Source organism: Porites lutea, chromosome 6 (assembly GCF_958299795.1).
Source record: "Porites lutea chromosome 6, jaPorLute2.1, whole genome shotgun sequence".
NCBI classification, from domain to species: Eukaryota; Metazoa; Cnidaria; class Anthozoa; order Scleractinia; family Poritidae; genus Porites; species Porites lutea.
In genome coordinates this window covers 27312719-27434951 of record NC_133206.1, presented here as the reverse complement: position 1 = coordinate 27434951, position 122233 = coordinate 27312719, and the positions used below count along the sequence as shown (strand labels likewise).

The 122233-nt window shown below is 39.1% G+C and overlaps 8 protein-coding genes across 9 annotated transcripts; 5 read left to right on the top strand and 3 right to left on the bottom strand.

The window, feature by feature from the left end:
- Nucleotides 1–1142: 1142 nt before the first annotated feature.
- LOC140941471 (uncharacterized) lies at nucleotides 1143–6764 on the top strand. Its single transcript, XM_073390466.1, has 3 exons — nucleotides 1143–2291; nucleotides 5002–5521; nucleotides 6337–6764. The coding sequence occupies exons 1-3, from the start codon at nucleotides 1255–1257 to the stop codon at nucleotides 6637–6639; spliced, it is 1860 nt and encodes a 619-aa protein (XP_073246567.1). The 5' UTR covers nucleotides 1143–1254; the 3' UTR covers nucleotides 6640–6764.
- A 5476-nt stretch (nucleotides 6765–12240) lies between these two features.
- Nucleotides 12241–39218, top strand: LOC140942274 (mediator of RNA polymerase II transcription subunit 25-like). Its single transcript, XM_073391233.1, has 23 exons — nucleotides 12241–12469; nucleotides 14512–14563; nucleotides 15579–15703; nucleotides 17851–17914; nucleotides 18376–18416; nucleotides 19646–19778; nucleotides 20460–20525; nucleotides 21150–21240; nucleotides 21706–21840; nucleotides 23579–23724; nucleotides 24290–24431; nucleotides 26102–26319; nucleotides 26668–26747; nucleotides 27794–27851; nucleotides 28082–28198; nucleotides 28949–29056; nucleotides 29727–29750; nucleotides 31118–31156; nucleotides 31753–31950; nucleotides 32925–33155; nucleotides 35160–35339; nucleotides 36404–36682; nucleotides 37836–39218. The coding sequence occupies exons 1-23, from the start codon at nucleotides 12351–12353 to the stop codon at nucleotides 37992–37994; spliced, it is 2805 nt and encodes a 934-aa protein (XP_073247334.1). The 5' UTR covers nucleotides 12241–12350; the 3' UTR covers nucleotides 37995–39218.
- Nucleotides 39219–39267: 49 nt separating this feature from the next.
- Nucleotides 39268–51129, bottom strand: LOC140942276 (protein fuzzy homolog). The gene is made up of 16 exons (XM_073391236.1): nucleotides 51060–51129; nucleotides 50380–50508; nucleotides 49547–49668; nucleotides 49118–49202; nucleotides 47106–47174; nucleotides 46580–46684; nucleotides 46234–46322; nucleotides 45719–45827; nucleotides 45017–45043; nucleotides 44403–44471; nucleotides 43675–43781; nucleotides 42756–42847; nucleotides 41999–42103; nucleotides 41050–41200; nucleotides 40237–40338; nucleotides 39268–39925 (listed from the first exon to the last, which is right to left on the bottom strand). The coding sequence occupies exons 1-15, from the start codon at nucleotides 51108–51110 to the stop codon at nucleotides 40287–40289; spliced, it is 1362 nt and encodes a 453-aa protein (XP_073247337.1). The 5' UTR covers nucleotides 51111–51129; the 3' UTR covers nucleotides 39268–39925; nucleotides 40237–40286.
- Nucleotides 50475–57734, top strand: LOC140942277 (uncharacterized). Of its 2 annotated transcripts, none has more exons than XM_073391238.1 (6): nucleotides 50475–50673; nucleotides 52547–52649; nucleotides 53031–53100; nucleotides 55340–55381; nucleotides 56184–56294; nucleotides 57290–57734. In XM_073391238.1, the coding sequence occupies exons 2-6, from the start codon at nucleotides 52567–52569 to the stop codon at nucleotides 57341–57343; spliced, it is 360 nt and encodes a 119-aa protein (XP_073247339.1). In that variant the 5' UTR covers nucleotides 50475–50673; nucleotides 52547–52566; the 3' UTR covers nucleotides 57344–57734. The 2 variants fall into 2 exon arrangements, with proteins under 2 accessions (XP_073247339.1, XP_073247338.1); XM_073391237.1 differs by having other exon boundaries at nucleotides 52552–52649; nucleotides 57290–57722.
- Nucleotides 57735–59463: 1729 nt separating this feature from the next.
- Nucleotides 59464–88757, bottom strand: LOC140942275 (probable cysteine desulfurase). The gene is made up of 20 exons (XM_073391235.1): nucleotides 88662–88757; nucleotides 83667–83798; nucleotides 81761–81791; nucleotides 80897–81013; nucleotides 80087–80216; nucleotides 79620–79685; nucleotides 79035–79100; nucleotides 78179–78360; nucleotides 77677–77735; nucleotides 77522–77595; nucleotides 76618–76728; nucleotides 76264–76310; nucleotides 75284–75488; nucleotides 75065–75129; nucleotides 74562–74606; nucleotides 73947–74058; nucleotides 73265–73417; nucleotides 72757–72810; nucleotides 72181–72415; nucleotides 59464–60533 (listed from the first exon to the last, which is right to left on the bottom strand). Exons 2-20 carry the CDS (start codon nucleotides 83746–83748, stop codon nucleotides 60388–60390), a joined length of 1980 nt encoding a protein of 659 aa, XP_073247336.1. The 5' UTR covers nucleotides 83749–83798; nucleotides 88662–88757; the 3' UTR covers nucleotides 59464–60387.
- Nucleotides 88758–92911: 4154 nt separating this feature from the next.
- Nucleotides 92912–93853, top strand: LOC140942101 (beta-2 adrenergic receptor-like). The gene has a single exon (XM_073391080.1). The coding sequence runs from the start codon at nucleotides 92912–92914 to the stop codon at nucleotides 93851–93853; it is 942 nt and encodes a 313-aa protein (XP_073247181.1).
- A 3459-nt stretch (nucleotides 93854–97312) lies between these two features.
- LOC140942100 (beta-2 adrenergic receptor-like) lies at nucleotides 97313–98254 on the top strand. The gene has a single exon (XM_073391079.1). The coding sequence runs from the start codon at nucleotides 97313–97315 to the stop codon at nucleotides 98252–98254; it is 942 nt and encodes a 313-aa protein (XP_073247180.1).
- A 7430-nt stretch (nucleotides 98255–105684) lies between these two features.
- On the bottom strand, nucleotides 105685–119598 carry LOC140942099 (hexosaminidase D-like). The gene is made up of 16 exons (XM_073391077.1): nucleotides 119499–119598; nucleotides 115981–116122; nucleotides 114612–114681; nucleotides 113957–114066; nucleotides 113258–113345; nucleotides 112947–113025; nucleotides 112322–112407; nucleotides 111267–111432; nucleotides 110490–110558; nucleotides 109981–110040; nucleotides 109647–109779; nucleotides 109230–109312; nucleotides 108284–108371; nucleotides 107800–107898; nucleotides 106916–107002; nucleotides 105685–105926 (listed from the first exon to the last, which is right to left on the bottom strand). Exons 1-16 carry the CDS (start codon nucleotides 119596–119598, stop codon nucleotides 105746–105748), a joined length of 1641 nt encoding a protein of 546 aa, XP_073247178.1. The 3' UTR covers nucleotides 105685–105745.
- Between the last annotated feature and the right edge of the window lie 2635 nt (nucleotides 119599–122233).

The window sequence follows — 122233 nt, the reverse complement described above, 5'->3', positions numbered from 1 at the left end:
CTCGAACTCCGCATGCGAGAGCCATAACAAGCTGCTCCTCTACCTTTTAAATAATAAGGGTCTCTCTTACCTTATATCGGCGAACACAGTTTCTGTCCTTCGGACATAATGCGAAATAACATCCAGAACTCTTCACGTTGAACTTTTGAAACCATTTCGGCGACAATATGTAACTTACCAGGTAACGTACCGAATAATTATTACTTTGGAGGGTTCGAATTCGACCTTCATAAAGCGCTAGATTTTGCCCTTCGCTTAAGAAATGAAAAAAATATTTCTTTTTTTTCCAAGACTTGCACCAAGACCCTTTTTTAACACCAACCATGAATTCAAGTATTTTCATTAAGTGATTTTGACGAGAACCATAGCTGAGTTAAAATACCTCGCTCCGATGGTATAAATTCGGCGCGCAGAAGACAAGCTCTGATATTTGACCAAATTTGTGTCCTGTCCTAAAATGAGTTTATTGACAGATGAACTGACAGAAAGCGATTAATGTGCACACCTGAGGTGCGCAAGGAAATGTGTCAAGACTAACGCCTTGTAGTTACTTGAGTCCAGTTTGTGGGTATCTCCATGGAAATTAAGGATCCCTGGTGCGTGCACGAAAATCGACCTTGCGGCTCGTAATATCTTAAAGCAAATTCCGTAGCCTTTGTTTTCACTTGTCACACACTGAGAGGCCATGAGGTTTGTTGCCGCCTGTTTATAGCAGGTAGATAGTGCTATGGAAATGTTATTTCTGCCGCTTGCCGAAAAAAAAGTGGTCTGCTTCACGCAATTGATTTCTTTGGAATTTGTCTCTGACCGGATTTGACCTCTGATGCAGTTTAGCATGACATCTACAAGTACAACTTCCTGTCAGTTTGTTTGCATTTGCTTTGTTCCAATTGGATAGTATCTTGACACTTTGAAAGGGGGGTAATTTTACTCTACAATCAATAGCACGCGTACAGCCTTACTTTTCCTCGCTGGATGGCGGCTCGGCCGCCAAAATAATTTTCCCCGAGTTCGCGCAAGTGCAGTGAGGCTGCTCGCAGGCTACTCTACCACGTGTATTGATGGGTTTTATAGTAGCCTGTGCCTCCCCTCAGAAAAAAATCGCTATCGCAGCCCGTTCAATTCGCCTTTCGGTGAGTCTAGTTTTCACAGCTTAATCATTAGAAACTACAATTTTTCACTTATTTTATCAAAACGGAAGAAAAATTACATGAGCCCTCACACCATTCCGCTGTCTGTCGGAAATTTCTCGCCATGAAGAGATTACTTGTGGTAGCTGCTGGTGTCGTCTCTCTGTATATTGTATTGGCTGTTTATTCTATTTCTGGTCGAGGGCGATCATCGATCCAGCCTACTGAGGTGGCCCTTATACAGACAGAAGAAGTTCATATGGAAAACGAACCAACAACAAAGGCGAAGGTTGTTCACTTCCTCAAAGGTTTGAATCAACATGTATGGACAAAGAATTGTCAGAAAAGTCTCGAACAACTTTGCAATTTCCCAGTTTTTCCGAATGCACCAGATTCGCGAAGCATCGTAAAAAACGTCAACATCACTTCATCTGTAAAAGATGTTGATGGCATTCGATTACTGGGATTTCTTCGGCCGAATGTGACTGGTGAATACCTTTTCACCGTTACGTCAAATGGAGTTGTCGAGGTTTGGCTGAGTAAAAGCATTAATTGGAAAGAGGGAGCGAAAGTCGCTCATTATCCAACAAAACCTCAAGAATCTTCTAAGCTCGGTGTGAAGTTGGCCGCCCATTCTACATATTACATAGACATATTATACGCAAGTGGCTCAGAGAATAACGACGGTGTTCAAATTCAGCTTTCATGGAAGAGACCGGATAAAAATGCCTTTGAAGTTATCGATGGGCAGTATTTGGCTCCCTACAATAATGACAGTGATAAAGCTCAAATGAAAGTTTACGACGACGATTTGCCGGACGTTCTTGCTTGTGCACCACTACGCCTTAAATATGCTAATAAACATATGAAGTCAGAGACAACCAGCTACTTAGAAAGCGCAGCAGTAAGCAAGGCGTTAGACTTTTGTGAATATAAACCCAGTTATCTTCTTGATCCAGCAAACTTAGTTGGCTTTGGACAGTACCATGGAGTTTATAGACACGCTCACAAAACCTACAGCTTTCCGTATTCAAATGTCGATGGAATAGCTAGGAATCCAGCGCCAGGACCCGCATTTATGGCTGAAAATCCTTTAGGAGGACGAGAAGCACGGTCAGTAGTTGCCAAATACGTTGCTTCACTCGAGACAAGTTACGCAGGGTAAGTCGTTTGCTTCATAGGGAGTGTGTATATAGTCAATATAACGAGACGATTTTGCATGTAAGATACTCATAGGTAGTACCTTGGAACTAGATCCACCTTATGACATACAGCTCTATACTGCACTCAAAGCACATCAGCTGCGCTGTATGCCACAGAATTATCCGGCGCTGTGGCTATGTGCCCTGCAGCCGGGAGGGGTCTTAAAAAACTAAATGCCCGGCAATCAGAAAATTTTCTAGTATTTCTGCAAAATATTTTTACATAATCGTTTGAAAACATCCTATCTTCATTAAGAATAACCAAGCGATCAGGAAAACAAAACTGGCTTCGCAGCTGAGCTGTTATGGTTTCTTGAGCATAGGGTAGGGTTGATGCAGTTTCGACGGCTGTATTCACCGGCAGAGATACATGTACATATCATTGAAATAGCAATGGGTGACACAAGTAATACATGTTTACAGTCATGACTGCACGAAATCTTATTTTAATTCGTGTCCAATGACCAAAGGTCGTTGATATGCAATACTACGAAACAGCTTTAATTACCACTTCTAAGAGTTTAGGGACGGGCCATTAGAAAAGTTATGGGGGGGGGGGGAGGGGGGAAGGTGTGGAATGTTTGAGCCGCAGGAATTTCTTTTCGTTATCAAATACACGGAATGCAAATATGGCTGACCTCTCGGCCGGCCCGGGTCTAGGTGCGCGAAAGTGAAGCTAGTGAGGCCTCAAGAGTTTTGTTCTGACTGCGCGTCTTAGCGATTGAGTCGATCGATATGGTTTGCTTCGAGTTGTTGAGTGCCTGAGCACCACCAAAAAGGAGATTTTACTCTAGCTGGAACTACCTTAACTTTCCCGAGATCTTTTCACAAAGAATGTAATGGATTCAAGCGATTTGGCGCGGCGATGGGAAGCACTCTACAGCGAAAACGCAAGTGTAGTCGCTTTACTTGCTTTAGAAGAGAGGACTCAAGAAAGTATTTGAATGAAAGAATTTTCGTAAGAGATGTTACTGTTCTATGATGTTTGCATTGTCTGTTATTAATCAAACAAAAGGTAAACATTCTAGAGAACGGGAGCATCCACTTTCGACTTTAAGATCTGTTAGATTTCACGCTGGAAACAGCTGCATTGAAATATAACATTAGTGACGAGTGTGAATGAAACACAACAATAGCAATTGCCTGTTAACCCTGGAAGCGTGGCCCGTGAAAGCATGTAAGAACCAGAAGAAAGCGACATGTTTGAAGAACAGTTCTTTTATCAAAGTGCACTGAAAAAACTAAGGAATTGTCGCGAACTAAGAAGGTAAGAAGAAGGAAAAAAGTTCTGGCAGGGAAAGAGCGTGCAAGGTCGTGCAAGTATTCGAGCATTGTATTTGCCCTTGCGTGTGATCTATTTTAGCAACTTGTCGAAAGGTTTCGAGATAAACTAATAGCGTTTTTCAAAAGATTGCTTCTTTTATGGCACTGCTTAATCTACCTCAATTTTACCGGCCAAGGGCAAACTTGTTTCGAAACAAGTGACGAAAAGCTACGGAAAAAGGGCAAGAAAAATGAGCAACTTGTTTTGCAACATTACTCAAGTGCAGAACGAGTTGAAAAGCGATGTTGTACGTTTAACGTCCCACAAATTAAACACAAATCAGGTTGCTGCAAGCTGCAGAGACTAAAAGGAATAGTTCTATTTTTCGCAACAACCTTTAGCAACGTGCAAAAACTTAATTTGTTTCAAGAAAGGTTTATGTTAATTCGTGAATAGGTAAAACGTGCAACGTCCCCTTCAATTCGTCTTTCAGTGATGTTGCAAAGTAAGTCTGAGTTGCACGTTTTTGTTCCCCGTTTTACCGTAACTTCAGCAAAGAAAAAGCCATGTTGCTCGTTTTACCAGACCCACGTTCATGCCCTTCTTGCAACAAATCAGGTTGTTCCAAGTTGCGTGGATACTGTCATCTAATTGGATAAATTGAACTCGGGAAGTCACGTCAGGCACGGTTTTTAATACGGTTGCTACAAAAGAAGTTTGTCTTGGACTGGTAAAACGCGCAACATGCATATCGGATTTTTATTTTTAGGTAATGTTCTTTTGTGAATATATATGTATCTTTTTGTGCCAACACTGCGTATCAAAATTCTATCATGACCTGCAAACTGTACTCTCTCGTCAGCTTCCCTACAAGCTCGCAAAACTAATTTGTTCCTCGACCGAAAGTTCTTGTATGCCAAATAAAATTCAGAGAAACCGTTGGAGCAGTGGTCCGAGCCTAGAAGTAACTAGAAAGTCCTTAAAAATTCATCAGCTGTGAAATTGTTTTGGAATTTCGACAACGACTTGTTGAGAGTTTGAGCGAGCCTTCAATTCGAATTTTCGGGAAATAGGGTATAAACGTGAAGTTAAACCTCGCTCAACTTTTAAGTTTATGCGTGGCCTTTAACACACGAACCTCTGATTTACGCACGTGAAAATTGCGCGACAGTAACCTTTAGCTAATAAGCGAGCACAGGAGCCCACACTTATGGGCTCCTGGCCCGCGTTTTCTGTGCCCATTCCCAGGATACCTTGCGCGCGTTAATGGAATCTTATTCTCCAGTCTGTTTCGTTTTAAAACAAACTGGACTGATTTTGTGATCCTGTCTAAATCTTGACCAGATTGATAGGTTTCTGATCGGACGATATTGATCAGGACTAAAATGCTTCTTTTAAACTGCAGGAAATACAAATTCAGATCCATTAAGCACGTTGAAATGAAAGCTGACCCTCAGAAAGGGAAGAGATATCTCCTTGAACTTGTTGTTCAGGACCTCACTGATGGAAAAATCTATTTTTTGGCGGAATATGTATTTCTACCGAATGGAAAAGACGCTTCTTTATGTTACCCAAGTGGTCTGCAGTGGGACAAGAAAGCGGATGTCTTCTTAATACTTACAGCAAAGAACCTGGGTCGATGGGTTCATCATTTTATAAAGAACGTTGAAAAGATCGTGCAAGAAACAAAAGATGACCATTTACACGTGGTTATTTATGACTTTGGAAGCCCTGATATTGACATTGAACAGGCTTTCCAAAGAAGCACTTTAAAGAATTACCATTTTATCATAAAGCCTGGACGCTATTCGCGCACAACCTCTTTCAGTGAAGCTATAAAATCTATTAATAATTCGGACGCTATTGTTGTTACCATCGATCTTCATCTTGATATTGGAAGTCAGACCATAAATGACATACGTAAGGTAAGCTCTCTGTCAATAGGGAGGTTAAGCAACGACGTTTTTGAGCGACGCGCGTCAACGGGAAGTGGAATTTTTGCAATTTTGGGCCGTGATTTCGAACAAATTTTCTAGCAGATTGTCTGTATCAGAGTAAAGACATTTAGCAATACAAATTTGGTAGCATCAAGGCATATTTAAAGGGTAATGACTCACTTCCGGTTGACGTTCGTCGCCCAAAAACGTCGTTGCTTAAAACTCCCTTGCCTACGGCCCCGTACAGCGTTTTCCCAGTCCCTATTGGTCAAATCGTTTCGGTGACGTATCCGAGGCGAACGGGCAGGAAACGCCTAACATTTTCGCACGGAACAATGAGGCCTAGGGACGGACTAGGCAAAAAACTCCCTATTATTGGGCCCCGTGCGCACCTATGCTGTGTAATTTGGAAACGAAATTTCCGAATAGAATACAATAGAAAATGAATGGAAGTCAGACCAATGAATTCAATAGAGAATGCGCAATTTGCTTTGGTTTCTCTAAATGATCTTGTGGCCTAATGACGTCAACTGAGTGGGTCAATAAACGAAATTGAAAAAACAACAGAGACATCTTCTCCCTCCTGCAATCTCGACCCCAGAGCTTTTCTGTGCATAAGCGCTGCCGAGTCAGAAACGTAAGCACGAGGATCGAGAATACCCGTTCCTGTTGTTCTCAAAAGCCTCGTTTTCATTAAAGACCAAAAACGCCTTTAGAAATTCGAAATCTGGAAACATTTGATATTCCCCCACTACCCATTGTTGTTCGCTTTCGCACATTAATTGACTTCTATTTCATTTCAGCACTGTTCCAAAGGAAAGACAGTTTACGCTCCTCAAATCGTCTTCTTGCATTGTGGTGGCAGTAGCAATATGCCCAGAGGAGTCTGGTATCACTATAGTTATGGCACGATAGCAATGTACAAACGGGACTGGGAAACCTTCGGAGGATTTTCACAAGGTTTCTTTTACAAAGTCACGTGGGGCGGGGAGGACTGGGATATAATTGACGGCGCAGTTAAGGGTGGACTGGAAATAGAACGCAAGCGGGCGCCATGGATTTATCATTACCATCACACGAAAGATGGAATGTGGCAAAAACGTTAGATGGCCTCTTTTTGTATTTGTTTTGGCTGTTTTTGTTGATTTTGTACTAAGAGTACCAAAAAGATTTTTCAGATTATTAGCCATGCCGATTTATGGCTAATGCAGCTTTGCAAATATATCGACTCTCTGATTTAAATAAGTCGTGTAACGAAACTGTACCTGTTATTAGGGAGCTTAAGTAATCGCGACGACACTTCTCGTAAAAAGTATAGTGTCACAGTCCCCTATCTTTCCGTAAGATCGTCAAGATCGAGCTCTTCGCGCTACGCCAGGGTGGCCATCTTGGATGAGTATCAAATCTTTCTAGGGGGAGGGGGCGGGGGGCTCTCTCCTCCGCAGAGGCCTCTTTGTGTTGTGAGGAGGCTGGGGAGAAAGAAAAAGAGAGCGCGCGGGGCACGATGGGAAGGGGAAAGAGAGAAGAGAGGCTCCCGCCTTTTCCCTCTTCCCATCTTCCCCTGCGCGCTTTCTAATTTTTCCGATTATTGCTATTTTTATAAGGATACCCAGCGGGAACCTCTGCGGAGGAGAGGGTGGGGGGGGGGGGGGGGGGTGGTCTGCACCGCTATAAACCCCGACGCCGTCCCCTCGGTACATATGTAACTAAGATGGCCGCCTGTACAGGTAAACACTCGATCTTCAGGCTACTTACAAAGTGAATTCACGCTTTTCAAAATTTATCACTTTTATTCCATGTGCTTTGATTTGACAAAAGTTGGTGAATTTTCTGGAATTAAATTCTGCAAAGAACTGTATCGAAGTTTAAAACTGAATAAGAAAATCGTCGTCTTGTCGTCAAGTCCTCAATAAAACGTGAAATTAGTCAGTTTCCGCACGTCGTGGTGGTGCAGTGAAGTTAAAGAAATATACAACAAAGCGTGAGTTGTTGAGTTGTTCTTTTGCCAATCTAAACCTATTATTGCTTTTGCGCTGTTTGCGTTGTCGTAGCGCGTCGTCTTCGTTGCTTAAGCTCCTAATCATGTGACGAGGTAAAACTCACTCTGGCGGCGCCTTTCAGTTCCATTTTCTTACAAAATGCAATTCAATACGTGCCGTATAAGTGGGTAGAATGAAGACAGATGATACTTTTCGGCAATTTAAAGAACTATATGTAAGTTGCAGTTATTGCGTGGCTTCATTCGGGCAAAATATGTTGAGGAAGGAAGCTATGGAACCTCGATACAACGAAGGAATAAAATTAACACAATTCAAATACTTAGGCACTTCATTATCGGGGTTCCCCTGTAAAACTATTGTTTTTGTTCTTTCAAAATTGAGTTTTTTGAATCTTATTAACATAATTGTATTTTCATATGGTGGGCTACTTTACTGATAAAGAAACATATTTAGGCGCGTGCTGATAGAACAGAACATAAAGTTACCCAGGTCTTTTTATAAGAACTCCTTTGTGTCTGTAAGTAATATTTTGGTAATGAATTAAATTCATTTGATATTTTATATTACAATCTTTGAAAGCTCGACGATCTTGCGAATCATTCGCTTTTTGTAGCACGTGAAAAATACAGTACATTGAAATAAAATACAGTTTATTAGTTTCATCCACATGGGTTTTTCAAAACTAATAAACAATACAAGTGTAGATAGAAAGCTAATAGACCTTGTCACAGTTTTCGACGCCATCTTGACGAGTAGACAAACGCGTGAGAAATTACAGTGTTTGTATGAGAATCCAATGTCGAATAATTTCCGTAAAACGGCTGTTCTGGAAAAAATATGAACTGTAAACTAAAGCTACACAGTAAAGGATTTTACCAACAAATTTTGGGGGCTGTTACTGTGCTTAAATTTCTCCAGAAGCTTGCTTTAGATTTTCCATATATTTGTCTGCAATTTTTCCCAGGAAATTTTTACGGACAAATGTATAGAAAATATTAAAAAAAAGGTTCTAGGTCTTCTGGAGCATGTAACGCCCTCAAATTTTTTCAGTAGAATCCTTAAGAGTGAAGCTTTAGTTTACAGTCCATATATTTTTTAAAACAGCCGTTTTACGGAAATTATTCGACATTAGATTCTCATACAAACACGATACACTGTAATTCTGTCACGGGTTTGCCTACTCGTCAAGATGGCGTCGAAAACCGTGACAAGGTCTATTTACGAGTTACATGTAGAACGAAAGTAAAAAAAGGTGATGTACATGTTTCTATATATCTATATAAAATGATTGAAAATCACTGAAAATGGAGTTTTTCAGGTTTTTTCACGGACTTTTTGAATAGACTTAATGAGGAAGAGGTTTTTTATCTGGTCGTCCAACTCGTTCCAACGCTTTGCGGCTCCATAGAATTACTGGGAACGTTGGGCTGAGGAAGTTCGAAACCTGCTCAAATCAATGTCATTAGACTGCCTAGTAGAAATCTTATGAACGTCAGATCGTTTAATAAATAATTTTACTAGAAAGATTCTCGTGGACTTGGCTATGAAGACATTTATACATCATGATGAGGTCACGATGTATAAGGAGATCTTTGACAGGTAACCAGCCAAGATCGTTTAGGACTAGCGACATCAAACTTCCTTAAACCAGTGAGAATACGGGCGGCAAAGTTCTGAACTTGCTGAAGCTTTTGCATGTCAACGGTTCTGTTTAGTGGTGCCAAACCATGCTGTCGAACAATAAAAAAGTTTACTAAACCAAGTGAATTTAGAAAAATTAAAAGTATGGATTTATCAAAGAGATGCGGTACTCTGTTAATTTTACACAAAGAAGAAAGAAGCGAGGACACTTAAAGGGGCTGTGTCACGGCAGTCCAGTTTATTTTGGTCAATTTTGCCAATTACTGGCCCTCAATCGCTATGAAACTTAAAGTATGCAAAGAAATTACATGTAAGTAACAAAATCAGAGATCCGAGACAAACAAATATGTCTCCTGAGCATTGTCTTTGAAGTTGCAAGCAGCAGGGACCAACTTAGCAAAACTGTTAGGCTAAACAGTTTTCAAAAACCCTAATTTCAATCCGTTTCAATCTTCTTCTTCTTCTTCTTCTTCATATTTTTACATAATCGTTTGAAAACATCCTATCTTCATTAAGAATAACCAAGCGATCAGAAAAACAAAACTGGTTCTTCTTTTTAGGAGCCCCCTCCTTGGTAGTCGAAAAAATTTCAGAGCCCCCCCCCTCCTCCTTCAATTCCTTTGCTCCCCTGAAAAAAGATCGCTAGACTGTATTAAATATATTTACCGTTATTGTCTTCAATGGTTTATACTATGACAAACTTGAGATACAGTTGTGATACAATTTTCTACAGCATTTTTGGGATGAACAAGAGTGTAATAATTACTGAGACTACATTTGTTATATCTGTAAACCACGTGATATAGCTGAGTTGCACAGGTCATTAAATTGTTGAGTTGAAAACCATCCGATCTGTATGATGATGTCATGTGTTAGTTTTGAAGTATACAAATTTTCGGAGCCCCCCCTCCTACCGCAACAATTTTTTCAGAGCCCCCCCTTAGGGTGTCTAAAAATTTTCGGAGCCCCCCCTCAATATCTTCATCCCCCCTTCTTGTCATATTAAATGAACTTTCCCTTATTTTTATGTTTCTCTTAATGTAACGGGCATTTTGTAATTTCCTTATTTGGCTGAATTTCGTGACACAGCTCCTTTAAGTGTCATTTGAAAAAGTGAGTATCGAAAGTCAAACCGTAATCACGGATGCCCAAATCCTTACAGATCTTGTCAGGAGTCAAGGTCCGTTGGATTAAGAAGTTGTCCAAGCTGCTGCTTTGTACCGAAAAGAATAAATTTTGTTTTGTCCGGATTAATTATTAACTGATGTTCACAAAGCCATTCTACAACCCGATGGAGATCTTGAGAGGCACTTGCCAATTCCAGGTCGGTATCAAAAGATTTAAAGGAAAGAAACAGCTTAGTATCGTCCATGTAAGATTCAATTTCACAATTTGAGACGATATTCGGCAATTCATTGATGTAAGGTGTGAACAATAAGGGGCCGAGAATCGATCCTTGGGGAACTCCATAACAGACAGGTAATGGCGAAGACAGCGTGCAGCCTATACGGGCTGTCTGATATCTTTCGGTCAAGTAACTCTCAACCCACTTGTATTATAGTAGAAGACTCAGAAGTATCAAACGCCTTAATCAAATTGATTAAGATCATGGCTGTAATCTTTTTCTCACCTACTGCCTTGAAAAGATGACCAGTGACGTGCAGACTTCATGTCTCTGTCGAGTGGAAAGGTCTATTACCACTCTGATGACGAGTAAGTTTTTGTTTCTTAATAAGATAAGCCGTAAACCGGATGGTGCAGCGCAATACGTTTGATGCCCACCCCAGTCTTTACCCCCGGCATGCCTGCAAAGTTGACTCAAGTTCAACTTCGCAGGCATGCCGGCGGCGCATGTTCTCATTCGTCCGAGAAGTGTCTCAGGCAGTACCGGCGGCTACGTCATCACGAACATCCGGATGGGCACCAACATCGCGGATGGAAATCAACAGAAACATCTGTTACCGAGTTTTTCTACAAAAGCGTGAATTTATTCTTCGAGGAACTCATAAATATTAGAGTAATACTTTTTCTAACATATGAAATGTTTAGATAGCAAAATTCCCTGAAAAAGTCCTTTTTTAATAACCTACATGGCAGCTCTCTTGGCCGTTAACATGTAATTGCCGCGTCACGCAAAAACTTAGAAATTCAAGCGTAATCTATCACAAAACCAAGAACCCTTTTGAAGCGAAAATTTGCATGATAATTAGTTTTCAGCTACTCTAATACATCGTGAAACTAAAATCTCGGGAGGATCGATAGTTTTGTAGTTTGAATTTTAGTGACCACAAATGAAAATCAACAATTAATACGTGATGAACACTATCAACGATGGCGTACTCGACCGGAAGGTCCACATCTGTCACTAGTTTTTGCAATAGACCTTTTTACCGATACGGCGGGCATATTGAATTAATTCGATTTAAGGAGTAGTATAGGATGCCCAGGGGGCATGAGCACATTTCGTTTGTATTTTCGAGCGCTTTTCGGGACATGTTTCTTTAAGTTTTCTTAGAATAAGATTATAATGGGAAAAAAGACCCTTGTGCCGTGTTTGGATGTAATAATGATCGCCTTTTTCTAGTTCAGAATGAGAAATATGGTCTTTCACCGTATATTTCTCGGGAAAAAGGCGATCATTATTACATCCAAACACGGCACAAGGATCTTTTTTCCCATTACAATCTTATTCTAAGAAAACCTAAAGAAAAAATGTTTCGAAAAGCGCTCGAAAATACAAACGAAATGTGCTCATGCCCCCTGGGCATCCTATACTACTCCTTAAATCGAATTAATTCAATATGGCCGCCGTATCGCTAAAAAAGGTCTATTTCATCACCCCACTTGTTTAGGGAAAAAAAGTTAAAGAAGAAAATAAATAAAGTTTGATTGCTGGATCGGGAAGAGCTTGTACCCAGGGCGAGAGGGGCTGGGACAAAGAAATCTCTCGCGCCAATCTCCAGTTGAATTCATGCATTTTTCACCGAGTGGATCTGGTACCAATGGAAGCTTCATCAGCGTCCGCCAGATTCTTTCTCCGGTTTCTGGATATTTCCGTCAAAAACTAAAATTATAACGTGAAATCACCTTCCGGTATTCCCCTTAACAATATTATGGAGTATATAGACGAAGGCTGATCGACTTCCTGTTCATTTTCGCCGAGGAACTCGTTGATAATGGTTGTTGCTGGTGGTGGTGAGATCGAAAATGATGTTGTCTTCGTCGTCGAAGGCACTGCAAATTTGCTTCTCGACTTTGAAGACCTCAAGAAAGCCTATATCGAACCTGCAATACAGTAAGTATAACGCTAGAGAGTGCACAATAGTTTTTTTAAGATTCGCTTTGTATCGTCGCTAGATTTTGTCTTAGAAGGAGAAAAGGATCGAAATGTAAGCGAGGCGATTTTGTCAAGCTCATCAGCTGAGCTCATTTACGCTTAAATCAAATATACTGTGTGTACAGTGTACGTCGCTTTTAAAAGGGGGACGTGTTCACGTCCATGCCAGACTCATATTTTTCATTATTTCATGCTTTAGGATGTTTAGGTGTTTGATTTCGAGAAATATTTGTATTCATATTGAAGCGGAAATATCTCTTTCGTGGTTGCGCTCGCTTTTAAAATAAACAGAATTATTCTTTAAATTTTATCCAGCCACATGCATCCAATTCGTACTCTCATCGACAAGCTTTGTAAGACTCAGTTTTTTGTTTTATAAAGCTAAATTAATTTTCCTTTCCAAAACAGCAACGATCATCATTTCAATGAAATATTTTCTCCGAACTAACAGGTAGTATAAAATTTTGTGGCACTTTCAGCCAAGGGGGGTGCAACGTATCTCAAGTGCAAGGGATGATCGAATTGGGACAAAAATCAAAATCCAAAAAAATCGCTAGGGCTTCAAACAAAACCCCAAAAAATCCCTGGACCAAAATTGAACTCCGAAAAAAACCCATGCCGAATTTCCGAGCCATAAAAGTTTCCAGAAAGCACTAAATGATATAACACGAAAAATAGAAACATTAGTAATGGAGTGTTTGTGTTTTGTTATTCATCACACCACCTAGAGTAAGAACCTTTTTCGCATCTGGTGATCATTGTAACAACACTCGAGACACACAAGAGCATATTCTGTTACAACAATAACATTATGCAGAATGACAACTCTACACGTAAACAAGACTACCCTGAGCGAGAACATTATGAACAACCCTACAAAGTTATTCACAGATTCCCGTTATTAGATAATATGGGGGAACTACCACGAACCTTCAGATTGTTTTGAATACCCCAAAAAATCCCTACTTAAATCAAGCTACTCCAAAAAATTCTTGCCAAAATCTTCCTACCCCAAAAAATCCTGAAATCAAAAATTTCAAACCCCCAAAAGTCCTTCAATCATCCCTGTCACTTGAAATCCGGAAAACCCCCACCCCCCTGGGACTTTCAGCTCATCCTAAAGCTTTTAAGGTACATGTATCACAAAGAAGACCTAAAGTGTCACTTTATATGATCTAAGCTTAAAGATAGTTTTATGTCAAACATAAACTCATTTGGTGTAAATTAGCAAGCATTGCATGACTACTAGTTTTCTTTTTGTCTGATGGTTTATGATTGAATCTTTGTGTTACTGATATTAAAAAAAAAAGAATCTTCTGCACTGAAACACAACAAAATCCAAAGAATGAAAAAAAGATTGTTAAAAATAAAAGAAATTAAACAATCAAAATGTAGATCTTTTTTTTCTACATGTACCTTTGATTGTTATCAAGGAAGTAAAATTTTGTTTCTATTACATCCTGTTATGCTAATAGTCATAAAGAAAACCTTGTGATGTTCACGCCAACCAAACATGATTAGTTAAACCAGGTTTGATCGAATCAGAATCTCTTGCAAAATGCTTGCCAAATGTGGAAAGATTTTGCTTGTGATTGAAATACATGTATGGATGTAGACTCTAAACCTGCCTTTTATTTTTGGGTAAATTTGAAAAAGGAAAACATTACTAAGTGACATGACCTCTATGAGCACAATTTTAAACTTTGTTGAACTAAACGGATGAAAATATGTTTCAGAGTTGTTGTGAATAATGAATGAAATATTAAGTTATTATTCACTTTATTCTGTGTCAATAAATGCAGTGGTTACCCCCTAAGTAAGAACACCTATTTACATGAACGGGCTGTAGAGGAGTGGATTCACTGGTAAAATTACTCAACAGGAAGTTTGACATCATTAAGCATTCCTTCATATTTAGCAACATACAAAATTTACAAATTATAGTCATAGAGGAGAAATTCCCCTGTTGACAATTTGTATTATCTTGTGTTATATCTTAGCTATTTTAATGGAGGAATCCCAATGGACACAGAGTACAGTTTTGGAGATGAGGTACATACTTTTTGCTTGAAATTAACACATGGCATTTCATTTCAATTTTGAATGGCTTTATCTGTAATTCATCACTGCGCTTTTGTCAAAAACACGGGAACTCTGAAGTTCAAGAGCCGCCGTAACAATTATTGTTGTGTTTTTGTTTGCCGTCAATCATTATTACAATCACAAGCAATGCACCTTAAAACACGGAAACACCAAAAAATGGATGGATATCCACCCTGCAGTCACAAATCACAAACCATGACCATTTGAACCCATTGAAGTAAACTTCTGTTTCCTAAGAGGTCTGCTAAGGTGATTGACGGCAGTGAAAAATGCAAATGTCAGTTGGCTTTTGAATCTCAGTATTAGTGTGTTGTTGAAAAGTGCAGTAATCAAGGTAGTAATTATTGATATTTTATAGATGGCCACCTCGCTTAGCCAAACATATATATTTTAGTTTAGGTTCATCTCCGGCCTGCATCAGAATAAGGTCCCCTTACCCCCCCCCCCCTTAAAATAGTAAACAAATCACAGTTAAGCCCCATTTTCTCAAGGCCTCACCATAACTTTTTTAATTTGACTGCATTCACAGGGGTTTCAGCAGATAACTTAAACTGTAATTTAATTTCACAGCACAACTTTAGTGTTACAGAAAGAAGTGTACATAACTGCACCCAGCGATAACTCCATTCCCTAGAAGTATCAAAAGATTTATAAAAGTGCTATTTTATTCCAAAAGTGGATTAATTTGTAAGTTTTCTGCTGTTGCATAACTCAACATGTTTAGAATATTTTACTTTTTCAAGCCTCGAGATTTCAAAATCTGTAGGGGAGAATGCTAATGAGGAAAACATTATTAACAAATATTTGCCAGTAACTTTGAAGTTAAAGGCTAATACAGTGGAGCCTTGATATAACGAATCTCCAGTAAAATATGGGGAAATACCTTGTTATGATGAAGCCTTTGTTATATTGAGGTACCACAATAGATTTATAACCCACCTTGATTCTGATATCTTCTTTTCAGTATGGTCCAAACCAATATGGCTTGGTAGTCTATGGAACAGTAAGTCACACTCCTGATCCAGCAGTGCAATGTGTAAGAGAAACGAGAGATGCAAAGCAGATGCTGGAGTTTCTGCAGGAAGTTAGGTAAGTATGCTGGGGGCCGGGGGCTGCGGGCAGGGGATTTCCCCTAGTTACTGTGAGCATAGTTATTAAAGTGGAATGGTTATGAAACCCGTTAAGTTGAAATCCATTAGGTAATTGAGTAAGTTTAATTTTCAGTGGACAAAAACCTTGTACCAGAATAACTAGCATATTGCATTCTTTTTCACACTTTTCAAGGGCTGTAAATGTTATAAGTTGTATAAAATAACTCCAAAAAAAGGTTTTTATTGGAGCCAGAGAAAACAAACTTTAAGTAATGGTCCGTGTAAAAGGTAGGCAGGTGAACGGCAAAAGTGATTAAAAGGTGCTAACTTTTAATCATTAATTTCAATTAAATCAAGCGTTCTGATTGGCCGAAATCCAAAAATCGCCAAAAAAACAGTCAGAAACGTGACAAAAACACCTTTTTTTAGCTTTATTTTCCCCATTCCCCTGTCTTATACCTCACGGCCAAGTTTCAACATTGTTCTATGCGCCAATCAAAAGTTAGAGCGGAAAACGTGCAACACACGCGCGACCTTGTTGTGACCCCATCTTAGTGTGACACTTGAGATGTTAGGAAATTTGTCTTTTACCCGAAGAAATCTCGTCAATTTCTTCGTGAAAAATCTGCATTTTTTCTTTATTGAATATTTATCTCAAATTTACTGTATTTTATCATCGGAGTGATCGTCAAAATGCTCTTAAACATGGTTTGCTGCCGTCCTCGACATGCCGAGTCGCCATGTGGGAATTTGGGCCCGGCGTAGTTGTTTTCGTTGTCAGGCCGGATCAGGAGGAGATCAGAATAATTGTGGCCCTAGAAATTGGAGTACAGCTGGGCATAAAAGGAGAAAGCGAAAGATTTGTTGTTTTTACAAGGATGAATTTATTTCTCGAAAAGATGTAGAACACTTGAGCTTGAGGTAAGCTGAATTCAATAGATTTTCGCACCTTTGCGCGCATTATGTGTTATTCATGTGTTTGCCCCTTTCGAAACTTCGATATTCCGTGTATCTTTACCCATCTTTCATTCGATTTTTTTTCTCTCTAGACTGCTTCATCAAGCGAAATGGAAGTTCGCCGTGGACCTTAAGTTAAAATGAGCGAATTGAAATTTATGACACGTTTGCATTTTGTACCTTTGAGTTCTGAGACGGCGAATACCGAGACGGAAGCCGCTTAGGTATCATAAATAGCTGTCACTGGTGTTTGAGTTTCTCTTGGTACGGAAGATCTAGCGAGCACGACTGTAGCTTGCCTTTATTTTTTCCAAGGACGAGAGAGATTGTAAGAAGGATTTTTATAGAGTAATATCAAAACCTTGAAAACAGATAAACTGTAGGAGAGCTTTTTCTGAAACCCGATTATCCAAACATGCAGGAATTTTTTCTATCTGGGCAACCTCCCTTTTTTTTCCCAAAAGCAGAACATTTAGATAACATTTGGATTTGATTTTGTGTACTTGTTGTTGTTCTGTATGGTGGCCGAATATGAACGCGCGACATTGGCGCGTTCAGCAGATTCGCCACGTGAGAGTGAATTGCTGCTGTTTACGATCATGGTTTTGACATTTCTTTTGTGAGAGCCGACGTAAATGTTGTTCCCAACGTCGCTGATTGATGTAACACTGTGCTCATCTTCGTGTAATTTCATATCAGTTTAACTTCCTCGGGTTTGGCGCATAGAAATCTTTTAAATTTTAGATATGTTATATTTTTCAACATAACAAAGCAATAGACGAAATAAAAATTAGTTGTTCGAATGAGTCTTAAGCTATCTTAATTCAACTTTAAAATTCAAATTTCGCGCTTTTAGCTGTATTGACCAATCAGAGCATTCAGATTTAATTTGATTAGAGAAATTAGCGCCTGAAAAATAACTGACGCTATTGCCGCGGGCTATTGTTTTTCTGCCTGCTTCTTAGCTGGACCATTACTTAAAAACCTCAAATTACAGAAATTGAAATCTTATGTGTGACGATTTTACCTTTGTTGTTTTCTCAATTCACAGTTTGACATTAAATTATAGAGTTTGGTTGTTACACATTTATTACAGTAGTCTTTTTGGCACAATCAGAGCCTGTCACTAATAACTGAGTCCTCACCTACTATATGCATGACTCTCAGACTGCATTGATTAACTTTCAGATTTGAGGGTGGTGGCTGTGAGGAATGCAGCTTATTAGCTGAAGCACTAAGTGTAGCTCTTCAGGTTAGTGAACATAAAAAATATGACTCCTTTACCTTTATAATAACACCTGAACAGAAATTTCATATTTCCAAGCAGCCATGCAATGTTCTATTTGTTCTAACACCAATGAAATTACTATTGAAATATTTTTTTGCAGCAAAAAATTAATGTGATTATGTTATGTAGACAGCAATGGCAAATAGCAACAGTGATCTTTTCATGTTTGAGATAACATTTTTTCCCACGGATGAAGATACATCAAAATCAGGCTAGACATATTTATTTTGCTTCAGTTGGTAAATAGCACGACAGCATTCAAGGTGAAATGAAAATAGATTTTCCCATTACCATGTATTAGCCGTGGAGAATGTATGAGAGCTGCTATTGGGCCTCAGATTTCAGGTTACTGTACCTTTAAATAGTGTAAATGGATTTGTGTTTTGAGTTACTTCAAACAATAAACCAAATATTTTTGTGAACAGATATTTGATGAAAGAACTCTTCTGAGGGGTCAAACCTCTAAGTAAGTGGCATTACTTCATCATCAATCATCATCATCATTATCGTAATGTAGTTAACCTATTTACTATAGATTCCAAACGTGAATTACCGGTAAATTGTAATATGCATGTTAAATAGATTATTGGGTTTGTAGGGGATTTTTAACCCTTTGCCTACCAAGGACATATATATACGCAGGGGTTTCAACAAAAATTGAAGTTGCCAGCAGGTTTGAAAAAAGTAACCGACTGTATCAAAAAGAGGCTTTTAATTTACTCCCCTTCTTCTAGATGGGTCTGGGGGTCTGCACTTCTTGAAAATTTCGAAATGTCAATGCCCTGAAATGCAGTTTCCAGCATTCTGGGCACTAAATTGAGTACAAAAGATAATGTATTTTCAATCAATTTGGTTAGGTAACGCACAGTAAGTCCAAAACTTTTCTGAAATATTTTAAATCTGAAGCAAAAAGTCTGTCTAGGTCCAGCAAATTGAATTTTATTGTAAGTTTTGACAGAATCTTTCTTTAATGTAACACTCTATTTCTAGCTTCCAATTTAGGGGAAAAAAGTAGCTGACTTCTCTGAGCAAAGAAGCCGACATGTTTTGTCGGTCTTCAGTGCTTATTGAAACGCCTGTATACATCCTGTGTGAGGTTGCTCAGCGATGCCTGGAGGACATACATGTTACACCAAAAGGTCAAAATTAAATTCAGGTTGAATTTTTTTAACCTAGGTTGATTCTCAATTTCCTTTGTCTCTTAGCCCTAATTCGTGAATAATTAGGGCTAGGAGACAAAGGAAATTGAGAATCAACCTAGGTTAAAAAATTTTAACCTGTATTAAATTTTGACCTGCGGCATATATATACATTCTCACACAAATGAAATCACCTACAGTAAAGTCCAGTCATTCGAGTCGCCTTAAAATTAATTATGAATTCTGGTTGTTGAGAAATGACCTCCAGTTGCTGGGTGTATTTAGCTCTGGTAGGCAAAATAAAACCTTTGGTTTTCAAACCAGGTGATTTTCTAGTGCTGTAGCCTTAAATAGCTACTTAGGGGAAATACTGCATTTATAATATGATCTATGTGAAAATAGTGAGTAGCATTATTTTCTTTCAATTTTTCTCTTGAACAACCCTGCACCTCAAGTAAGCACTTTTTGTTCATGCGCCAAAGATGATTGCTCAAGGGAGAGTTGGATATTAGCTACCTGAGGAATAATATTGTGTTTGGTTTGTTGATATTTGTAGAGGAATTGTCCGTAAAAGCTGCATAGTGGTTTGTAACTCTCCTCCGTTTACTTTGCCAAGTCGTGAGTGTGGCTATGCTGATGATTATTTTGACAAGACTGTGGAGCAACTGGCTGAGGAAATGGGAAAAAAGGTGATGAAGAAAATGCTGATCATAAGTTACACTGACAATAATTTTACTCCTTTTGTAGATCATATACTGAGCCTGAATGTTCAGATAAAAAAAAAGACCATGTAAGTGGTAGCCTCCCCGCAGACGTCCTTTGGGGTTCATTTGTCACACATACAAACGAACCCCAAAGGATGTCTGTGGGGAGGCTATGTAAGTGGAGGCAGCATGGCCGAGTTAGAGAGCGCTGGACTTGTAATCCGGAGGCCCTAACTTCAAGTCCTGCCCTGACGGCTAGCTGGATTTGTTCTTGGTAGTCAAGAGTGCAAATCCTCATCCATGCTTCTAAAATGGCCAACTGGTTTGCCTCCTTCCAGTTGGGATGTCTTGTCCATGTTATGTTTCATTTAAGTTATTTGTTTCATTGTCTCTGTAAAGCCCCACAAGTGGAGAGGATAATCAAAGTATTATAATTACAATAATAATAATAATAATAATAATAATAATAATAATAATAATAATAATAATAATGATAATAATGATAATAGTAATAATAATAAATTAATAGTTCACAGTCCGCGTTTTACGCTGACCAGTTTGTATTCACTGGGAATTTTTACTCTGAACAGAGATTGATTTTGGGATTGTATTGCTTTATTGTCCAAAAAAAGTTTAGTTTCAAATGGGTCTCTTTTTATCTTTCAGAAAGGAATAAATCTCTCCATCATTGCACCAAGGAAAATACCTGCACTTCAGAGAGTCTTTGAAAGGGTCAGTTTTTGCTGCGCCAACCTGCGTTTCACGCTCAGCCTTTGTTAGTCTGTCAAATTGATATGTAGCACTGTATACTAATCGTGAAGTCAAAGCTCTCAGAGTTGACCCCTTTAGATAACCTATCTTGTGGTTTTCTCGTTGGAGGTTACCGAACAAGACTTAGTGCAGTAGTCCGTAACAAGGAGTTTAATGCGGCGTGTGATATGCGTGTGATCGGCGTTTTAGATCCGCAGGCGTATGACACACGCGCGCATAATGCATGTGAGTCGGCAGGTATCGTATTTTATTCGATTAAGCGCCTACCCTCAAATTGGCACCCACCTCGAATAAGCGCCCATCCTGTTGGGAGGAAAATTTAACAAGCGCCCACCACGTTTGTGGTTAACCTTAGAGAAGAAAACCTGGCAAATTGGTCGGTCGTTTTTCCTTATATAACCTATAAGCCAGAAACAGAACCATTTTGTTTTCCTTTGGGCAACCAGGCTGTTAACTTTGCTTGAAAACTGTGCCCGGTAAACTTTTTGGTTTTCTCAGACAACCAAACGCCCGCGAATCTCAACTTTGAAGCTTACTTTCTTTTATTAATGTTAGTCTGGTATTTATTTTCAATGTCACTTGCAGTCTCTTACAGTTGAAGGTACCGCTGTTTTGTCCAAAGATTATTCAAAGGATCCTAACCACCTGGTGTGTATTCAGGGCCTAGATTTACCAGGTGAGCGCTGTCTGAATCTCATACTTGAATAGACCTTATTCACGATACCGGCGTTTTTCCACGTGCTCTGATGGGATAAAAGCAATGTCACTTGGTATTTCAGGGGGCAAACAAGTGATAAAATTTGCCAATACGAGAAATCGCGGTCGATTTTGTTTTTTTTCCTCTAAAAAAGGAGACGACGATTTTAGTTATGCAAAATGTACTGTAACTTGGGTTTCGACAAGATTTATGTCGTTATTGCTTGCTGCGAGGACATCTGCGGTCGCTACTGTATACAAAAAAGTGACAATGACCACTTTGACCCATAATTTGCCATTATTTTTTCTTCTTGAAGATTCTAAGTATTGTAGCTACTCTGCTACATGTATCTATGCATGCATTGTGAATTCCGTGCTAGAGCCCTTTCACTTTTACTCATGCTTGTTGTTAATGTCAGTCTGATCGGTGATTGTTGCATTCTAGTGACATCAGTAAACCAGAAATCAGATGTGAAAAATGCACAAAGTATAACAGATTTGCCAAAAACTATCTCACAGATGGCTGATCCCACTAACATGAAGTCTGTTCCATCAGCTGGCAGTCCGCTGACAAGTAATGGTGCGTTTTTTTCTTAAGGTGCGGTAAAACGGGCAACAAAAGCGTGCAACTAGTTTTGCGACCACGGTTGCAAAACGAGTTGAAGAGTGATGTTGCGCGTTTTACTACCCACGAATCAAACTGTCTTGCAACAAATCAGGTTGCTGCAGGTTGCGAAAAGTTGTTGCAGATGGCAGAAAGTAGTTCTACTTTTTTTCACAAAATCTGAAAATGTTGCACGTTTTATCGACCCAAGGCAATCTTGTCTTGCAGCAAGTGACTTAACACCCGTATATGGCGTGACTCCCGCGTAATTTTATCCATTTAGATGTTCGTATTCACACAACTTGCAAGGCAGGTTTGAGCGCGGATGATAAAACGCGCAACGTAGCTTTTCAACTCGTTTTGCAGCGTAATTGCTAAACAAGTTGCAGTTGCATGGTATTGTTGCTCGTTTTATCGTAGCTTTACAAGGGCCTGTTCACTAAAAACAGATTTGAAGGGTGAGGCGGGCGGATGGTCCTGATCCCGCATTTCCGCTCTTTCTGTCATCGCCACCTCGCTGTCCCTTGCCCAAATTTTGGCGAATCCTGCTTCCCGTGTAGCAGTCAAATCCTGCATCCCGTCAACGTTTTCCCGAATCCTTCACTGTATTTTTTCAATCCCGGAATCCGGATTCTGAGAATACCCTTCCATACCCTGTAAAAGTAGTGGACGTGATAAATCACTTCTTATTGGATGAGAAAATCCTTTGCATTATCAAGCGAAGAGAGATTTACCTATGGAGGATAGAGACTTATCTAGACTTAACCACAAGACGACCTTTTCTGATCTGCGAACGCGGCGAGGCGCGAGCGAGGCGTCTTCTCCCCTGACCAATTAACCAGCCAAAACGAACTTTTAGAAAATCGTCGTTTAGTCTTGGGCCTGCTCAGTTGTAGTCGATCACAAATGACATAAAAAAATATACTACTGCCTCTTATCGCTCGATCGTGGAAAGGTTTCCGTTTATTAAGACCCAGATCATTTTGTGGGACAAAAGAAAAATACGAGTTGCCGTTAGGATTTGGGTAGGCATTAGTGGTATCCATTCTGTTCTGTGTCTGCCACCTATCGAGATCCGGTCGAACGTCGATTCGCCCGATGTGTATTTGATTTTTGCCGGCATAGCATTAACCCTTTCACTGCCAAATTTAGCCAAAAGCAAATTTCGACCAAATTTCGAAATTTCATTTGTTGCATTTCGAAAAACAAATATCACCATGTGTAAGTACAGGCAGAGAATTTCATTTGAATGGTCAAATTATAGGAGTTGGTTCGCAGACTCAAAGTTAGAGTCACCTTACAAAACTCCATTAAGCACTCTTGCAATGAAAGGGTTAAAACTTTTTCAAGTTTCAATTTATGTCCATCCTTGCCATCCGTTGCAACAGACGACAGGAAACATTTTCAGTGCGCCAAACATAGTCTACATACTTTACGGACTCAAATTTTAGAACCACCTTATGAAATTCTGTCATTCACGCTGGAGATAAATGGGTTCAGTAATAATAATAATGATGGTGTTAATGATAAAAAATAATGATGATACAAATGATAATAATAACAACAGTGATAATCACAATAACAGTTGATATTGATAATGATGGTGATGGTGGTAATGATGATGACGATGATGATGATGATCACTATTATTATTTTTCAGTTTTATCAGTATTTTTAAAGTTGCTTTTTTCTCTGTTTCTTTTTTAATTTAAAGTCAAAGAGAGTCCAGAGAAAGCACTAAAGAAGCCGAACAGTGTTGGAGTCACAAGTATTCGTCCGCAAATTGCTGAAACCAAACCACAACAAACCGCATCCAAATTTTTTGGAGTTACACCATCACCTAACGTGTCGATAACTCCGGTATGAAATGATATTAACTAGAAAATCAAACTTACGTTGAAAACTAAGGAAAGCAAACATATGAACAAGTCGTAGAAGTTTAGAGTATCGATACCAGAAAGAGCAACGGGGGCTTCGGCAACACTAAGAAAAGTGTCGTCTCTTGAAAACCGTGAACGTTTGTCGGAATTACTTTGGTCTTCACCTTGGCAGTTATTGTAACCACCCTTTTCTTTATGAAACACCAGCTTTAGATCAGCCACCGGCATAATACCACCCATTTTAGTTTACATGAAGTAAGACGTATTTTCACTCTTGAAAGGAAATGAATAAAAAGCTCGATTCATTAGCTTTGTTAGACCCATCAGTGTGGATATCTCTGTCCAAAGGCAAGCGCTTTATGAGCTCTGTTATACTGTAGATGGAAGCAGTATTTTAAGTGGTATTTCCTTGGGGTTTAAGAATAAACCGGTCCGCTAAAAGTCCATGACGTAGCTGTAGTATGGGAGTTACTCGCTTCGGGTTTTGGGGCTCCTGTTTTACGAATTAATTGTTAATTTAGTATTTTTGACTGATTTTCTTGTAGGACGGTACCGTGATATCTGGCGTGATGAAGGTCAACCCTCCTAAACAAACGCTTCCCTCAGGGCAGGGCAGTAATTTAATGGCTGCCAAGCACCACGCTCAGCAGATTCAGAAAATTGCATCAATACAGCCTCTCAGTCAGTGTGGGTATTTTTAAATGGCTGCTCGTTTTTCATACCACATTTTTGATGTGCCTTAATTCAGCGGAAGCCAGCCATACGACCCCTGTTAGTGTAGCCTCCCACGCAGACGTTCGTAGGGCTTCGTCACGCGTTTCTGCCCCACTAGTGGGACAGGAACGCGTGAAGAACCCCTAACCCCCCGTTCGCATGGGAGGCTACCATTAGTGCGAACACCTCTTTATTGGCCTTTTTCCCACTAGACACGGATTATTCGTCCGAGACGAGTTATCCGTTGGATAATTCGGTTAGTCAGTTAATACGTCTTAATCATGGAACTGTTTTTTTTACGAATAATCCGCCTGACTTAATCCATCTGTTTATTCGTCAATTTTGTTGGATATTGAGGATATTTATCCGTCTCTAGTATGAAAACAACCATTTTGAACACCCCAATATTACGACTCGGCACCCCGTTACCGACCACCCTCTTATTTCGACCACTCTATTATGATCCTCTATTATTACGACCACCACCATGTCATTCTAACCCCCCCCCAACCCCCAGTATTATAACGTCCCCGATTTTAAGTCCACCGCCAACGTTATGACCACCGCGTTCACTTCTATCTCACTTATTTTAAGACCTCCTGCGCTGATCAACGCTCCACCAACTGACGCTCGCCTGCCGAAAAGAAAAGAAATGGAAAACCTCCTTTCATTAACGTTTTGCTTCTGACACAATGCCAAATCTATAAAAGAAAATACAGTTGAACCTCTCTAATACGGACACCGAAGGGACAGAGCGAAGTGTCAGCATTAGAAAGGTGTCCGTATAAAAGAGGTCACTATGATGACGTCACTTTAATGACTCCACTTACAGTTTTAAGTGTCCAGTAGCTAACACCAGGCTCACACTCGTCTTTAAACTGCATTTAAATTTATTAATTCACTGTAAAAAGACACTGTCTTTCAGTAGCATAAAACATTGCACATAGCAGCTACAAAGTAAGAACAGTCGTAGACAAGTCACTGTTAAAAAGAAAAAAATGAGCTACAGCGCAATGCTGAGTGTAAAAAGTCGTAACGTAAAGCACAATTCTGAAAGCGTCTTTCACTATTTTGCAAGTGTAGTAAACAGTAACTAGAGTACAAAATGTAATAGAAAAGATCTTTATGCTATATGTAGTTATTCAAGCCTTAAAAAAGTCGGTTATGTTCCTCTGTACACCTTTCGTAAATCGTTGTTTGATATACAGCGACTGGGCTTTTGAAATCTCCTTGCATAGCTCTTCAGCCAGACGGGATTCACCCTGTGCAGATTCACCTGATCGGTATTCGGGATTCACCTGATCACTGTAGTGTCCGTAATAAAGAGGTTAAGTTTATATGAATTTACTCTCTTGGGCCGAGATTTATTGTCCGTTGTCCGTGTGAGAGAGAATCCGTATTATAGAGGTTATTTTTAAAGAAAATTTATGAGAATTTTGTTGGGACATTGGCAACTGTCCGTAATAGAGAGGTGTCCGTAATAGAGAGGTGTCCGTATTAGGGAGGTGTTCGTAGCGCGAGGTTCGACTGACCCTGTAGAAGGAAAAAAAAATGAATTCATTTTCAAAAAACAACAAAAAAACAAAAACAAATGCCTGTTAGTGTGGACTTGGTATTAATCTGTTTTTCCGCATTCTGTACAGTTCAAACCCAGACGCAAAGCAGCGGAGCAGCGGCACCTAACGCGGGGCAAGAGGCTGTGCTTAACACTCAAGCACAAAATTGGCCACAGGTACACAACCAACCACAGCAAAGGCCAGTTCCCCCACCTGGTGGTCAGCCTGTGACGCAAGATATGAACCCGACTCAAGGATCACAGAGAGCTTTGGCTTGGACAGGACACTTGGAGTGGCAGGATACTGTAAGTTGGTTCATCGTGGATGATTATATGTTTCTGGGAAACTGCCCACCTGCCCCTCCCCTAAGCCAATATTAACACTTACTTCTGACTTAGGTCAAAACGTTCTTCTGGGGGCGTTATTGTTTGCTTGTATTGTCTCTTTTTGTTGTACGTAATCTGTGCCTCGGTACAAACAGAAGGAACCATTTGGACACGTTCCCCTCTCCTCAGTGCCAACCATATTTCCATTCTTTCAAGGAACTGGGCGACTCAGAAAAATCGCGAGAAGGTTAAAAGGTGCAAAAATACCCAGGATTGAGCTGCGAAGCTCCTTAATGCATTTACCTTAATTTTTGTATTATTTAACAGGTGCGTGATCCGAACGGCCCACAGCAGAGAATAACTCGTTCCCTGGCCTGCCACGTGTCTGTTGTGCCTGGAGACTCGCTGTAAGTACTATTATTAGAGATCTTTACATTCTAAGGCGAGTACGACTACGAGTACGAGATTTTCTCAATACTAAGTAGTGTACACGGGTGAGCCAGCGTCATTTTGGCGGGAAAACGTGGTAGCCGCCGTCATTCTACTACGAGTTTTCGCGCGAATGTCGTGGTGTCGAAAACAAGATATCAAATGTTAGAAGTTTTATCATTTTGCGATCGGGAGAGCGCGTAACCTCCTTCACTAAAGATAACAATGCTATAAACTGAAAAGTGAAGCTTTCTGGAAGTTTATCTTTAGAGAAGACATGAAAAAACTTCAAGTCTTCAAATCCCTTACTCGTAGTCGTCCTCACATTGGAATGCCCCACACTCACTTGTCTCTGGTTAGAATGCCATAAACTATTTCCCTGCCTCCGCGAGTCCTTGTTTCAATTTCAGGCAAAAGCGGGGTGCTTATTGTATTCAGGGAATTTGGGACAGTTTTTTGATTTGCTTCTTTCGGCCAAAGCGTGGCCAAATAGGTAACTATTGGTTTGTACAGAAATATTGTGCATAGTTGGTAAAGAAAATGATACAACAATAACATACGAAAGAAAAGTGCTATTAGCAGCTCGCCACAAGTATTCGTCAATTCTTGACTTGCAACTACGTGACAAGGCGGCCATGTTGGTGGTGTGTTGGTGGTCAATGCAATAGAACTTTTTCTCGAAGAATTTACACGAAAATTGAGTTTAGTTCCCAGAGGAGAGAAATGCTTTGTTCTTGACCACCAGCATGGCCGCCGTGACGTCACGTGGAAACCAGCAATACGTTATTTCTGTCGTGTTCGCCAAGTGAAACGGCCATTAAAGTGAAGAACTGCTCTTAAGGAGGTACTTTATAGTTTAGTCATATTGATTTAATTAGTGGGGTGTTTATTTATGGTGAAAGCGTCATTAAGGCTTCTTGAAAATCTAAATGTAGACGGATGAATGGAACACCACCTTCCTTCTACCACCTTCCTTCTATTGCGTTACTTATTTTTTTATCATTTTTTATATTTTGCCTTACAGCAAAGCAAGTAACTGGCCTCCAAAGCTTATCATGCAGCTCATTCCACAAAATCTATTGGTAAGTTGACAAGTTTGTACTTTGGGTAAGGTTCAGTGAGCTGCCGTCCCCTCTCCCTTGCATCCACCTTCCCCTCCCCCCATGGTGCCCTCTCTTGATCAGAGAAGCCCGCTACCTCCCGCAGGGGCGAGACTTGGCCCTACAACATCCCGTCCTTGTTGTTATGTTGGTAAACCAATAGAAGCTTCATTCTGTGGTTTTTATAGACCAATTTTTCTGTTTTCTCCTAGTCCACACTCGGACCTCTACTACAAAACTCCAGAACAGTGGCATTCCATTTTGCTGCTGATGATCCCACGTCTTTGAGAGCTCTGTACAGAGTCATGGCGTCCAGTGGAGTTAAATTTGTAAGTACAGGGGACTTCTCTAAATATATCTGTCACAGGACTGAGGATTTTTTGCAGTTTGTAGGTGATAGTCTGCAATATTCCATAACGAGGATTTCCGTTTGGCTGGTGTCTCATGTAAACCAACTTTTGTAATTGACCACTGCAGAGAATATCACAAAATACCATAATATGCTTTGTTGGTGACTCAAAAATTTTGCATAAGCATAATTGTCTTCAGTTTCTCCTAGGGCCTGTTTACATGAAGGTGGGGGGCCGCAGGTAGGTGTGGTAACATGTGGCTGGTTATCTCACCTAACATGTAAACGTGATCCCATCAAAATGAGAGATTATATGGACAGGCGGGTTACGCCACCTAAGCGGGTTACCTCACCTTCTTGAGGTCCCCCACCTCCGTGTAAACACGCCCTTAGAAGTTAAAATGGCCCCAAGAGTAACTGAAAACAATACTTTTGCAAAATTGTGGAGTGACCAACAAAGCGTATTATGGTATCTTGTGGTATTTTTTGTAGTGGTCAATATCTTTTGTTCTCTGCACGATTTGCACGTGTAATGCATCAGCTCCTCGTAAATTTGCGTACACTGCACGTGCAGTTCGTGCAAGAAATAAAATAAAATGAAATAAATAAATAAAACACTTCAAAATTAAGGTTTAGATGAAGCACCACCCAAGCGGCAGTTTAAAGAATATTATGGTATTTACCGCTCTGGCCAATACTATGCTTTACATTAGCATGGCCTTTTTTTCAGGCTGGGTGCGTACATTTCCCGCCAGTTCCTCAGTGTGACGTCAAAGTCCTACTTTTAATATTCAGCCCCAAGAAGCGAGCATTTGTTGGATTAATTCCTAATGAACAGGTTAGTAGGGTTCAACGAAGTATTAAAACTTAATACTTTTTTGAGATGTATTGAGCAGAGTGCTTTTTACTGCAACCGCTATTTCTATTATACTGCATCAAAACCAAAAAATAACTTTTTTCAGTCACTCGACCTTTTGTTAGCACAGGATTATCTAAAAAAAAAAGAAAAAAAAAACTTTCTATAGCAGTTGAAGCAAGCCTTACAGTAGCGGACGTTTCGATAATCTCTTGGTCGTTGTTGTTTTCTTTTTCCTTTTTTAACGTTCAACCTATTTGATATTGAAGATTAACCTCAATGTCATTATCTTGACATTGGGATTAATTCTGAAAGGTTGCAGTCTAAAACCAACGCTGGGTGCCTTGTTGATTTCTTTTCTTTTTAGAAAAACTTTGTACTCTCAAATTGCGCTTGAATGACAAAACAATACAGTGAAACCTCTATTTAGCGGACACCCTGTATTAAGCGGAAGAATATTTCAGTTTTTTTTCCAAACGTTTCTTGCCATATTTTCTGAAAAACAATTTAGTGGACACTTTTATTCAGCGAACACCAGCAAAGATCCCGCAGGTATCCTCTTACGTAGTTTTAGTTTATGAGACAGCTGTGTAAAATGAACCACATTAGACAAATTAAACCAAAGTATTTATGTTCCCTTTTACTTCTTTAGGGAAACTTTGTTGAAGGAATCAGGGTGAGTTATGTTTCTTCGGTATTTGTTTTTTCTACTTTTCTGGGCCAGAGTGGTTTCAGTTGTCTCGCGGTTTCAGCAAAATGCAAAATCGTCAGACATTTGTAGGAAAAAAAATACTGAAATAACCACGTATTAAGGCCTGTTTACATGAAGGTGGGGAACCCCAGGTAGGTGAGGTAACATGTGGCGGGTTACCCCACCTAACATTTAACCGTGATCACATTTAAATGAGAGACTATATGGACAGGCGGGTTACCCCACCTAAGCGGGTTACCTCGGCTACCTGGGGTCCCCCACCTCCTTGTAAACAGGCCCTTAGAAATATCGAATAGCCAAGCCTGGGCGTGGATTAGCAACATTGGATAAGATTTAAGCGAATTGCAATGGCGTGAACTTTAAACATCAACACGGCTTTGTCATCTTGATCTGAAGGGGCTGTTTGACGGCTGTCTAGTTCATTTTGCTTATGATAATAATGATGTTAAATAACAATGATAATGCAATTTTGCATCCTTATTCGCCGTGAAACTTGCGAAATTACTGAATACTCGCATTCAAATTTGCCGCTTTGCTGACCGGATGATGAATAATTAACAATTATTCCTCGAGCCCGAATGGGCTCTGAGTATCGGCCTCATGGGCTATTGACTCAGACGCCGTGAGGGCGAGAGGAATAATTGTTTTAGTGAAGTCCAACTAGTTGGTCAGAAATATCGAGACAAAACAACTTTACATAGCAAATCGCGATTTAGCCGCCATTGTTTTGGTTTTCAAAGCCGGCACTTTTCGTCACTAGTGGGCTATAACATACCGTAAAATTCCGAAAATAAGCCCCTCCACGTATAAGCCCCCCAAACCGGTAACGTAAAAAACCCTCCGTTAAATCGCCCCTCCAAATGTAAGCCCCCCCCCCCCCCCCCAGGGGCTGGCGATTGGAAAATTGCCCTCAAATACAAAGTAAAACAAAGCAAAAAGGGTAAATTTACTTCCATCTATAAGGCTAGCCCAATCGATTTTAAGACGCAAATTTCTCTCTGTAGATAAGCCCCTCCGAATATAAGCCCCTCCAAAAATAAGCCCCTTAAAAAGGGCCTTTGAAAAATATAAGCCCCTGGGCTTATTTTCGGTATTTTACGGTATAGCCTAGTAGTAGCTCAACCAACCAGAACGCAACATTGATAATAGACCACTGGTTGGATTTTACTAATTAATGATGTCCACGGTTTCTGCGCGATGATAATTTGAGAAAAGGTGTAATCAACATGTCACGAGCGCAGGACAAAGAAAAATCTGAGTCCCCATCAGGAATTGAACCTGTGACCTTCCGCACACCAATTTGTGTGTCTGTTTGTTTTTTGCTCTTTCAGACTGTAGTCCAACGGCACAAACTTGAGCAGGTTGCAAAGGTACTTATGTTGGTGTAATTCGTGTGAAATGTGATAGTTAATGACAAGAGTGCCTATAGACCTCTTTCATAATGGAGACCTTTTAATATATTCTTTTATGTGTGATAATTTGCTAACGAGGTTAGAAGGGCTAACTATCATGCAGATAAAAGAATACATTAATAGGCCGGTCGCCATTATGAAAGAGGTCCATTTTTGTGCTGCTGAACTAGCTTGTGTACAGCAGCCCCCTCGAACTAAGTTAAGAGAAATTTTAAACAAAATTTTGTCGTCCAGTTGCTTTTAAAACATTAGTGGCTTTTTTCACAGAAACCCAGTTATGTCAACCAAAATGACTGTCCATAGTTGATAAAAAGGTAACTGATAACTAACCCTTATCTGACCTGGGTGTGAAACCAAGATGACTGCCTTCTGATGGACTCCATAAATATGCGGCACTGTTAACGGTTTAAGGCAATCATATGGAGTTTAAGCAACGACGTTTTTGAGCGAAGCACGTCAACCGGAAGTAGACTTTTTGACTCACTTCCGGTTGACTCAAAAACGTCGCTGCCGAATCTCCCTATGACGGTAACGTAACATTTTATTTGCCTCAGTTTCAACAAATTCAAAGACAGCGGATATTGCATCAAGCCGCTCTCCAACAACAGCAGCAGCAGCAACAACAACAGCAACAACAACAACAACAACAACAACAACAGCTTCGGCAACAGCAACAGCAGCAAACACAGCAACAAACTCAACAGCAACCACGGCCTAAGGGCTTCGCAGGGCCTGGCATGACTCCAGCGCAGGTTTTTTAAACTAAAAGTTCTCCTTACTTGATTCCAGGTTTCTTTTAGTTCTTGTTGGGGGAAGAGGCATAAGAATCCCAAGTTTTCTTTGTAGAGATCCGCTTCTCCTTCGAAGTCCAAAATCACGCAAAATAATTTTGTATTATAAAACGAGTTAGAAGTTATAAATATACGAAAATCATACGTGAGAACTGCGGAGTGAAGAGTAATATGAAAGAAGATCATCGCAGTTATAGACGCAACTTCTGCAGTTTCGAAAAGAAAGCCTCAAAAAAGACTCAGGCTTGTACGAGTTAGGTAATGAATTTTTCGCACCAAGTCTAATTTCTTAGGCCCAGTTCAAACGTCAATCTTTTCATGTACCGAACCTAATCCCTTGAATTTAGTACATGAAGAGATCGACGTTTGGATCAGTTAAGTTCGACTGACATCTCTAAATTGAGTGGAACCCATGTATTAAGATCGAGTGGCCCACTTCGTTTCAAACGTCGAATTTCTCATGTGCCGAACCTAGTGTATAAATTACTAAAAAATACTTTCACTTGTAAGCATTTTAGACCATTGAACATTGTAGTAAAGAATTGAGTCTGACAAATTAAGTTCGTCATCTGAACCAACCGAACGTGTATCATTTGGGTCGACCTAAATAGGTATTTAGTTCGGTACATGAAAAGATCGACGTTTGCACTGGGCCTTAGAGATCTTAGACTTGACACACTTGCCAAATTCCTGGTTAATCTAGTTTTCTTAAGTTCCGTCTTTTTACAATCCACGTGTTGAAAATATGTGATTCTCACCCAAGGTGAGACGGGACAGATTCACGAACCCCTCCTAAAAACCATAAAATTACTTTGAACTGTCGAATTTAAGAGGGCCAGAGCCGAGTATCCTCTAAAACTAAGGTATATTATGGATCGTAGCATTTCAAGATCCTGAGAATATATGAGTTACCGTCATTTTGTTGCTATTTTTAGTTTCAGCAGCAAAATGCCGCTTTGCAGCAGGTACAAGTTTCCCAGCAGTCTTTGCTAAATGCTGCTGCGACTACAATGATGTCCACGGCAACGCAGGGACTAGGACAGACCCAAGAGGTAATGGTGACTAGTGCTCAGAGCACTGTGGCCTCTAGTTTGGGCTTGACATTCAGTGGAGTAAACACTGGGAACCACAATATGCTTTCTATGGACCAACAAGACAACGCTGCCGTAAGTAAAAGAGATGGCATTGCCGGCTCAAATAAATTTCATTTCCCAAGATTAATTTGTTTGGGGCAGGCTAGAATCTCACTATACCGGCGAAAAGCTTTACGGTATGGTATGGACAGCAACCACACAGAACAGTCGTTCACCCAATTCGAACATCGTGCCGGAGCGGTTGGCAGAAAAGGTTTGGTGAACTAAATCCCAGTCTTCACTCGTGAATATTTACTTTCGTGTCAGTGGGTACCAGTCTTCTTTCCTACTTACAGTCGACTCCCGATAACTCGAACCCTCGCTAACTCGAACCTCGCGTTAACTCGAACCAAAATCGATTTCCCCTGGATTTTTTCATACATTTACTGTAGTTTTACCCTCGGTAAGTCGATCCCTCAATAACTCGAACCTCCCGCTAACTCGAAGTAATTTTTGTTTCCCCTCAGATCATTTCCATATACATTTACCCTCAATAACTCGAACCATCTTTTGGACGCTTAAAAAGTCGGGAAAAAAAAACAACAAACAAACAAAAAAAAACAGTGTACTGTCTGGCAAAACATAATTTTGAATTTCCCTTTGATCTGTTGTAGGCATATAGTTTACTAGTGAAGGTTGATGTTGTTTGTCACAAAGATAACATGAGACAGCTTTGCTACTCAAAACAGTAAAACGCATGCTCTATTTAGGCTATGGTGTGTACGCTACGTTCTGATTTATAATCTAGAAGTAAATTTCAATTTTCGCTTAACATTTCTACGACTAAATGTGATTAAAATGTTCACTGTTCAGTGGAAAAACTGGTTTTTCCCTTACTTTCGGGTATTTACTTCGAGCTCCGGATAACTCGAACGCCCAAAAACTGGACCCTTGAAGGTTCGAGTTATCGGAAGTCGACACTGTATTCCGTCGGAATAGCTGTTCACACTGCACCAAAGTGTGGCACACAACGTAGTATCCGATATGTGACGCTTCACTTTCCAGATCGGCGTAGCGCAGCTTCGATCCGTTACAGAAATGGCGCCGAAATCACCGTTCATGGTGTAAACAGGAGCCCTACCCAATATGATTTCCGTGCCGGCGCAAAGGCTATCTGGTATAGTGTGATCATAACCTAAGACTGCTTCTTATGATCCCCTGAAAGACAGAGAGGATTTTTCAGCCGATGAGAATAGCTCGTTCAGGGGCGGATCTAGGGGGAGGGTGCAGGGGGTGCGCACCGCCCCCCTCCACCCCGAAATGACCTGTGGTTTTCTAATACAACTAGTATTCTGCCAAAAAAAACAACAACAACAACAACAACAACAACAACCAAAAAAAACTATGTGGTTTATTGGTGTGGAAGTAGAGCAAGAGACGAGTGCACCCCCTCCTAAAAAAAAATCCTGGATCCGCCCCTGTCGTTACTCTCTGAGGTTGTAAAGGTGAAATCAATCCCAAATGTCATTTTCGTCTACAATGGGTTGTATGTAACTAGGAGTTCTAAGTTTTAAAGTTCACTTAGGCATTTACGTTTTACAGCGTCTGAAGATAATTATTGAATAATACTATTCTCCAATGAATTTATAGGTTTATACACCTGGTTTATGCATAACTAAAATAGGCGAGTAGAAGCAGCTTTGAGTTGGTTTTAGTCGTGTTCAAAGTCTTTTTCTTCAAGTTTAATACAAGAAGAGCTTATAAAAGCATAATAAATAGACTTTTTACCGTGTCATGATGACAAACAGCACAGTTTTCCCAGAAGATACTTGTAAAAAGTCTTAAGAACATTATTTGAAAGATCATGTAATACGCTTTTGGATTTAACTCGGTCCCAGGCCTTGTGTAAAGGAAATTCAGATCACTTTATGTTTCTGGGAAACTGCCCAGCTACCCCTCCCCTAAGCCATCATTTTGCCCAAAGTGAGAAGTAAGTGCTAATGTAGCTTTGGGGGGGGGGGGGGGGGGGGGCGTTTCCCAGAAACTTAAATTAATTCGGAAAGAGCACTTAATGAGAATTCTTATTTTCATCGGCAGTCTTTCCAAGCGTTCCAGCAGGAGCTACAACTAAAGCAGCAGCAGCAGCAGCAACAGAAACTACAACAACTTCAACAACAACAACAACAACAACAACAACTTCAACAACAACAGCATCAACCACAGCTAACACCGCAACAACAACAACAGTTATTAGCTCGAAGACAACAACTTCAGCAGGTAGTTAGTAGTTAGCTTTCAGGCTTTATTCTAGAACGCGGCCTTGAGGGATTTCCGGATTTGGAAAAAAAAAATGCCGCGTCAAATGGGGCGCAAAAAAAAGGCCCAAAGATAAGTACTATTTTTTTGAAATAACCTATTCTAAAACATCACTGACAACAACACTGATTTGACGGCCGCTCTATAAACTTACTTTGAACTTTTATAGCCTCTTACTGTCTCAATTGCCTTTCTGTTCTTCGTTTGAGTCATTACTTCACCAGGCAAACATCCGGGATTCTGCAGTAATTCGAGCCAAGGCTTTTTCAGTTGCCCAGAATGTTGCAAAATGGCGGCAAAGTTTCGATAAACGTTCGTTTTCTCGTGGAACAGTCTGTACCAATAAGTTCTAATACCTTTTGGGGGACCCCCTTTCTTGAAAAAGGGCCCGCTAAATTACCGAAGGAGGCCTATTGGATCCTCATTGGCCAATTTCTAGAAAAAACCCCCGCTTTGTTATTTTGGAAGACGTACCCTTTTTCCTAGAAATGAATCAGTCCCCGCTTTACCCAGCGCCTGTTTCAAATGTCAGACAAAATAGGGGAGGGGGAGGGGTGGGGTGAAGGGGAGAGGGGTGCGTGATCGAGGGGTGGAAAATTAACGAACGGAAATTTTGTTTTGGCAACTGTTGGACATAAATCATTTACGCACGTGCGTGGTCGTAGTCTTCTTATTATACAACGTAAGGGATATCAAATAAATTAATCTATAAATCGATGTCGCAGTACCTCCTAAAATTCAGTTCCCTCTTGGATAAGTGTTTTTCATTTGTGGGCACTTACCTCGTGTAGCGGACACAGATGACGTAAAACAAAAGAAGAAAAACTATGAAACAATAACAAGCAGATTTTTCTTTGAACAGAAAACAAAGAAGTCTTTTGTTTTACGTCATCTGTGTCCAGTGTTTTGACCCATTTGTGTTATGTGGTAACAAGGGTGAAATGTTTTAATGTGACAACAGCCTATGATAAAATAACATTCAGGTATCGTACGACTGTACAACAATTTGAATTCGTCTGTTACAGCTTCAACAAGCACAGCAACAACAGCAACAACAACAGCAACAGACACAGCAACAAGTCTTTCCACTACAGGATTCCCAGGTTCAACAGATGGATACAAGCCAGGCTGGAATCTCGTCCCAACTCCGTCACCTTCTACAGGCTAACCAGGCTTCAGCTCAGCAGCAGGGATTAGCTGCAGCTGCGCAGCAGCAAGGGATGACACCAGCACAGTGGCAACTTCTGCAACTCCAGCAGCAACAACAGAGATCCCAAGCAGCTGTTCAGATGCCTCTCGGCCAGGTAAGCTGGTGGTTTGGATTGATTTTTCATTGATGGACACGTGTGGAAATAGACCCTATTGACGATGCCCTCCATCTTTGCGCGCGCTTAAGGACTGATGGGACAAAAGCGAATTTCGGGTGGTTTCTCAACGAGGGGGGGGGGGGGGGGGGGGGAGGGGGGAGTGCAAACAAGTGAAAAAATCTGCCAATACAAAAAATCGTGGTCGTCTTAAAGACAATAATGGCAAATTATGGCCGGAAGAGATCATTGTTACTTCTCAGATGCAATAGCGACCGTAGATGTCTTCTCAGTAAGTAATAATGACGTGAAACTTGTCGATACTCGAACTGTACGTTTTGCATGACCTTTAGTTCGTCCTCTCGTTTTGAGAGAATAATCAAACTTGATTGCGATTACTTGTATTGAGACATTTTATCACTTGTTTGTCCCCTAAAATACCACGTGACATTGGTTTGATCCCGTCAATCCTGAAGCGCGTGCAAAGATGGCGGGTATTGTGAGACAGTCTTTTTTTACTCAGTGTAAATCTATGAATGAGCTCTTTGAGGAAAATGTGATGTTTCCGACAGGATTCGTACCTTCTAGGCTTGTTTGGGCGTCTGTGGCAAATGTGCTATGGAGAGACTCAGGAGAATTTGGCCATTTGCTAGGTTTTATATAACGTGCGCGTGTTCCACGTACTGCTAGGATTAGCAAAGTGGGAGCATACTATAGTGATGAGAAAAAGTTAAAGAAAGACAGCAAATTATGAGGTCGGTAGTGAAAAAATCTTGACAGGTTTTGAACTTTCGATCTGTCAAACACTGGGTGGTCATTACACCCTTGTTTGCTTTGGATTCATCGCTCTTTCTTTATAAAAACTGTCAGGTTTGTGCCCAAACAATAGAGCGATTCAGAATTATGTTTACGGCAAATGACAAACGTCAATTTCTACCATGTGATCAAGTATTCTCTTTACTTGTAGTTTTATGCTCATTATATCTATGCAAAAATTAGTAGTTTCATGCCAGTTTCATCCATAACAATTGTCTGGTACAGTTTTCATCTGCTCCTTTTCCTGTTTTGAGAAAAGTCAACTTGAATCTTTCGTTTGCCGTTTCCGCAAACGCGATTCTAAATCTCTATAATGGCGCGTCTTTTTATGTCACAGGTTCAGATGACACAAGCTCAAATGGGTCAGCCCCAGGTCCCCATGACCCAAGGGCAAGTATCGCAGGCTCAAATGCAGGTTCAGCAGCAGCAGTTATCGCAGTCTCAAACCAGTTTTCTACCTGAGAATATGAGCTTACTGGATATCCTACCTCAGTGAAGTGAAATTTAATACCTTATGTAGTAAAACCTCTTTCACTCCGATAGTGAGACCTTCAGTCTTGTCATGCGGCTCTGTGAACTGTATAGTCTACTCTCTCTTACCGGACACATCAGTGAAGGGGACACCAAATTGATACCTGCCATTTTTTATAACTCTTTAAGACAGAAATCTCTCTTAGATGGACACCTATAACCTGTAAGACAGACACCTCTGATGGACACCCAGTGCCTGTCCAGATAGAAAGACAACTGACTTTTATTCCACAATAATTTAAAGTGCTGAGCCATGAAGTTAGAAGGCGGTTTTTAGTAAGAGAAGCTGTAGTCTTACATGTAATACCCAGACAAACATTACATGCGTTGCATTGTGTATCCACAGTTGTTCAAAAGGTAGATAGCTCTATTGACCGGATAAATGTCTATCCAGGGGATAATTTAACTGGTTTCCCAAACACTTATCTACTGGATAGTGGTTTATCCGGTGTACAGCGCCATCTATCGTTTGAACAACCGAGGCCAGAACTGGATTCTGCACAATGCTGCAGCAGTACAGTCTCAGTTCTGCAATACTTCTGCGGCATTGCGCACAATAAATTTTATCACGTGTCTACCGCGTGCAATGGGTAGTAGCCATTATCCGTGATATGTTCGTAAATTAATTTGTAAAGATTTGTATATTTCGTGCTGAAAGGTTTATAAGAGTACATTTAGGCAATAGTCTTGAAAAGAATAATATTTAAAAGGTAGTTGTGCCGCAGTGCCAGACCTTAGAACAATCCTTCGTGAGCTGGTAGTATTGCTAACAAGCAATAAAAGATCATGAGGCCTCCAGCAACCTCGTCCCCAGGGCCTTCTCGGTTCGCAAAATGGCGTCATATTGGAAAACGTGAAAGCCCTGGCGACGAGGTTGAGCTTCCAGTGCACAAAGGCGTGCCTCGCGTGTGTCGAAAATCGTGATCCCAGAGTAGTAAGAAATACCAGATCATATTCCTGTGCTTTTGCGTAACAATTTTTCCCTTGTTTTTTAACCAGAGTACGCTTGTACTTTGTCTCCCTTTGATGGACTCTAAACAAGCTTCGTCCCTTAAAAAGAATATTGAACGCGTCCAAAAAGAAAGTTCTTTGATTAAACTAACATTTCGTCTAGTTAGGGTGAATAACGTATTTATATGTACCGTCTTAATGTAAAACTTGCAAAGCAGAATAAACTTATCTATCATTACGTAGTATCCGTTTATTGATGAACCTATGTCCATAATAGAATCTGCTGTACCAAGCGCACTGTTATTAGGCCTGGGGTTGAAACTGTATCCTGGCAACATGCTGCGCATGCTCAACAAAGATCTTACTCGATTCATGCCGAGTCTTTCTCGAGTAATCAAGTAAGCGAAAGAAAGACTCTGCTTTAAGGGTGGCAGACTTTTCTTTCCGGTTTCGGTGTCTCCGTGCAAACGGAAAAACGTCTGAGCTCCTTCCTAACCAGTCAACGGGTGGGATGGGGTTTCTTGTGTATTTCTTGGTGTTGCGGAAACCATTGTTGGTTCAGTTTTGTTTTGTTTTGTGGGTATTGTTGAGTTCAGTGTTTTTTCAATCTTTTGTATTACGTCATCTGGTGATTGCAGCCATCTGCAAAGCCAAGAAACTTACGTCTTCTGTAAAACTTTTAACCTTTAATTAATGTATCATTTTCCTTTTCTTTTTTTTAGCAAACAAACTTCAAACATTTACACCGATGATAAATTATTCTCCAATAGTTTACAATCGATTAATCGGCGTCTTATGTACCAGATTTGTATGTTACAAAGTTTACACACTACTTTTCAAACAGGTTTACTGTTCAACTTTCGGGAAGTTTTTCTCCTCTTTTTGGTAATCCACGGTTATCTGTCATCTTTGTTCACTCTAACGCAAAGCCAGATGTGACATTTCCTGCAAAGAAAATACATTTAGTTAAATCTGCGAGGAGTCATGTTAAGTGGTTTGAAACTTTACGCTTTTGTATTAGTTCTGTCATGAAGCGAGGTGAGAATACATGTGCTAAAAGAAAACGAAAGGAATGTACCGCCCAATAGACTTTCTCAAAGCCAATCTCCAGTTTCTGCCATTTAGGTGGTCAGGAAACCGAACAAGTCGACTCGCAACTTACATCGCGAGCGCCATCACGCATTAACATGAAATAAAGACGCGTAGAAAAACACCACAAAAACTAGTTGCAAGTGATCTGACTCATTAAACCTTACTTTGCGTTCTTGATAATGCGGACAGGATGTGGGCAGGTTGTGTCGCTGGGTCATACCAGCTTGCCTTTTGTCAGAATGGTTAGCGTGCTGTTGGCCAAAGACCTACAACGTAAGGCGAAAAATTAGCCATTCACCGTTACTTTTTGGATGGTTTGACCCATTTCTTTAAAAGGGTGCAAGGGCTTGAAATTAACAGTGCTATAGGAACAAATTGTTACTAAATCGTTCCTTTTTATGAAATGTTCAAAACACCAACAGCAGAGTTTCAGCGGAGACCCATAGCTTCGAAAATTTAGTTATCTATCCATCGCAGAAATTTTGGTAGTGACGCGATCGTACGGGTGCCCGTCTGTCCGCACCACAGGAAAACCGAGGTAAAATATCACACTTTCTAGGAAATGTGGGAGCCCGCAACGTGATTGCACATGCATGCTGTGGTCAATTGACAGCTAACACAATAGGGTTTTTGCTGGCCAGGATCACATGACCATATCACGGGCTCGTGTCGACCGATCGAGGTGACGTGTTTTTTATGTTCTCCGCTGACAAGTTACTAGTTTTCAACTGATCGCAGGCTCAACTATCAGTGGATATCTTTGAATTGGTTACAAACTTATTGTTTGAAGTAACAAATTATAAATATATTAACGGGGGCGTCATCTTTAGCCTTGGCTAAGTCTATGTATTATCATTGGTTAAAAATTTCCATCGCTCTTTCCAAACAAAGGGAGGGGGAGACAAAAAACTGTGTGGCTGCCATGGAGACTAGGGAACCCGTGCCCGACGAACAAGGTACAGAAACAAAAATCTTACCCAAGAGCATAATTAGGGACATCACGAGAAAAGAGTAAGTACAGCTCATGAGTTGAGTTTCGAATCGCGTAACACTTGTGATCACTGCTACACATGTATGTTTCCATGGCTTGATGAGAAAGACTGCTGTGTAAGTCGCATGACGGCTCATCTGTAGGAATAAAATTTATCAGTTGGATATTCAACAGTCCTTTAATTCTGAGATAAGTGGACATACCTTAGGTTTAATGAGCAAAACAACAACTCTGTTCGTGCAACACAGTTTTTGCAAATTTCATGTCACTGAACAACTTAGCCTGTGCCATGGACAGTCTAAATCCATGATTTGGGTCAATTACATCGAGTTCTCCATCTGGGTTCTCGAGTGACACGTCCGGCTGCAACGGAGGTTATGTACGACTATACGACGTGCAATTTTTTAAAATTCGTCTGCATTTGAAAAATTCATCGAGTTGCAACGAAGTGCAAATTCACTTTTTAAGGGACGATTCGTATTGCTGACGTCAACTTCGTGGTTTGTAGAGCTCTCTGACTTGCAAACGCCAAACAAAGCACCAATCTTAAAGCACGATGCATGCTATTGCCTAATTTCAAACCGAGGGGGTTTGGGACGAGTCCGCCTATTATGGGATGAGCAACTCGACATCCACATCAGCGGAAAGAGGAAACCGTGATTTCGGACACTTCCAAAATTTGTGGTTATCGGGCCTTTATTAAACGAAAGACAAACATCTAAAAACTCAAAAAGTTACTTACAGAAAAATTTAGACGTACGGAGTAGTCCGGCAAACCATACATCTCTCTTATATAGAGACGATTAACACCCGAACATTTTGCAAGGCACGGTGTTCTCTTTCTGATTATGTTGGTCTCGCGTTGTTTACATCATGATAGACGGACTCGTACTCAACCCCGCTTGGGTTTGAAATAGGACAATGTGCCGACTTACCTTGCACCGAAGTGGCTGTCGTTTGTGGTGGGAATAATGTTCCAACCACTGACTTGTAAAAGGATACTAAAATTGACTTTCTTTTGGCTGTGGAGACCCCGCCTCCTGTTTATAAACAAAAGAATCTTGCCTCACAAACTAACTAGTTTCACACCCAATGTCTTAACTCAGTTCCAAGAAATAAAATGAGGGAAGTATGTGGGGAATAACAGATTTCAAAAAGACTCTTAAATTTCACTTTCATACTCAAAAGTTAGAACCACTTTGAACAGCGTTTAAAAAAACATCAGTATCACAGAAACGTACTGCTCAGTGGCTTTCATTTGAATAGCCACACTTCACTCTCTGAAAGACGGGAATAATCTAGACAAACACATTAGAAATGCACCTGACATTGTGAATTTTAAGAGTAGCATTTTTAGCAGCTTTTTTATTTAATGCTTTCTGTATTTCAGTTGTAGCTTTTTATAAAGTTTTAATTAAGTTTATGTATATATTTTTATTTCTAGGTATTTTTCATTTTACTTTATAGTGTAATTTAGTACTTTTAAGCTAAGTTAGGACCTTTCTGAAAACCACAGTGATGTGATGAAAGTTTCTAATGAAAGATTATTATTTAATTAGGATTTCATCTACAGAGGTAAAAGTTAGTCTTCATGCAATTGACCAAGGAGGCTAAAGGTTTTAGCAACTTTTCATGGAGGGTGCTTTTGTACGTAAGAAGAACTTCAATTTTATAGCAAGAACAGAGTGTTACCGGGTGAGCTGCTTTGATCGACACCAGTCATCACTCCAGATGGATGTACACTTGACAGGCACTTTCGTTCATCTGTATTTACCAACAAAAACCTACAAGAAAACCATCAAAACTGACTGATGAATCAAAGGGCCAAAACCACGAGCAGTCAACTCCTTCATCTTCCATTGAAACACGACAGAAAAATCCACCAACTACTGCAAGCAATGCAACAGATTCTAGAAATCGGGCAGATTTTAGACCGTTTCTTTCAGTACTCAATCAAACTCTATGAATTAAGAGCAAAAGATCGGATCGATTAATTTATAGCTTATTTGACTTTCAAAAGGTTAGGGTTTGGGCAGCTCTCGTGGTTGGAGGATAAACCCTGTAAGCCCTATCACTTATATATATGCTACGGTATAGCTGTTGGGCCGACGGATCACGCCCGCAACAAATCAGTTAGTGTAAGTTACCATGTCTGCTTCGAAGAAAAAATTGACTTTAACAAACTCCTGAAATAATAGTAAAAAAAATGTAAATTTTACCACTATTAAGCGGCCATCAAGACGAGAGCTTTTCCAATTCAGTTTCCAATTGTTGTCACTGTTATTGAGCCTCCATCAACTGCTTGATACAATTAATTTGGGTTTCTTTTGAACCGTTGATGAAGGAAAATACAGTTTGAAAGAAAAGGTGAAGACTGACTGTGGACCAGTAATGCCGCTCCAGTCGCGTATTTGTTTCAAAATAAAGTGATGTTTCGATTATGCTAAATTATGACGACCAACCACCATTAAGCGTTCACTTGCCCGTAACTTGAGGGGTGGGGGGGGGGGGGGGGGCAGGGGTGGTGCTTAATGGAGGTTCAGTTAGTATCAATTGTACATGTATTAGCTCACACGCACACTGTTAAATTTTCATAAGATTCGCTACCTACCCTAATATTCCGCTGTCAAGTACCATGTCACCAGGAAGGTTCCTTGGATGCGATCTTCGGCTTGATTTCAATGTTTCCGTTGATAGTCTCCAGTACGGTTCCAAAAACTACAAAAAAATATCCCAAAATGCAGACAAAAGGAAATTTTCATCAGAAGGTATTGTGTGAGTTTGGTTTATCGTTATCATTGTCTTCACAACTATTTTAAAATGCAAAGAAGATCATCGTGTTGTGAAAAAATTCAGGCTTTCCGGCAAGCCTAAATTTAAATTTCTTCAGCCCTTCTTTTCGAAACTGCATAAGTTGCGTCTTTAACTGCAATAATCTTCTTTTCATTATTTATTTTTTCATTATATGTGGTACCAATATACGAAATCCATATATTCATCGTTTCGTTATTGATATTGTTACTACATACATGTATTAGCGTTATGACCAATTTCTATAGGCTGTTTTAGCTCCAGATTCTCCTATCCCTGCCAGTACTTTTGATGATGAACTTAGCCTGATTCGAGTACTTCACAGCAAGTTGGAATGTGAAATTATCTTCAAAGAGTGAAAAACGAAGTGACGATATCAAAATCTGTACCCGCGACTTCCACCCCGGCAACCCGCGACAAGTAACCAAACTCTGTCTGGAATCTATTCCATAATTCTGCGGTCATTTGGCTTTCACGTGTTTGTTTAGAGTTTGGAATTTAATGAACTATAAAGATTCATGTATGTACCTTGGTCTCGGTGTCTTGAAGTGATGGTTTGGGGCCACATATCACACACACTTCCACACCTTCAATGAGCTGTGGAAATGCAGTTTATAATATTATTATTACTATATTATTTGATATATTGTACATTAGGGGAGCAAGGGTAGCGCAGTGGTGAGAGCACTCGCCTCCCACCAATGTAGCCCGGGTTCAAATCCCCACGTTGACGCCATATGTCAGGGTTGAGTTTGTTGCTGGTTCTCCGTATCCTGCGACAGGTTTTTCTCTAGATTCTCCAGTTTTACGCTCTCCTCAAAAACCAACATTTCCAAACTCCAATTCGACCAGGAATAAGGTAGACGAAGAACCACTAAGTGCATATGCTACAATAGGTACTAAATGATTATTTATCTATTTTTATTTATTTTACTAGCAAATTAATATTACAATAGAATAGAACAGTTGATACTAAAAACTTACACAAGGATAACATTTACTTAACCACCAGATATTTAATACAAATGTTGGCGCAGCATCAACCCTTTAAAAATATTAACCATTATCATAGTATATCTGGATATTTACAGTACATGCATGTAAAATCAGTTTTAAGCGATACAAAAACAGTTCTAACTCACTTGAAATGTAAGAAGCCTATGAGGAACCTGAAAAAGGATTGAAAACATTGATGAATCATGCTGGCTCAAACAAAGAAAAACAGCTGATACTCACTTGCGATACACATAACTTTCTTTACTTTTGGGTTTTTGTTGGTGTGGCGGGAACCATAGGCTCGATTACCAACCTCTGTTCGGAAAAATGAACCCGCATGGTGGTAATTGAGCGAGTACAGAAACCATTGTTGGTTGAATCGCTTTTGTGTTATGGTGTGGATATCATTCAGCGTCTTTTGTATTACATGTAAATGTACATCATTTTGTGATTGTACCCGCCCGCAATGCCAAGAAACTACAACCTTGCTTTTTTTATATTAACCTGTCAATGTTAAACTGCATTAAGGTCAAGGTTTTTAATAAAAAGCATGTACGGACTCTTGTAGACAAAGAATTTAAAAGAACTGTATTTATTCCAGGATTCTCAGGCTCGATTACCAAGTTTACAAAACTCCAAATAGGTCAACTCCTCAAAAAAAAATTTTGCACAAAATTCCATAGTTTCACTAGAATCACAGATCATCAAGATGACTACAGGAATGCAACATGTTTACTCACACTTCTCTACAGCACTTGCAAACTGCTAAGCCTTACGTCATCGTGTAAAAATTACAGAAAGTCACAAATGTACAGAAAGTAGCTAAACAGTGTAAAATAGATGAATACCTTTGGACTGCCATAAGGAAGATAAATAGGGATGTCCCGAGAGCAACATGGTGGTAATGAACGAACAAGGAAAGATAACAAAACTGTTTCCATGCCAGTTAACTCCCACCTAAAAGAGATCAACAAATCTATCACAAACATTACATAAACTTACAGATAAATTAAGGCTGGGTTACATAAAAAAATCTATGTAATGAAAAACTCATGTACCAGTTAGAGGGCATTTAAAGAAGTTTGATTCTGATAAAAGCAGAATTTGGTAAATTACAGTAAGTAGTACGTTGCACTGATATATTACATATATACATTTTGCATCTACTATGCACTACTCTATGATTATTACTTAAACAGTCAATGATAAGACAATACTGTCCCAACAGATTCTACTGACAACAGCCACCCCCCTAAAGCATGCCTGTCATTTTCTTTGACTGATGTCTGTAACACTGACACCTCTCTGAAACTGAGCCACTTAGGGTAGGTAAGTGCCTTTCTTTACCCAGCATGTGACTCACCAGCGCTCTGTTGCTACTGCCACTTTTCCCATCACAAGCAAACACCCAAATTCACTGTTAACAGCTGTAGCAAAGGCGTCTAGGAACTCCTGAAAATGCAGTGCATGGTTAGTGATTAAAATACCACCCTTCATGGCAATACTTAATCATGACTCGGAGTCTCAAAAATATCCTGCAAGGTTATATATGCTACATGTAAGGTCACACAACGGCCCAAAGCAGTGATGCCATCTCAAATGGCTGCTACATGTATCTTGGATCGGTACTGCAATAATAATTATTGTGACCTCTGACAACAAGAGCTGATTGTGGGTAAAAACTGGAACAAAAAATTTAAATTTTGTACCTGCAAAAATGACACATCGGGACAAAGAATGACATCAACAGCTTGAGTTATGTTCCCTGTTAAGTCGGTGCCTTCCAAAAGGATGTCAATCAAACTATAACAGCACTAAAAATAGATGCAGAAAGACAAGGAATTTATTACAGTTTCTATGCCCATCTCTCTAATGTTTGTTTCTCTTCAGTGGTTTTATTACATGTACCAACATACTAATATATTTATTTTTGGTGAGTACAACTGGTTTCAAATGCCATAAAAAGTGTGATGGAACCCATAATATTTATCAACAAATGAACCTCTGCCTTCAGCTGTGCTCTGAATGTTTTCTGGGCAAATTAAAAAAAAATAGTGAATAAGTTTAATCCATTTATAGTTTTAATGAGCCACAGACTTTCTGCTGTACAGATCAAAGAGTTTGGTACTCAGTTCATGACAGGTAATACATATAGTAATAGGAACTGGCGATGTACAGCTGTACATGTAACAGAATAATTAGCGGAAAATAATTCAACAATCAAGAATAACTTACTCGTAGCTCTCTTTTAAGGTGTTCTACATTTCTGATTGATGTCAGCTCATTTATACCTAATAACAATACCTGAAAAATTGCAATTCAAAAATCAATTAAGCATTAACTGTTGAACCATAAAATGCTTTATAAATTTTAATCTTGAATTTGTTTCTCTGACTAAACAACACAAATGTATGGAATGCATAAAGGTGCAGTTTGAGTCATAATGGGTATGACAGGTTTATTTACACCTTTATGTGACAAGCAGATCTATAACTTAGAGTTGGTTCCCTGCACAGGACATCCACACCCTGAATATAACTAGTTATAGTTGTCACTAAATCTGCCCCCGACCTTTTAAAACTCGAATGAAGACTCCTTGTGGTTGTCCATGTATTTACCATGAACCTTTGAAATGCGGTTTTCTTATTAGAGTTTCTGAGTGTAATTCTTTTGTTCTCTTTTGTGTTTTCTCAATTATTACACTTTGTTTCCTGGGTTAATGAAAATCCTCATACATGACATGCCTAGGATGGACAATTGTTTTTTATACATCTCATAATGAGTTCAACCAACACTGCAAATCTAATAGAACGCGTGTTAAACAGCAAAACCATCTTTAATTATCTATTTGTAACTAAATTTCCTATAACTAATGTGTCGAACGGATGCTTTGGCTTCGAGTGTGACATTCTTGAAGGCAAAGTCGAACGCAACTGATATAAATGATTTCGCAATAAACTAACCCTACAAAAACATGGACCACTGTTTCAAGTTTCTCACCTTTGAGATATTTCCCAGTTCATTTTTTCTGGCATGTCCTTGTATCAAATAAAATAATCGGGATTTCGCAATAAACTAACCCTAAAAACACATGGATCACTGTTTATTAAACCCTGAATACCTTAATGTAGAACAAAACCCGGTTATTTCACGTTAGCACCTTTCTTGTCTTTGACTGGGTTTTGAGAAATTTCAGCTATTCCTGATGTGGTTTGAATCGAGTTTGTCAATCCACGTTGACAAAACCAGTTCAAAGTTCTGTCGATCCACGTTGCTGATTTGTGTCTGACAAATCAAGTTCTTTAATACCAAACAATTGCAGTACTGCTGAATAACTTTTTAACTCTATAGAAATATGTATCTCGCAATAACCTTCGCGAAACTCGGTTTGGTAACGGCACTCAAGTTAAGCCTGGTCGGTCGGGGTTACGAACTGGACGGGTGACCAACCGCGAATATCGTGTTAAAGGTCCATACGTTGTTCTTTCTTTTCTTCTTCTTCTTTTTTGCGTATTATGTAGTGTTATTGTTAACAGTGTATTGAAAAGCAGATTTAGCATTATTTTGCCGCCCGCATTTAGAAAAAGACAAAAACAAAGAACAAATATGGCCCGGTGCAGTTCGCCTGAAAATTATTATTATTCGGGCCGTAATACGGAGCTGAAACTTTGTGACTTTGATCCATATATCTGCGGGGAAACCGGCAAACTAAGAAATCTGGGTTTTCGACAGTGTAAAACGATCATAATTCCTTTGATTCCAATCTCCTGTTCCTCTGTCTGTTGTTGTTGGCGTTGCCTTTGCCTCTGGGCCGGAACCCTGCGGGGGCAATAATCTCCTAGAGCAAAGCTTTGCTGATAATAATCTAAAAAGGTTTTTCCTCACCCGACAGTTTCACAAGCAACAACAAAGAAACCAGCACTTTGCATCATAAACACTGAGTAGTACCATGAACAATAATCAAATTATAGACTGCAGCATATACGTACATATAGTCGGACCTCCTTACAGGTATATGTGATATGGAATCACCAAAATACGAGACATGAATGTCCAATTAAAATTTTTCATACTAAATAGGTGTTGGTTTTATAGAAGTAGGGAGCGCACATAGTCTGTGCACGTAATTATGTACATGTATACGTGAACTTTCACACTGATATAGAACTGTCTATAGTAGGAGTGACTGCTGTTATGAATGTGTCCAGGAGAAATTTGACTTTAATTTAAAATTTCTTGCAACCTACCATGGAATTAAAGACAAACTCTAGCAGTCGATTAAGATGTGTATCACTTGCACTGTCATCAGATGTTACTATTATTAAGGTTATCCTGATAACAGAAACAAAAGATTAAAATTAACACTTTGAATCTGGCGGTCCAAGTTTTGGCCTTGCCATTGTATTACTTTCTTTTACGAGAAACTCTGCTCCATCATGATTCTCTTCATCCAGGTGTGTAAATCAATGAGTACTGGTAACATTCTACTGGGGATAACTCTCTGATAGACTGGCAACCCATCTAGGAGGATCAGGGAGTAGAAATAATGATATTACTACTCACTTTAATTAAGCTATGGAAACTGGTATAAGCTCCAGCCTGATGGGCTATTTGGCATGAATACAGACTTCTTGTCAACCTAAGTAGCATTCCAAATAATGGTAATAAATCCTCACTTTTCATTAAACACCTTCCAGACAACTTTAGCATCATCTGTCACTGTATTGAGCAGAGAGACATCTTGATTACTGGCAAACATGCAGACGCCATTGAGTGATCCAATCACAGGAAACGGTAGCTAAGTATTTAATGGCAGCCATCAGTATAACATGCTACATAAATGTTTTAATATTCATTTGATTCATTCTGTTATTACTAAGAATTTGATGCTGCGAATACAGTAAACACCTGCTAATTAATAAGAACCTACTTTTTCGAAGTCTGGCAAAATAGGTTCTTGTATTTTGGGGCACTTACAGCTCTATTGGGAATTTAGGCTACGTTGGTTCTTATTTAATTAGTATAGGTTCTTAATTTTTATGAAGGAGATAATAGATTGTTGATTACCAGAAAAATAAATAAACTTTTAATTTATTCAAAATTGTATTATTACAATCCTAATAAAATTGATTACCGCATATACATGTATATATACCGTTAAGTACAGTATGTTCATATTAAAACTCAAAGTTACACTCCTTACGGAGTCCTTTGTTTAAATTGTTCATCATAATAAAACTGTAACCCTGTCCCACATATAAGAACCTGCTTGATCTTGCTTGGCTAAACAGGCTCTTGTATTTTTGGGTATTAAAGTGACAAATTTCTGCCAGGAGGTTCTTAATCCACAGGTGTTTACTGTATGGAAGACGACGATCGATAGCCCTTCCATGACCTGCAAGTCCATGTAGAGTAGCTTATGTTTAGGTTACCGTATGAGTTTGCTGACATCGCTAGACTCATTTTTGCGATTTTACAGACCAAAATTATGGTGGAAACTAGCAATTACCTGAGGAAGATTCCCTTTTGTGCGCGTAAACAACGGAATTCCACCTTCAGTTGTCAAACAGACCAAATATGCCGCCATGTTGAATTCCCTCCATGCGCATGCGTCAAGGCTTCTGAAGAAAGATGTCAACTGAAGCAAAGATGGCGGATAGTTTTGATGAAATGCAAGTTGAGGTTAGTTAAGCATGAAATGGCTGCGAGACTGGCGTGCAAGCTGTTGTACGGAGGAATAGTAACTGTTAGCTGCTGCTGTTATATCAACTGCGTTTTGGAACATGTGGTTGAAGGCACTGTGGTACGTAAATGTAATTTTCCTAGGCGCAGTATCGTTTCCTGTCAGCAACTTCTTATTAAAGATATACAAACGTCTTCTATTATGCTAACTATACCAGCTGTATTATTTTAAGCCATTTGCTTTCGTTCAGCTGTAAAATTGACGCACTATGTTCTCTTTGAACTCTCTGGTTTATTGCTTTTTACGGAAGGTCTTGATATACATGTAAATCAGTCTCAGCTTTACGTTCATAGAGATCGAGTTTATTCGCGTGATTCTTTGCAAGTGCATGAATTCCTTCCGCATTAATTATGATGTGTCGTTTCTATTTTGTGTGAACAAAGAAGCCTTATTTTTAAATTTGATGAATCTTCAAAAACATACTTACATGTTAAAAAAATACTTACTGTGTCCATATTGAAGCTCTTACAGATGTTGTACTGAGAATTTAACCTCATCTATTCATTAAGAAATCTGTTTCTGTAATAGCCACTCAAATTGCAAATACCTTTCTTATCTCAGATTTCATCACCTTTTATGAAAGAACAGGGAAAATATTAGTGTCTGCTCTCTGACCCTCTTATTTTAATTCATTATTTGTTTAATGTAATCAGTAATGACAGGTCAAGCATTGAGGGTCAATAAACAGAATAATTATTATCCAACATCAATATTTTGTTTTTCCCTCACTTAGTGGAACTGAAATTCAAATACTGAAAATAATTGCCCTGGGGCCATAATGAGACAATTCTTGTATTGTCTGGCAAAAATTCAAAACATACGGTGAACTGCTGCTTGTATGTATGCCCCCAGCTTATACATCTTACAGTCATAAGGGGTTTTAGGAGAGCTTAAAAACAGAGGGGTCTATATCCAAGGGATTTAAGACTGGAATGTTAAAAGCCCTTTGAAACAAGCTGTAGCATTGCTGATCAAGTACATTTTGCATTTGGTTGTTAAAACCAAGCAACATGTTGAAGCTACTGTAATTATTAAGCTTCAAAACCACATGAAGTAATAATCATTTCAATACAAGCTACAATGTATAGGGGGGCTTATATCTGAAAGGGGGGTGGGAGCTTATAATTTATTGGATGTATTTTTTGTTTACAAGCAAAATAATGGTTCCCCCAGAGTATAACTGGTCGGAGGGGGGTGGGGGGGGGGAGGGCTTTTAAATGGAAGGTTCATTGAACAGCTTACAAGAAGCAGTTTACAACTTATGAAAATCCCATAAAATGTAAAATGTGGAGTGGTTTTTGGTGGTTGAGAATTTATGTTTATTTAGAGCTGATATTTTTACTCTGTATGTGACAAGACAGTGAGTCAGGATTTGTTATTTTCATCTAAGAGGTTTTAAATAGCTGGACAACCAGGATTGAGGAAGTTAACTTACTATTAATTATTTGATAGCAATGTACATGTAACTGGCAGTTCCACGTACTGTGCACTACAAAATCTTGTAGGGTTTAGTAAGTTGTCAAATACATGTACATGTAAGCCAAGTAACTGTCAAAAAATAAATATGTACATGACTATTGTACAAGGTAATCAAAGAGCTAGTTTATTGATTCCTCCTTGTCTTTAGTAGCTCTTTCATTTTTGTTATTGTGTGTGTGTGGGGGGGGGGGGTCATACATGTGTTATATGTTTTTGTTCAGAGCCATTATGCAAAAATCTGAACATGCAAATATAATAATTGTTAACAGTACTTTACAGTTGTCTGCAGCTTTACAACTTTAGAAGGCTTATAAAAAGGTCAATTTCCTAAACAAAATAAATAAACACATGAAATGCCATGAATTATTTTCAACATTTAAAGAGAAAAAATATTAATTTTTTACCTCTGTGTGGCCATATCCTCTATTTATTTTCTTCTTTTAATTTGTCCCAGTGCAGCTGTTTGGGCCATCTATGATTCCTACTTTCAATGTGAAAAATGATGGAGACCTCATAATCACCGAGCATTTAAGTGCACAATTCAGGACAATAAAAAAGTATGTATCATGTACTTAACCACTTGATCCCTGTTAGCAGATTCTCCTTTTCATAATACTGTTTAATTAAACTGCCATCCATGGTGATGGAAGAAGCTAACCAGTTTACGTGTTATACAACCAGCTTTATTCGACACGTTTATCTGTTCCAATTGCAACTGTAAATGCTCCTGATTTTTTACTGAGTCTTTAATCACATCAAGCATGATTGTTACATCCTTTGTTTGGTGTGACTTAAAAAAAGAACTCAAATCTTTAAAGACAAGTACAACACTGTAAAAAGCTTTATTCCAGACATACCTTGACGTTTATTGTACAGTGAAGTTTCACTGCTTATGAAGTTTTCAGCTTACTGACAATAATTTTTTGCTTGGTCCCCAGGGGTGATGTTGTCATAGTGCGTTCTCCTGAAGACCCAAAATGCCTTTTGTGCAAACGAGTGGCTGCAATGGTGGGTGGACTATTAATCTGAACTTATATAGTACAAGAGAAGTGCCTGTGTGTTTAACGTACATGTAGTCAAAATAAATAAATAAATAAATAAGTTCTTTATTAATTTCAAAAACAAATGTTCTATATTACAATTGACAATTATTTAAAATTGAAAAGACACCTTTTGATTAAACAGGGTTTAAAATGCTCAATCCTAATTTGAGGAAGTAGTGATACGTATGTCCTTGGTTCCTCAGCCCTAGTATAGCACCCCTGAGGTACAACCCTGTTTATACAGTGTAGGCAAAAAAGGGGTCATGTTACCATCAGCTTAAATTACTCGTTGTTGCGTATTAAATAAGAAATTAATAACCCAATTCTCCTCCAGTAAGTACTCCATACAGTTTTGAAATTCCACCATGGTAAAGACCGTTAAGACAAAGACCTTGAAAATGCCATATTGATATGATAAAATACACCTAATGAGCTAATCTCAGTGAGTCAAACTGTACACATATAATGTTCTTAAATGAATATACATATTTTTGTACAGTAAATACTGTAAAAGTAATGAACGAATATATGCCCTCTTCCAAATAAATGCCTCTTTTCTAATAAATGCCCCCTCTACACAGTTAAAATTTTCTTAGACACCCCTGTCTAATAAATGCCCTCTGTATCGTAGGGCCTATGATACAAAAAATACTAGGAATTAGCGAAAAGGAGAAAAATCATTCAAATCATTCAGTTCCTTGCCTTATTAACAAAGCTTTGTGTTTGTCATCTTGTTCAATGTCAAGTTTAAAGTAAGGATAGCCTAACGATGGCAATGCAATAACCCTGAGCGAGGATTCTTACATTGATGTTGAGATTTGAAAGAGTGATATTGGATCTTTAGAGGGTCTAGATGTATTGATGGACCGCATATTGTGCTATCTTTTAACTCTCTTGATGTTTTGGCCGAAAGCATAATTATTATTAGTTTTGTTGAGCTTGTTACAGTTATGAGAATAAAATAATGCCTCTCTCTTTTAAACGCCTCCTATCTATTAAACGCCCCCGCTTGGTCCCCTAAAATTAAATAGATTTCCCAGGTGTTTATTAGTATGGTATACATTTTTACATACACCACACAACTACAACTTACACTACACACATTACATCTCATATTTGAGAAAAAAGAAAGATTAGGAAGAAGACAATTAAGGCAAAAGAACAATAATGTAACTAGAGGAAAAACTACATTTGAACTTAATTTAATTTTCTGCTTTATTGATAAGTGTATCTACTTCAACTTAGGAGTTTTCATTTTCTAAAATTTCAGTTAGTTTTTGTAAATATATTATAATTATTCAGGGTTTGCAAATTTCATTGATGAGTGGAGTCAGTTTGACTTCTGCTTCACAAATTTGGGAGTCATTTTGGAATATTTGGTGTCAAGTATCAGACTTTCCAGCACGTGGTCCTGGCATGTATACACTATCGTGAGGGATACACGAGGTAGCTGTGCGGTCCGCTGACCTGGAAAAGTCAAATCCACGATGGCGGTCATCGAGTAAACTTTGATCGTAATTTACCCTCTTCCTGTTTTGTCGTGCAGTATAATTCTTTAATTTCGATGACTTAATTAAGGTTTACAACGTTTACAATTAATGTAAATTGTATTTGTTGCGAAAAAGGTAAGGACAAAACTGTGTTACCAAAAATTTCTGGAGTCAAAGTGGCTCCCTGTTTGTTAGTGAAAATTTTTGGAGTCGAAGTGATTCCCTCCGTAACTTCAGTGGAGTCATCTGAACAATTTTGGCGTAAAATACGCCAAATTTGGCGTATTTGCGAACCCTGATTATTAATACATTTGTTAAAAGAGTTTTTGAGTGAGCTAAAGGTTTGCCGTAATCACCCATTCCATATGCTACATGTAACCTAATTAATTTTGAACAGTGGATGAAGTAATTATTTTTGGAAGTTCTAGGGTCAAACCTCTTTAATTTTTGATGTGCAGGCTGTAGTACAATATTATCATTGAACCTGTAAGTTGGTAGTGCCAACTTTCATGTCACCCCAAACTATAGGCCTGCCTTTGCACAGTTGACAACTCATAAGAGTTGTAATTCCTTTGAGCTTGTGTAATACCCTATTTTCACTGTCATGAAGCGATGAAGTGATTATTTTGTTCTGTACAATGTTTCATTTTTAACTACTGTATTCCCACACACAAAGCTCCTTAACCAATATTCAATGTGTTTATTTTTTGTCAGAGTGGGGAAAGAATTAGGGCTAGCCCAGATGATGATCTAAAGGTATGTCTAGCAGTAATGAATCTTACATGTACATTTTAAGCTGTTGTGTCTGTAGACACATTCACATTCACATTCACATTCAGGGTAAATTCTTTTAACCTAGGTTGATTCTCAATTTCCTTTATCTCGTAGCCCTAATTCATGATATTAGAGTTAGGAGATAGAAGAAATTAACAGAGAATCAACCTAGGTTAAAACACAATTTACCTGAATTTATTTTTGAGTGGACAATTGTTGTTGGTGCATATATATACACTTAGCAAATATCCACCAGATAAAGAAATCACTATCCAGACGCTAATGCAATTGGTTTTCTTTACACTTATCTACTGGATAATGATTAATTATTTTGTTTAGAGGATAGTACTATTCAGTTCTTGGATAATCAGCGTGTGCTGCCTGCTTGCTATAGAACTGTAAAGCACTAGTGTAGTTCCATAAATTGACTATTTGAAAATCTACAAGGTTTGTCTAGAGACGGATCTTGACCAGGGATGACTGGTTAGATGTACAAACTGTACTTTAACACTTTTAGATCAACAACAGCAAAAAAAAAAACACATAGCACGTATTTCACTTTAGGTTCATACATGTACATGTAAAAACATTGCAAGATGAATGTTTTGAAACCTCATCAAAGAGAGTTACATGTCCATTTCAAACCAAAAAATGGCTCACAGATTGACCTTATGTTCATCATGTTTATTTGGGGAAAAAAGGTGGACTCAAACTGCTCCATAGAGTACTAGTGATGTTAAATTACCATTACATGGAGTTAAGAAAGTCATAATTTTTTTTAAAGATTCCCAAAGGTCATGTTTGGCTTCTTGGTGATAATCCAGATTGTTCAAAAGATTCCAGACATTTTGGACCGGTTCCTTATGGACTCATTCGGGGACGAGCTTGTTTGAAGGTCAGATACATGTAGCATTATTTAAATTTATTTATCTTTGTTATTTCTCTTAACACTTTGCAAAATATGAAAGCCCACTGGAAGTTTTTTTGTCAGCAGACGGTTGACAAGAGACATGCATGTAATTTTAAAAAAGGGCTGGATATTCTGGATAACTTATGGTATAACAACTGCTTAAAATGCCAGCCATTGTCTATAAGGACATGCAATTCTTTTCAAAGCCGTCCGGTCCATCTGCATTTTGATAGATCAAAGATCACTAATCAGGTGACAAACAACAATCTGCGAGGGATGGGGGTGCACAATAATTTATTGACAAAAAATCAAGGAATTTCTTGGATGTTCTTTCCCATTCTCTGAGGTCAATTTCCATGTTGTAGTGGATATGGAACAAAGTGAGTCCTTTCAATCTGTAGAATGATTTTAACTGGGAAAGATTTTTTTATAATTTTATCAAAAATCATTTATTATGAAGAATTTGACCGATTTCTGTAAAACGATGGAAACCGGTGTGGATCTGTGTCTTTCTCTTGTGCCATCTACATTGTACAAATTTACATCCCTATCTCTAAGGCGCTTTAAAAGGTAACCATGTTTACATATACATGACCTCTATCTCTAAGACGCTGCAGAAAGGCAACCATCTTTACAGGTACATGTAAGTAGGCTCACAGCCTTGTACCATTTTCCCTTGAGTCTGCTGTAAATGTGTGGGTTTTCTTAAGGACAGGCTTTACCCACAAGATAATCAACCACCTCATTTTAGTTAATGCCTGCATGCCAGGGAATTGTAACGCTTCTTAAGGCAATGGGATTTTATCAGTTTAACCAGAGGAAACGTTTCTTTATTTCCTGTAATCAGGAGACCAAGCTGAGCGAATAAGAAAGACTCTGTACCTCCTGTTACTGATTTTCAATGCAAACCATTATTAAAATACCCATAGACCTCCCACACAGCTCTAAGTGAACAGGCCTTTGCATTTGATTGTTTTCAGGTGTGGCCTCTTTCTGAATTTGGGAAAATTGAAAATCCATACAACATAAGGTGACGGTTTGCCAATTGACAAGTGTAACTACGGTTGCTCAAAAAGGACAACAAACTGGCTAGTGGCAGACGCGCTAAATGACGTTCATCTGTGGTCTGTCCTTTTAGGCAGCATGGTGGTAAATCATCTCAAAATTTGTAGACTCAAGTTCAGCATTATTAACATCAAACCTGGAACTACATTTACGTCTGTTGTTCTAGCAGATAATTCCACTTCTCGTATTAAACCCACGGCATAGTTTTCCTCACACCAATCGATCGTGGGAGTTTTGAATTAAAAGCTCTCTCGATGGAGCAGTACTTAGAATGGTTGTTTTTTAATTTCATGCATTTTGAAGATGTATTCGGTGATTTGGGTGCGGCAGAGAACGGTACAAAGGTCTTTCAGCAATCATCTGTATGGTATTGGTGTAATAACGTACTGTAAACGTGACTGATCCACAAATGGATAAAAAAAGACGATTGGGAAAGAGAGAGTAATATGAAGGAATGTCCCCTTCGCAAACCTCTGGGACTATTTTACACATTATCACTTGATAGGTGGAAAGCCATTTTTTGGGAACGAAGACAGTTTTGGCAGGCCAAGTAAAAAATATGCGCTGCAAAACCTCATTAGGTATAAACCAACCTTTGTGGAAAAATTTTTGATGTTTTTCTTATTTCATCCACATTTAATGGAACTAAAATGTTCATGGTTCCTTTTTTCTCTTCACGAGAATGTAAGTGGCAAAACATTCATGGCCTCTTTTATAGATCGGAGGTCGATCGATAAAAATAAGTATCCTTCAACAAAAAAACATAATAAAAGAAATAGAACTTTCTTTAATATAAAATGATCGAAGTAATATATTGGAATTTCATGAAATTGTAAATTTGTAATCGAATTTGTAGAGGTAATGTAGCTTTCATTCTCAAGGTAAAATAATAAAGGTAGCGTAATGAAAAGTTGTGTGTTGAAAGTAACAGCCATGACACCAGTTCGTTTTCCTCCCTTTCATCTGGTTTGGTCAGCACTGTGGCCAAGTATCTACTCCTTTAAACACTAGCATGCACGTGTATTAACAAGTGCTATTCAACTTCCATTTTAACGTTCTCATTATTTAAAATACGATAAAAGTAAAAAAAATTTGCCAAATATATACATAATTTAATTTTGAGAAATCGTCTTCTGTTTACCACTACGTTTTCGCCGCCATGTTTGTTTTTCTAATAGGCTGATTTAGCAACAAAACGGGAACGACGGGAAAGCGCGCGACGCGACTTTCTGAGCTCAATTTGCTGCTCTGCCGTAGGTCAAGCCAGCAGTTTGATTTTCGCGCGCCGTCGTCAACTGACGTTCCCCTGGTGTTGCTGAATCAGCCTAATTTAAAACACGAGCCGTCACGCGAGTTACCGCTCACCGCACGCAAAATTGTGTTCAGCCACCTTAAGGTAAACGTGCCTGCATTATGGTTCTAATTTATACTCAAACCGTTAGTTACGGGTATATTTTACTCAGAAAAGAATTCTTATTGTGTGTTCCCTTGTTTCGCTTTGGTGAAGGCCGCGCGCTCGAAACCTTGGCGTTTGGATCTTTACAGTTGTAATTTGACTCCATTAATTCAGGCAGTCGATGAAACCTTTTTTTTCACTCCATCACCACACCACCACTGCACGACTTTTTCCTTTGAAACTTGCCATTCATTTAATGTCGATGTATGTTTACTTGAGGCATGAAATGCTGGATTGCTTGGTATTCCCGGCGACATTTGTAAACCCATTGAAACCATACAACGAACATGACGTAAATCGGCTACTGCGTATTTACAGAATTCCTCGCCGAATGTTGTCAAGTCCCTATTAAGGTTTGTCCCAGGTCTCCTCGGTCAATGCGTTTGGGAGACAAACTCGCGCGAACCACTTGACCCAAAACGCATAAGATTTTCGGAATAATGAGGAGTCGGTACATGTCTATGTTTTGGTTTGCCATTGCGTTTGCAAAACAAGGCGGATACAGTAAAATTGAGGGTTCTTGACGGAAAGTGTTGAAGACCTGGTGGTTAATGCGTTTTTTCTCCATCACAAACATCTTCGATATCATCACCTTGGGTTACAAGTACAACGGCGTCGCAAATCCAGATCCGCACGTGGCTGTGAGACTCGTCTTTTGTCACCGAAATAACGCGTGGAAGATACTACGTCGGGTTTCGACGCGAGAGACCACACTTTCGTACTAGTAGCTGAATTATTTCGATATTCTTGTCGATTGGATCATCGACCCTGCACGCGTGACTCCAGACGATCGATAAAGCAGCAATACACACAGAAAAAGATACAGATATAAAATAACCCTCTTTTATTTTCCAAACATGTTGGACAATACATCCGTCTTTGTTGGTGTAAGATGTAAAAACCCGCGTTGAAATTTTATCACTCACAAGTTCACTGAGTTCGTATATATTGTGATTATTTCATTTAGTATAGCGTTATCATGCGATGGAAATGTCTATGTACACAAAATAAGTGTTTTGCTGCTTTAGAGTGGGTGGTTTCGTCCACTTTACGATGTAAATGTATTGTTCAAGTCGACTTGATAGTCGCATAGTCGCAATTAGTGCGCGTACAATCTGGATCTAATTTTAAAGATCGTTAGTGATCGTATTGAGGGTTTTTAATGGCGTGCAAACAGTTGACCTTATTAAACATCTGAGGCATTTTTCGTTCCATTTCGTGGGATTTCATCTATCATGAAGTGGAAAGTGAGCAATGTTGTTCTCGAGGTTTTCCAAATCAGTAGCCAAGCAAACTTTAACACCTCCTTTCGAAATTCGCTTTTTTCTTTCTCTAAAAACAATCGGCCGAAAACGTATGTTGTAAATGGAAAGGTCATAAAAGTTGTTTTTTTACATATACTTTTCGTTATGTGCAAAAGCAAAACGGTCCGTAGTTTTTGTTCTTGGGCTTTTGACTCATAAACAAGGTCTTCATCTATGGATTCACAGTGATGTGCCTTAATGATTTGCGTGGCATCCTGCCTTACTTAGTTCTTGCATTTCAGATGTAAAGATTCTACTGAATAATGCATTTTGGTTTTCGTTTCTTGCCCATTCTATCGACCCCAACAGGTAAGGATTTCCTTTGTAACTTTGGTGTCCATGCTTCTCGTGGTTTTCGCGGAAACTCGTTATCGTTCAGGTCAGTTATCTTATTATTGCCTGCGAAAGAAAAAAAAATGGCTGAATAAACATAATAAGTTGAATATATGTTTGCCGTAGGCACGATGGACACGGTTGTCGTATTTAACCACAAACGTGTTGCCTTCAATTGAGCACTACTTTGAGAAAAGATAACATCATCTGTACAGTTGGCGGTTTTTTTGGAGGTCAATGAATGAAAATCTCCCTGCTTAGCACTCTAAGTAACGATTCCCACACCAACCCACTCTGTAAAGTTGATTTATCAGAAGTAACATTTGGCGAAAGAATAATTTACTGTTTTTGTTGTTGTTTGTTTGTTTGTTTGTCTTTTCTTAAGGCTTGAAGAAAGCAGTCATATGTTAATAACGATTTTTGTATATTATGATTATGATTATGATTATTATTGTTATTATTATTATAATTATTATTGGGCTTGGTTTAAACAAACATTAAAAATAAAACGCAATAGAGAAAGAGCATAGACAATTAAGAACGCGACTGAAGGGGAAGAGGGCTGTTATAAGGTGTCGGAACTTTATTCCAAACAACATGTCTTCCTTCTCCCTTTCCCATCGTGCACTACGTCGAGATACCACAGGGATACTACCCTCTAACACTTTCTTCCCCAATAAAATGTCTATTTGACGTTCAGTTATAACTATATCTCTGCAGTGTTTTATCTATATGTAAGCGTCCTGAACGTGTTCGTTTTACATTAATCAGTTCTATATTGGTGCATTCAGTTTCCAAGTCTTTGCGGTCTATTTTGTGGCTTCACGTGCATGCTCCGGTGGGTAGGAGGTGCTGACTTGGTCCTAGGGCTTCTGTTCTTCAGACTTCAGGGATGGTTCCGTTATTTTGACCTGCTTGTCTGGCTTTCGGTGTACAAGGTTTCTCCTGGTACTTTTCCTCCTACGTTTACGTCGTATGATCTGTATCCATGACTCTGTGTTACAGTCACTTTCTTCCACTCTTGTCGTTTGACTAAAGTCTCTGGCTTTACTCGAACAGTGTCACCAGGCTTTAGCTCATTCAGATCTCTGACAGATTTGTTATAATAAACTTGAGGTTTCTTGGTTTCCCAGGTTTTCTCTTCTAACACTTTCTCTGCAATTTCCGGTGTAAGTAAAGTTCCTCTGATGGGTATTTCCGGTCTTGTTCAGAGGTTTAGGAATCTTTGTGCCAGAGATGTTGTCATATCAATGGTGGGTGTGTTATGCCGGTCAAGCAACACTTCATACGGATTTAATGCAGTTTTCTCTGTCTTCTTCAACGATGTCTTTACAATCTTCACAGCAGATTCAAATTTCCCATTGCTCTGGTGGTGATGAGGTGAATATTTGGTCTGTTCGATGTTGTTTTGTTTACAGAGCTGTGAGAATTCAACGGAGTCGTAATTCGTTCCACTGTTTTTGCATCAAATTGATGATCTCAACAGCACTTTGGTTTCTCATCAGGTCAAATTCAATTCAGTTACTGTAATAGTCAACCAATACTAGATAGTGTACTCTCCGCCACTCGAAATTATCAGAACCGACTTTGGACCACGGTCTGTTAGGAATTTCATGACTATCAGAGTTTTTTTGGTCTAGAAAGCGTTGCAGACTTCACATGTGGCAAGAAACTTCTTTAGTTGGTTGTTCATGCTTGGCCACCATAAGGATGTTCTGGCGCGTCTAAGGGTTGATTCTGTACACATATGCTGCGCTTGATGTAGTTTCACGAGTGTCTTCCTCAGGGCCACCGGAACTACGATGCGATCGTTCTTGTAAACAATTCTACCACTGACCGACAGTTCGTCCTTGATGCTCCAGTAGGATAGAATTGCAACAGGTACGTTTCTTTTGTTGTTTGTCCAGCCTTTAGAGATGTGGTGAACTACTGACTGTAATTCGGTGTCATCGGCTGTTGCTTCTGCAATTTCAGCGCTTTGATCTTCATGGACCACTCGAGTTGTTTCAATCCCATGTTCAAACGTGCTTCGGTTCTGGCTTGTTGTTTGGGATCTGCTAAGTGCGTCAGCAATAAGATCTTTGCCTTTCACAAACTTAAATTAGAAGTTCATGATTCTGCAGAGCATTCGTTGGAGTCTCACAGAACTATCTGCAATAGGTTTCTTCAATACAGCAGCCAGCGGTTTGTGGTCATTGTAAATTGTCACTTTTCGACCATAAGTGTAGGTGTGGAATCTAGTGAGACCATAAACATTACTAAGCATCTCTTTCTCAACTCGACTATAGCGTTTTCAGTTTCAGTTAATGCTCTCGAAGCATACTGTATATGCTGATTACCTTGCATGAGGCATGGTCCTAATCCACTTGGTGATGCGTCAACTTGTATTTCTACTGTCTCGACTGGTGGACAAAAGACATTTCGAGTCTCGCGTCACGCAATCGCACGCGTGAGTTTTTAGTGATCAGATTTCATTTTTTTGATTGACAGTTACTCTGATTTTGTAATTCACACGCGGTCGGGTTTTTGTTGTTGTCATGAGTTGTTATCAGAACATGTAAGTTTTAGGAGCCGTAAAATTAAAACCGTGAGTTTATTTAACCGACGAGATATCGTTTGTTGTCTTCGCAACATTTTTTGGCGACCACGACGGGAGAAACCGAGAGACCGTTTTGAAGAGTTACCGGGAGATTCATTCACCGTACGCAAGCACTGTGGTAAGCTTGAATTTTTGATTTGTGATTTCGCCGCTCAAGATGAATGCCGATGCAGAAGAAACTGGCGGTGAAAATGGTCCGGGAACCGAACAGACCGAAAACAAGGACGATGAAGAGAAACTGGAAAGAGAGAAAGTGTTATTGGATCTGAAAAAACAAAAGAGACTACGAAAAACCGAGATGACAAAAATTCGCCATCACATGGAGAAGCTTTGCATCACGCCGAAGGATTCGCCGAAGGACGTAGGCGCTATTGAGAAAGATATTGAGCAACTTTGGTCGCTTCTGGAAAGCACACTGGAAATACTGGATGAACTGTGTGTTGTTTATTTGAAAAATGGAGAGGAAGCAAATAAACAGGCGTCTATGGAAGAAGGAAAAACGCTGGAATCGGAAATTCAAGCCGCAATTGAAAAGGCACACGAGGCCGTGAAATCACACGCTCAAATTTCTGTCGCGACTGCTTCGCACAGTGAATTTGTCGCTCATTCAAGTCCGCCGATCGTTTTGCAGGGTTCGCTCAACCCAGTTTTGCCTCCAACGCCTTCCCAAAATTCGCACAGCAGTCAAGGAGAAATAAACGTTCCTGAAAGCCCGCAAATCAGTCATTCCGCGAATCATCGCCTGAAGCCATTGAAAGTACCGACGTATGGTGGAGACAAGACGAAATTTGAGGAGTTTTGGGGCTTGTTTGAAAGTCTGGTGGACCAGTCCAAAGAATCAGTCAACCTAAAAATGGCGAGATTGAGGCAGAGCTTGTCCGGCAGCGCGCTGGAAGCGATTCGAGGGCTTGGGGTGTCAGAACCAGAATATGAAGAGGCAAAGGAAATCTTGATAGCCAAGTTCGGCGGTCAGCGGCGGCAACTGCAGGCCTACATGGACCAGCTGGAAAAAATGCCCAAAATGGGAAACAACGACATTCAAGGATTTGAAAAGTTTGCAGATTTAATACGTATTACTGTGGTTAAGCTTAGGGCCGAGGGGCGCGATGGAGAGCTTGGAGAAGGAACACTTCATAGCCTGTTAGTGAAAAAGCTCGCGGAAGTTCAAGTACAAGGGTACAGCCGTTGGCTACAGAAACAGAGCCGGGAGCGATCTGTTGTAAGTTTGAGGGATTGGCTTAAGGAAGAAGTACACATCCGCGTTGAAGCTAAGGAGATGGCGCATGGCTTATCGGTTACAGAGAAATCTGATGGATGGCAACATTCAAATCGAAATCCAAACAATCGAAACAGGCCCAGAAATTTTCACGTCAGATCAGATTTCGCCAGGAGACCACCAGGCTCAGGCCAGCCTACCCGAAAACCGCCGTGTCCGTGCTGTGGTTCCCCGAATCATGGAGTATGGGCCTGCTTGGTTTTCCAACAGAAAAGTTACGATGACAAATGGACACTGGCTAAAGAAAAACGATTGTGTTTCCGGTGTTTAGGTGATGATCACCAGGGAAAGTTCTGTACGAAGTCACAAACCTGCCAAATCAACGGTTGCCGGGGAAATCACCACCGTCTCTTGCATGAGAATCCGCCTGCCACGAACCCACCCATGGGGACTGCTCAACCAATGATCAGCTCTAACAGCTACCCGTCATTTACTCCATGGGAGGGGGCAGTCGGCCCCGTTTTATCACCCGAGGGTGAGGACAGTCGTGCCTCGCGAGCGATGACTACTCACAACCCGAGAAGCCCAAAAGAAGCCTACTCACTGCGTACCGTTCCCGTGTGGGTGAAGGCACAAGGAAAAAAGCTTAAAGTGAATGCAATCCTAGATGATGCCTCAAACGAGACATTCTTGAACGAAGAAGTGGCCGGAGCCCTTGGACTAAAGGAGTCTTATCAAACCGTGAAAGTTCATGTATTGAACAATTCTGTAGAGACGTTTCAGACTATGCCGTTAAAAGTAGAGATCGAAAGTGTTAATGGTCAGTTTACAAAGGAAATTGAAGTTAAGACCTGTCCCCGCAATGTCACTGGAAATTACCAAGTGGAGAATTGGAATGCGAATAAAGGCAAGTGGCCTCACCTTGCACAGTGCGACTTCGCGTCACCAGCAAAAGACGGCTTGGTAGATTTGTTGATCGGTGTTGATAATGCTGACTTGCATTACTCGTTTGCTGATGTACGTGGAAAGGTGGGTGAACCGGTGGCGCGCTTGGGTCCGCTTGGGTGGACTTGTATCGGACCTCCAGATGGTAGAGCGGAGACTGGAACAAGAACGCATACAATTCGAACACTGTTTACAAGGGATGTAGGGCCGGTTAGTGTAGCAGGTGGTTGTTGTGATTTAGATGGAACGCTTAGGAGGTTTTGGGAGATCGAGAGTTATGGAACTGAGCTAAATGACCGAGTCGTGTGTACTGCAGAAGAGAGATTGGCCTTAGAAAGGGTTAGCAGCTCAGTCTGCTACAACGGTGAGAGATACAGTGTTGCTGTGCCGTGGAAAGGACAGAGGCCTCAACTTCCCGATAATCGTCAGATGGCAGAATCCCGTCTTCTCAGCACAGAGAAAAACCTAAAAAAGAGAGAATTTGTTGAGAGAGAGTATAAGAAGACCATCGAGACTTATGTGGAGAAGGGGTACCTGCGTAAAGTCCCAGAAAATGAAGCACCGCCCCCTGAAGTTTGGTACCTACCACACTTTCCGATTGTTAGGATGAGCAAGTCTACAACCAAAGTAAGGATAGTCTTTGACTGTTCCGCCAAATACAAAGGAATCGCTCTTAATGATGTCATTCATGCTGGGCCGAAACTTCAGAGAGAACTCTTTGATGTTCTGATCCGCTTCCGCCGTAACCCGGTTGCCCTTGTCTGTGACATTCAAGAGATGTACCTCCAAATAGAAATTGAGTCTGAAGACCGACCGTTGTTTCGAATCCTGTGGCGAGACGGAGAAACAGGCCGCAACCCAGATGTGTATGAATTCTCTAGAGTTGTTTTCGGGAAGAACTCAGCTCCCTTCGAAGCCCAATTCATCGCCCAGGAGAATGCCAGGCGGCACCAAACCGAGTTCCCATTAGCTGCAGAAACTGTCCTTCAGTCCACCTACATGGATGATTCGTTAGACAGTGTTGAGGAGGACGAGAAAGGAGTCGACCTGTATCACCAGCTTAATGCATTGTGGGCAAAAGCAGGCATGCACGCCCGAAAATGGGTGTCGAATTCAGCAACGGTGATGGCAGCCATACCCGAGGAGGACCGAGCCACAGAAGTGGACATAAAAGACAGTAAGGATACAGTAACGACAACGCTTGGCTTACAGTGGAACAGCACCGATGATTTATTGGCCGTGCCTGCAACACCCGTGACCGAGGGCTACCCAATTACTAAGAGGAGTGTTTTGAAGAAAATTGCAACTGTTTTTGACCCGCTTGGCCTGATAAGCCCTTTCGTCGTACAAGCGAAGATTATGCTCCAAGAACTGTGGAATCGTGGCTATGACTGGGATGAGGAGGTTCAGGACGAAGTGGCTAATCGTCTTCAGGTCTGGTTCTCACAGCTGTCATGCCTAGAAAAGGTCAAGATTCCACGGTGTCTGCAAAACCAGCAACCAGTCAAGTCGAAGGAGGTGGTGACCTTTGTTGATGCCTCAACACAGGCCTATGGAGCTGCCACCTACTTACGCTGCGAGTATGAAGATGGTACCGTGTCCGCACAGCTGATAGCTTCTAAGAGTAAGGTTGCCCCGCTTACCCCCATGACCGTGCCAAGGCTGGAATTAATGGGAGCCATAGTGGGTTTAAGGTTAACCCAGTCCGTGTCCAGAGTCCTGGAACTACCCGTGAAAGCAGCGTCGTTATTTTCCGACAGTACAGACGTGCTATGGTGGATTCGTGGAAGAGGCCGAGACTTTCGACCCTTTGTGGCAAACCGTATTGGGGAGATACAGATTAGTACTGAACCGGTACAGTGGCAACATGTCTCCACCGACAAAAATCCTGCAGACCTGTGTTCCCGAGGAACGAGCCCAGCTGAGCTTGCTAAATCCGAACTATGGTGGAATGGCCCGGAATGGCTGATGAAGGAGAAAAGTGAGTGGCCTAAGATGGAGTTAGCCGAAAGCCCGAAAGTGATGCCCGAAATGAAGTCGACAACAAAACAGCAACAGGGTTCTACCACCCTCGTGACAGTGCAAGAAAACCAAGCTCAGAGGGACAAGCCAAGTCAGGGTGGCAGTGTTCCAGTCTGGAGATTGAACCCGAAACGCTTCTCAAGTTGGAGCCGACTGGTGAACCTACATGCTAGAGTAAGGAGGGCGCTCCACAACATGTCGAAGAGGGGTCCGCGACAGACCAGCAAAGCATTGTCACCGTGTGAAATAAGAGAAGCTGAGGCAGAGGTGGTGCAATCCTGTCAGCGCGAAGCATTCCCTGACGAATACAAAGCTCTAGTGACCGGGAGACCAATACTGACCAAGAGCCGACTAATGAAGTTGAATCCTGTGTTAGATGAAGAAGGCTGTATCCGTTCAAATGGAAGACTCCAGTTCGCAGAGTACCTGCCTTACGATGTGCGATTTCCAATGATACTGCCTCGAGGACATTGTGTCACGAAGCTCATTGTCAAGCATTATCATGAACAGGCTAACCATACAGCAGGAACCAACTTTGTCTTGTCCCAAATCAACCAGAAGTTTTGGATCATTGCAGCCCGGGAAGAGATCCGAGAGTGGGAGCGAGAGTGCAACATGTGCAAACGAATGCAGAGCAAGACCGCTACACAGATCATGGCACCGATTCCAGGGATCCGTCTTCGCTTTACCTTCCGTCCCTTTGACCAAACAGCCGTTGACTATGCTGGCCCCTTTACAACCGTACAAGGACGAGGTGTGTGCCGACAGAAGAGGTGGCTGTGTTTGTTTACTTGTCTGTCAACCCGTGCGGTCCATTTGGAGGTGGCTTTTGGTTTGGACACCGACAGTTTTCTGAATGCCTTTACACGCTTTACAAGCAGACGGGGAGCGCCAAAGGAAATGATAAGCGACTGTGGGACCAATTTTGTTGGAGCCGTCAACGAACTAAAAGAACTGATCAGTAAGCTGGACCAGGACAAGATTCAGCAAAGCACAGCCAATCGAGGTGTAACATGGAGATTCAACCCCCCCGGGGCACCACACTTTGGTGGCATTCACGAGGCCATGATAAAGTCGGCCAAGAAAGCTATTTACGGAGTAATCGGAACGAGTGACGTAACTGATGAAGAGTTAATTACCGCAGTGACTGGAGTGGAAGGACTGCTCAATGCACGACCGCTCACCTACCAGTCAGCCAACCCCCAGGACATTGTACCGCTGACTCCAAACCACTTCTTACACGGACAGTTGGGCGGTCAATTCGCACCTGAAACCGTTGATACCACCGAGTTCAGTCCACGAAAACGTTGGCGAAAGGTCCAGGAGATAATTTCCCAAGTCTGGAGGAGGTGGCTACAAGAGTACCTTCCTTTGTTAAGCAGAAGGCCAAAGTGGACCGAAGTGGTCAAGGATCTGAAGGTGGATGATGTTGTTCTCGTCCTGGATTCTAAACTGCCAAGAGGACGATGGCCTCTAGGACGCATCCTCGAAACTTATACAGGAAGGGATGGCCACATCAGAGTCGCTAAGATCCAATGTGGCGCAAGCACCATCGTTAGACCAATTCATAAACTGGTGCCCTTGCACGAAAGTTAGAACACTGAACATTTCTCGTTGTTATAGTTTTCTGTTTCAATCTTTTATCGAACAATCACACTGATCCTTACCTCCCAGTGTGGGGAGGGGGAAATGGACAAAAGACATTTCGAGTCTCGCGTCACGCAATCGCACGCGTGAGTTTTTAGTGATCAGATTTCATTTTTTTGATTGACAGTTACTCTGATTTTGTAATTCACACGCGGTCGGGTTTTTGTTGTTGTCATGAGTTGTTATCAGAACATGTAAGTTTTAGGAGCCGTAAAATTAAAACCGTGAGTTTATTTAACCGACGAGATATCGTTTGTTGTCTTCGCAACAACTGGGTTGAAGCACTTCAATAATGGTGCGTTTGAGATGAGGGTCTTTATTTCTTCAAAAGCTTTCTGTTCATTTGCTTCCCAGATAAACGCAGTTTCTTTTTTGAGCAATGTTCGTAGCGGTTCTGACTTGGTTGACAAGTCCTCAGAAAATCGTGAGAGGTAAGTTTCTACACCAAGTAATCGTCTTACTTCATCTTTGTTTGTTGTGGCAGGCTTTGATTGAATACAATCTTGTTTCTTCTTAACAGCTTTGTCTGTCAGAACCACACCCATGAAGAACAATTCAGTCTTCCGCAGGTGGAACTTCTCTTTGCGAAGTTTAATATTCTTATGTTTGCATCGTTCTAGCAAAGTTAACGGGCGTTCTTCATGATTGGCTGTCGCCTCTTCAATGGTTTCACCATCATCCCAGATCAGGCTAGGATGTCATCAGCGATTGCTTTAACACCGTCATCTTCTAAGTTCTCGTCGATTCTTCTTTGAAATTCTTCAGGAGCTACACTAATGCCGAAAGGCATTCTGTTCCATTTAGTCCTTCCAAGAGGGGTATTAAACGTCGTCAACAGGGAGCTTTCTTTATCTAATGGGATGTGCCAAAAGGCAGACTTGATATCAGCTAAGGAAAATACTTTAGCATCGCTAATTTCTGTGTGCAGATGATCAACAGTTGGAACTGGGTACTCACAGCGCTTGAGTGCTGTGTTCAGTGGTCTGCTATCTATGCATAGCCTTATTCCATTCTTAGCGGACGGCTTGTTTACAATTGCAGGAGCACTCACCCATTCATTGGGCTCAGTCACTTTCTCCAGTATATCTTTTGTTGGAGGTCTTGCACTTCCGCAATGAGGTTGTTCTTAACATACAGAGGGATTTCTCCTTAACCTTTTTTGTGTGGTGTAACATCATCCTTTGTGTAAAGATGCAATGTGCTCTCAACCTTCCCCACACTGTCATCAAATATCTTAGGGTAGTTAGTCAAAATGGTTTCTATCGATAGTTGTTTTCGACCCCTCAGTGGCTGTTGGAGGGACACTTGGCTTAGCTGGTCCTACAACGGCAATGTTTCTCCCGTAAAAGTTCAACGAGTTTTAAAATTTCTGAATCTTGAAGACCATTGGGGGATGTCACGGCTCTGTCAACAATTCTTAACTGGATAATCACTTCTTCCTCGGTAGCGGGATTAAATACAAAGACTTTTCTGGTTCCCAGTGTCTGTATTTTTGTTTCTTCATCATACAGAAACAGAACAGGCTTGAATTCAGTGTTGAGATCCTTTAAATCATTATCTCCACTTATATCCTTGTATACATTCACGGGGAGAATACTACATGTAGAACCAGAGTCTATCTGAAACTTCACACGAATTCCTTTCTTTGAAAGGAACAGGTTTGCACTGGCTTTTTTTCTGGTCACCGATCTGATTGAGTACATATATTTTGTCCAGAACTTCATAGTAGTGTTCGCCATCTTCTTCTTCTACTACTTTCATGACAAACGGTTTTTTCGACGATTTCGAATGTTTTGGATCTGACCGTTTTCCTTGTCTCTCTCTTTCTAACCGCTTACACTCCTTTGAATCTTGGTAGTGATTTTTGATCTTGCAATTTCTGCATACTGCTCCCCAGACAGGACAGAGTTTTTTGTCTGAGAAGCTATGAGCTCCTTTCTTGTTGACACAGTAATTACACATGAGAACTTTCCTTAGTTTATCTTTAGACACGGCGTTAACACTCTCCTTTGCAGGTTGTTTTGCACTACATTCCTGAACTTCAAGTTTAGTGCTTTCATAGGCTTTGCCAATCGCAGTAGCTTCAACTCGTGTGAGAGTACTTCCTTTTTCTAGTAATCTTTTCTTTAATTCTTCATCAGATACTGCATAAACAAATTGATCTCTCACTTGTCTAACTTCGTCTGCATAATTACACTCTTTCACTAACAGCATCAAATCTGTGATAAAAACAGTGATTCTCTCTCCAGGTTTTTGCATTCGTTCCTTGAATTTCTTAGAGACAAGGATCTCGTTACATTCCGGACTTACCGCTCTCTCCATTTTAGTCCATATCAGATCATAGTCGTTTATATCCTCACCTTCGAACCAATCTTAACTATCGTAAATCTTTTGCCTTCAGGTCCGAGCCAGTCTTGTACCAGTATGCATTTCCTTTCGTTTGAGATGTTAACAAGGCTTCCTTTGAAGATGTAACCACTTTTTTTCTCAAAGGCTCTTATTGCAACCAGGCGATTCTCTAGGCGACGGTTGAACTTCGGTCTTTCAAAGTTCATTATGTTTCCAGTAAAAAATCCAGTGTTTTGAGCTGGGGCAGCCTCGGCACCTTCGTCCGACATGTTTTTCCACAAAAGCAGCAGACAAATTATCAGATTTTCTCGTCTAGAGAGTCCCGAAAACACAAAGAAAATTCTGAGAATCAAACAGATTTTACCACGATCCATTCGATTGTAGTTTTGGCGCGGAGATGTCCAATCAGTATTTTCGGATCAGATTTCCCCAATTTCTCCACGTTAAGACTCCAAACACGTCCCACAGCAGTCCTAGGGACTTGAAGCAACAGTTTCGTGGCTCTTTACGCTCCTGGTGCCATGTTATAAGATGTCGGATCAAAGACAAAACAGCAGATGTTCACCAACACAACTTTATTCCGAACAACATGTCTTGGTTCTCCCTTTCATGCACTATGTCGAGATACCACAGAGCTACCACGCTCTAACAAGGGAATTGAGTCACAACTTTCCTTAAGTGTGTGAATGGGTTGTGTGACGGTAACTCTTGCTTCACGTCCGAAACTCATAATCAAAGATATGATTCAACGTTAATGTGAGGCACTGACATTAATTACTTGGCCTTTAAAGAAACCTTCTTTGTGTAAAAAGTTTGCAAAGTAAATGACGCAAGATACCTATACAGGCAAAAGGAGGCAAAGGGTGCAGTACAAGGGAACCAATGCCCCTGGGCCCATCTCCTGCCTCTGGTTTTTACTACCCTAAATAACGTACCCCCAGTTTTGTATCCTTGAATTTCTTGAAGATCTGTCCATCTTCGCTGTAAATGACTCTTTCTGCTTGACGGCGGCCTGAATGGAAGTTTGGTCCTGGTTAAGGGAGCGCTGGGTTTGTGTCTCAAGCTTTCAGCGGCTAGGTAGAACTGTGCTTCTTGGGGCTGTAAAAACCAGATCAACTGGTTTTTGTCGTCTGAAAATTCAACTTTCATGTCGTCAAGGGTGTTGATTTCCTGAAGATGAATGAACATAAGGATCGACCCAAAGTACTTCAGTGGTACCTAAGATGACTATCTAATGTGCCTTACTTACTCTCCTCATTAGCTGATACGGGGATCAAAGTAACGTACCCCATTATGAAGTCTAGAGGTCCACTTTAGGGACACAATGTAGTTCTTGATTGCGTGGTCGAAATTCTAAGGTCTAACCAGTCTAATCAAGTAAACCCTCTACGACAAAACACCTATATGCGCACAATTCATGCTTTCCTGATTGACGCGCAAGTTACAGAATACAAAGTATTATTTCTTATATGCTTATTTATATTTCATTTTATCCTCTCACACTGTATTACCTTATTTAATTCAAAAGCCTCTTCTAGGGTTTTGCTTGCGGACTGAGCTATTTCCTGAATGGGGAAATAAGTGTAAAGCTACATCACTTTGTTATTAATGACGTTACCCGTCTCACTACAAAGACAAAATAGGTAGGATTAAGGGAATCCAGTTCTGACTGTCCACGCCACAAAGGAATCGTGTGAATAAATTTCTTTCATTTTAGTTGCTCGAATTAACTCGCTAGCTGCGAAAACCGAATTCAGAGCACCAAAAGAATACCGAACCAGGAGTGACATCCGAGTGGAAAGAAAGAGGAATATGTGCGAAGTACACGCTTCCATTATTTGTTTTCTTGGTTGTTTTTTCTTCAAATTTTGACATTAACCAGTAAGCGAAAATTCATCAGCACCGCTAGAAAGAGTACCTAGGAATGAGTGCTGCTACCAGGTTTGAGATCGATAACTTTCGAAGGTATGGCTCTGCTAAGTCTCGAAATTTTACAGACATACTGTAAAAAAAACATACCTCAAGTTTGATGTTATAATCACGAGGTGCGGAGGTTTTCACCTTCCCGCCAACTTCGTCATACATGACGTCATTAAGGCTGAAGATTTTCTCCCGCTTTTTGTTGTTCAAATATCGGTTTTTCCAGGCTCCAGTGTGTGGATCAAATTGGTACTACAGTACAAAATAATGGATAGGCTAGTAAGAAAAACTATATTTGGAAATCTAGGCACAATAACATCTACAATGACTTAAGTCTCATTTTTCTTAATATCCTAGTTACATAAATATGCGTACTTTCACTTGTATGTGATAGAGGCTTTGAACCAAAAGTATATCAGGTCTAACGCAAACCTCTCTGAAGCCCCGTGCAAACGGACGGCAACATTGTTGGGAGTTGTAGCGTCCGTTTGCAGGTAGCTAAAAGTTTTGACCAGTTTCAAACTTTGTGCAACAACATGTAACAGGGTGTGCAAACGCACGCAACATGTAACATCCAACAATGTTGGGAGTTAATGTTGGCCAATAATGTGGCGTTCTTTTGCGGCGCTTGAGGAAAAGATCTTATGGTCGTCCCACATTGAACGGAAGGGCAAAGGTCTTTTAATAGAACTTGAGACTGAATGTACTGCTCGTGATTAATATCTATTTTAAAAGTTAATTAAATAATCAAATTGCTAGTTGTATATCATGTTTTTCTGACCTGCGGTAGCAATTTCCAGCCATGTGTGGCAACCATGTCGGCTGCTTCTAACACAAAGTGCGCTGTGTCGTCATCCATAAAGTAAGGCAAGTTTATTCGAGCAAATCCTGGCCTGAAAATAAAAAAAACGCGTTATTTACTTCCGGGAAAACTTGATGAGAAGTATTTTTATGTTTGCAATAGGCCCTTTGGGGTCCTTTGGAGTTTTCAGTCACATGACCTGCTTACTTCAAAAAGATATGTTAAATTAACAACTGAGCTGAACAAAACCAGAGATGCTAAAAGCATGAGAAAATTAGCAAGAGAGCCAATTTTGAGGTGACTGGTAAAAAAAGACTAAGAATTATGAGACGTCTGCAAAATTGTAAGGGTTCGTATTTGGTTTGTATTGCTAGATCGCGAGGCGCGCAATCCAGCGACTTTTTCAATTACTACTTGAACTATTTTCGCCGTTATTCTTACGGGTAGGAGTTTAAAACATGAAAGGTGGCAGACCCATTTTATTTTATGCTCTTTCAATCTTCGGTATTTTTAGGGTTGTATCCCATAATTTTGGCAAGAGACAGGTTAAGGTGTCCCTAAGCTGCAAAGGGACTATCTTCCAGTATCTCTTACTTCATTATTTCCAATGGTTCTTTGCATGATACTTCTACATCCTCCCTACAAAGTAAACATCGCAATTTAAAAACCTGAGGAACATGTTAGAGAAATATATGTGAAGTCAGCTTTATAATTTCATCGATCGTAGCGTCATAGCCATCTTGGAGAGTTGGATTTAGGTGATTTGATTGATGATCTAATCTGGACAAAATACCAAGAGTATCGTCGTTGACACATAAGCTTTGGTGTTAAGAAGTGGGTGACTTGCTAGGCAAATGTCTTTATTTGCTGTTTACAGGGTTTGTACAAAGACTATATTTTCTATAGAAACTAGCTGCTTACTTTCACTCACTTAAAGAATGTGTCAATATCTAAAGGATGACTACTCGTGAACGGTTTTTTATTCCGGAACGGGGTCAATGTAGTCAGTGCATGGGAGGTCATTGTACCTTCAATAGGAGAGGCAGGGTACACTTCAAAATGTTTCTCTGTATGAACAACAAAATGATTTAACTTACTCCTCGTGAGATTCAAGAAACCAAGCGAACTTTCTCGCAGTGATCTCGTCTATTCCTAGGAGGTCCTGACAAATAACATTGAACATGGTCATTCTTACTATTTTTTGTTACTCTTAACAATTCAAGTTCCAAAGCTGTGATAATTTCACTAAGTATGCATGTTATGAGTGAAATGTACTGCGAGTTACTTCGCTATGTTCCTCCATTTGTTTGACTAACCTGTGCGTAAGGTCCAGCGCATGCACAACCACCTCGCGCTTGGATACCATAGAGATCATTTAGTAGCACGGAAACAAAGTTATGATGTAGGAACTTCCCGCTGTCTTCGTGACGAATTAACATTGAGAATATTGGCAGACGGCGAGCTTCCTTGTTCCCCAGAATTTTAATGTTTGAATTCTTTTGCAAAACGGCTAGGGCTTTCCTTCGAACAAACAAATAAACAAAGTAATGAAATCATTAATCGCACGTCCCTAAGGTAACTAAGTCGCATACTTCGTATTTCTACAAACAAAGAAGAGTGGTATCTCTATTTCTTTCACGTTTGATTCCAGTTTTCTTCGCCTTGACTTAAATGAATCTTAAAGGGCGAAAAAGAGAACAATAATCTGCTCTACAAAATCAGTTGTGGTAGTATATATTAGTGGTTAACACATCGGACTTGAGATCTGTAGGTCGGGCAGTACGTCTTGCTATATCGTTGTGTCTTTGTCCACTTTGTTATTCGTCACTCAGGTGCATGAGTGTGCACCGGTGATATATTACTGGGGTGGCCTAGTAACCCATCTTGGGTGGGTTTGGGGGGAGGGGGGATACTCCTAGATGCTTCTTGCTACATAAACAAGGATAATTTCCGCCGCAATAGCCCTGCAAGGTCTGAAGAACCTCTTTACCTCTTTACCTTTGTACGCTTCAAAATTTGACTTTGAAGTTTGTGTCAACCTCACGTTAATTACGCGAGCCCTATTATCGCTTGTGTCATTAATATGTTGTGTTATAAATTCACTCTCAATATTTGCTTTTAAAAGTAATTTGTTCAAGAGTAAACTTACTTATAAATGTTTTAAACAGACGGTTGGCATTTAATAAATAAATGGATAGATGAGTTTACGTGACCGCGTGGCCCCACTAAGCCAAGCAAATTCATTGTTTTCCTACAAAACTTCCGTGAACAAGGAGTGCTAGTTGTTCTTACAAACCTGCAAAGCTCTTCTTCCCTGTCTTCAATAACATTTGTTCCAACAGCCTGAAAGCATGAGATATAAGAAGAGAACATATGGAACTAATGATTTTTTTTTAAATTCATTAACAGTTCTTGAACAATATATACCAAAGAAATTAACATATAATCGAAACCCTAAAAGTTGATAAAACAGGTCGAGTTTAAGCTGCAACTTCCTCGAGGAAAAAATGGACAAACCCATCGATTTCTAGAAGATTGAAAAGATATGGAGGAATGATTTACTTACATATTGTTTGCTTCACCCTCTCCTGGTTTAGTTTAAAGTCCATACTAGCCCGTATTGACTATATTAGATTTGCTTCACCCTCACCTGCTTCAGCTGGAAGACCATACCAGCCCGTATTGACTCCACTATGGCCGGTGTTCCGCCTTCTTCCCTTTCTTCGATGTCTTTCAAGTACAAATGCGTGTCACGTGTTACCTGTATCAGCAAATGCAATAAATGTCAAAAAGTTTAAAAAAGAATTCGCTAACTATTCATACTCTGGAAAATTATCGCATAGATATTGCGTTTCATTCTGATAGGCTCGCCTCCACCACCCTTCTCTCTCCTCCCTTGTTTGCAGGACTAGTGTCGAGGGTCACCAGTAGGTTTTCCGGGATACGAGATTTCCCGTATTTGCAGCTCGTGATACGCCATTCGCGATTTTACAGCGAAATCAGGGAGGGTTTCGGGACTGAAAGTATGCGCGGGAGGTGACGTGCCAAAAATAACCCTCGGGATTACGGGATTGAAAAACTCTATTGGGGAGTAAGAAGTAAGCAAGGCCCTGTTTATGTGGGGAGACGTTGTCCCGGAAATGAGGGACACCCCCCCAGCGGAGGCAACTTTTTGTGTCTTATGTAAACGGTTCGCCAAGTTTTGTAAGGAAATGTAGGAAGCGTTGGCTCGACCAGGGGAGCTCGGGTGGGCGAGTGACCCTTCTACCCCCGGGGAGAAGTGTTCTACATATAGACGGGGCCTAAGTCAAGCCGAGGGAAAATTCGAGGACCAAGAGGGGCTATATAGAAGAACTCTTTGTTGCCAACCTAATGTCATGAAATCATCGAAGCGTCTTGAAGGCTGATTAAACATGTAGATCCAACTTTGATGCTCATACTGTTACTGTTATCCAGATTATAGCTGTTACAGTGACTTTATTCTGGGGACTGAGTTCTACAAACCATACAATTGTCAAAATCGAGATAAAAAGTAAGAATCTTCTCTAACTTACGAAGAGAACTGTTCCTCCGCCACAACCACCCGGTACAGGATTTCTGAACACTCTTCTTTTGGCGATAAGTAATCCTAACCAACAAAACAAGGAGACTCTTTAAAAATCAAGTTTTGTCCAGAAATTTCTCGAGATCGTAGACTTCAAGCACCTACCCGGTGTCCCCGGTCCTCCTACAAATTTGTGAGGAGATAGGAAAACAGCATCTTTATAGCTAATAAAAAGGAACAAAAAAGGTTGTCGTTACAGATGCGTATGGTGAATAGAAGTTGTTCTACAAAGCAACACTTTAGCCTAACATATAACTTTTTCTAGTCAAGTTCGCCAATTATTATGAATCCTTCGCTGACTGCTTTTAGCACCTGTACAGTTTAAGGTGGCTGAACACAGTTTCTTGAAACTGATCTGATTTATCCCTTTACTGTGTATTTTAACATCTCATTTTAACATCTTTTACCTCATGAGGAGGTATGCAGCCAATAAGCTTTTAAAGAAAAAAATGCGAGGACAATCTGAAAAGAAGTTCGATAGAAATTCATTGTTTTTGTCACCTTTGACATATCACGTGACCTAAGCGCGGGTACATTTAAAAAGCGGTGCGCATGCTTACTTAGGAAGCAATGCGAGAGTTATTTACTATTTTTCGTTCTGACTCACCCTGTCCCTGTGGGATTCATATCAATTTGAAGGTATGGTCCAGCAGATGCGTAATCCCAAAATGACAGGGCGCCATATTTGTGACAAAGTTCAGCTACAGCCACTGTGTCTGTTATAATTCCTGTCACATTAGAAGCTGCTGAGAACGCTACGTAAATGTTGTATTCTGCTAAACGATATTTCTGTGTTCAAGAAAACAGAAAACAGAGAACGGTCATGAAATTGCAAATAACTATGGTTGAAGGTTACCTTCATAAAAGTTATTCTGCATTCTTGTCAGAAGAATATTTTTCAAAACGTATGTATTCAGTAACTACTGATTACGAAATATGACGTCAGAAGTTAAGTGAAGTAGTATGAGTTTTAGGCGAAACATGCAAACTCTGTATGAAATGCACTGCAGGAAAAAAAAACTGTTGAATTTCATTAGGGAGTTTTAGCACCGACATTGGCGACGGCAGCGAAAACGTCACTTTAAATATGAATCAGCGTTTTTTCAAGCTTTGTCGCGTTTATTCCAATTCGCTGAAAACGTCTAATGTAGGCAAATTTCCCTAGAGTTGATCTCTTAGGGAACGCACTCAAGTTTAGAAAAAGAAAGAAAGATTCGTTGTCGCTTGTTTACTTCCTCCATAAAACATGTAATTAGGCATTTTCACGTCGTGTGTCGCACAATAACGGCAAAGAAATGTACAAAAACGCGTGATGCTTAATAAACCTATTGTTGATTTGACGTTCTCGTTGCCTTCGCCGTTGCTAAAACTCCTTATTGTTTGTGAGGGGACATCCTATTACGAATTAAAAACACTTACAATCTGATATTGTTTTCGGGAAAAAATATGTCAAATATTATTACCCTCAGACTGGTCTCTAACATCTCCATATCGACCGTCCCTTCGTTATTATCCTGTATTCGGACGATCTACGAATAAAAAATATTGCATTTCCATTCTGCAAAACTGTCTCTGAATATAAAGCAGCTCCTTTATACGAACATAATGTCAACGACCAACGTACAGAATAACAAATAGTTCCACGTGAAAGTGTTGTAAGATTTCTTCCACAGACTCAAAAGTTAGAACCATCTTGTACACCATAATTAACTCTGCCATAGAAGGGAAGAACTGCTCAGTGGCTTTAAATTTAGTACACGTTAGTTTTCTAGGCACAGACTCAAAAGTTGGAACTACCTTTTACAGTGTATTAAACAGTACCACGGGAAAGTACTGCTCAGTAGCGTTTATTTGATTGGTCACAATTAAGGACTTTATCCAGTCTCAAAAGTCAGAACCACCTTGTACGGGATAATACTTTTCAGTAGCTTTCATTTGAATGGTCACACTTGAGGATTTCATCTACAGACTCAGAAGTCAGCAACATAATGACATCATTCACAGAATCACTTCAGTATCGTTGCTGCAAGGCCTTTTTGACTTATTACCTTTGTGCCAGTTTCTTTCCAAGGTAGGATATTCGAGTGATGCTCAAATGGACCAACAAAGACAACCTTTTGAAGAAAAGTGAAAAATGGCTTCAAAGTCATACTCTGTGATTGTGTTATCGACGCAGCCTTGTGGAGGCTCTGCGAGGGCGACGTAGACGGCAAAAAGCTTTAACAAGGATTTTTGGCCGTCGGGAAAAGCTTTAATGAACCATCATGCGAATTTTACGTGATCCTTGTTTTGTGTTCTTCTAAATTTTGCACACGGACGATTAATAGTCGAAATGTCACAACCACTGCTTTCGCTTCGTACTAACGTTCGTACGTGTGTCTAACTTCATTGTATTAACCTATCCATGTCGTTGGAAATTCTCTACAAATGTCGGGTACTATTCTGTTATTGCTTTCTTCAAAAAAGGTTTCCCTCTTGAAAGAAATATATATTTTTTTATCTTTATTATACTTACAGATTTGCCGACTACTGTTCCTGTTAATTGTAAGGCGTGAATTAACTTGTGGATAGCTCCTGTGGTTCCACTTCCGGTGAACACAACTACGTCATCGGGTCCAGCGTTAACGCACTTTTTTATGATGTCACTGAAGGATAATTATAATATTTAGGTGAATATTTTATTTCTTTTCTCATGTTAAATTTGCTGGCAATTAACTACAGCATACTTTTCTGCATTACGCTTAAGTTCCTGTTTATTCAGATTTTGCTACCCGGATAATAGTCTGATAAAACTACCAATTGCCTAATTTTCCATTATGTCTTAAGAGGTTACCATGGCAACAGTACATGCTTTCCAATCCACTTTACATTTGATTTTTTGTTGAATTATATGTATGGCCATACAGTTAAATCTCTTTATAAGGGACACTGTAGGGACCTCGAGTTAGGGTCCTCATTAGCGAGAGTCCGTAATAGCGGGAGTCTATTTCAGCCAAACATCTGTACTTTTTTTGCCTGGGGTTTAGCTGCTGTCCGTATTATCGTGGTGTCCGTTATAGCGAGGTGTCCGCAAGGCGAGAGTTGACTGTATTTGCATGGAGAGAACGTGGATAAGGGAAAGTTCATTTCATATGGAGAAGGGGGTATAACTTTTTGGGTGTGTGGGTTCGGGGGGCTCCACGCCCTCAACTTCACACATTTTAACCAACCCCTAAAATATACAACGCTACTGCACTACTCACACATCCCTAATAAACATAGAAAACTTCACATATGCCTAGTGTAGCGACAGCCAAATATACGCTCCCTTAGCGTCTTGTCTTACCGAGCGTCCTCTCTGAATTTGGTAGTCTGCCGTGACGTCACACTTGTTGTGGTGTGGGTATTGGCGTAAAACGGATAAACATAGTCCCGGATGTAGTTCTCAATAAACCGAAGAGGCCTGGAGATAGAGAGCAGCCATGTAATTGACTTTCTTTACAGTAACCACCATATGACGTCTTCTCCCACCGTAAATTATTTAGGAGGAGAAATGGTCACAGCTTCTATAATTCTAAACGTATCCTAATCATAGTCCTTTTTTGAGTAAATAGTGCCTTGAAATCTTTAGAAAAATTCCTTTATGCAGATTTTAACTCTAGCCGCGTGGTGTTCAGTTCTTTTTCACTGTGTTAGGTAACTCTTTTAAACTATAATCGGCTTGTCTTTTTCTTAATAAGCCACGTATTAAAGTGAAAATTACTAAATTCGAGTTTCAAGACACTGTGGGCGATTTTAGAAGGTATTTGGCATGGTTTATTTGAAGATAGGGATGTCGAGAAAAAAAAAAAGAGCGTCTACGATGTTCATGTAAACGTGCGTTTGCCGTATGCGATCTGGATTACGCAATGAGAAATCCTGGGATTGCGGGATTTAGGCAGTATTTTTCCCGGGATGAGGGGACCAGTCACTAGAGAACTATATTGGGGACTCCCTAAATATCTCTCGAGCACGTGGGTGAACAAAAAGAAAGTTGATAAATGCTAAAAGAGAGAAGATACAAATCTACAAATTCTCAGTTAAACGGATAATAGTGAAGACTAATTTTTATAAAACATACGGTAGATATTTAAACGAGTCAATTTTCAAGGTTCAATCTGTGACTAAAAATACACGATCATAATCTTAATAAACTGTAAAATCCACTTACTTGCCAGAAGCCGTGTAGTCGCAATATATCACTAATGAGAAAACAAAGTACAGCGTGTAAACCACTTTCAACAGCGTTCATTGAAAATAAATTTCCGGGTGATCGTTCTCATTATTGCATTTTTAGGGTTAACCAAAACTCTAACTTTAAAAAATTTGTATGTAATTATAATTGGTAATACCAGAACTTATTTCATCAAGGTAGATTGAAAGGCTTTTATCTTCATCAACTTTGTAAAAATTGAATTTCATTCGAAGATTTCAAGACGGTACCATTATTGCCGCCATTTTGAAAGATGTCACTATTCCCATCTTTTTTTCTGATTGGTTAGCTGAGCGGGCCGCTCGGGATTTCCCGCGTTGGTCCCGCAAGCAAAAGCTCCTTTTTGGCCATATAATATAGAAGACGTCACTGTTCACAAACATTGTTTTTGTTATTCAAATTTGTAACGAGAGAAACAAAAGAATCTTTTGTTACAAGAACCAATGCGCTTCTGGTTGGCAAATTAATATCAGTAGGTGACGTCAGCGCCAGTATCGCTATGTCCCAGACTTCGTCTGGGTCCAGAAAAACGCAAGAAAGAACTTGGCCGATGTCCATCTTAAACCTCACGCTTGGTCAATGACGCAAATATGTTTTCATAATCAATACAGAGCATAGTATAGACTCTTCATTTGAATTTAAGAATTAAAATATTTTCCAAATAACTGTGCTATAGTGCATAGCTGTTGGGAGGTTTGCTCCCTGCTCACGTGTCACAGTGTGGATATGACTTGGTTCATACGTCTTAGAGGCGATTTTAGTTCTATATTTAGGTTTTACTTTAAGAGTACTTTGTGTTTGGAGCTATACTAACAGCAGTAGTTTATGCAAGCACAAAGCGCCACGTGTACTGGATACATTTCAAATTTTTCTAACTGGGACAAATGACTGTGAAATAAGTCATTTATCAGTCGGTCGTATTGTGCGTATTGGTTGTGCATATATATATACTGTTGTGAGGAACAGCTAGGGTTCGAAGTTGGGTATCTTAGACTCTGTTGAGCTAAACGAACCTGAAATTGCCTAACATTAGAAAGAAAATTGAAGCTTTGCCACTGAGTTAGTCACGTTCATATGTTTTTGCAAAATTAGTATGAAACCTCAAGATGCTCGTGAATACATGAACGGGGTCATTGCTTGTTTATTACCTTGAAACCAATAATCGCTTGAGTATATTAGCTAACCTAAGCACGCAAATCAAAATAAATAGAGAGTGCAATTGAGACTTTGTTTTAGCCTATCAGTACAAGTGTCATTAAGTGTAAGTGCGTTGAAGTTGAAGATATGATAATCAAGTAACAGTTAGACACGTACCCATTTTCATGTTTCTGACAGAAGGGTTTGTAATACTTAACAGAATCAGTTGTTTGAGTCATTTATCGCGCACACTATAGTTAGTTTGTTCGGTGTTGTTTTTTTTTTGCTTCGCCTGTCGTTGAACATTGCATGTAAACTAAGTAATGAACCTAGCTGAGGAGTATTTTTTTTTCAAAGCACATCGTAACAGTACATGAATTCTTTGCCAAAAAAGAAAAAAAAACGGAACAGTTAATTTCCAGGCGACGACTAAACTCCCGTCTTTGGGATATGAGCCTCAAAGCGTCCTTTAAAATGTTCTTTCTAGTGATTTTGAAATTGTGCAATGTAATAGCACGCATCAAAACCTGCATTCACGTTGTTATGACAGATTGCTGTATATCATATTCAGTCGACCGTTGGGTTCATTTGTGCTATTCTAATTTTTATTATTGTCACAATAGTTATGTTCTGTTTATTAGAATCTGATCTAAACTTTAGCTTAACTTCAGCGTTAACGTTTTTCCGATTGTCATCTCCTTCTTTGCAAAAAAATCTAATGTCTTACCTCGTTTCTCTCCGTAGGGTCCCTCAAATTTTGTCTTTCCACCAATAACATTTTCATCGATAAACTCCAGTATCGGTAGCATGACGTTCTCGGCTGTTTCCTCTTGATTTCTCTGATCTTTTCTTTCCAAGTCTAAAAATGAAATGGAGGATTAGTGATGTGATTTGCTTTAGAAAAGCACAGCAGAACTTTACCTACAACAGCAAGAATTAAGAGGCGTAGAAATTCAAGAATTGCAACAATTATGTTATTGTTCCGTCTTTTTTTTTTTAATTATTAGATGCATGATTAAAGCAGAATGACTTCTGCTGCCATCTAAGATCGTAAAAAACCACGCTTCAGTCATGATTATCTTTTCCTTTAAGTTACAACCTTTGCTGAGACCGTAAAAGCTTTTTGCCTGTTGAACTTTTTTTTCCCTCAATTGGCTGTATCAGTAGCCAGTAGACTGGAACCAGTGCTCTGGCAAACAAATGCCCGGTACGGCAAACCAAGTCAACCCATGATTACATTCTTTATGTTATATTTTTAGCACCTAACGGGGTCTTCAACGTGACTCTGCATCAAGACAGCTGACTCTAAAATTATTTTACTCTTTTGCTCAATTCATATTTCAAAATATTTACCAACAATCATTTATTAGCTTTTTTATTATTATTTTTCAGTAAAAATGGTCTACTGATAACTTTGCTTGTTTACTCTACGGCCCCCGTTGTCATACAGTGCTGAAAAGCGCTAAAGAAAGTGGACAAGACTAAGAACAAGGAAGTTAACGAAAAAGAGAAACTTTATGTAGTTCGATACTAAGGTCAACATTATTCTGTTTGCCACAACCTTGGGAAATTTATTCCCTACCTTTACTTAATCATGAATATAATATTAATAATCCTCGCGGAGCGAGCGGCCTCGAGGCAACATGGCACATTATGCAAATTGGATGAATAATTTGACATTCAGTTTCAAGGGCTCCCCTTAGAAATTTCTTTGGTGTTATTACAGATGACTAATCACATCTTTCGCCCTTGAGAAATATTAAATAGAATGAAATATGCTTTAAACTATTCTGGTACAAGGTTTTTGTCCACTGAAAATTAGAATTACTCAATTTCCTTGTGGATTCCTTCTTAATATCCCTTGCTCGATTCCGTAGCCTAGTCAGGGTTCAGATACTTTCTGTATTCTCTTGTTCCAACAATAAAACTGCGACCTTTTGACCTTAAAAATTCCAAATTGAACACTACAACTCCGTTTAAAAGAGAACATAATCTAAGGCCTCGGTTTAGCAGGTTTCTATTGGAATCAGTGACCTCAAAAACCAAACAAGGTTTAGATTAGCCCTAATGTTACTTTACGTCAGACGTGCAAATTTAGTCTGCACAAAATCCGTTGCGCTTTTTCTGCATGGGTATTCGTTTAAACCTCCCTGCCCTGGCAATAATTGTAAGCTGTGTGCAAATTCATAAGGAAAGAAATTCAAACTTTTAGGCTTGTTCCAAATCATCCATGTTGCCATGGCAACGATCAAAATTTTACGTTTATCCTAATGAATGTACTGTCTTGTAACTATCTTTGGTCTACGCCTAATTTAAGCTTAAGGAGCCATAAATAACACTGCAATGAATGTTAACGGTTCATAACCTACCAAATTGTGTTCAGCCACCTTAAACTTGCGTAAAGACTTATTCACTTCCAAGGCGTCCTTGAAATTCACAGAAAAAAAAATTCTTATAGTGTAAAAAAACGATGCGTTTCTTCTGTCAACAAGACATTCATCTTCCCCCACCACTCTGTCTCTGATGTTACTGTTGTGTCTACGGAGCGCGTATGGCTAGAGTGAATATTTCATGTATTCCGGGTTTTGTTTCATTTAGCACTTATTAAACTAGATAGCTATGCGTGATATAATTAAATTGCAACCTAGAAATTTACGATTAAGCTTTAAAGTTTTGTGTGTGCAGCCAAGCAACCAGATAAAAGGCCCGTTTTCGCCGCCTTTTTAACAGTTATAGTTATTTTTTCTGTGTTCTAAGTGCAGTGTTCAAAACTTAAACTACAGTTTTAACAGCCAACGATCGTGATGGTCCCCCGTGGAAAGAAGGGCTCTTTACAGAATCCGATCTGACGTCAAGTTAAGATTGACCTAATTTCATCAATTCTTAAACATTATTAAAGCTGTCATTTTTGGTTTAAAATAGAGCAAGTAAATAGCAAAAAGAAAAGATCGTAAAGATATAAAAAAAGAAGCTTAAAAGAATTTACGTTTATAAAATTCCATCATAATTGGTCTTAGTTCGTTCTTTTTATTTAGTTTGAGTTTTTTTCCTCATTGTAAGCTTATTTAGTTACTACTGAGAATGAGTGATGAGAACCCTCGCTGATTTTACTTTCAAAATAGTGCCATCTTAAGGAACAAACTATAAACAGATTCCCCTGTTCATTCTTCCCCGTGGTAAATGTTTACGACGCTAAATTGCGAAAGTATATACTGATTAAAGTTAAGTGATGCATAATATTTCTGCCACTTTGTTCCTACGCCTTTCCGTAGCACCGAAACGCTTTTTCAACGAGAGATCATTTAATTTGGTCGACTAACAACGGACAAAAAGGAAAGAAGAGATGTCACATAACAACATTTACTATAAGGGCGTTACTTAAAAAACACTCATCTTAATGGCTCGCAGATCTGAAGACGGATCATTAGACTTGTCGAACGCCCGAGAAGATTCCGTTTTGGTGGTTAAAGATTGTAGGATGACCGAAAATAAACCACAAACAGTATCACTGCCATAATCAACGATTATATTAGTAATAAATCACAACATTTTGTATTGCTTGCCTCGACCAGTTTAAATTCTCTACTCATTTAGAGCCTTGCAGCATATCTAAGTGCAATTTAGCTATTGACACTTGTAAATCGAAGGTGAAAAACTTCTAATTTTAGATGGCCCCGCTTTTTAATGACGTCAAACTACGTCATTGCGTAATGTTTTATTTATTTTTGGGGCTAAATATAATATTTTCCTTTCAAGTTTTCAAATAAGTTGTACTTCACGTAAAAGTGACAAAAAGCAACTAAGCAATATATCATCTAGTAATTATACCACCAAGAAAATGCGTCGAATGCAGCTTGAAGTTGTTTAGGATGTGGACCGTGAAAAGCAGTTTGAGGAAGAAAAATTACTGGTCCCTCAGGGCCCTTCACTTAATATACGCCCCCTCCCTCCTCCCCTCCGTTGACGAAGGACTTTGAAATTTTCCTAACCCTAGGGAAAAATGCCCTTTTTACCCCCAAACCCTCAGAAAATTTCCCCTACGAGTCTAATAGCGTAAACAAATTTTTGCTTTTCTGCTTCTTACCCTCAGAAAATCTAGCCATAAGTCTTACAACCCTCACAAATTGTTGCTTTTTTGCTAATTCCCCTCCAAAAACTTGGTATTCAGTCCTACAACTTTCAGAAATTCCATGTTTTTGTTTCCCTCTTTAAAAAATTTCGTCAACGGGGAGGGGGGGGGGGGGTATATTAAATGGAATGGGGCTGTGTCATGGCTAGTTCGTTTTGTTTTTAATGTCAATTTTACGGCTCATTATTCGCTATGGACCTTGAGAAATTAATTGGGAATGACGAAGTCACCTTCGTTCGTGTCTAACAATGTCTTCTAAGCACTATACGAAAAGCTAAAAACAACAAAAATGAACTTTGCAAAACTGTTTAAAGGCTAGCAACTATTAAAAAATCACACTTGCTATCCGTGTGAATCTTCTTCAAGTTTTTTTTCCATCCACGCCTCTCTTTGTATTTGCTGTGTCACTATACACCTTCAACTCTTTTATGTTTGCGCAGGTATTTTTATTTTTCACTCAAACTGTTGACGATTCCCACTGTTTGAATTTTCGTGACACGGCTCCGCTAATATTTACAGCATACCGTTTGGTCATGGATAAAATCACTTAATGAGAAAAAACGTGATTGCGGGATATTTTACCAGGTATCAGGAACAATGGGATCTTGAAGAACTCGCACTTGTGAGAAGGCATAGCCCTTTGCTCTAATCTCTTAGCGAAATATATTTTTTAAATGTCTTCGGCATCTTGAACACCACTTCAAATAAACCCTTTCCGGACTTTAGGGTTTCTCGCGCTTGTTTGTGGTTTGTTGTTAAGTCATTTTGAACCGAGCTGTCAAAGATGAGTTGTGTCATACACAGCGTATGGCTGTATTTAGTATTTACGTTTATTTCACTTTAAATCATTAGTGTTTTATAACCGGAACTAGATACGTAAGATTGCTGGATTTTTGTTTTGTCACGATATTTGTTGCAACAGTTTCAGGTATTTTGCAAGCCCCTGAGTCATATCGAGTCATACACTACGTATGCGATATTTCTCAGTGCACAAGATGAAACTTTAATACGTTAGTATGATTTCTATCCGTATATATAAGGACCGTCAAAAACCCGATATTAATACGGAGCTCACTTCTGGTTTGTTTGAGAAAGTAATGTATCGCACTTTCTCGGATACCTATAGTTTACCAGTAACAACAATATAATTCGTCTTTTCTGTTAGGTCAACTCAGGGAAAGATCCTTAATACATTCTCTTTCTCTGGCAACATAATCAATAAAAATTGTTTCCCTGTGAACCCAAACAAACACCTCGAAGTAATGATTAACAAATTAATCCATAAATTGAAATACAATAAATCTCTTTGTTAGGAAAAATCGATGTAATTTTAATCTTTTGTTTGTCCGTAAGCAGTAGAAACAGAGTTGAAAACTATTGACATCCCCAGCGATTTCTTATAACGACAAAACATTACTAACCACATGTTCGTATATTTGCATGCAAAACATACTCTTGAGGAAAAAAAAAAGCCTTGCACGCATGTACACGACTCCACTAGCCTAGGACAGGCTAGCTTGTGTATTGCTCCTTTTAACTTTTTTGTAGGACATCTTTTTATGGAATTATACTTATAGTATACATTTTTTGTACCTTCAAATATACTGTGAAGGGGACTTCAACTTCCGCGACTCCAGTCGTCTTCTGAGCGTGGGAGAAACTGATCTTTTCTAGACACAACTTACCCAAGGAATACCTCAGGTTATATTGTTACCGTTAAGCCATGCACTTGACTGAGTGTGAACAATAAACTCTTTTCTCCAACCTCTTTACACTTGACACACTTTTGTAATAAACTATGAGCGTAAAGTAGGCATAATATCAAGCCTGCTTATGGGTCGTCTTCGCTCTATCGATTTAGTCTTGCTATAAAAGTGATACTTATTGGACAAGGAACTGGATTATCTAATCAAAGCAAACGAAATAAAAAAAAAAATCAAACAAATCAAAACAAGTGAAACAGTTTATTTAATTTGATGGTAAACTGTCTTCTGGCACGAGGAGTTCAAAAAATCATACTTAAATATATTTGGGTCAGTTCCTGATGTATAACAAGCCGAAAGTGCTATAGAAGATGAATGAAATATTTGATACGAATCGGCTATACGTGTCCGAAACTAACAGTGATTGTCTTCAAAGCCTTATCAATATTTAAACATTTTCTGTTTATCAGCGAGTTGTCTGTTATAAATCTCGGCTTTGTACAGATAATATTGGTAGCTTAAGTATTTCTTAACTTTTCCATGACATTTCCATCTTATGTATATCTTCTACAAAAAGTAAGAAATAATGGCCGGAGATCTTTGCAAGCTCTATAAAGATGTGCCGTTCCAAGAGGTTTTTATTCGCATACATAATACATACATTATCTAGGGATAACACTGATCTTGTGTGCTTATGGGTTATTTCGCGAGGCACCCTGTACTCTCACTCTTTTTTTATTGCTGCATGTTCAAATGTGGTAATCAAGAATGTAAATTGCTGAAAAATAGAGTTGCTGTTGTCGTCGTGTGGTGATTCTTATCTCGAACTAGTTTGTTTTATCCTTGTTTTAAATCTGACGTTACTCTAATCCCTAAATCATAATGAACAGTTAATGTAACTCATGCATGCTTGTACTCCAAGGTCCTTGAATCTGCTATCTCGTGATCCATTGACAACCTTTTTTCATGTATTACTAACCTAGACAAATTAACTAATTTTTTACTCCGTGTAATTACTAATAACAACAATCAGGACATTTCAATCCCCGTTATAATTACGTAGGAAAATTTATGAAGAAAGCAAAAACTATTCTATTTGCTGCAAATAATTCATTTAGTAGTACATCTTACTGACCTATGACAGGCGTTTTATACTGTTTCCAAAAGTGCGAGAACCTAGTTGAAAGTAAGTATTTAGCCCCTTCTCTAGGGGGACATTGGGGGGTACCCAATACCGCAATACCGAAAGAAAAATTGTGAAATACCGAAATACCGTGTCCAAAATAGATCTTCTTTTACCGAATACCGTTAACCAAAAGGGGGAAAACCGCATACCGCGGATCTAGATGATACCGCAATACCGCACACTAAATCAAAATTACCGAAATATCGCATGAAAAAAAGCTAAATACTGCAATACCGTAACCCCTCATGTCCCCCTCCTTCACTTTGTTTAGTCTACGTCACACTGCGGACAATTCATACAACTTTAAAACCAGGGGTATTAATATACGCGCGACAAATCACCTTTACGTGATTGGCTTAAATGAATTAGTAAAAATAAGATGGAAAATTTCATTTTGTTGAAGCTAACCTTTTTTGAGGAAAACCTCTAACAACCTTTTTTACGGGTAATCTCTTCTACATCTACATAATTTATTTGCAAAATCCTATAAGGACATCTAGCAAATTCCAGTGCAAAGTGCAAGAATAAAAATGAATAAATAAATATGTGCAAATAAGGTAATAAATAATTGTGGTATAGTAATGATGAAATTAGTAACAATCAGTTAATAATTAAGTTGATAGAACTAAAACTTAAGCAGAGATATAATTATTTACAGCAGCTTTAAAATTACTTATTGAGGTCATGTTTATGATATGTGGCGGTAAACTGTTCCAGTCATTAATTGTTCTAGGCCAGAAACTGTATTTATACTCATCACATGATGTTTGTACTGGAATAAACTTTATTGGGTCAGAGTTTCTAGTTTTCATTACCGTTTATGTTTCGCGGGTAGTATATTGATTGCTGCTTGGCCATGAAGTGTCTTGTACATTAAAGTTAGTCTGTTCACTTTCCTTCTATGCTCCAATATTGGCCAATTAAGATGGTTTAGTGCTTGGGTAACACATCCTTCCTGTCTTGAATATGTTTTAGTAGCAAAACGCGCGGCACGTCTCTGTACTTGTTCGAGCCAGGATTTTTGATACATCCTGTAAGGATTCCATGCAGTACTTCCATATTCTAGGAAAGGTCTCACTAAGGAGATGTATGCTTGTGCTTTAATTCTTTCTGGACACGAGTGGAGATTCCTTTTAATGCAGCCTAAGGCTTTATTTGCTTTATTCTTCACATCCAAGATATGCGTTTTCCAGTTAAGTGTTTCTGAGATGGTAATGCTCAGATAAGGTTGGTGGTCAACAGCTTTTAGTGTTTGACCTAGCATGATGTAATGGTGTATAGTAGCTTCTTGATCCTGTAAATCGGAAGAACATAAAATTTAGAGGGGTGGAAGTTCATTTTCCATTCCTGTGCCCAGGTAACAAGGCTGTCTACGTCTCGTTGAAGACGAAGAGCATCACTTGCATTATGGACAAGGCCATACAGGAGGGTTTCATCAGGAAAAAGTTTCAGATTGGATGAGATGTTGTTGCCCATGTCATTAATGTAGAGTAAAAAGCAGAGGGGCCCTAAGACTGTTCCTTGTGGGAATCCTGATTTTGCATTTGACTTCTCACTATGTTCCCCTTCGAGTACTACTTGCTGAGTTCTGTTTAACAGCCATGATTGCATCCAGTTTAGATGGTGGCCACGGATGCTATAATATTCAAGTTTCAGGAGCAGACGCTTGTGCGAAACAGTGTCGAATGCCTTTGAGAAATCCAGTATCAAAAGGTCGGTTTGGTTTCTGTAGTTAATTGAGCGTGCCAAGTGTTCTTAGCCTGCGCGCAGACGAAGTTAAACTCTGGTTAACTCCGTCTGCGAAACAGCGCCGAAATCCTTGTTCTGGACTTCCAGCTGTGTACCCAGATTTGAGTACGCGCCACGATTGGCCAGTTAAAAAAGGCCTTTGTTTTGTTTGTCGTGATCGCCAATCAGGTTGAAGGGAAATTCGAAACGCACTTCCGATAATTCGTTGAGTCCGTTGGGGGTTCAGAACAAGGATCTCTGCGCTGCTTCGCAGACGGTACTAATCAGAGTTTAGTTATCGTCTGCACGCAGGCTAAGTGTTCTATGCTGTTAATAAGTTGTCTCACATGAACGGTTACTCCTGGAGCCATGTTGCTGATCAACTAACACATTATGTGCATCCAGGTGTGTCATGATGTGTCGAAACATAACATGTTCTAGTAATTTGACGCTACAGATGTTAAAGAAACAGAAGAAACACTCATTTTTTTCTTTTTTTTTTGCAATTACATTTTTTTCAGCCTCCAACGATGCATCTCACTATAGAAACTTGTACGAAAATGTAAATATCAAATTGAAATATTGTATAATCCTGACTAAGGTAAATGGCTCCCTTATATTCAAAAAAGGTTGGATAAATTTTTTTTTTCCAAATGTGGGTGATTTGTGATGAGAAATGTATATAACCCGATAAAGAGAAGGAAGTAATTGATGTCAATTTATTACTGCGAGGAAGCTGAAATCAGATTTAACCCTAAAAAAAGTTGGGCTCAAAACGTGGTATTAAAATCACGTGTTGATATAGGGATGATAATTATATTTTTCTGTATGTAATCTGCATGGAAATTATATGTCATAGTGACACCCAATATACAAAGAAATGATTTACATTTGTTAATTTTGTAAGCTTATGATTTAATATAATTAGGACTTTAAGTATTGTGCGGATTTATCTCCATTTGTATGTGGTTGATAGTCCTACCATTACTTTTAAAGGGAAACTCGACGGAATTGTATGCGCCTGACTTCATGAGATTGATGTTTAATTACAAGCAATCTTTAGATGGCGTTCGTTTCTCCAATAAGAATGAATTATGTGACAGGTGTTTTTCAGGATTTATGATCTAATTAAATAAAGTCATTTTCAAAGCTGTGCTTCAATGACATATTCTTCTTAGGAATCAATTATCAAAGAACGCTTTTATTGTGATCTAGATTGCGTCAAAATGGCAGAGGAAGGTGACTATAACGCCCTTGCTGACCGGGCGATAAGTACAGTGGTCTTTGAAGGCGTGATTTTCTCACTCATGTTTCTAACAGCTTTGGCCGGAAATATCCTCGTTTGCCTTGCTTTCATCAACAATTCCACTCTTCGTCGCAGCCTCAATAACTACTTCATTGTATCTCTCGCAGTCTCTGACATCCTAATGGCAGTGCTTGTTGAACCTCTAACTTTTAGCGCCCTCGTCACTGGCAAGTGGCCATTTAGTGATGCAGCTTGCCAATATCATGGCGTTGCCATATTCATCTTAGGCGTTGTTTCCTTGCAAACCTTTATGCTTATCTCTGTAAATCGCTACGTCAAGATGGTCAAGTCCAATATCTTATACAAGAAAGTCTTCAAGAAGAATACAGTTCTTTTGATGATTATTTTTTCTTGGATAATTGCCAGCATATCTCTTCCAATATTCTTACTTACTGGAAATCGCTTCGCTTTCAACTCTAACAGAAGCATTTGTTATCCCGTCTCAAGCCTAACTGGTCGTGTTTTTCTCCACTGCACGTACGCTCTTTTCATTGTGATTCCACACTGCATCATGTTTTTCTGTTACTTCAAGGTGTTTAGAAAAATCCATGACCACAATGCTCAAATTGCCAATTCTGTTGCAAGTGGCAACAGTGAGATCGCTTCGCAAAGTTACGCACGCGAAGTTCGCGTAACGAGAATGCTCTTCGTGACAATGGTGGCATTTCACTTGTGCTGGATACCCCTGTATGCGTTGGAGCTGGCTGTTTTGATTCGCAATGATCTGGACGCACCAAGGGCAGTCTACATTACAACCACGTTTACAGTGTCGGCAAGCTCTTCTATTAACCCAATTATTTACGCAGTGATGACAAAGGACTTTCGAGACACGTTTAAAAGGATCCTATTCTGCAGTTACTAGATAAAACGCCGTGAAGTTGTCGTTTGTACCGTAAAACACTGGACGGGTGTTCTCTCCTTTATCATAGTCAACTTCCCCTTGTTTCTCAGTAAGGACAACATCAACTTTTTGTGTCTGAAAATGCTCAGTAATCAATTTTAAAATTTATAAATATTTAACATTTAAGCCCATGAACCCCTGGAGTGTCAAGCAAAGCAAACCTACAGCCCAATGGTCCTTAAAAAAAGACTAGTATCTCACCGTCTCCCTGACCGTGTAGTCCATGGAATCTTGTCGTTTCACTGAGACCACTTTCATCGATAAACTCCAGTATAAATAACATAATGTCCTCGGCTGTTTCTTCTTGATTTCTCTGATCCTTGCTTTGCAAGTATAGAAATGGAACGATGGAACAGTGAGATGTGATTTGCTCTGCTTTACAAAAGCATAACAGAACGTGATGATTATGATGATGATGATGAACTTTATTCATGTGTCGATGTATTTAGCTGACGCTAATTGGGGACACAACATAAAGATAAAATAAATAATGAATAATATGATAAATAAAAGATATTTCACTATAAAAAATTGCGATAAAACATTTCTTAAAATCATTTTAAGATTAAAAAAAAATTGCTAAAAAGCGACGACGTTTCGACGTTAGCTGAACGTCATTATCAAGTCAAAATAAGTTAGTGATTTTTGGTCTATAAATACTAAAAAAACAACAATAGCTGATTAAAAATTGTAACGTGAGAAAATATTGAACAAAGAGTTTCGCACGTATGGAGATAAGAAATAAAAGATAAAGAAATAAAAAAGCTTTAAAAAAAGCTATAGTATAATCCTATATATATTATATATACATTTACAATATGCTAAAATAATTAAAACAATTCTAGGAACACGGGCACAACTTAAGAGGTACAAATTACGCGCTCGGAGCAATTGTTGCCATTTATCAGTTCAGTAAGATCCTTACATCTAATATGAAACTTAAACCTAGATAGGCTGCTCGTTTCAGTGATGTTTTTATCTAGCTTGTTCCATAAAAAGGGTCCAAGATATCTAAGAGAGTGTTTACCATACAACACAGAATTAAATCTAGGAATATCAAAATTTTGGTTTCTAAAATTATACTTACAAGACTTAGTACTGAAAATGTCACAAATGAAATAAGGAACCAGCCTGTATTTAACCTTGTACATGAGTATAACTATGTCTTGTAATCTCCTATTAAGAAGGCTTGGTAGTTTAGCACGATCTAATAAATTCATATACGTTTCTGAATGTGAGTTATAAACTATCCTTAGTGCCCGCTCTTGAATTCTTTCAACCTTTCTTGTATCCGGCGCCTTACAGACATGCCATGTGAGATGACAGTAGGTGAGATATGGCATGATAGCAGTTTTATAAAGTAATAGTTTAGCCTCTGTAGTAATTAAGTTTCTTAACCTGGCGAGAACGCCCACCCTTTGACTGGCCTTTTTGCATAATTCGCTAATATGTTGGCTAAAAATTAGATTCTCGTCGAAGTTCACACCCAGTAGCTTGATATTATCTGTTGTCTTAATCGCTTGATCACCGATCTTGATGTTAATCTGTTCAGTTTCATTACGTTGTTTCATTACGCCCTATGGCGTTAAGTTTTTCTGGGTTGGACAGTAAATAGTTGTCCTTATACCATTTAGGGGCAGAGTTTCCTTCCTTTTCCATATTAGTACACATAATGGACATATCGCTGCCAACTATATACATCTGTTGGTCATCAGCATACATATTTATATTTGCAGTCTCATTTATGTGATACGATAGATCATTTTGTTACAAGATCCACAGTGTTGGACCAAAGGAGGATCCTTGAGGGCATCCACGTTTCATCACATTCCAGTCACTCGTAGCTTTGCCAACTTTCACCCTGTTGAGCCGGTCTTTAAAATATGAACGCATTAATTGCAAAGATTTGTCATTAAAACCGTAAGCGCCAAGTTTGGCCACAGTTAATGAGGCAAGAACTGAGTCAAAGGCCTTAGACATGTCCATTGATAACCAAAAGTGCTTTCTATTTGTTATCCAAGGCTAGTCTCCAAATTTTCCACCAAGCTAATTAATGCAGTCTCACAGCTGTGTTTTTTTCTATAAGCTGTCATTTTAGAGTACATGATATGATCGTAGCTTGCCGTTATCTGTTTACATTGTAGATGTTCAAATATCTTGCCAGTTAGTGGGAGGACTGTAATCGGACGGTAGTTTTGGATTAATTGTCTCCCTTCTTGAATACAGGTGTCCATTCACCAATTTTCCATTAAGTAGGCCAACTACAGTCTTCAACGCATTGGTTAAATATGGACTGCAGAGATGGTGATATGGCGTGTGGAATTTCTTTAAATATTATTGGTGGTATAGCTGAGTCCCATCCTGGAGACTTTTCAGTGCTTATACTCGCAAGCTCCTCATTAACATCATGCTCTGTGATTGGCTGAAATTTAAAGTCGATATCCAGTTGTTCCTTTCTTATGGCATTTATGCTAGTGTGATTTTTGTGATCTTCTTCGCTGAGGTCAAGTACATGATTTCCCCCAATGGTGGAGGCTATATTAGTAAACTAGTGAGCAAACTTGTTAGAAATAATGCTCTCATCAGTTTCAACAGAGTTTTCTTCAGTTTCTAAGCTGATAGTGTTACTCCCTTTAGACTTGCCAAGAAACGGTCGAAATGTCTTGAAAAATTCCCATGATTTTTGCTTTAAGTCATCTGTTTTCTTCATCCAAAACTCTTTGATTGCCTTCCTGCGCTCCTTTGTGGCTAAATTTCTGTACTTCGTCTTGAACTCGTAATTTTCAGCGGTTTTGTTTTTTGCATGGCATTTTTCCATTCTAATGTCATGTATGGTACATCGATTTCCCGTACTCTTTTCTTCCTCAGTGGAGCATGAGCGTCGACCACATAACTTATTTATCCATTCCAGTAATCAACTCTATCATCAATATCATTGAAAATTTCTCCAACCTGCCACGGGGCATTAGCCAATTCCTCTGCAATAGGTTCAAAGGTAATGCTTTTTAAATTACGTGCCTACAACAAAAAGAATTAATAGTCTTTGCCTTCTGCGAAAAACATCAAGAATGCTGATGATTTACATTTGTTAATTTTGTAAGCTTATGATTTAATATAATTAGGACTTTAAGTATTGTGCGGATTTATCTCCATTTGTATGTGGTTGATAGTCCTACCATTACTTTTAAAGGGAAACTCGACGGAATTGTATGCGCCTGACTTCATGAGATTGATGTTTAATTACAAGCAATCTTTAGATGGCGTTCGTTTCTCCAATAAGAATGAATTATGTGACAGGTGTTTTTCAGGATTTATGATCTAATTAAATAAAGTCATTTTCAAAGCTGTGCTTCAATGACATATTCTTCTTAGGAATCAATTATCAAAGAACGCTTTTATTGTGATCTAGATTGCGTCAAAATGGCAGAGGAAGGTGACTATAACGCCCTTGCTGACCGGGCGATAAGTACAGTGGTCTTTGAAGGCGTGATTTTCTCACTCATGTTTCTAACAGCTTTGGCCGGAAATATCCTCGTTTGCCTTGCTTTCATCAACAATTCCACTCTTCGTCGCAGCCTCAATAACTACTTCATTGTATCTCTCGCAGTCTCTGACATCCTAATGGCAGTGCTTGTTGAACCTCTAACTTTTAGCGCCCTCGTCACTGGCAAGTGGCCATTTAGTGATGCAGCTTGCCAATATCATGGCGTTGCCATATTCATCTTAGGCGTTGTTTCCTTGCAAACCTTTATGCTTATCTCTGTAAATCGCTACGTCAAGATGGTCAAGTCCAATATCTTATACAAGAAAGTCTTCAAGAAGAATACAGTTCTTTTGATGATTATTTTTTCTTGGATAATTGCCAGCATATCTCTTCCAATATTCTTACTTACTGGAAATCGCTTCGCTTTCAACTCTAACAGAAGCATTTGTTATCCCGTCTCAAGCCTAACTGGTCGTGTTTTTCTCCACTGCACGTACGCTCTTTTCATTGTGATTCCACACTGCATCATGTTTTTCTGTTACTTCAAGGTGTTTAGAAAAATCCATGACCACAATGCTCAAATTGCCAATTCTGTTGCAAGTGGCAACAGTGAGATCGCTTCGCAAAGTTACGCACGCGAAGTTCGCGTAACGAGAATGCTCTTCGTGACAATGGTGGCATTTCACTTGTGCTGGATACCCCTGTATGCGTTGGAGCTGGCTGTTTTGATTCGCAATGATCTGGACGCACCAAGGGCAGTCTACATTACAACCACGTTTACAGTGTCGGCAAGCTCTTCTATTAACCCAATTATTTACGCAGTGATGACAAAGGACTTTCGAGACACGTTTAAAAGGATCCTATTCTGCAGTTACTAGATAAAACGCCGTGAAGTTGTCGTTTGTACCGTAAAACACTGGACGGGTGTTCTCTCCTTTATCATAGTCAACTTCCCCTTGTTTCTCAGTAAGGACAACATCAACTTTTTGTGTCTGAAAATGCTCAGTAATCAATTTTAAAATTTATAAATATTTAACATTTAAGCCCATGAACCCCTGGAGTGTCAAGCAAAGCAAACCTACAGCCCAATGGTCCTTAAAAAAAGACTAGTATCTCACCGTCTCCCTGACCGTGTAGTCCATGGAATCTTGTCGTTTCACTGAGACCACTTTCATCGATAAACTCCAGTATAAATAACATAATGTCCTCGGCTGTTTCTTCTTGATTTCTCTGATCCTTGCTTTGCAAGTATAGAAATGGAACGATGGAACAGTGAGATGTGATTTGCTCTGCTTTACAAAAGCATAACAGAACGTGATGATTATGATGATGATGATGAACTTTATTCATGTGTCGATGTATTTAGCTGACGCTAATTGGGGACACAACATAAAGATAAAATAAATAATGAATAATATGATAAATAAAAGATATTTCACTATAAAAAATTGCGATAAAACATTTCTTAAAATCATTTTAAGATTAAAAAAAAATTGCTAAAAAGCGACGACGTTTCGACGTTAGCTGAACGTCATTATCAAGTCAAAATAAGTTAGTGATTTTTGGTCTATAAATACTAAAAAAACAACAATAGCTGATTAAAAATTGTAACGTGAGAAAATATTGAACAAAGAGTTTCGCACGTATGGAGATAAGAAATAAAAGATAAAGAAATAAAAAAGCTTTAAAAAAAGCTATAGTATAATCCTATATATATTATATATACATTTACAATATGCTAAAATAATTAAAACAATTCTAGGAACACGGGCACAACTTAAGAGGTACAAATTACGCGCTCGGAGCAATTGTTGCCATTTATCAGTTCAGTAAGATCCTTACATCTAATATGAAACTTAAACCTAGATAGGCTGCTCGTTTCAGTGATGTTTTTATCTAGCTTGTTCCATAAAAAGGGTCCAAGATATCTAAGAGAGTGTTTACCATACAACACAGAATTAAATCTAGGAATATCAAAATTTTGGTTTCTAAAATTATACTTACAAGACTTAGTACTGAAAATGTCACAAATGAAATAAGGAACCAGCCTGTATTTAACCTTGTACATGAGTATAACTATGTCTTGTAATCTCCTATTAAGAAGGCTTGGTAGTTTAGCACGATCTAATAAATTCATATACGTTTCTGAATGTGAGTTATAAACTATCCTTAGTGCCCGCTCTTGAATTCTTTCAACCTTTCTTGTATCCGGCGCCTTACAGACATGCCATGTGAGATGACAGTAGGTGAGATATGGCATGATAGCAGTTTTATAAAGTAATAGTTTAGCCTCTGTAGTAATTAAGTTTCTTAACCTGGCGAGAACGCCCACCCTTTGACTGGCCTTTTTGCATAATTCGCTAATATGTTGGCTAAAAATTAGATTCTCGTCGAAGTTCACACCCAGTAGCTTGATATTATCTGTTGTCTTAATCGCTTGATCACCGATCTTGATGTTAATCTGTTCAGTTTCATTACGTTGTTTCATTACGCCCTATGGCGTTAAGTTTTTCTGGGTTGGACAGTAAATAGTTGTCCTTATACCATTTAGGGGCAGAGTTTCCTTCCTTTTCCATATTAGTACACATAATGGACATATCGCTGCCAACTATATACATCTGTTGGTCATCAGCATACATATTTATATTTGCAGTCTCATTTATGTGATACGATAGATCATTTTGTTACAAGATCCACAGTGTTGGACCAAAGGAGGATCCTTGAGGGCATCCACGTTTCATCACATTCCAGTCACTCGTAGCTTTGCCAACTTTCACCCTGTTGAGCCGGTCTTTAAAATATGAACGCATTAATTGCAAAGATTTGTCATTAAAACCGTAAGCGCCAAGTTTGGCCACAGTTAATGAGGCAAGAACTGAGTCAAAGGCCTTAGACATGTCCATTGATAACCAAAAGTGCTTTCTATTTGTTATCCAAGGCTAGTCTCCAAATTTTCCACCAAGCTAATTAATGCAGTCTCACAGCTGTGTTTTTTTCTATAAGCTGTCATTTTAGAGTACATGATATGATCGTAGCTTGCCGTTATCTGTTTACATTGTAGATGTTCAAATATCTTGCCAGTTAGTGGGAGGACTGTAATCGGACGGTAGTTTTGGATTAATTGTCTCCCTTCTTGAATACAGGTGTCCATTCACCAATTTTCCATTAAGTAGGCCAACTACAGTCTTCAACGCATTGGTTAAATATGGACTGCAGAGATGGTGATATGGCGTGTGGAATTTCTTTAAATATTATTGGTGGTATAGCTGAGTCCCATCCTGGAGACTTTTCAGTGCTTATACTCGCAAGCTCCTCATTAACATCATGCTCTGTGATTGGCTGAAATTTAAAGTCGATATCCAGTTGTTCCTTTCTTATGGCATTTATGCTAGTGTGATTTTTGTGATCTTCTTCGCTGAGGTCAAGTACATGATTTCCCCCAATGGTGAAGGCTATATTAGTAAACTAGTGAGCAAACTTGTTAGAAATAATGCTCTCATCAGTTTCAACAGAGTTTTCTTCAGTTTCTAAGCTGATAGTGTTACTCCCTTTAGACTTGCCAAGAAACGGTCGAAATGTCTTGAAAAATTCCCATGATTTTTGCTTTAAGTCATCTGTTTTCTTCATCCAAAACTCTTTGATTGCCTTCCTGCGCTCCTTTGTGGCTAAATTTCTGTACTTCGTCTTGAACTCGTAATTTTCAGCGGTTTTGTTTTTTGCATGGCATTTTTCCATTCTAATGTCATGTATGGTACATCGATTTCCCGTACTCTTTTCTTCCTCAGTGGAGCATGAGCGTCGACCACATAACTTATTTATCCATTCCAGTAATCAACTCTATCATCAATATCATTGAAAATTTCTCCAACCTGCCACGGGGCATTAGCCAATTCCTCTGCAATAGGTTCAAAGGTAATGCTTTTTAAATTACGTGCCTACAACAAAAAGAATTAATAGTCTTTGCCTTCTGCGAAAAACATCAAGAATGCTGTCACTGTTAGTTTTAGTGGTTGTGTTTTCCTTTTTTAATGCATGAATGGGCCAATGGTGTGGGTAAGAGGAGTGTATTCTGCAGCTGTGTAAGATCCAGTTGGTGCAAAGTGAAGGTACCCCTCTCCCTGACGGAACGATATTCGATATTGCCAAAGGATCCATGTCTTTTCAAGAAATTACATGTTCAGAATATGGCCGGTCTAGAGGCATTATTGATTATTGATTTTTCCAGCTATGATAAGCTATCACTGGAAAAATGTCTCTTAAAATAACTGTCGGACAAGAGCTAAATTTAGGATGTATTGCAGTAAAAATATGCTATTGTAAGTAGTTTTTTCCCGCAAAATAACATGTTACTAACGCTCATGTAAAGTTTGCTGGTCTTAGCATAAATTTTTGAAGGCATTTTGGTTCGAACTTTAAAGTGGCTTCAACAAAGCAAAGAGAATATGTAAAGAAGCGAAGTAATTCAGCTTACTTTTTAATAGTTTGCGTGAAGTTGGAACGAACGAACCCTTAGTGGACAAGGTTGAAGTTTTGCAAGGCCGTAAGAGAAGCTGAAAACAAAATCAAATGGAGGGAAAGGGTTGCTATGTCAGTGGCGGCCCAACGGTCGTGGACTACGGGATAGGTGTAGGTGCAGGAACAAACTTGTCTGTAACCCGATTGCTATTAATAACTATTGTTTAAGAATGCGGAAAAACGCCTTCGTCATTAGTTGATTCGTTGATTTATTTAATAGATTAAATTGAAACTTAATTACAGAGTCGTGTAAATTAGATTATGGCTCTGGCCTTAGTTGTTCAAACGGATAAGTATTTAGGAAACCAATTGCGTTATCCAGTGTAGGATAGCCCTATTAACAATGTCAACAACTGAGACCTGGTTTATAGCTTATCCACTACTCAGCACTAAGAAACTGTTCACGTCGTAGGCTGAAGCATCAAGAGGCTGCAATTAAACCTTTCAGTTATATTTACTTAAGTTATTAAAAATTGGGACTGTGTATTTCGATAAGTAACTTTATTTTAAACTATTTTCCAGAATTTGGCCTATGTCATAAGGAAAGGTGCCGAAACTGATATGTTTTCTTTGAAAATTTTAATTCAAAATTCATGCCAGCCTTTTATTTAACTGCTTAGCCGTGAGTGATATTTGAAATCCCTTTACACTGTCAATGAAATTTTAAAAAGTAATTTCTAACTTCAATAATTACTTATTAGGACAACTTGCAAAGTAAGGTACTGAACAGTACAATTTGGTCTTATGTTGTTCAATTACTAATTAAAACTTTTTCGCGACACTGACTTGGTTAAGAAAAAATATTCGAGTCGGAGTGGTAAGCGGAATCGTAAGAGCGCTTATGACCTAGTGAAAATAAAAAATCGGAGTCGTAAGCGGAGTCACAAGCGCGACGGAATCGGAGTCAGAAGAATCAGAACGTTTCCATTTCTCCCGACTCCCCTTACGACTCCGTCGCTTGCGTTCCGCTTATGATCTAGTGAAAACCAGATTATCAGAGTCGGAAGCAGAAGCGAAAGGATAAACCAATCACAATGCACGTTCCCGCGAATTGTGATTGGTGTAGTTCTCCCGCTTCTGCTTCCGACTCCGACAATCTGGTTTTCACTAAATCATAAGCAGAACGTAAGCGACGGAGTCGTAAGGGGAATCGGAACGTTGCTAGATCATAAGCTCTTTAAGCTTCTGATTACGACTCCAACTCAGACTCCGTCACAAGTGAAAACCAACCCATAGATGACAAGGGTTGTCTACCATTTTCAACGGCAATCCGGTCGGTTCACGGTGTGTGCAAATGGTAAACAGAATTCAGGGCTGGTAATTTCGTCCCGGAATCGGCTTAGCCATTTGTACAGATCAGTTCCATTTACCGAAAAACGGACGCGAAAACCTGAAAATGGAATCGTTTGGAACATTCCGTCCGGAAAAACAGGACTACCTCTTGAGATATTCCATTACTCCCGCAAATTTTCCGCTGGAACGACCCAGAAAGTCGCGTTCCATTTACTTTCCAACCAAGATCACACCGTAAGCTCTCGGAACACTTCGTAGCACTTCGTAACACTTCGGAACACTCCCAGAACACTTGGAAACAACACCGTAATAACTCGGAAAACCTGGAAACAGGTGGGTAAAATTACAAGTAGCCAACCCGCGATCAATTTACTATTTTTACAAACAACTACTGCCAAATAAAACCTGCGAAGAGTAAAATTGATCTTTCTTTTCCCTAGTACAGCTACATGTATTTTCTTTGTAATGTGAAAGGTCTTAAAGGTAATGTTACACGGGACGATTTACCACGACCATTTTTAGTGCAATACAGTATTACAACATTGTTAAGACATTGTTTCGAATAGTTGCAACGTTGGTCCAACATTGAAACGCAGTGTTGCGCTAAAAATCGTCGTTGCGAAACGTCCTGTGTAACATCACCTTAATGGTCTTACTGTTCGAGTTGGGAATCAAGAAATGGAATGGATTTTTGTATCGTGGATAAAGCTTGACCGAAATTTACTATTTTTTTGCAAGGAGGTAGTGACGTAGCGTGACAACGAAAACATCAATAATAACATCAAAAGCAGACAAAAACGACTTCAAGAGGTATGAGAACTCTCTATTTCAAACTTTATTGTACTATTCAAGTGACAGGTCATTAAGTATCGCCAAAATAATCGCAAATTTCGGTTGGGGAATATTCAATACAAAACCGTCTCCATTGTTTAATATCTTAAGTAATCTCAGACTCCCACCTCGCACAGCACGTTTGAATCACCTGTGGTTGGAAAATAGAGAGGAGAAGTGTGACGTCACGTTACCATGGAATCAAAATTTCTGGATCACAACAAGAGGGAGCATAAGAAACGACGAAGACGACGGCAACGAGAAAGAAAAAAGCAATAGGTTTACGTTAGCAAAACAACAACTCTGCACGTGCCTCACGCTTTTTTGAACATTTCTGAGCAGTCATTGCACGGGTGCGTCAGGGACTAATTGCACCTGCCCACCTTATGGAGCAGGTGAAGAAATTTTTTTTTTCTTAGATACGGTCTTTCCGGATTGAGCCCCAGACAATTTCTCCAACATTTGACAAATTTAAAGAAAGTTAATAACAGCGATGAAGTTTGTAACAGTACTAGTTCACTTTTTAAGAGACGTTTTCGATTTGTTGTCATCCAGAAATTTTGAAACCATGGCAACGTGACGTAACGACTTCTCTCTATTAGAACTAGACCTCCAGAGAAGACTAATCTGTGCGCCGCTGAGGATTTATTTGAGTCTTCGTTAAACTCGTTGCTTTATCACTAGAATATCACAGAAGTATAGAAAGCTGTTGACGATACACTCGGGAATCTTTGCTAACCATTATCTTAGTGTTGATGACGGTAATGATAAAAATTCTTAAAATTGGTATTAGCGACTAAGGTCTTTGAAATATAAAACAAAAAGCAAACCGCAAGAAAAAAACAACGCAAATTAAGTAGCCACGAAGTGGTCCAAAGAACGTCGGTATCTTCGCTGCAAAATGTGTAACTTCCACATGTAAAAAGAATTATTCACAGCAAATGCAAGGCTCAAGTAATGACTAGACAGCAATGGAAATGAATAAATATTGTTTAACGTTCTGAGACTCATGCTCAAAATTTTCAAGATATATTTTCTTGTCTGAGCAGAAATCGGTGGCGAGTGTTCCGAAGTGTGTAGGATATTCTGAGGTACTTCAGTGTTTCGGTTTTCAGGTAGTAAGCATGCACAGCTAATGGGCGCAGAACTTGGAACTTCGCGTACTTTCTGATGAAAAAAGTGTTTTAACAGTCTTAATTAGTTTGGAAGGTAGAAGTTATGTAGTTTCAGGGAAGATATCTACGTCCTATAGACGAAACAGATAGCAAACATTCAGTAGGTGAATTGTTTTCTACACGAAATAATTCTAACTTTTCCAGATCATTCGATTATCAAGCATTGATCAAGAAATGGAAAATTCATTTGAAGAGGTAGCCGTAGTTTTTGGGGGGAGGTGGAGGGAGAGGGGAGAGCAGGTATTCAGTGCGTCCAGCATGCAGTCGTTACCTTTGATTTTTAGAGCTGCTGAAGCCTGGGAAGAGTTAATAGAGACTCATAAACCCCAACCACCCGCCACATTCTTAAGAAAATGCCTGCACGGCAGACTCATGATAAGACCTAAAAAAGGATAGATACGTTTCTCGGAAGCTGCCCACCTACCCCTCCCTTAAGCCAACATTAACACTTACTTCTCACTTTGGGCAAAATATCGGTTTAGGGGGTAGGGTAGGTGGGCAGATTCCCAGAAACGTATAATGGTCCAAGAAGATAAAGGCTATGACATGTCGGTGTTATCTTGATTCGAATTCGAACATGCTTTCAACACTTTCTATTCTACTGATTTGAAACTGAGCGTCTGTTATTCTGTCATCTATCTTATCTTTAAGCCATTCTGTGACTGTGGTATTGCTGTAAAGTTGTGACAGTAAAGCCTGCGCTTCATCTCTTAATTCTGCGTATGAAGTAGCGGCCCTGAAAGGAAAAAATAATAATATTAAGTATGTGATCGTTGATAAGTAGTATAGTAAGCACCAGTTAAACCCCTTATTACACGGAAGTATCATTAATTAGTGGTTCGGTGATGGTTTGGTCGTGACCAAAATAAATACCTTAAAATCAGGTTGGACAGCTTATGTTTATTCCACAACGCTATACTCTTCGAAGAGAACAATTTATGCCGATTTATTGGGTACATTTTTGACAAAAGTGGGGAGATAAGAGTAAGAGACAGTTGTGCAAGGAAAAGGGTTGAAGACAGGGTTTAGAACCGAAGTACAGTGACTAGGGTAAAGCACTCTTTTGAAAACGCTTAGCTTTCAGTAATGTAATTATAAATGCCAGTTAAAGTACGTTAAAATTAACCAGTGCCGGCAGTCAGCCCTTGATGTTCTAGAGGAAACAGATGTGGATTACACATCAAATGATGCGGATACTACGTACCAACTGCTTTCTTCCGTTTTCTTTCTTCCCTTATTTACTAAGTGATAAGACTCCTGTCATGTATTTTGAGTAAAGATGACCATCTGATTTTGAGGCATCCATTCTAGACACAACTGGGTTTGCGCTTGACAACTAAGCAAACTGCATTCTGATTTACAGGTAGCCGCTAAACACCGTTCCTGAACTCAATCAGCCAATCCAAAATTTTGAGATCGTTGATCTAAAAATAATTTTAAACCTGTCCAAGCGGTTATTCTAGCCACAACTTGAAAACAGAACACCCTTGTCTTATTGGGATGCCCATATTCATGACATCATCGACGTTTATATTCATGCGCAAACAAACTGGTTATTCTAGCTACTACATCAAAACAGAACATGACATCATCTTTACACTAACTGGATGCCTATTCATGGCATCATCGGTGTTAACATATTCCTGCGCAAATTAATGAGATTCCTGCACAAGAAATCAAGTATCTCCACTGTGTTGCTCTGGTAAGGGAGTGAACAATACTTACTGCATACTTTTCATGCGTGCAAAACGCAATCGAAAATAACTGAGAGAGTGTTCTTCTAGCTGCCGTTTCAACATCCACCCCTTTTCACTACAAAGAAAGTTAAAAATTTAAAAACTTTTAAAAATTAAAGTTAATAATTTAAGAAATAAAAAAATATATTTGTACGAATTATGGTTGGTTTTCAATTGCATAATACCTGTTAACATATCATAAACACGAAAAAGCACGAAGCACGTGAGATTGAGAAACGTGTCGACCTATCATGGTGAGGGGCGCTTAGCTTAGCATTAATATAATAATAATACAATTATTCGAGTGTTGTAAAATATTTCACTAGTGAGCGCAGCGAACGAGTGAAATATTTTTTCAACACAAAAAGAGAAATTTCGTATCTCCAAGTGGCCATGTAATATCCTCTATGTATTAACTTTATTATACTTACTTACTATTTGCATCGTATTACTTAACAGTTATCCTTAAGACTGTTTTACGTGCGCAGATATTCTCGAAGCGTACTGAATTTAACATATTTTGTCGCCTCAGCCTGTAATGAATTCCACCTGTCGTATATTGCATTGTAATGCCAGTGAAGTACGTGGTAATTTAGCATTACTTAACTACTGAATAGAGCTTTTGTTTCTATTTACTTCTTTTAACTTTGACTTCCTTCTAGTGGATAAAACATAATAATAACGATGATGATGATGATGATGATTATGATTAGCTTTCATTACGTATATAACTTTACACAGTGTCAGGACTCCTCAGCACAGTACCATTGTATTGATGCTACAGTCCATTCGAAATTTTACAAGCACTTCATTTCCTTTCACTTCTGTCCAAATTGAGTCGTCATTCAGTAAAGAGAACTCATCTATACTCACGTGCTGTGGACTAGCCCCAACGCATGATGGATGTCCTTTAGCTTTAAAATGAGCTCGTAGATCTCATGACCTGGAAAGTCCCCATATGTTCTCTTTTCACTGCAGGATATGTATACGCACGAGTTATAGCTAGAACTATTTACATAACAACATTGAGACACTGTAGCTCATTGCGCCAAAAAACATAAATGTCGTTTATCTTTAGTCCTAGCATAATTTATGCCCCAATTGTCCGTTTTTAAAATTGCCAAGAATCAAAGATTATCTTCAAAACTTGCAGTGGCAACTTTGAATAGAGGAAAGGGGTGAGAATCGAATGCATTCGATTTTGGCAACTGGGAACTGATTATGTGAAACTATAAGAAGGAAATGAGAAACGTTTATCTTTCTCGGTCATTCGACGATGGACACCAATTATAGACGTTAGCGTAACAGTACCTGGATGGTAATGCAACAAACTTTTATCAGAAGTAAACATTCTTACTCGTAATATTCAGTTCCGTCCAGATTAATTCTGTTACTGAAACCAAGTTCCTTGGAAATTGCTATGCGTAAGGCTTCATTCATTTGACCTTGAGAGAAGAGTGTAAAAAAATTACTAGTCAGTTCTTTACAAAACACGCACCACAGTTTTTGTGTGAAACAGAACTATTTGAGGGTGGTCTATGACAATCCACTCTGTATTGCAATGGAAGGCAAGAGTGGCTCAAACAAGGTTGGTTTGGTGCCCTCAATAGTAATCAATACTTTTCTAAATGCGTTTTATAAAATCTCGACCTATTGGCGGGCGGTATGGACGAGCTTGCAATTTATATGTATGTCCATTATGTCTCTTAATCAATCAATCAGTCAATCTTATTTTTTTTACTTCCTTTAAGAACAAAATCCATTCACCATAATATCAGATTCGAGAACAGACCTTCGGAAACCAAGTCTCTAAAGTGATTGTGCTCACTCTGGACGTGAATATGGGATCACGGGATGCAGTGGCAAAGTGTGATTAAAAAGGAAATACAATAGAACCTCGATTACTCGAACTCGGATAACCCGAATTCCCCGCTAACTCGAACTTTCTTTTTCCTTGATCAAAATTTCACTAAAATTTACCCCGATGACTCGAACTCCCAGTTAACTCGAATTGCTTTTCTTTTCCCTTCAGAGTGCGAGCTACCAGGGTTCTACTATAGATGCTAACAAGATGCGCTTTCATGCGTTAACGCTAGGTTGCCGTCTTTGATTAACCGTCCTTTCATATTTGACTAAGCCATAGACTCTTCTCGATAACTGCACTGAAACTAGCATATGCTGAGGAGGCTCAAAGGAGAATCAGTATAACTGTGAGGTACCGCCCTTAATTTGCCCCATGTACTTAATATTAATACTTCCAAGAATTACTGAAACGACCATCTTCTGAACAGGGGAGAACGTACCTTCGTCCACAGCCTTTAAACAGAAAACAAGTGATGGTATTCCTGCTGGTAACAGCTCACATAGTGTACCATAATGATCGTATCTACAATGAAATGAAGGCATCAAAACCAACATAAGTCCAACAAGGGCTTAGTGTGGGCTTGTCAAAACATCCTAAGCAAAATTGGACCCAATTTTGGTGTGAAGAGAGGTACGTGCTTCTCGGCCACAACACAAGCGATTCCCGTGTCGATATCTCCAGCTTTAGAAACCCTATGAAACCAGTGAGTCACAACAAATGGCAAATATACTTCGTAGAAGCCTTTTTATTCTAAAAAGGGGCCAGATATAGCATATGTAAAATTGACGTTCTGATGAATGACAATCTGTGGTTAGGTTAAGCTTTAAATGTAAGTTAGAGTACAAATGACACTCGCCTGCTCCAGCCTGTTAATGCGATTCCTAACACTTCATTCGTCTTAGAAATCTTTGACATTATATCCACCCACTGCAGGTTGTTTGAGACGTGTTTTGATATGGATACATAGTCACTACTTGGCCCAGTGGCACCTAAACAATAAATATATATTAACAAGGAGGATGACCTGTACTGTGTTCCAGCTACCATGACGATGATGATGATGATGATGATGATGATGATGATGATATCATGATGTTATATAAGTAAGTTAGGATGTCCGTGTCTTAGTGGTACCACTAACAATTTCTTCGATTTAAATGAAAAATCAGTGATAAATTAAAATCTTATACCTTTAAACGCACTCGCAGTCCACATTTTAGGAAACGCTTCAAAGTATCGTTGATACATTTCTGTGGATCAATTAGAATTTAAAATAGACAAAGGTCACAACTAATTTTTCCAGCACACCATACCTCCACCCCTTCGCTTCCGTATCGATTTAACCGATACCTATTGTTTTTCCAATGGTAGTGTCAGAGGAGTTTGCCCCTATATTTTGTTAGACTTTAAATTGACTAAATTATGTACATGTGAATAAGACGAAGTTTGAAAGAAAAAGTCCTCTAGAGTATTATCACATGACCTACATAATAAAACATACAAGCTGAAGCAAGAGGTCTGTTCTGCTATGCTCCGACAAAATATCGTTTATCAAGAAAATCAGAGCGAAAAACCGCTAGTGACGTAGGTGCATGGTCACAGTCCTGAATGGAAATCAAGTCATTCCTCTCTCCCAAGAACAGGATCAAAAAGTTAGTTTTGTTTCTACGGCGAACGAAGTTTGTATTGGCGAATTTACCTTTGGGAAAATGGCTTCTAAGGTCGGTCCTGTAATACCAAATCATTGGCTCTGCTAACCTGCCGACCACTGCAATACATGACACAAAAGAATACTACTATTACAGATCGCAAAAAGGACTTTGACTTAGTACCATGATTTGCAATGCAACTGAGCATTGCTTAATACGGAGTACGCTTAAAGACAAGGTAAGGCGGAAAAAATAAACATGCAACTTGTTGTGCAACATTGCTGCAAAACGAGTTTTACCACCCACGTTCAAACCTGTCTTCCTACAAATCAGGTTGTTGCAAATTGAATTGCGTGTGAATACTGACTTATGATTGGATAAAATTAAGCGGGGGTCACACAATACACGGATCCGGATCAGTTACGTCACTTATTTCAAAACGTGCAACCTACACAGATTTTGTTGCAAAAAATTCAGCTACTCTCTAGTTTCTGCAACAACTTCTCACAACCTGCAACAGCCTGATTTGTTGCAAGACAGGTTTGGTTTGTGGGTGGTAAAACGCGTAACATCGCTGATCAAATCGTTTTGCAACGTGACAGGTTGCGCGTTTTCGTTGCCCGTTTAGTCGTACCTTAAGGAAAAAGAGGTCAAACAGCAACTCTTTTGATTTGAAATCTCTAAAGAGATTTTTATTTAGATCACATATTAATAAGCACGTAACATTTACGTATGGGAACCAAGGCGAAACCGCTGGTAATTGTACCATAATAAACGACTTTCTGCATTTGTAATCATTGAGGAGTTAAAAAATAAAGAGAGCAAACCTTTAAGGAAGTCTATTGTCCACTCTCGCATCATGTCATCCCACAAGATTGGTGTGAAACCCTTATTTCTCACATGTTGTAGAACTGGAACCATGTGATGCAAAAATATCATGCTTTTGTTTCTGTTATCTACCAAGCACGCGCGACAAGTCTTTAGGTTCCACACCTGTGGTGTAGTCAAATCAGGAAAGAGAGCGTGCGGTTATCAATTTAATGTACGGTTGAAATAGCCAGGGAACTCTCCCCTTGCAATGAAAGACAAATCCCAAAAAATAATCTAAACACACTTTCAGACAGAGAATTCAACAGTTAGAGCTTGAAGTGTCAGGCAGTTAGACGGTAAGGTAAGAACTTTATTTAGAGTGGGTGACAAAAAATACTAATAAAACTAATAAACTAGTAGCCCTCTAAAAAAATTGTCGGGTGAGTTTTGACAACTGAATGACTGAATTCTGCGTCCAAAAATTTTGTCTGTCCGATGCTTTTTCCTGGTTTAAAATACGTATCTAATTTTTAGGAAAAGATAAAAAAAAAATACATTTCTAGAATTGTTAGCTGCATTTGGATGGACGAAGAAAGGTCATTATTATTCATTCAAAATATTTCTCTGTTTCTGATAGGCTAAAATCCCACGTATAATTCATCATAACCACCTTTAACTGTCGACCAAATTTGGAAGATTTTGCGAAGACCTGGGGACGAGGTTGTCTTGTTGAAATGGTAGTGAATACAAAATGGCGGAACATTTCACTCGTTTCACGAGAAAGAAATAGCCCACTTATCAGTGGCTAAAAACATAACAAGAACAGCAAGAAGACAACTCGACGGACGACATCTGCTGTTTGGAGAATATTTGCAGAACTGAACAACCCTTTATCTCCTAAACCTGCCGATAAACAGGCACTATCGAAGATGAACTTAACATCGATGGTAAGCATGTTTTAGCTTGTTTTTAAACTAGGAATTATTTTGAACGAATAATAAAACAATTACTCCTACCTCTATTTGTAAAAAACAAACAAAGACATGTGTGGTTCACATGGCTCATTACCAACCTCATCAGCTCCCACGTGAAACCACTGGATTCCCGTATGAAGTTCTGCCACCTGATTAATCATTTCCTTTACCAATTCCAGTGCCTCTGAAAGAAAAGTGTTTAACTGTGAAAGGTTAGTGAGCCGGCCCTGGAGTCATTTCATAAGTAGGTTAAGCATAATCGTCCCAGTACGGTGAACGAAGTCCAGAATAGGAATGTTGTTGACAGTGACTGTTTCGAAAACCTGTGAGGTAGTCATCAAAACACTTTGTTGCTCTAACGCCATTGATCAAATGAAAATGCTCTTTAGAATGCTCGCCTGAATCTAAACAACTTGGGCGTATAACTCGGAGTTTACATATCTTAGCTGTATGTATAAGAGACACACGAAATGACCTAAGAATACTACAGAAAGTAAATTATCACTTTTCAATTAGAAATAGTATTCTTTCTGTCCTCTACTCACTCTTCACACCTCCCCCGCCCCCCTTCCCCTCCAAAACCATGTCTTCTACACAGACCAATATACCTCTGTCTGACCGGAAAGAACGCTGTTATTGGTAGAGATATAAGTTGGTACCTGAGAATGAAAAGTAGTTTAACCTATCTCTGCTAGTTGAGTTGTTTAATCTCTCATCTCCTACCTGGATTGTTGGGGCATATTGAGTTTGTGTATTTGGCTGTCTCACGAAGGTGGGCAAATTTTTCGTGCTTTAAAACAAACTGAGGAAGAAAAAAAACGTAAATAAATGCAATTAGATCTATATTTCATAGATTATTTGCCTCACGTAGGCGAAATCATTTTTAGAGTAAAAACAATTTCCATTAAAAAATGAAAGTATTTACAAATATATAGTGCAGAGGAGTGCCATATTTAGTCCAATCCCAAATTAAAGAATCGGATGCCCTTAGAAGCTAATGGGTACTGAAGGAGATCTGTAAGAAACTAAAATACCTCGAGATGGCCGAATGTCTGTACAAGTGGTATAACGATAAGATCGTTCCGCCGTGCTTCTTTAATCAAGAACAAAACTTCGTCTTGGCTAGGTAACGATAAAAAAAAAAAAACATTGTCATTAAGGAGGTGCTAAGAAGAAGGAATGAAAGGCATAATGAAGGGGAAGTGAAGAAGATCGTAAGTGATTATTTGCTGGGCTATCGCTTACAGGTTCCAGTTTTTTATATTGTAAAGCACCCACCTTATTAATGTTGCATGATTTCCTTTAATTTTTGAAAAATGTTTGGATTGAAAGATTTTGCGGAGTAATTAAATGGAAAAAAAGTGGAAAATGAAAGATTACTAATTTGAAAGTGGTTTGTCAAATTTGCTTTTGTACCCTGCGTTTTAGAAATGAACAGTGCCATGTTAGAGAAACGTTAATTACTTTCTTATGCATTTTCTGACTCCTTTGTTTTTGTTTTCGTTTTTTTTTTTTAATCTAATATTGATTGGAATAGTTATTATAATAAAACAAAGCATGCTCTAGCAGTTATTCATTTAGTATCTACATGACATCACGAAAAAAGTCAATGACCAGGGTCTTTATCACAATACTAAGGATACTTCAATCGAATGATACTAAAGCATAATTCATCTACTACTATCAACGTTGCCTAGGAGAACTACCTGCCCTCTAAGTTGAACAGTTGTTACCTAAATACGTCAGGTCCTTGAATCACCTCGAGCTCTCCAGAGTAAGGAAACGTATCAGCATACTCAATAAGGAGCCCTGTGGCGCCCCATTTACGGAAAAATGGAAGAAGCTAAAACAATGACAAAAAACGTTTGTATTAGTTAGTGTATCATGCAACTAACCGATAATCCACAATACAGAACGAGTAACCTGGAAATTAGAATCCTCGTTAATTGTAATGAACAAAACTTTGACAAGTGAATTCGACTTGTCTCCAAATCAAACCATCCTCTTTGGAGACCTGAAAGTGATCCTCTGCGTTTAGATGGGGTGTTAAGGACAGATGCAGTTTTTGACGTACATTCCAAATTCTTTATCTTGGACTATAAAGATTTCCTCTGAACTCCACAAATTAAGCCGCGATATACATGCATGATCTAAAATCCTGATCTGAGCTGTTAGCGAATAACGATTTCCCCATTTGCCAACCGAGTCTTATGTGAAATACTAGTGGGGCCATAAAAGAAAGATAGAATCAGGATCTGTGGCAGGCTATATAGAAATAGGCAAAAGCAAAATGAAAAGGCTCAAGTGAAAACGAAGTATTTGATAAAGCAAATGATTCTGTCGGCTGTAAATGTATACGAGAGCAGGGTGATTTTCAAAAGGAATTACCTGTAGTAGATAGGTCAGTTTTGGTGGCGCTCCTCCGAGATCAAGATGAACAAGCTTGTGGCCACTAAATCTAAAGTAGCAAAGCAATTGTAATTTGCCGTAAATACTTGTTGGACTCCTTCCCTTGTATATATGCCACCAAGGAAATCGTCATATTGATTTAATGATTCAATAATAATAAAAATAATAAACTTGATCACCAAGAAGAAACAGTGGTAACAAAAATGGAAATAAGTCACTCATTACGATTTATAGTTCTCAGTTCAATACTTCAAAGTACAAAGTCTACCATTCAGTACCACAACGGGTGACCTTGTTGGATAAAGGGCACGATCCGTCAGTCACAATTCCTATGGTTTACTTATTTTTTCCTACAAATGTCCTACGTGATCCGGCGCACTAGTCCAGGATATTCCCCTTAGGTTTCTCTCGCCCCAAGTAAGGGAATCCAAGACAGTCTTGGATTCTGGAATCCACACCGTGGATTCTGGATTCCTGGTTCTGGATTCCATATTCTTATAGTCAGTGGAACTTGGATTCCGGATTCCAATGTTTAGTGAGATTCCGGATTCCTTGAGCTGTTTTCCGGATTCCAAAGCCCAGGATTCCACTTTCCACAACCGAAATTTTCCTGGATTCCGGATTACACAAGCAAAGATTTGCCGGATCCCGGAATCCGGAGTCCCTTACACGGAGCGATTTTCTCACACACTCAGATGCATCTTTATCCTGTACCCATTCTTTTTTCGTGGATCACTGACATATAGAGGATATTACATGCCCGCGCGTAGATACGAATTTTATCTTCGAGTGTTCAACTCGATATCTCACTCGTTCGCTGCGCTCACTCGTGAGATATCGAGTTATTGAACACGAGAGGATACAATTCGTATCCACAAGCGGGCATATAATATTCTGTTTATTATGTAGACACCGATGGCGAGATGCTGTAATGCTCTTTTTCTATTGGCTGAGACTGAAGTTGCCATGACAACCGTGATATCTTCACATGTGAAGGATAAAAATTGTATCTTCACTGGATACCAAATTTTCGTCACTGGAAAAATCCTGGTATTCCATCGGTACTTGCATATCCCTGGTCATTAAAATGATAATTTTAGAAACATTGAATTCTGCAAAGTAGATCATACTACGTAAAAATTAACTTTGCAAGACATTCACAAGACAGAACCTAAACAGAGTAGAGATGCTGAAAACCTAGTTTTGAGGTTTTTACTTTCCAAATTCGTGCGTTTCATTCAATTATTTCCAACATAAACACACTCAGCGTGGAAGGTACTTACATTAAAGTTACACTGTGGTTTTTATAGATTTAGTTTATGACATGCAATGTATATCAAGATCTTACTTGTCATGGATGTCATTTTTATAATCATTTGTGTGGACTTCATGTCTCTGCGTTCCTTTTGTGGTAAGATTGAAGATTCTCTGCTTTGCTTGTTCCAGTTGAATTTTTGCTTGATCTAATTCATTTCTTGTATTCGATAGCTCTGAAAGAAAAAAAAATCAAAATTATTATTCATTCAGTATTTTCCCATTTCTGATTGGCTCAAATCCCCAAGTTTATTTTTCACAACCAGCTGGAGTTGACCAAATCTGGAAGATCCGAGCAAAATACCATCATGGATATTGCCCAAGTAGTCTCGTTTCCCGGTAAATATCCCAGCGATCAACCTCGTATCCAGGCGAGTGAACTTAAAAGATCCGAAGACTAAAACTGTACAAAATATATTCAAGAATACGCAAAAGATATTGGTCGATGGATGTTATTGAATTTTTCAAAAGTACAGTATCTGCAAGAAGAAACATCTTTTTATATCCGAAACTGTGCCAAGAAACAGGCCAAAGTTTAGAAGAAAGTCTACTAGGAGGCAAGCCTGTTAAGAACTTAGAACTATTTTGAAGGAATAATAAAACAATTAATAGTACTGAATTTGTCTTTCGTTTGATGTGAAGCCATTAAGCAGATCTCGGAGGCTGTTATCCACCTCGGCCTTTAATATTCTCCTCGATCGGCAGATTCTTCACATCATCATAAGCCTTATTCAATAATTGCTAATTATCGGTCTACAACAGAAGATATTGAAGTTTAGAGATAAAATTTGGAAAGACAATAAAAGAGAGAGAAACAAGACATTCTTATTGCAATATTATATTTAATTTTATTTTATCAAGAGAGAATGATCTAGCTCATTCTCTCATGATTTTATTTACTTATTTCTCCTTTTTTCTCGCTCTACAACATTCAGCTTTTTTGCTCGTGAGGAGTTTGCGCATATCGTTACTAAAAAGTGCAACGGTTTTTCTCCCTCCAATTATGCAATTTTGCCTAATCGTTAATTTTAAGAATGTTTTAAAAGATTATTAAATAAATCTTGCTTTCTTTAATAGTAATATGTCTTGCTATTAGAACTTTTAGCCTTTGGCAGGAACCCTAACGAGTTGTTTATCAGACGACAGGGGCTTTAAATGATTACTTTCGTTGTATTTATTTTTATTTTCGTGTTACTGTATTTTTACTAATTTCATGAAAATAGGGCTTCGAAAAAATTGTTAGAAAACTACTCGGTTTTTTGTGCGTGAAACATTATTTCTCTGGCAGGCGATAAACCGGTCCCTGGGGTGAAATGACAGTGAACTAATTTCCGAGCATGCGCTTTTGAATGAAAATTGGTTGAGTAGCAAACAAGAAGTGCATCGTCAAATTCTGTTTTCAAACATGAACAAGAAGACATGAAATTTTAACAAGTTTAATTAATTTTGACAAGAAAACAATCAACTATTCGCTTTTCATATACCATGGCAGATAAACCAATTACGAAAACTCTAGGATATTAGCATTGTCATCGATATTAATTGACATACAGTTTTTTTTATAATAAGTACCATATGTTGTTTTCCCAAGAAGAACGCTGAAAATTAAAGCGTGAGTTATTTAAACTCTTGTAACTATAAACGAAGGTATTTTATTTCAGATGAAGCACTAAATTGCAAAATTACTGTCCCAAGCCTGCAGTAATGTAAGATTTCCAAATTTGCTAGAGATCAAAAAAGTAACTCTGTCAGTGAAAACTATACTAGAAAAGATGAATTGGTAATATTGGGGATACACAATATCCCTGTAAGAATTTAAATAAACTCGGTTCAGTTTAATAGTCGGAGAAATTTATGTTCGTGAACATAAGGATAGCATCATCAGGGTAGCATCGCAGAAAGATGACTATACCAACAAATTTTACAGCAAATGAAAGTCCGAAAACAGTTGGAGAACCGTATTACTCAGAGGAACTTACGGAGAAAATACAAGGCGAACTTATCTTTCTTTTGGCGCTCAATATTTTTTTGTCCATTACAGCATTTGTGGGGAACACGCTGATTCTAGTAGCTCTGCCCAAAGAAACTTCACTTTATCCGCCGTCCAAACTCCTGTTTCGTAACCTAGCGATAACTGATCTCTGTGTTGGTATCATTGCGGAGCCTCTGCTAGTTACTTATTTGATGTCTTTGGTAAAACAAAGATGGGATATTTGCTACTACCTAGACTATGAAGGTTTTGCCGTTGGCGCCATTTTGAGTTCAATGTCTTTGCTCACTTTGACTGCAATAAGCGTGGACAGACTTCTCGCCCTGTCGTTGGGCATCAGATACAGACAAGTCGCGACTTTGAGAAAAGCGTATATAAGTGTAATTATTATGTGGGTTATATCCGTTGTTTTTGGCGCAGCAGTCTACTTTTTGTTGGATACTGTTATACTCGACTGGTCAATGTTTATATTAATATCTCTATGTGTAGTCATCTCAGGTCTGTGTTACACGAAAATTTTCTTTGTACTACGACGGAGCCAAATACGCCTCGAAGATAGCTCTTTTCAAGGACCAACTGAAGTTATGAAGATTCCACTGAATCTAGCTCGATACAGAAAGGCAGTGTACAGTGCACTGTGGGTGCAGGTAACATTGGTTGTTTGTTATCTGCCGTTTGGTTTAGCGACAGCAATACCTGAGTTTTCTTTGTCGGTTTACCTCATGACGCTCACTTTACTTTTATCAAACTCAACATTAAACCCACTTCTGTATTGTTGGAAGATCAGAGAAGTCAGGCAAGCTGTTAAAGACACAGTCAGACATCTTTTCTCTTCATCAAGTTAGTTCTATCAGTATTAAGTAATGATTCAGATGAAAAGGAGAGAACTAAACGCAATGAACACGTTGGAATACAAAAACGATCTAACTTTACTTTAATTGTCTCTACCACACTTCTGATTGGTTTAAACATCAAATTTAACGAACTCTTCGCAAAGAAGCATGTATAGTAAGCCGGCCTTTGTTTTCTAAACAACTTCTCTATAACAAAATTTCGCCGTAGTCTAAGTAACACAGAAATCCTATGTGAGGAACATATAAAATTGTGAACTTTTCTTGGCTGTTCACTTGGAACTCCTATGAGTGGTCGAAATCTTTTAACACAAAAAAACACCTTTAAAACTGGGGCTTAAGAGATTTTATTTCATGAACTGCCTTTTTGTAGTTTTATGCATTCTCTGCGTGAAAATGAATGAAATATTCCTATGTGAGGAAAGCGTATTGCGCCATAACAAAAAGAAACTGCTTCCCGCCTTACCTGGATCATTATTTGATGTACTTATTATGAACTATTTCAATTTGTTTCAAAATCATCGATCTGTTGGATAGAACAGCTAGCAAGATTATTTTTTCCTCTAAAATATCATAAGCCGATCACTGATATTAATCAGATCCTGATTTCGATCAGGTCAATATAATCTAATAAAAGATGAATCCTCTCATAATGTGTGAAACCGTTGCTATAGTTACCGAAAAACCGTGTCGAAAATCGAGACGAAATACTGATTCCGCATTTGTGATTGGTCACGCTTACTTTTAACGTTGTATCCATCTCACGTGTTTGTTTATCTGAAGGGATGCACCAGAAATCAAATTTAGCCATTGCGCAAAAACGTCATCGGTACAATGAGGAATCAAATGAGAGGTAGCGAAATACCTTGTATTTCGTCAGCCAAAAGGATGAAAACATTGAACCGTACAAAGAAATTTTTTAACTCGCCCCGTGCATTGGCAATACAAAATATATCATAAACGTCTCTGTTTTAATTGTGGCTGGCATAAGAGAGCTTTTTCCACGCATATGTAACTTACCAACCATAAACTACTGAGTGGAATACAACTTCTGGTAGATTAAATTTTAAATCTGTTTTCATATGACTGAAATAGCCTCCGTCCTACAAATGATAACCTCAGACGCCAACTAGATCTACTCTTCCTGTCAAAATTAAAAAGTATTATGAGGTCTTATGATGATGATATGGTTGTAAAATTTATGAGATATCCCTCAGTTGCACACAATTTATAATAAAACAACTGAAGAGCACAATAGAAAATAAGAAAGTTATTACATGTAATCGCTTATAATACAAGTTATGACGAATACTTTTTTACTATGATGTAAATAGTCTGTATCTTTTTTTTTCTTTCTCTCCCTTTTCCTTTTTGTGGTAATCCGCTGATCTGTATTCTTGTATTGTTATTGCAATTAATAATATATAGGTTTAGCTCTGGCTAAAAGCAAAGCTCCCTTTTATACAAAAAAATAATACTTAAAACTAAAGAAATTAGACTTGGCTGATTTTAAAACAAAAAGAGAAAATTACAAATCAAATTCGATAACAGTAATAATCTTGGAAAAGAATTCGTACCGATACGCCAGTATCACTGATACTGGTCGTTTTCTAAAGTAACCATAAGATGTTTTCTATAAAAAAAAGTTACTTAGAGCTTCATTTGTGACAAAACTTCTCGGTTTTTTCTGCGTATAGACTGATCTACTTTTCTCGGGAAGGCGGTGGTCCGGTCCCAGCCGGAGTGAATCTAAAGGGGGAAAAAAAAGATTCGATAAATCTCCTTGTAAGTTAGGGAACCCCTAAAGGTCGTTTTTTCCTACGGCTATAATTAAAGTTACGAAAATGGGGCTTAAAATTGCAAGAAAACTACCTAGATTGAGAATTTCCCCCAGCGCACTTTTGATGAAACGATGACAAAGTAGCAAACGAAAAGTGTATTATCGAATTGTTTTTTAAAAAAATAACGATAAATGTTGCTGATTTAACCCTATTCAGACTAGGCTTTTTTTTTTTTGGCTTCTTGCGCTTCTTGTGAGGATGACCAGAGGACCATTAGATATTTGCTTTCACATTCCATGGCCGAAAAAACAATTACAGCTATAAAATATTAACAATATCATCCATATAGTGACATCCAGTTTTTGATAATAAGAACCATACGTCGTTTTCTCAAGAAGAGAACTAAGAATTAATTAACGTTGAATTAATTGACGTTAATTTACAACAAGTATCTTGTAACTATGAACGAAGGAATTTAATTTGAAATTATCCGGAAACATTTGTCCCCTATCTGCATTACGCAGTCAAAATGTACTAGAGATTACAAAACGTATAGTGAAAACTTTACTCATAAATATATGAATTGGTAATTGCGTTGAGTTTATTGTGGATAATCAATATCCCCCGTAATAATTTAAATACATTTGGATAGGCCGGTTGTGCCGGAGAAGAAATTTAATATGTTTATGAGCACTTAACACTTTGTTTTCAAGATAGCATTTTAGATTTAAAGATGGCAATACAAAAAAAATTTTCAGAAGATGAAAGCCGTAAAACATTTGCAGAACTGTATTAGTCAGCAGAGGTTACGGGGAAAATATACGGCGAACTTATCTCTCTTTCAGTGCTGAATATTTTTTTGGCCATTACAGCATTTCTGGGCAACACTCTGATCCTAGTTGCTCTACATAAAGAAACCTCACTTCATTCGCCGTCCAAACTCCTGTTTCGTAACCTAGCGATTACTGATCTCTGCGTTGGAATCATTATGGAACCTCTGTTTGTTGCTTATTTGGTGTCTTTGGTAAAGCAAAGATGGGATATTTGCTACGACCTAGACCATGCAGGTTTAATCATTGGTGCCATTTTGAGTTCAGTGTCTTTGTTCACATTGACTGCAATAAGCGTGGACAGACTTCTCGCCCTGTTGTTGGGCCTCAGATACAGACAAGTAGCGACTTTGAGAAAAGCTTAGTAGCTTAGTAGTCCGCCGTAATAGCCTGCATGAAGTGTCATAAACGGAGCCATCGATGAATCCTTTTACGGCACTTTCCTCAGCAAAAAACCAAATCAACAATTCAGTTTTGAAAAAACAAAAAAATGAAACCTGATAGAAGTTGTTTTTCATTTTTGTGGCGGCAGTACAAGGACACAATCATTTTAAAACTTAACTGAAATGAAAAAACTAGAGACTAGGTTGTTGCTAGAGTGACCAAGAACGTGACAAGGAAAATTCCGAAAATCCGAAAATTTTGTGCTAAACCGAACACAGAAAATATTCAATAAGAGTTTTCTTAATCCTACTAATAGAGTCTGTACGAGTGGGCTTTCTTACGCTGACGTCGTAACCAAATTTTCTGTCATCGATAGGTTTCCATTTTTTTTTATGTATGGGGCTCCACTGCGCGCGGACCCTGCACTAACAATATAATAATAAATGTGACT

Excerpts from the sequence above, each read along its gene's own strand:
- LOC140941471 (XM_073390466.1), top strand. The coding sequence starts at position 1,255 with ATGAAGAGATTACTTGTGGTAGCTGCTGGTGTCGTCTCTCTGTATATT. Across the intron at positions 2,292-5,001 it reads CTCGAGACAAGTTACGCAGG|GAAATACAAATTCAGATCCA; the intron begins GTAAGTCGTTTG and ends TTTAAACTGCAG. Across the intron at positions 5,522-6,336 it reads CCATAAATGACATACGTAAG|CACTGTTCCAAAGGAAAGAC; the intron begins GTAAGCTCTCTG and ends ATTTCATTTCAG.
- LOC140942274 (XM_073391233.1), top strand. The coding sequence starts at position 12,351 with ATGGTTGTTGCTGGTGGTGGTGAGATCGAAAATGATGTTGTCTTCGTC. Across the intron at positions 14,564-15,578 it reads AGTACAGTTTTGGAGATGAG|TATGGTCCAAACCAATATGG; the intron begins GTACATACTTTT and ends TCTTCTTTTCAG. Across the intron at positions 21,241-21,705 it reads TCAGGGCCTAGATTTACCAG|TGACATCAGTAAACCAGAAA; the intron begins GTGAGCGCTGTC and ends GTTGCATTCTAG.
- LOC140942277 (XM_073391237.1), top strand. The coding sequence starts at position 50,536 with ATGAAATGCAAGTTGAGGTTAGTTAAGCATGAAATGGCTGCGAGACTG. Across the intron at positions 55,382-56,183 it reads GCCCAGATGATGATCTAAAG|ATTCCCAAAGGTCATGTTTG; the intron begins GTATGTCTAGCA and ends TTTTTTTTAAAG. Across the intron at positions 56,295-57,289 it reads GGGGACGAGCTTGTTTGAAG|GTGTGGCCTCTTTCTGAATT; the intron begins GTCAGATACATG and ends GATTGTTTTCAG.
- LOC140942276 (XM_073391236.1), bottom strand. The coding sequence starts at position 51,110 with ATGAGGTTAAATTCTCAGTACAACATCTGTAAGAGCTTCAATATGGAC. Across the intron at positions 47,175-49,117 it reads AGTTTGTCTTTAATTCCATG|GTATTGTTATTAGGTATAAA; the intron begins GTAGGTTGCAAG and ends GCAATTTTTCAG. Across the intron at positions 46,323-46,579 it reads CCGATGTGTCATTTTTGCAG|GAGTTCCTAGACGCCTTTGC; the intron begins GTACAAAATTTA and ends CTGCATTTTCAG.
- LOC140942275 (XM_073391235.1), bottom strand. The coding sequence starts at position 83,748 with ATGCTACCGATACTGGAGTTTATCGATGAAAATGTTATTGGTGGAAAG. Across the intron at positions 79,101-79,619 it reads GGAAAGAAACTGGCACAAAG|ATCGTCCGAATACAGGATAA; the intron begins GTAATAAGTCAA and ends TTTTATTCGTAG. Across the intron at positions 74,059-74,561 it reads GAACCATTGGAAATAATGAA|GCCAGGATTTGCTCGAATAA; the intron begins GTAAGAGATACT and ends TTTTATTTTCAG.
- LOC140942101 (XM_073391080.1), top strand. The coding sequence starts at position 92,912 with ATGGCAGAGGAAGGTGACTATAACGCCCTTGCTGACCGGGCGATAAGT.
- LOC140942100 (XM_073391079.1), top strand. The coding sequence starts at position 97,313 with ATGGCAGAGGAAGGTGACTATAACGCCCTTGCTGACCGGGCGATAAGT.
- LOC140942099 (XM_073391077.1), bottom strand. The coding sequence starts at position 119,598 with ATGGCTAAATTTGATTTCTGGTGCATCCCTTCAGATAAACAAACACGT. Across the intron at positions 113,346-113,956 it reads CAAGGACCTGACGTATTTAG|CCAAGACGAAGTTTTGTTCT; the intron begins GTAACAACTGTT and ends ATCGTTACCTAG. Across the intron at positions 109,780-109,980 it reads GACTGCGAGTGCGTTTAAAG|GTGCCACTGGGCCAAGTAGT; the intron begins GTATAAGATTTT and ends TTTATTGTTTAG.